Raw genomic sequence first — 144,179 nt, forward strand, 5'->3', positions numbered from 1 at the left:
AGCACTGAAAAAGACATCAAGCACTTCAGGCACAATCGGCTTATCTCCTCTTATTTCCCATCATTTTCCCTTTCTCTTAAAACAAATTCTACAATGCAGTACTCACTACACTTTTTCAGCATTTATAAAGACATCCAAACCAAAATTTGAAAATTTACAGGAAAGAGATTATCTTTCTGAAGACTTAGAAAACTTCTCAGAAAGGTTCCCAATCTTTCCCCAAGGGAAAAAAAAATTAGTTTAGAAGACACAGAAAAGCATTTGCTAGCGAGGTTTTCCCTTCTCATCTCTGTGCACACGATTTGCTATACACACACAGAAGCACAGATAAACAAACACAGGGCTGATAGGAGACTGTGGATTGTTGCTTCCCCCTTCCCCCACTCAATCCATCCTCACCAACTGCAGTCCGGATTTACTCCAATCAAGTTGCTATTCTCAGTTTTGTCACTAGATGTCTCCAGAGACCGTGCTATAGACTCAAGACCAAGCCATTGCGCACCTAAGGAAAAAAAAATTAGGCTATGTTTTAATCACCTCCTTTTCCCTTAACTAGGAAGATGAGCTTTCCTATCTTTTGACGGGAAGCACCCCTCTCGATTTAAGATTGAGAGTTCTCTTGAAGAAAGAAACCAAGACCATGAGACGAGGCTTTGGGAAGTTCAAAAGAGCAGAGAACAGAGTTGGGTGGACTGGGAAATGGGTATGACTGGTTAGAGAGTAGACAGCATTATGAGAATGGGGACAACATGATTGGGTATATCAAAGAAAGTGGACTAGCACCCATGTGGGGCTAGTAACCACCCCCTCTCTGTCTTTAAGGAATGCTCCATTGATTTATGGGATGCATTGCATCCTGAGGGTATGGTTAGTGAACCAGGGATAGCAGACTCCCTGACTCCTAGAACAGTTTGATAAGACCCTTCTTCCTTCCTGTACTTGTGGAAATATAGCAGATCATCTTGTAGGCCTTTAAAGATAACAAACTGATGTCCCGGAATTTTCCCAGGAGCTGAAAGTATGATATATAACAATTTTTCCCATTAATTATATCTTTAACTTAGAGCTAAATTCCTGAGCTCAACTCAAGGACATAGAAAGGGGATTTAAGTAGATACAGAATCAATTACAATATGAAACCTATGCAAAATACAATATAATTACAAAGTAAAATTAATTTGAATTTCTCAAGAGAGTACTAAGGCTGTGGTTTTGTTGGACCTATAGTAATGTGGAACATTTTATACCATTTTATATCATTTTTGTAATTTCAATAAGACCCAGAGCCTGAACTAATCAAACAGAGGAAGAGTCTGGACCTAACAGCTTCTTTGTTCTCTGAGTGACTCAGAAAATGCCTCTTCTTATGTCAACAAGCCCAGATGGAGCATTCCTTCCTCTGTCCATGGTCATTAAGGGTGAGAACCTTGACCCCAGACACTATCTTGAATTATGTGACTTTTTTATCTTAATATTTTATGGGCATATACTATGTTATGGAATATTAATGGTAAATTAAACACAGAGATCCTGGGTTGTAATTCCAATTGACACTTTGTCAACTATCCTGACTTACTGTATTTGCAACCTATTCTATTAAGGAAAATCTTTGTCTTGTATCATGGTTAAACATACATGGGGATCATAAAAGTGAAGTAATACAGACATGCTGAATTGTGACTGTTCTAAAAATGTATACAAGTTTTCTCATTTCTTTGTTCAGTCAGTCAGACTTTTGTCTGACTCCATGCATGCATGTCTGCTATGCTTAAGGGAATAAATAAATGTATAAGTAATATAAATTTTTTTTTATCACCTAGCCTGTTGTTTCCTTTAACCAAACTTCTCAGGTCAACAGTAATAACAACAGGTTCAGCACAAAGGATGTACAGTGTCTATGGGCCCTGAGTCCAATAAGCTTATGGCTTTAGAAAGTTGCCTAAAATGCCAAGAATCCCACAGCCAGCATGTATGTTTGTAACAGAAGACTTGAACCTAGGGCCGTTTCATGTTCCTCTCTAAGTTGTTGTGTTTTTTCCCCCTCTTTCAGTGTTGCCTTTATCAGGGTTCTTGGACACTGAAAGTCATGGTTGACCAGTAACAGTCTTAAAGTCATTGATGGTGGTCATAGTTGTAGGGTTGTATTCATGGCTGAGTCAAGAGAAAGGGACTTATGATAATCACAGGGAGGTAGCTATGACAAGATTTGGCAACTTCAGGAAGACTGAATTATACTTCCCTACTTTCCACATAGGTGTTGGACAAGATGCAGGGGTGTGGAATCTTTGGCCTTGAGGTCACATGTGGCCCTCTAAATACTTGGGTGCAGCTTTTTGACTGAATCCAAGTTTTATAGAACAAATCTGTTTATTAAGGGGATTTGTTCTGTGAAGGGATTTAGTCAAAGGACCGAACTTGAGGACCTAGAGAGCCATATGTGGCCTTGAGGCCACAGGTTCCCCACCCCTGGGAAAGATTCAGAATGAGAAACAAATTCACAAATTGGCTGTATTTGATAAAAGTATTTTAAATGACTACCTATATAACAAAGGAAAGGCTTCCCTTTCTCTCTCTTTTTTTTTTTTGAGATTAATGGGAAGGAAGTAGTGATAGTGATTACAAAACAAACATAAAAAGGGAATAAAGGAAAATATCCTTAATGAATTACTTTTTAAAATGGAGAGAATGAAATACAGAAAAAGGCCAGTGTTGGAACCAGCATGTTAAATTTGAAAGACCAGACCTGTGATTCCCATGGCATAGGGAATTTCCAGATAAGGAAGTTCCTTCTATCAATGGAGGTTGGCACCTTGTCTGCAGTTTATGGCTTTAGAGAGTTGCCTAGAACGCCAAGAATCACACATCCAGCATGTGTGTTTGTAAGGGAAAACTTAAACCTAGGGCTTGTTGACTCTTAAGGCAAACTCTCTATGTGCCATTAGGCAACATAGCATGTCTCTCTGTCCACTAATCAGGCATTAAATAGTAATTTATTCAAATTTCCTTTCCAACTATTAGCACATTGTGAAGGAATCACCAAGACAGCGGCAATTTATCTTCTGAGGAACCAAACCTGCCCCTAACCAGAGGCAAAGGTACAGAAGAGCTTCTCACCATTTCCAATTCTTGCGAAAAAGACTTTCCTAAGAAAAAGGACTTGATAAAACTCTAAAAAGAAAACTTTTAAAAACACCACTTCTACCAGGAAAATAAAAGTCAATTTTTGAAAGGGGAGTTACGACTTCCTCTCCCTCACCCTCCCCGCCTTTTTAGTTTTATAGTTTCTACTTCCTGAGACCACTTGCCACAAAGCAAAACAGTTCATTAAAACTAATAATACAGTGACCTCTTCTGAAAGTTCACGTAACTTACATTGCAGCTCTGTGAGAAGCCGTCCACTTCTCTACCTCTCCATTAAAAAAAAACAAAACAGAAACTTATTTTTCCCATTCCACCCCGTTAAAAAAAAGCAAATTTCTTGTAACATACGCATAGTCAAACACCACAAATATCCCCCAAGGGCTGCACACAAAAATAGGTCTCATTCCGTGCCTTTAATCCACCATGGCTTCCTTGCAATCTACTCCCCAAAAGAGGGGAGGGGAAGAAGCCTTCCCTTGTAGGTTTCCCAAATAGCCGATTTGCGAATCCGAATCATTTCTAGTCTATCACCTGTATGCCAAGAGATGGGAGGTATCGTTCAACCCTCCTGGCCTGTGTAATCAATAGTATGTTTCATCATCAGTTCTCTGGCGCATGAGTGGGCACGGTACTGATCTTAAAGTTTTCAACTTTTTTTTCTTCTATAGTGTTGTCACATAAATTGTTCTCCTGACTCTGCTCCTTTCGTTCTTCGTTACTTAAAAAAAAATTCTCAAAGCTGTTCACTTCTATATTGCGTTTACAGTAGAAATCCAACTTTCCACTTCACCCTCCATTAGTCTTTCATACAAAAATATTTCCTTTCCTGGGGCGCCTTACGTTTCCCGCCTCCAGCCTCTGATTGGTGGAGTTCTACAGGGAAGCCTCCTGATTGGTCGGTTCAGGGAGCCTCCCGGATTGGTTGGAAGCTGGAAACAACGCAAAGAGAGCGGGTGCTGGCGGAGCGGAGGGGCAGCCTTGGCGCCTGTAGCTGCTTTTCAGCTGGGCCGCTCCGTTCGGCTGCGGAGTCGGTTGGGGTTAGAGAGACTTCCGCCGTTGTTTCCTTTGCTTGTGTAACTGGTTTTTTTTTTTTGTCCAACCCACGTAGGAAACACACTGGAACATGGGGACAGCTGGGTGTGTCGCGCCCCCGGACGACCTGTCCTCCAGCTCCCGCCCGGCTATGGCCTTGTGGGCGGGGTGGAAGGACGGCTTCCGCTTTTCCTTCCGGTAGGGCAGGGCGGGGCGGGGGAGGGGGGAGGGTAGCTTCAGAGCACGTGTCGGATCCCCTCCTGGCGAGCCTCGGGTCACCGCGCTCTCACTTTATCGCTGAATAAACCGGCGTGACCCGACCTCCCGGAAAGGCGGCCGCCTCCGTCCGCCTCAGGCTCCATTTCGGAGCGAGTGTGTGGGTTGGGCCGAGCTCCGGAAGTAGGCTCCTGGTTCGAGTGGCTCCGAGTCCTCTCTTCGCGGTAGGAGGAAAGGTTTCGCTTCTCTGGCTCCTGCTTATCGCTAACCCGGGGGCTCTGGAGCCCCTGCTCGTGATCACCAGCCTCTGTCAACGAAGTACAGACCTGCCTGCCTGCGCACCTGGAGGGTTTGTTGTGAGGATCCAATGACGGAACTTGGAAAGCGCTTTACAGATCTTAAAGCGCTGTAGAAAGGCTATGAGTAGTGGTGGAAGTATGATATTGAACAGTTTTAGGAAAAACGAGCAGTCCGTCTGGCCCACCTAGTCCCAAGTAAAGACTTTTTAAAAAAGTAAGAACAGTTTAGAAAACAAGATGCAAAGTAGAGCTACATGAAAGTCACTAATAAAATATTATTGAAAATCAAAGCAACTTTGTAGCTTCACAACAAGCCCATCATATGAGCTCTAGGCAACTAAGACTAAGCTGTCCAGAAGGTAAATGACTTACCAAGGGGCCATACAGCCAGTAATGTGTCAGAGGCAGAACTTGAACTGAGGTCTTCCTGGCTGGAGGACGACTCTATCCATTAAGGTTAGGGACTGAATTTGTGATTTTATTGGTACATAGAATCTTCCAAGTGACAACCTCCTCTACCATTGCAGATTAACATTGTGCCACTTAATAGTTGAGGGAGAGAGCCCTGACAGGTTAAGTGACTGCCTAGGGGCACATAGCGAGTGTGTGAGAGGCAGGACTTGAATCTAGTTCTCAATTTGAAGCTTAATCTGCTGTACCAAGATACATCTATGTCTTGTTAAATAGCCAGTGTTGGAAGGGTTGAAGGAAGTCAGGTATACTTACACACTATGGTTGATCTGTGCATTTGTAGAAGTCTTCTAGAAAACAGTTTAGAATTATGCAAGAACAATTTCCAAGATTTTTTGCTCTTTAATTCAGCCTCCTACCCTCCTACTCCCCATATGCCAGAAGCTAAAGTCAGAAAAACCAGTACCATATGTACCAAACTATTTGAAGCAGCACTTTATATATCAGCAACCCCCCCTGCAAAGTAGATGGCCCCAAACTGGGAAATGGCTGGATAAATTGTGATCTATGACTATATTAATGAGGTCCTAGATTACCCCCCCCCCCCCCCCCACCTGTGCTTTTGGTGTTTTCCCCCCTCCTTCTGGATATTTTTGTGAACTGATTCCATAAGGTGGTCATGACTGTGTGTCCTCCAGCACTGGTATCTGTTATGTACATTTGTTCTAAGTCAGCTGCTTTTCTGATATTTGTTTTCTTTAGTAACATTTCTAACTCCTATGTTAACATATGTGGGATTATGATCTCCTTGCCTTAAAGCTCTATATAGACTAGCCCTGAAGCAGACTTAGACCTGGCCAATAATTTTGCATAGTATACTCTAAAGCAGGCCTGCACAACATATGGCTCAGGAATGAAGCATGCCTTCTCCGCCACCCCCCCCCCAAAGGATTTCAGGCAGCCTTCAAAAAATTTAGAGGATGTGAGAGAAAGTAAAGATGTAATGAGTGCTTTGTCTGTGCCCAGCTTAACTCACCTCCCACTAGTCACTGTTGTGCCTGCCATGTAACTTGGTGTGTGGGTTGCCACTTTGCACTCTTTCCTGTCTGTCTCATGACCCAAGGCAACCAACCATCATCAGTCTGTCTCTGGCCTAAGAGGAGCAAGAGTTGTATCTTTTTGATGTGTTTTCAATTGTTACTAGATGTAAACAGTAAAAAAACCTGAAAAATGTATTAAAACTTGTACTGCTTAGCAAAGTAATTTTTAAAAATATTAATGTGATTTTGTGATAAAAATCCTAAGTAGTAAGTGTAATTGATATTAATTGAAATTTCCCTTTTTTAGAAAAAATATGGTTTATTTACAAAATAGTTTAATCATTAATTATACCTTTACTTGGAAAGTAAGCTGCTAGAAACCTATCTGCAGCCAGAAAAAGTTTAGCCTATTTTAATTTTGGCCCCTACCTACTAGTAGCCAAGTTGTGCAGGTTTGCTTTAATGTTTAATGGGTGTTCCCAACAACAATGTAAATTCCAACCTATTTATGCTTACACATTTCTTAGTCTGTGTCCTCCTATAAGTTTATCACATAGTCTACCCAAGGCGCTAGGACTTGACCTGAATTTCTCTTGATACTGCTTTCTAAAATAGCTGGACAGATTCACAGCTCCACCAAAAGCACCGGTATCTTTGAAATGTGGAACTATGCACCAAAAGTCATTAAACTGTGAATACCCTTTGACCCAGTGATACCACTACTAGGCCTACTCCTCAAAGTCTTCAGAAAAAAAGAGGAAAAAGATCCATAATGTGCAAAAATTTATAGGAGTTTGGGTATTAGCAAAGAACTGGAGGCGAGAGCCCATCAATTGAAAAATGGCTGAACAAATGATGGTTTATGAATGAAATGAAAAACTTGTGCTATAAGAAATGGCTAAAGGAATGATTCTCTTCCCAGAGAAACCTGTGAAGCCTTGTATCAAATGATGCAGAGTGAAGTGAGCAGAACCAGGAGAACATTTAATAGAATAACAACTGCATAAAGACAAACAACTTTGAAAGACTTTAGCACTCATATCAATGCACTGACCAGTCACCATTACGGAAGACCAGTGTCTGTGCTACGCACTTCATGAAATAGAGGCACGGGATTAAAAATTCCCACTCTGGCCACGTTCAAAAATGTCATTCTGTGTTGTCTTTTGTGTGTGTGTGTGTGTGTGTGTGTGTGTGTGTGTGTAGTCTTGTTTGATCATGCATATTTGTCATAGGGATCCTGCTTTTCTTTTTCAACTTGAGGCAGGAAAGGAGAGAAAATAAATTTAATAGAAAGAAAAAGATATGATGAAGCAGTATGGACTATTCCATGGCTATCCTTTCCTCTCAACTTGTGACTGGTCCATCTTTTTTTCAGTCATACATTTCTTTGATTTGATTTACTCCATTTTGCCCTCATAATTCTGAATTTACTATGTGTTGTGGCTTGTTCACCTCTATTGTCTTCTTAGTGATTCATAAATTCATCTATTTGGGAAACCATAATGTTCAGTGGTTTGGCTTTACAACACCAGCAGAAGAATATGGATATTAAAAAAGACGAGCCTCTTTCAGGCAGTAGTTAACAGTTGTTGCAAAAGCTTTGCAATTTTCCAGATGCAGTCCAGACTGTTCTCTTACTCCTGTTCCCTTTGCAGTACCTGATTATTATATATCTGATATGTATCTGATTATTTATGCATATATACACACACATACACACATATAAGATACAGCAGTCAGATATATAATCAAACATATGTTATATATACATAAATGTCTATGTATATATGCATACATGTGTGTGTGTGTATATGTGTGTTTATATGTACACACACTTTGGGAAATCATAAAATTTCCATACTCCATATTATATATGTATGCATATGTGAATGTGTACATATATAAATATGTGTATTTATTAAACAATATATATGCATGTGTGTATACATACATGTGTATGTGTGCATACAGACATGCATACATATATATATTTAATCTGAGAATGGTGCCATGAAGACAGAGGAAGTGGTGTCCAGTTGGAAAGAGTGATCAAATTAGCAGTTAAAGAGATCACTAATGATTTAGGAAGCAGCAATTTCAGTTGAATGATAAAGGTAGAAGAAATATGCAAAGCATTTAGAAGATAGGAGAGGAGATGAAATGTAGGCACTGAATATATAGGACTTTTCTTAGGTTAGTGGAGAAAAGGTCAGTGATAAGACAACAGATAGTAGTGAGATCTAGTAAGGGTTTTTTGGTTTTGTAGGCAGGAGGGAAAAAACCAGCAGATAGGAAGGAATTAAAGATTAAAGAGAAGGATGGCAATGAGAACAATCTCATAGAGAAATTGGGAGGGGATTGAATCAAAGGTACACATAGAGGGATTGACCTTAGCAAAAAGAGTCTTTTTTTTCTTTTAAATTTTTATTATGAACTTGACAGACATAAAAAGATTATTTCCATATCAAATTAAAAGAAACTGGGAATCTCTATTATATACAGCTTTTTTTTTGTTTTGTTTTCAAAGTATATACCAATACTGCCCTGCTTGTTTCCTAAATTTTTCTCCTGAGTATTTTTGTTGTGTTTATGCTCTTTTTTGTGTCAGTCTCACTGTCTCCCCCCCACCCCCCTTAACTGCCTTTCTGTGTGACAATAAGTATCATCAAAAGAAACAAATTAGCAAATTAGTTGGTTTGGAAAATATGTATCTTTCTGTACTTTATGATCTACACTAGAGGTGTTGAGGTGGGCCCCAAGTAGTTTGCAAAAACTCCTCTAACTACTGCCAGAACCAGATTAAGTGAGAAATATTTAACAAAATAAAAATACAATACAACATAGATAATGTTAATTCATAGTTTTACAAGTCAATATGGGGCAGAAAGGATCCATTTCTATTTGAGTTTAACACCTCTAGTCCAGAGCAGAGGCATCTACAGGTGGCTGGCAACATTCCCAAGGGGCACTGAAACCAGATATGTTTTAAGTATGCAGCCGGCAAGTATCCTCATGTACAGATTAGTGGCACCATTTGTATTTTGACATCAATGGTCTACACCTCCTTTGCCTAGCATGCTTTGTCATCAGTTTTCTGGAGCTATACAAGGCAGCCTAACATTTGGAAAAGCAATCAGAATATAAAATCTGGCAGCTCACTGGTACATTTATAAGCCCTAAGAAGTTTTATTAGTCCAGGAACTCCTCATGTGTGATATGTTTTAGTTTTCCCTGTAGGGCATTAGCAGCTTCAAGAAAAACAGTCTTTCATGTCCTTTCTCAGCTCCCTGGAGACTTACCAGATCATGGGATCACCCACTGAGAGCCTAGAAAGGACCTTAGAGATTATCTAAATGATGCCTTTTGTTTTTATCATATTCATTTCCAAATCTATCCCCTACTCATAAGCCAACCCTGGTAATAAAAGTTGAAAAAGAAAGAGAAAAAAAGGCAGTTTAGCAAAATCAGCCAGCATCAACAATGCCTGACAGCATAGTCAGTATTCTACACCCAATGTTACTCAGCCCTGCAAAGAAGGGAGGGAAGTAACCTTTTTTTCCTTCATCTCTGTGTTTCAATTTGGCCATTATAACTACCCAACATTCAGTTTTGTCTACCTCTTTTTGTTTATGCTATTATAACTGTGTGTATTGTTTTCCTGGCTCTGCTTACTTCATGCTGCGTCAGTTCATGTAAATATTCTCATCCAACCTTTTTATCTTACAAAAGAAATGGATACCCAGACAGATCAGAGAATTCACCCACAGGTAGAAAGGGGGCAAAGCTGGCTTTCTTACTCTAGATCTGAAGTTTTGTCCATCACATGAAGCTCCCCAAAATATAACCTTTAGAAAGGCCTTAATTTTCTCTATTTATTATTGGTTCTTTATGATGTTTGGCATCATAAAGATGCTAACAGTAAATATATGAAGCAGTATGTTATATTGGATCAGTACTGGACTTGTAGTCAGGAAGACCTGAGTCTGAATACTTCCTCAGACCCTAGCTGCGTGATCCTAGGCAAGTAACTTAACCTCTCCTGGTCTCTGTGTCCTTATCTATAGAATATGGGGGTTGGATTCCTTTAAGGTCCCGTCTAGCTAAAATCTGTGGAAATGAGTATGCATTTGTTGAAGCGTATGTATTGTACTGGAGTGCTTTTGTTACTCCTCCCCTGCCCCTCATCACTCAGATCCACCTCTATTAGAACCCACATCAAAAGGGTCTCCCTGAGTGGCTTTTCTAGAGGACCCTACTCTTGACTGACACATTCCAGATTAAATTTAAAAAAATTTTTTTAAAGTGGGGGGTGGGCGATAAAGGGAACATTTTTACCTGACCCATTATTTAGAGTTTCAAAAACACTTGTATACACACAAAAGCACTCAGACATTCAGACTACACCAATACACAGAGAAACAGACATGTATGTACATGCAGAATTATAGCATGTTTTCCAGCTCAGCAAGCTTTCTTGTTATTCACTAGAGGTGGCATTCCATCTCTCGTTGTCTTGTCTCTGTGCCTTTTGCATTAACTATCACCAACGCCTGGAATGCCCTCCTCCTTCCTCCCTTCTGTTCCTTGGCTCCCTCCAAGGAAGTTCCATCTCCTACAGAATGCCTTTCCTGAATCCCCAAATCATAGGCCACTTTTCCAGATATTTTTCAATCATATCTTGGTGACCTCCTTTGGGTTTTTTTTTTTGGAGTGGTTTGCCATTTCCTTTTCCAGCTCATTTTACAGATGAAGAAACTGAGGCAAACAGGGTTAAGTGACTTGCCCAGGGTCGCCCAACTAGTAAGTGTCTAAGGCCAGATTTGAACTCAGGAAGATGAATCTTACTAACTCTGGGCCAGGCACTCTATGCACTGCACCACCTAGCTGCCCAAGCTACTTTTACCAAACCATATTTGAGGATCATAAATCTATCACTGGATTCTACCTCCCCAACATTTCTTGCAGCCATCCCCTTCTCTCTGTGTCATCACCACCCTATTTCAGGTCATCCTTAGCTCTCTCAGTAGCCTTTTCTGGAAGGTCTCATTCTTTCTCTAGTCTGTCCTCCACACTTTTGCCAAAATGAAATTCTTAAAGCTTGGATCTGATCATGTCACTCCCAGCTCAATAAATTCCAGTGGCTCCCTATGACTTCTAGAACTAAATACAAATTCCAATGTGTGGCATGTAAAGGCCTGTACAACCTGTCACTAATACTCTTATTACACATTACTCCCCTTTATGTATTCTACAATAGTCCAGTCAAATTGACCTTCTTAATGTTTGCTCATTTCTGTGCCTTTACTTGCCTAGGATACACTCCTTCTTCATGTCTGCCTCCCCTCCCCCCCCCACAATAGAATCCCTAATTTCCTTTAACATGCATCAGTTCATTCTAGAGAGCAATTTGGAACTATGCCCAAAGGGCTATAAAAATGTGCATACCCTTTGACCCAGCAAGACCACTTCCAGGTCTGTATATCCCAAAGAGATCACAAAAAAGAGACAAGGACAAACATGTACAAAAACATTTAGAGCAGCTGTTTTTGTGGTGGCAAAGAACTGGAAATTGAGGGGATGCGCCTCAGCTGGGGAATGGCTAAACAAGTTGTGCTATATGAATGTAATGGAATACTATTGTTCCATAGGAAATGATGAGCAGGTGGACTTCAGAAAAGCCTAAAAAAGACTTATATGAACTGATACCGAGTGAAGTAAGCAGAACCAGAATACTGTACACAGTAAGAGCAACATTGTGCAATGACTAATTTTGATAGACTTGGCTCTTCTCAGCAATGCAAGGTTCTAAGACAACTCCAAAAGACTCATGATGGAAAATGCCACCCACATCCAAAGAAAGAAATACAGAGCCTGAATGCAGATCAAAGCATGCTATTTGCTCTCTCTTTTTTTGTTTCTTCTTTCTCGTGGTTCCTCCCATTGGTTCTAATTCTTCTTTACAACATGACTAATGTGAAAATATGTTTAATATAAATGTACATGTAGAGCCTATATCAGATTGCATGCCATCTTGGGGAGGAGTGAGGGAAGGGAAAAAATTTGGAACTCAAAATTTTATGGAAGTGAAAACTAAAATAAATTATTACATTTTTTTAAAAAAGATATATCAGTTCAAATGCTGCTAGAGCTTTTGTCCTGCTCTTCCTCCTGTCTATTTTGTATCTATCACATATTAACTTTCCAGACAGAATGTAAACTTGAGGACAGAGGCTCTATCACTTTTATCTTTATATCTCCAGTGCCTAGTAGGTACATAGTAGGTGTTTTAAAATGCTTATTGGTTCCCGCCCCCGCCCCCATCAGCTGGTCAATGTTTTGCGCTCTGGGGCCAAGTGGGAAATATTTAAGTCCTCTTGCATATGAGAGCTGTATTATGAAGGCAGAATTTACGATTTCAAAGAGAATCATATATATGCCTGAAAGGTTCGGAACCGCAGGATATAAGGAATTCTCTAGGTAGAAGGCAGAGGAACTAAAGCATGTATTTAAACTCCACAGTAACAGACCCACAAACCAGCATCCCCATTTTGATATTTTGATCAAAAGCTTCCAGGCCCAATGAGTCCGCCTCACAAGAGTAACCAGGAGGCCACAGAGAAGCATGATGGTATAAAGCAAAATCGTGTACATGCTTCCCCTTTATGGTAAGAAGATTACCCACTGGCCTCAAGTCCTTGCTCAGCACTCCTCGCTCCACACGTGGGTCAGCTCTGCTACCGGCAGCTCCTGTCAGCTTTGGCTGTAGGCGTCTCTGGCTCCAACGGAAAGGGAAAAAAAAGGGATCTTCAAGCCATCTTCTCTCCTCTTATAGAGTTTTTGACATCATTAAGCGCTGCCTGAATGACCAGGGCCGATTGGTTCTTGAGTTGGCCCCTTCCCCTAGGTTAACACCCAACACGGCGTGGCTCTGTAGTCAACACCTCCCCTCAGCCAGCCCCATGAATCATCACACAGGAAGTTCTCTGCTCCCAGGAATGAGTCTCTGGGCTTCCTGCCCCGGAAGAGAAGCCACAGACCCAGCACCCAGCAAGGCTTAATGAGATAAACTGAGTCACTCATAGAAAACAAAGGCCACTCTGGTCACAAGAGCCCGTTATAGACTAGAACCTGGAGCACAATAGCTATGTTCAATTTCTTTGGTTTCTGCAACTGCTCCTCGGATGAGACTGTCCCCTGTCCCTCTCCCTTATTTATTTATTATTATTTGGAATTTAAGACAGTATATGCAAAGAGCATTTCCATGTGCAGAATTGAACAGAAAAAGAGGATTGTACAACAGACTCTTTTGTACAGCTTGCCTTTTCTTGTAAGTATACAAGTCAACATATAATTTTCAAAGATGCCAGTATGTTACTTTCAAAGCTGTTAAGGTCCTCCTCCATCCTAGCTACTCTGGTCTGGATGTTCTCTAGTTTATCAGTGCTCCTCCTAAATTGTTACACCTAGAACTCCAGATATGGTCAGACCGGGGCAAAGTATACCAAGATCATTACCTCCCTCTTTCTGGACTCTTTTCCTCTCAGTGTAGCTTTAAAATTGCTTTAGCTTTTAAAAAAATTCTATTTTGCACAGTTGACACATATTGTGCTCACAGTACGTATTAAAATCCCCAATCCTTTTTGAGAGAAATGGCTATCTACACTCATCTTCCCTATATTATGCTTCTTAAGTCATTTTCTTAAGACCATTGATAGGATTTTATCTTCATCCTGACTCAGTTTCATCTTATTACATTTAGGATGGTGTTCAATATGGTAATCTTTTTGGATCCTAATTAGACCATAAAATGTATAAAGTATACCTCCTACCTTTGTGCCATTGGCAAACTGTATAAACATATCATCTATGTATCTTTATTTAATTTATGGATAAGGATGTTAAGTGGCATAATGCAGGGCATTCTGCTAAAGACCCTTTTTTCAAATTGACATTCAATCATTAATGACTATTCACTAATTAATTAATGTTTTCTCTGTAACATGTTCTGATTCCATCTAATTTAGAGATTCGTAACCTAGGACTCATGAACTTATTCCTTTAACATTTTGCTAGCTACATTTCAAATAATTGGTTTCCTATCTAGCTTACTTTATGCAATAATTTTTCTTCCAAGGCATCCATAGACTTTACTAGACTGCCAAAGAAGTCCATGAAACAAACAAACAAACAAGATTAAGAACCTCGGATCTAAGACAAATGGTGTGCAACTCAGATAGAAACAAATCCCAGCTGGCTGCATATTGACTTAGAAAACCACAGATTAACATCTGTATCATATTGTACATTTGTTTAGTTAAACATTTCCCAGTTACATTTTTATCTGGTTCAGTTTATGCCTGAATTTTATACCCTTACAAAAGGGCTATGAGTTTGACATCTCTAACCTAAACTATATTTCTTTGTGTTTTCCACAACAATAGCATGAAAGGCTTTGTCAAATGCTTAACTAAAATCTAGATAAACTATATTTACACCATTTCCCTGATCTGCCGGACTAATATCCCTCATCATTCAAGAAAATGAGGTTAGTCTGTCATAATCTGTTCTTGATGAAACCATTCTAGCTTTGTGACCACAATTTCTTTTTCTAGATGTTTACACATTATCCCTTAAATAATACATTCCAGAGTTTTGCTGAGAATCCATGTCAAGATTATTGTCTTATAGTCTGTAGACTCTATCTTCCAATTTTTCTTGACTATCACAACATTCATCCTCCAGCCATGAGTCACATCTCTCGTTCTATGCAAAGATCATTGTGCATAGTTCAAACAGAGCCACCACTTCCTTCACAACCCACAGAGAGTATAACTTTCTGGAACTGGTGATAAACTCTCTAAGGACTGTGATGTATCTATCTGTTAACAATATGCACACTTATTTGGATTTCAGTTCCCTATTTGCTATTCCCCTCCACCCTTGTTTTTTTCAGACCAAAGGATATTCTGCTTGTCAGAAAACAGAAACAAAAAAAGAGTTGAGTAGTTTTACCTTCTTTCCATCATTCATTATCATTGTCCTGGCCCTCCAGAAAGCTGGTCTATCTGTTCTTAGATCTTTATCTTGTCCCTAAGGCAAAAGTTCCATCCCTTATTTTCTTGCCTTTAGCATTCTTTGCTAGCCTCAGCTCACCCTAAACTTCGGTACTCCTGACATTCTTAGAGAACTGTCATACTTTTGTATTCGGTTTCTATTATCTGCCCTTCCTTCCACCTTCTGTCTTTTTAAAATCTGAGTTGTTTGAGTTCCCTTTGTGTGTACACACATACATATGCATATATAATATATGTGTATATATTATATATATAGAAAAAGAGAGAAAGAGAGAGACAGAGAGAGAGAGAGAGAGAGAGAGAGAGAGACAGAGAGATGTATCGACTTCATTTTTTCCTCCTCATTAGGATTGTTTCTCTTTATGTCTACAGAATTTCATGAAGAACTTTCTGTCTTTCTTGGTTTACTTTCCCCTGCGGAATTTTTGCCCATAGCATACCTACTAATTCTTTCCCTTAAATCTTTGAAATTGCTCTTCTCATTGCACAATGTGACACAATAGATTCGAAGTTGTTACTTGACCTCAATAATATCGGTCATACCATAAAATAATTAGAAGAAAAGTAGATATGTGGTCAGGGAGTTAATTCCTAACAAAATAAAGGATAGAGGCAGCCACAAAAGACAATACAGTGGGAAATAAAGGTTATATAAAAGCAAAAGATGCTAGACTGGAGTCCTTATCTCAACTTCTACTCCTACTGACAAGTTGGGTCCCCAGAAGTAAGGCTGGCCAACTACATCCAGGGGGTCTTCTAGAGTCAGGTTAAGGTAGCTCAAATCAGGGAACAGATTGCTAAATTTTCAGTATGAGCATTGACTGCAGAACTTGACTACAAGTCAGAGCTTGATTTAATGTTTTATTGATTATCTAGTTTTAAGAAAGTGAGGAAGAAAATGTTAATAATTCAGATTCAACTTGTGTATCATGGATACATTTCCCCCCAGATTGCTGTTTATTAAACATTCACCAGCTTGCTCCTAAGGGTGTTCTGGGCTGGGCCTGACTCAGACCAGTCCCCTAGAAGTTAGATACTGAAACAAAATGAGATTATAATAGGTCATTCAATTGTAAATAAAAAGATATTTACTTGTCAGTAGCTAAGTAGAGGTTTGTTCAACAAGGATAGGCAGTGAAGACATGTTGAATTGATTCAGCTGAATGAAGCTTCATTTAGAATCCATCAACCAAGCAATGAAGTCTTCTGGTACTCCTTCTTGGACTGCTTTGTACTCTTCTATGAGTGGTGCAGGGTGTTTAGGGAAGACTAGTACCTCTAGTGAGGGCTGCTAAGCCCTTTTCAGGGTTGCTTTCCACCTTTGGTGTCTACCTGAATCACCCGACTCTCACCTGTGGCTCTAAGAACTGTAGCATGTGCAGTGGCCATGCCCAGGCAAACCTTTTAAGCAGACAGGCTAAACCAGGTTAAGGGTGAGAAGGGTCTGAAACCCAGTTGTGAATTGGGGGTGGTGGTGTTTACTGCAAGCATGTGAAGACTTCCCCTGAAGATGGGTGGATGAGAGCGATTTGTTCCAATGGCCATGAAGGCAGCCGAAGCAGATGCTGTGGAGTGCTTAGAACTTGGTTAGACATTGAAGACAAGGTCATCCACTGCATCCTGAGCCATTGCCAGTCAAGTTGACTTTAGTCTTGCCACTGGATTCCAATGACTCTGGAAGGTAGAGGGAGACCTATGACTTCACACAACTCTGCCTCACTTAAATCCAATTTATGTGTGAGTCAAAAGACATCACCCATACCATTTCACCATTTTTACCTACCTCAAAGTCTTGGGGCAACAGGCAAGTGATGAAGCAGCAGGTGTGGATACACTGGGAGCTGCAGTTACAACCCTGCACAGGGGCAGCCCAGGCCATGGGGTCATCTTCTCATTGGACTGAAGCCTCAGTGGGATTTGGCCCTGGATGTCTGAACAGCACCCGCCACCCCCCCCTCTCTGTGTAAATTTTTTTTATTTTAAACTTAAATACAAAATGAGGAAAAAAAAGCCATTGCTATGTACTCAGCAAATCATGAGAAGCTTCAATATAAAACAATGCATTTCCATTTCAAGAAAACCTATATAATAAATACTACACATTGTTTTCAAAGCTGTCCAGCTTTTCTTTGCTTCCTTGTTGGTATTCTTTTGTTCCCTGCTGTACACTTTTTACTTTATTTTTTTCCTCTTCCTCCTCCTACCACCCTACAATTAAATGTGGAGATTACATATATACAATATGTGTATATGTGTATATGTATATATATGTATATGCACATATACATAGATATCTATAAATATACACATACACAGACACTCATACACATATATGTAAGAACATACTATGCTTATTTCCACCTGTCATCTGTTTCTCTGAAAGTGGACGGCATCTTCCTTCATAAGTCCAAGTCTTCCCATGTTTTTCTAAATCAACTCGCTCATCATTTCCTATGCCACAGCAATATTCCAACCCAATCACAGCATATCTGAGAGATTGTCTATGAAAGTTTTTCCCCAATTTTCTGCATCCTTCTATTCTTGGCTACATAGATTTTATTTATACAATAAAATTTTAATTTAAAACAACCAAAGTTATCCTTTTTATTCTTCAACAATGCTCTCACCTTATAATATAGTTTAAGGTATGATACTACTCAATCTACTTCCTTTACATCTTTTTGGCCTGGTTTCTTTGAAGTTCCTGACCTTTTGTTCTTCTGAATGAATTTTGTTATTTTTTTCTAACTCAGTAAAATAATTTTTTTAGTAATTTAATTGGGATGACATTGAATAAATACATTATTTAGGCAAAATTGTCATTTAGAAATTATATTGGCTTTACCTACTTGTGAACAATAAATCTTACTTCAATCATTTACATCTGAGTTAATTTGAATAAAAAGTATTTTATGTTTATGTTCATATAGTTCTTGTGTCTGTTTTGCAGGTATATGCTCAGATATTTTATATTGTCTAGGTATTTTAAATGGTCTAAAACAATATTGAGTAATATTGTTCACACAATGTAGTTTCTCTATTTTTCATTCTTGATTAAATCTATTTTAACTTTAACTTACTATTCCTCTGTTTTTTACATACTCGATTCTACTCCTGTCCTTTATTTCATTTTTGTGTCTATCCCTTATTTTTATAATGTTTCCTGAAAGCAACATATTGTTGAATTCAAACTTTTAATCTGCTATCCGTTTCTGTTTTATGGGTAAATTTGTCCCATTCTCATTCTAAGCTATATTTGCTTATTGCGTATTTTCCTTCTTCCTATTTTTCTCACTATCCTCACCCTATTTACCCTCTCCCTCCTCACTCCTCTGCTTTACTTCTACCCACTACCTTGCTCTCCTATTCCTTAAACTACCCACCCTTCTAAAAGTCTCTTGTTATCCTCTACCCCATCTTCTCCCCTTGCCCTCTTATTTATTTTCAATTTTAGACTTTTATACCCTTCTAGATATAGATGTTGTTGCCTCTTTAACCCATTCCTGATGAGAGTAAGGTTCTAGCACTACCTGTCCTTCCCCCTATTAGATTCTTCTGTATCAGTTTTTCCTTTTATGCCTCATTTGTATGAGATAATTACTCCTTTTTATCTCTCCTTACAGTTTTGTTTTTCTAGAATCACCCATCATATTCAGCTCAGACCATGCCTTTCTTTCAAACTACGCAAATAATGATGACAATCATAAGAGCACCGCTAATATTTTCCCATATACAAAGTAAACAATGTGACCTCATTGAATCCCTTATAATTGGTCTTTAATGTTTACCTTATACTTCTCCTTGATGTTATATGTCAAATTTTCCTTTAAGTTCTGAGGTTTTTGTCATAAAAACCCTACAGTCTTTGAGTTTATTAAATGTTCATTTTTTTTAAAAATTCAGAATTATGGGGGGGGGGTGGAGCCAAGATGGCAGCTGGAAAGCAGGGACTAGTGTGAGCTCCCCACCGAGTCCCTCCAAAAACCTATAAAAATGGCTCTGAACCAATTCTAGAACTGTAGAACCCACAAACTAGCGGAGGGAGGCAGGGCTCCAGCCCAGGACAGCCTGGATAGTCTCTGGGTGAGGTCTATCCCGCATGGAGCTGGGAGCAGAGCCCAGCATGAGCAGCGCAGACCAACTAGACCAGGAGCCAGGCGGAGGGGGCCCTAGCGCCCTGAATCAGTGAGCTGCAGCAGTTACCAGACTTCTCAACCCACAAACACCAAAGACAACAGAGAAGGTTAGTGGGAAAAGCTGCGGGAGTGGAAGGAGTTCCGGGTTCAGCTACCGCCCCGGGGGCAGAGGAGGTGGGGCAGCTACAGATCTACAGCTGCAGTTGCTTCCAGCCCCAGGCCCACCTGGTAGGAGGAATTAAGTGGTGGATCAGAGCAGGAGTGCAGAGCCTGCTGAAGATCTAAGTCCAGTCCGGGTTGGGGGTTCTTGGGGAAGGAGGAGTGCTGGTGTGGCAGAGCTGGCGCATCCTCCCAAGCATGGAACATAGAACTCTTTAGTCTACGAGCAGTCATACCCCGCTGAAAAACTCAAGGGTCAAGATGGTTGGTTGGGAATATGGCAAGGCAGCAAAAACGCACCCAGATTCAGTCTCAAACTTTGGATTCTTTCTTTGGTGACAAAGAAGACCAAAACATACAGCCAGAAGAAGTTAACAAAGTCAAAGAGCCTACAACAAAAGCTTCCAAGAAAAACATGAACTGGTCCCAGGCCATGGAGGAGCTCAAAAGGGATTTGGAAAAGCAAGTTAGAGAAGTAGAGGAAAAATTGAGAAGAGAAATGAGAAGGATGTGAGAAAACCATGAAAAACAAGTCAATGACTTGCTAAAGGAGACCCAAAAAAATACTGAAAAATACACTGAAGAAAACAACACCTTAAAAAATAGACTAACTCAAATGGCAAAAGAGCTCCAAAAAGCCGATGAGGAGAAGAATACCTTGAAAGGCAGAATTAGCCAAATGGAAAAAGAGGTCCAAAAGACCACTGAAGAAAATACTACCTTAAAAATTAGATTGGAGCAAGTGGAAGCTAGTGACTTGATGAGAAATCAAGATATTATAAAACAGAACCAAAGGAATGAAAAAATGGAAGACAATGTGAAATATCTCATTGGAAAAACCACTGACCAGGAAAATAGATCTAAGAGAGAGAATTTAAAAATTATTGGACTACCTGAATGCCATGATCAAAAAAAGAGCCTAGATATCATCTTTCAAGAAATTATCAAGGAGAACTGCCTTGATATTCTAGAGCTACAGGGCAAAATAGAAATTGAAAAATTCAGAATCATACTTAACTTTACTGGGTAAGTTTGGTCGTAACCCCAGCACTTTTGCTCTATGGAATATAGTATTCTAAGACCTATGGTTCTTCAGTGCAGGAGCTGCTAGGTCTTGTGTAATCCTTATTGTAGTGCCATGATATTTAAGTTGTTTTTTTTCTTGTTGCTTCCAATATTTTCTGCTTAACCTGGGAGATTTGAAACTTGTCTACGGTAGTCCTGTAAGTTTTCTTCCTAGAATCTCTTTTAGGTGGTGATTGGTGGATTTTTTTTCCCTATTTCTACTTTGCCTTCTTGTTCTAGAACTTCAAGGCAATTTTCCTTGATAATTTCTTGTAATATTGTATATCAAGATTCTTTATCATAATTTCAGGTAGTCTGATTATTCTTATATTATTTCTCCTTAATCTGTTCTCTAGATCAGTTGTTTTTCCAATGAGATGTTTCACTTTCTCTTCTATTTTTTCATGATTTCTTAGAACATTAGCTTCCCCTTGACCCAATTCCAGTTTTCAAGAAATTATTTTCCTCCTTAAGTTTTTGATTCACTATTTGCAGTTGGTTGACTTTCTTTTCATAATTTTCTTGATTTTCTTGGGTTGCTCCTATTTTTTTCTAATTTTTCCTCAATCTCTTTTACTTAATTTTTAAAGTCCTTTTTAATTCCTCCAAGAACCTTTGTGCTTGGTACCATTTGACATATCTCATTGAAAAGGAATGGCTTTTTTAGCTCCATTATCTTCCTCTGAATATGAACTCAGATCTTCTCTATCCTTATATATCCTACTATCTATGGTTGGATTCTTTCTCCTTTGCTTGCTCATTTTTATTTTTTGTTTTGTTTTATTTTGTTTTTAGCAGCTATTAGTGTAATGAAGTTGCAGTCCTGCAGTATGGGGAATGATGCCCCAAGTCTCCTGTCCTTTTTACTGTTATTTTCTGAAATATGTCTTGGGGCCCAACTTTAGGCTCTCCTCTCCACAACTAAGTCACAACTTGGGCCCCCAGCCACACTGTCCTGCAAATGATCTTGCTCCTTGTAGTTCCACCAGTGGCTGCAAACTACATCTGTCCTCCCTTCCCTAACCAGGGATTCTGCTCTGCTGCAAATGCCCATAGCCAACAGGGTCCCTGCCCCTTGCTGCTGCACTCACCAGGGGTGTGCTAGCTCCTTCTCCCTGTAGCCACAACCTGGGACTTGTCTGGTCAGCACAGCTGTGCTTGGCATCCCTTACAGTGGAAGGTTCTTCAATCTTGTCCTATGCAGCTATCAGACCTCTACACTGTCTACTAGATGAAAGCTTCTAAGGCTGAGGCTGCCTTTCAATCCACCTGCCCCCAGGGCTTGTCGGTTATTGATTTTGCAGAGTCGGCATGGAGGTGTTTGCACTTCATTCAGGCCAAACCTCTGCCCCAGAGGTCTGGTCTTTCCTGGGGTCTTCTCAGATTGTCTTAAGAGGACAACTGCTTTACCCTGTATTTATTTCTGCTTCTCTGAGGCAATGTTCTGTCTTTTTTTTTGTGGAGGAAATTTGGAGAGCTGAAAGTTTTCTGAACTACTCTGCCACCTTCCCTGAACTGTGTTTTTGAAGGACCACACTGCTCACCTTCTGGTGTGAGGAAGGGGGATACAAAAGGTGCCCCAAACATTGTCTTTTTCACCCAACCTGGGCCTGCTTGCAATGGTGGGCAGGGATCCTACCCTGTGATCTAAAAATTTTAAAAATGTACAAAATCTTTTGTAAAGATAATTCCACTCACCATTGGTACATGGAATGTGCACATGCTTATCGACAACACAAAATCTAGAAGACCTGAAAGACGAATGGCTCTTGTTGCATGAGAATTCAGCAGGTATTGCATTCAAAAGGCAGACCTCAGTGATTGAGGCTGGCAAAAAAAAATGAAGGCTAGCTTACTGAAATCAGAGCTGGACAAATGCCACAGTGATGGGGAGTACCAAGAAGTGGGTGCAAAATTAATCTAGTCAACAAGCTTGTATGCCTCCCAAAAGGAGCGAATGACAGACTCATGACAATGCAATTGCCACTTGCAGGAAAGTGCTGCACCATGATTATCAGTGTATATACTCCCACCATAATGAACACTGATGAAGTCAAGAAAAGTTTTATGAAGATCTGCAGACACTCATCATCAATGTGCTGAAAGAGAACAAGCTTATAATTCTGGGTTACTTAACTCTAGAGTAGGCACAAACTATCTGACATGGCAGGGAGTCCTTGGGAGGAATGGAATCAGAGCCAGCAATAGCAATGGTCACTTACTACTGAAGACCTGTGCATCTCATGACCTTCTCATCACCAACACTGTCTTCCATTTACCTAAATGCAATAAAATTTTGTGGGTGTACTCTTGTATCAAACATTGGCATTTAATAGAGTATGTCATTGTAAGGAGAAGAGACAGAGAGGATGTGAGAATGACTGAGGCAATGTGTGGCACAAGAGTGTTTGATTTATCCTCTCCAAGGTAAACATTCGAATTCAACAAAAGTGGGGCCCTAAGGCATGACAAGTACTGGAAGACTTAAGGTCAACAGACTAGAGTACTTCTTTGAGCTTCAGAAGAAGTGATACAAAGATACTCTCAAGATCCCTCTGAAGAATTTTGCAATCAATTATGAGACATGGGAGACACTGGCACAGAGATACATATATTCTTCAACAATCCTGTTTAGAAGATGCCATATGCCTTGTAGTATTATTTTTTTCCAGCAATTTATTCAAATTTGCATTTTCTCTTTAGTTTATCTTTCAGCTAGATTAATCCAAAATAGAAAGACGGATATTAAAGTCTCCTGTCACTGTGGCTTTTCTCTCTATTTTCTTGTAATGCAGTTAATTTTTCCTGTATGAATTTGGGGCATATATAATCAGTATTGATATTGGTTTGTTAACTGTGGTTCCTTTCAACATAAGGTAGTTTCTTTTTTTCAAAGCTTGATTCCTTTAGCATCAGTTTTTTAAAGAAAATTAAAAAAGTATGCTTCAATCTGTATTCTGACACCATCAGTTCTTTCTCTGGTGATGGATAGCATTTTTCATCATAAGTCTTTCAGAGTTGTCTGGGATCATTGTATTTCTGGGAATAGCTAAGTCATTCACAGGTGATCATCTTGTAATATTGCTGTTACTTTGTGCATAGTACATTTCACTTTGAAGCAGCTCATGTATGTCTTCCCAGGTTTTTCTGCGAGCATCCTGCTCATCATTTCTTATAGCACAATAGTATTCCATCATAATTACATACCACAGTTTGTTAAATCATTCCCAATTGATGGGCATCCCCTCAATTTCCAATTCTTTGCCACCAGAAAAGAGCTGCTATAAATATTTTTGTACACATATGTCTTTTTCCTTTTTCATTTTTTTCTCTTTTAGGATACAGGCCTAGTAGTGGTATTGCTAGGTCAAAGGGTATGCATGATTTTATAGCTCCAAATTGCTCTACAGAATGGTTGAATCAGTTCATAACTCTACCAACAGTGCATTAATGTCTCATTTTCTCCCACAGCCCTTCTAACATTTGTCATTTTCCTTTTCTGTCCTATTAGCCAATCTAATAGGTATGAGGTAGTACCTCAGAGTTGTTTTAATTTGCATTTCTCCAATCAATAATTAGTTAGAGCATTTTTTCATATGGCTATAGATAGCTTTGATTGTTTCACCTGAAAATTGTTCATATCTTTTGATCATTTATGAATTGGAGAATGACTCTTATTTTTGTAAATTTGACTCAGCTCTCTATATGTTTGAAAAGTGAGGCCTTTATCAGAGAAACGTGCTTGAAAATTTTTTTTCACAGTAATTATTGCTAACTGTATTTCCCTCCATCCTATTTCCCCCTTGTTTATTTTATTCTATCTCTCCTTTTACCCTGTTCCTCCTCAAAAGCATTTTGCTTCTTACTACCCCCTCCCCCAATCTGCGCTCCCTTCTGTCACCACCACCCCTTCTCTTATCCCCTTCCCCTTCTACTTTCCTATAGAGTAAGATTTTTATATCCAATTGAGTGTGTATATTATTCCCTCTTTGAGCCGATTCTGATGAGGGCAAATTTACTCATTCTCCCCCCCCCCCCCACCTCTCCCCCCACTGTAAAAGCTTTTTCTTACTTCTTTTATGTGAGATAAGTTACTTCATTCTACCTCTCCCTTTCCTTTTCTCTCAGTACATTCCTCTTATCCCTTAATTTTATTTTTTAGATACCATCCCTTCATATTCAACTCACACCTGTGCCCTCTGCTTATATATACGCCTAACTGCCCTAAAAATGAGAAAGTTCTTATGAGTTACAGGTATCATCTTCCCATGTAAGAATGTAAACAGTTTAACCTTATTAAGTCCCTTATGATTTCTCTTTCCTGTTTATCTTTTTATGCTTCTCATGAGTCTTGGATTTGAAAGACAAATTTTCTATTCAGTTCTGGTCTTTTCATCAAGAAGGCTTGAAAGTCTTCTACTTCCTTGAATACCCATTTTTTCCACCTGAAGGATTATACTCAGTTTTCCTCAGTACATAATTCTTGGTTGTAGTCCTAACTCCTTTGCCCTCTGGAACATCATATTCTAAACCCTCTGATCCTTCAATTTAGAGTTGCTAAATCTTGAGTTATCCTGACTGTGGCTCCACAATACTTGAATCGTTTCTTTCTGGCTGCTTGCAATATTTTCTCCTTGATCTGGGCGCTCTGGAATTTGGTTATAATATTCCTGGGAGTTTTTATTTTGGGATCTCTTTCAGGAGGTGATCAGTGACTTCTTTCAATTTCTGTTTTACCCTCTGGTTCTAGAATGTCAGGACAGTTGTCCTTGATAATTTCTTGAAAGATGATGTCTAGGCTCTTTTTTTGATCATGATTTTCAGGTAGTCCAATAATTTTCAGATTGTGTATCCTGGATCTATTTTCCAAGTCAGTTGTTTTTCCAATGAGATATTTCATTTTGTTGTCTATTTTTTCGTTACTTTGGGTTTTGTTTTATTGTTTCTTGATTTCTCATAAAGTCATCAGTTTTCGTTTGTTTAATTCTAGTTTTTAAGAAATTATTTTCTTCCGTGAGCTTTTGTACCTGCTTTTCTATTTGATCAATTCTACTTTTTAAGCAGTTTTTTTCTTTGGTGAATTTTTGTGCCTCTTTTTCCATTTGGCCTATTATGCTTTTTAAGACATTCTTTTCTTCACTGGATTTTTGTACCTCTTTTACCATTTGGCCTAGTCTATTTTTAAGGTGTTGTTTTCTTCAGTATTTTTTGTGTCTCTTTTACCAAGCTGTTGACTCATTTTTCATGCTTTTCTTACATCACTCTCATTTCTCTTTCCAGTTTTTCCTCTACCTCTCTTACTTGCTTTTCCAAACCCTTTTTGAGCTCTTCCATGGCCTGAGACCAATTCATATTTTTCTTGGAGGCTTTAGATGTAGGAACTTTGACTTTGTTATCTTCTGAGTGTGTGTTTTGATCTTTCTTGTCACCACAATAGCTTTCTATTTTCAGAATCTTTTCCGTTGTTTGCTCATTTCCCAGCCTATTTCTTGACTTTTAACTGTTTGTTAAAGTAAGGCTCTACTTCCAGTGTGGAGGGTGTACTGTCCCAAGCTTCAGGAGTTTTGTGCAGCTGTTTTCAGACATACTTCTAGGGACTGGTAAGTTTTCAGTTCTTCCAAGGTGGTATGATCTAAGGAGAGGTGTGTTTACTACTCTCATGGCCTGTGCTTTGGTCTGTGAGTGACCACGAGCACTCTTTTTTGCCCTGGAACTGTGATGAGGGTCTCTGCTCCAATATGGCTGCAGGCTCAGCTGTGCTAGTGCTCCTCCTTGCCCTTGGATGGCCACCCAGGACTGTGACCTGGATCAGAGTTGGGGCAAAGCAACAGAGTCCTGCTTCAGTGCTATATAAGAGACCCCTGTAATCTCCTTTTGACCAGTTGTTTCACTCTTTTACTGTCTTTGGGCTGAGAGCTCTGGAAGCAGCCACTGTAGCTGCTGATTCAGTGACTCCCAAGGCCTGCTCCTGTTTTTCTGGGACTGGATCTGTGCTGGTTCAGTCTGTGCTGGACTGTGCTCCACTCTCACCCAGGTATGACAGACCTTTCCTGCTAAATGTCTAAGTTGTCTTTGACTGGAAAATTATTTCACCTTTTTTTTTGTGGGTTCTGCTGCTCCAGAAATTATTTTATGGCATTATTTAAAGTTGTTTGGAGGCATTTGGGGGAGAGCTCAGGTGAGACACTTCCTTTTCTCCATCCTAGCTTTAATGTTTTATCTATAAGGTAGTTTCTTTATCTCTTTTTATTTTGTGAATTTTTGTTTTTGCTTGAACATAACTTTTACTTTGGGGGATACATCTGATTCCTAGTAAAGCCTTTTATTTTAAAATTCTATACTTGTTTTTGTTTTTTAGGTGTGTTTCTTGTAATCAACAGATTGTAGAGGTTTTTCTTATCCATTTTTCCCGTTTTATTAGACTATTTAAGCCATTCTGTATGCTGGGCTCTTTCCCTCAGGCTTAGTGGAGGGCCACACATACTGGTGTTCTATCACAGTGCCCTTTGTTCCTTAGTTCTCTAGATCAGCTTTGTTTTAGTACAGGGCTCTGTAGTCCAGACAGAGCAAGTTTTTGCCTTTTGTTTTTCTGCGGCACAGCTAGGAGGGGTGCATGACAGAGTTGAGTTCTGTTGAAAACCCGTAGGTTAGCTCATTCAGCTCTGCCAAGTATGGTGGTAGGTGAAGAAGGGAATGCTAAGTGACTATATTAAGGGACAGGAATTAGCCTTCTCTGCTGTTAGTTCATAGATTATTATGCTGATAAGTTTCTTGTGACCTTCCCCTTGGAGTCAGATGAAGTTGTTTTATTTTTTATACATAATGACTCTTTTGGAGAGGTTTGAGATATTGTGGTGATCAGACAAAGTATCTAGTCCTGAATATAGTTGGTTATTTAACTTGGAGCTGTACCAATACCTTTTAAGGAAAAAACTAGTCTAACCTTCAGAAGGGAGGTGTTAGGATTTTGCTCCTACCGCAAATCAGTGCCGTTGAGAGGTTAAGTTATTTTTTAATGCTTTGAACTCCTCAATCTTAATAATCAGTTATTGTTAATGTCTCCCTTACATCTTTGACCCAGTGATTATCCCTTGAATATCATTTAAACAATTAACTTTTACAAAAGGGATATTTACTGAGAACCTATAGCAAGAACAGAAGTACAAGCCACATCCTGCCATAATGGAGCACATTCTTCCCTCTACCACCTTGATCTTTGGGGAGAGTGGGTTCCAACTTACAGTGTTTGCTACCAAGCATTCATCTCAGGTTTCTCCCTTGTTTGCAGCAGGGTTAAGTCAAGCAGTTTGTTGCATCCTTGGCCACCTGCAAACCCTACTATGACTTTCTCCTGACTTTCCAATGCTTACAGGATCACAGCTTAGTCTGTTCCATCTTTTATTCTCCTTTACCTATGGCAGGAAAGAATAGATACAATAGGGGTAGAATAGCAGAAATATGTGCTCTTGGCCACATGTTGACCCAGGTTTGGAGAATAGGTCCCTGGCACTGTCTCTCCCCTTCTCAGCAATGGTAGGGCCATATATTTGCAGCTTCATGCATGTCAGCTCTGGGTGAAAGAGGGCAGGAGGCTCCTCCCCAACCAGGAGGCTCATGGCAGCTCATCCTCTGTGCTTGACCCCTGGAAACAATAATGACCAAATTGCCCCTGTGGAACTATTTTGTATGTATTCTCAATTCTGGCTCAATAGCCAGTCAAAGAGACATACAGGAAGCAGACTGGAAACAGTCACAGAATGCCTCACATGGTTGGAAGTAGAGAGCCAGACTGATTCATTCCTCATTATTAAGCACTTCCAGAAGTAGGCCTGCCAAACATGCATGCTCCCAGGACTCAGCTTTCCGGGTTAGTGCTACATTATATCAATAAAAACCTATTTTTAAAAAAGAAGAAGAAATTGCTCTCTATAAATCTATGGTCATTGCCAGTACTTTTCTGACTCTTCCTTCCTTCTGTGTTTCAAATTCTAATATGAAGTGACCTGCTTCCCTCAAAGTTCTCATCACTTTTACAGCCTGTTTCCCCTTTGTTGCTTAGAATCAGGTCCAGAATAACAGTTCTATTCATTGCTTCCATTACCTTTTGAAGGATGAAATTATCATCAAGTGAACTAAGAATGTATTAGTTGCTCTGCTTTTGTCAGGGAGAGAATTCTAGCAGATGTCTGAATAATTGAAATCCCTTGTAACCACTATATCTTGCCTCTTTGCCAGGGTCATGATCTATTTCCTGAACTAATCATTTTCCTTTTTGCTGTGCTCCATAACATACTCTGATGTCAGTAAAATTTCTGTTTATATCTCTTTCTACCTTCATCTAAATGCTTTCCACCCTGCTACTCCACTCTGGTTCCTGAATTTCCTCCCATGAGTTTGTCTTAATATAAAACACTGTCCCATTGCTTTCTCTTACCTATCCTCTTCCTGTTGAATAAGATCTTTCCTTATTTAAAAGTATAGTTTTTTCATCCTCCATCATCTTGTGTGTGCATGTGTGTCTGAGCTTGTTTCTATCATTTCCTCCAGATCAGAGAGACTCTATTTGTGAACAACCTACCAAACCCTGTAAGTTTCAGAAAACCTTGTAGTTAGGGAGGAGTAGACCCTCAGGTATAAAAACCTACTGGGTTAAGGTAAATCCCTGGGGATTATTTAAGTTAATTACTTAATGAAGAGTTCCCTATTTGACAAGAAATGCTGGGAAAACTGAAAAGTAGTTTGGTAGAAGTCAGATTTAGATCGATATCTTGCACCATATACCACAGTAGGCTCAAAATAGATACATGGCATGAATTTAAAATGTCACACCATAGAATTATTGATTATTTTGTGAAGAATTTATGGAAAGATCAGCAGGAATTATATAGGATGATAGAATATAGGCGAGTTGCAATCTGCACTAGTGAAGTAATATCAATGAGGTAAAGAATCCATTGAAATATTGAAATACTCCACGTATTGAAGAAAATAAACTTTTTCTGACTTTGACAAGAACCAAGCAGAAAGTCTAATTGGTCCAATTATCCCTAAGTTTTATCAATTTTTCAAGGAATCCCTGATTGTTATCATTTCATCATCGTTTTTTTTAATCTCCCTCTTTTCTATATGTTCCAACTTAACAATATCACCATGTTAAGCAGAAGGACAGAGTCAGGTACAGAACATTGAGACCCTTCATTTGAGGCATTCCTTTCAGGCTGACATCTATCTGTAACCATCTCTTTCTTGATTCTTCTTTGGGTTTAAGCATTTGACCAATTTTATATCTCTGTTATTCTCAAATATGACATAGCCTGATCACCCCTTTGTATTCAGTTTCAGGTTTAGCTTATGGTCTTTCTGCTACAGCTTTCTGAGATAAATGAACTAATAGACAAGGTAAATGGGCTGCTCACCCAACTGTATGTCATTATGGGAGTAATTCTTCATTCTTCATTCACTCAATTTTCTTCTCTTTTTCTCTTTTTCTTGTTGATTTAATAATCTCTCATGAGTTCAAGTATCATCTCTATATAATTTGCTTCCAAATCTATATATCCAGCCTGAACCTGTTTCCAGAATCCCAGTATTATATCACCAACTCTATGCTGGACATTACCTAAAAAGCTTATCACTATCTCAAAGTCTAAATGTTCAAAATGGAACTTTCCACCAGAAACTTACCCGTATACCATTCTTTTCTGGTTGAGGGCATCACTATGCTTCCAGTCATGCAGACTTTTTGATCTTGGAGTCATCATCAACTTTGATTTATGCTGGTCTTTGATGACTCTGGAAGAGTGAGTGAGGCTAACGGCTACACAAAGCTGCCTCACTTAGATCCAAGCAAGTCAAGACATCACCCCCATAATGTGATCAGTCTTGTTCAAAAGTGAAGGATGAGCAACAGCGACCTCACTCCCCCTATGTAATCAAGTTTACTATTACAGTATTCTTCACATCCATCCCCTGCCCCCGCTCATATTATCACCACCTTATTTCACATCTTCATCGCTTCTTACCTGATCTCTAATAATAGCCTCCTACTGGTCTTCCTGATTCAGTCTTTCCATTCTCTTTCTCTTACATCTTCCAAAATAGGCTTCCTAACACATAAATCTGTGTTACTCTCCAGCTCTGAAATTTTCAGTGGCTCACTTTTGCCTCTAGGTTAAAAGGCAAACTTTTTTTGCTTGGTATTTAAAGAGCCACAATCTGACTCCAGCCTACCTTTTTTGGGGTGAGCAGGAGGGAATAAGCATTTATTAAGCATTTAACAAATATTATCTCAGTTGATCTTCACCACAACCCTAGGAGGTAGGTGCAATTATTATTCCCATTTTAGTTGAGGAAAATGAGGAAGACAGAGGTTAAGTGACTTCTTCAAGGTCATAGCTAGCAAGTGTCTGAAGCCAAATTTGAACTCAGGTCTTCTTGACTCCAGGTTCAGTGCACCATCCCCTGTGCCATGGAGTTGAACCAATTCCATGTTATTTTCCTTTATGCATTCTCTATTCCATTCAAAATTGCCTCCCAGGGTGTGGAATGTGCTTCTTAACTTCTGCCTCTCATAGTGCTTGTCTTCCTTGAAGGCTTAACACAGATGCCACCTTCTCCAGGAAACCTTTTCTGATTTCTTCCCCCCTCCCCACCTTGTTAATGTTCTTTCTCTCCTCAAATTATCTTGTACTTAGCTTAGTAAATGTTGCATTCTCCCATTAGAATGAAAGCGCCTTGAGGGCAGGGTTTGTGTGTTTGTGTATGTGTGTGTGTGTGTGTGTTTGTATTTGTATTCCCAATACCTAATATAGTACCTGGGCAGCTAGAAGGCACAGTGAATAGAGCAATGGGCTTGGAATTAGGAAGACTCATCTTCATGAGTTCAAATACAGTATCAGACACTAGCTGTGTGACCCTGGGCAAGTCACTTAACCCTGTTTGCCTCAGTTCCTCCTCTGTAAAATGAGCTAGGAAGTGACAAACCCCTCCAGTATCTTTGCCGAGAAAACCCTAAATGGGGCCAAGAAGAGTAGGACACATCTGAAATGACTGAACCCACCCACCCACACACCAACACCCATACCCACACCCACACACACACACACACACACACACACACACACACACACACACACACGAAGAGGCCCTGCTCTCAAGGGGCTTTCATTCTGATGGCCTAGACAGTAAAAGTTATTGTATAGTACCTTGCCACATTAAGTCACACTGGCAGTGTGTGAACTTGAATTCAGATTTGAATTTATGTCTCTTTTCATTGTACCGGATTTGTAATGGCCTTGGGTCAAAGTTGGGCTGTATTCCAGATATGTTTTTCCTCCTTAAGGCTTAAGAAGAGGATCGTTTCCTGTGTTTTTTTTTCCTATGGTTCCCATTATTCATTGTAGAAGAATCACACATGGGGTATTAGTGAATAATTTACACTCATTACTGTTACTTCTGAGGTTTCTTCTTGACCTAGGTGAGCCAATAAGATGCAAGGGCAGAATGGTACCAATGGCAAGCTGTGCTGAGGTCCCCTTCCTTCCCTTTCTTGCTGTCTCCCTCAGATCTCACAAGTCACTAAAACCTAATGTATTTAATGCAATGAATGGACTGCCTTCTGACATAATCTGGACAGTAGACATTTGTCATCTGATTTGTTTTCTCCATATGGCTGATGACTTGTTAGTAGTAATGGATTTCATTGTGGCGGCCCTTTAAAGTTCTGGGGTTTGATACAAGCAGCATGATGTCATTTACAAAAAGAAATATTTGGAGAACTTCATCCTTTGAACATACATCTTTCTTTTTAGTGCATTAGTTGACATTAATAATGAGTGTTTTGAAGAGACATCTCTGCTATTTTATTTTTCAGTGAATCCTGTATGATCTTTTCATATGCATGAATGACTCCTTGTCAAAGAGACTTTAAGTCTGTTTTGCTCTACCAAGTCAGATGCTTTTTAATTTTTATATTCAAACCACAAAACACAACCAGATTTCATATTCCTTGTATCTTTCATTCAGTTGTGTGAAAGAAGCGGTTTACTCTAGTGAGTTGCTTGTGAAAATCTACCTCTTCTCCTCTCATATTTTTCTCAAGCCTGTCTTTGGTATGAATATAAATCATTCTCACAAAATTTTATAAAACTAAGAAAGCAAGTATGAGTCAGTAATTATTGCCGTCCTCTAAATCACATTTTGGGCACAACAATATTGTTTGTGATTTTTTTCCCATTCTTCTAATAGCTTTACCTTCCAAAGATATGTTTTAAAGTGATCCTTCAATACTTTCAACATTAGATCTTCTCCAATTCAGATTTCTTTGGTGTATACTTTGCTCCAGAAGCTCTTCTTAACTTTAACTTCTCAAGTGTTATTTGTACTTTTGGGTGGGTGTGAGGGATTGAGGTACTAGGATCCAATGGTAGTGATTCCACTATCATAAATGATGAAAAAAAAATTGATTGATGTTATAGCAAAGTACTGGAAATGGGGCGGGGGTGGGGCGTGCTCAGTTGAAGAATAACTGAATGAATTACGGCTTATAAATGTAATGGAATATTACTGTCCTATAAGACAGTGGTGTCAAACTCAAATAGAAATATTTCCCTGAAGGTGTCATAGTGATTGAGAAAACTACCAATTACCATTATCCATGTTGCATTGTATTCTTATTTATTTTGTTAAACATTTCCCAATTACATTTAATCTGGTTCACTGCACTCAGGAGTTTTCCTGCCGCTGGCAGCCTGCTGGTTGTAGGTTTGACACCTTTGCAGTGTAAGAAATGACAAAAGGCATACTTCTGGAGAAATATAGGAAGATGTGTGACTTGTTGCAGTGAAGTGAAACAGAAGGCCACAACATTATTTTCTTTACATATATATATATATATATTTATTTTTCAACATTCACTTCTATAAGATTTTGAGTTCTAAATTTTCTTCCTTCTCTTCCCCCCTCCCAAAGACAGCATGCAATCTGATATAGGCTATACATAGACTACAACATGATGACTTTGAAAGACTAAAGAACTCTGGACTCAGGGCTCATCATTGAATTGTCCAGAGAATTAAGGATGAAGCATGCTTTGGGCCTCCTAACAGAGAGGGGAGGAGATCGACTTAAACTGCAGAATAATACCTTTTTTTGGGATATGGCCAATGGAGAAATTTATTTTACTTGCGTATGCATATTTGTTACAAGTTTTTTTTCTTTTTCTTTTTTTCAATGGGAGGGGGAAGGAATGAGTCTCTCTCTTTCTCAAAAAAAAATCAAAACGGAGCTATTGAAGTATTTTTTAAAAAATATGCACAGAGAGCAGAAGGAAGGACAGGAGGAAACAGAAAAGCAGGGCAACTTTGAAGGTTGAATTTATTATATACTTTAAAAGAAAAGCAAGCTGTACACAAGAAATTCTTGATTCATGTATAATACTCTCTGTTCTACTACATATACGGAAGCTTTCATTTTGTTTGATGTGGAGTCCAGAATTTTCTAAAAAGAGGAAAAGAAGTAAGCAGAGCCAAGAAAATAATCTATTTGGTAACTACGACAATGTAAACGAGTAGGACAAGAACAACAAAACAGTAGAAACATGTCATGGTGTGAAATTATGATCAAGTATGGACCAAAAGAAGTGATAGGAGAAAGCAACGCCCTCTTCTTTGCAGAGGTAGAGGACTATGGGTAGAAACAACCAACACCACTTCAGCAAAACTAATCAATACACCCAAAAACCTGTTTTTTTCCTTCTTTTTTTCCCTTTTATATTTGGTTATAAGGGGTGGATCTTTAGGAGAGGGAGGGATATACTGGGAAAAAAAATCCCAACAAAATTTACTTTTAAAGAAAAAAAGTATAGTAAATTGATGTTACCATTTTCCAAAAAGCAAAAATAATATAGTCAGCAATCCACAGCAATTTTAGGAGATATATTTTTGTGGGCATGAGTTGGGCACAGTATATCTGCAGGGATGACTTATATACAGTAACTGGTGTAAAGATATAACAAAAATGTATGGTCAGAAAAGAAGGTGGAACAGTCATGTAACAGGATTGACAGATAACAGGACAGCTTGAGAAGGAAGCCTCAAAGCATGTTGGGTAGATCTTTTATGGAAGATTTAGGGGAGAACCTGGGCAAGAATTAACAAGGATGTGGGGATTGCTTATAATCTGAAATATGTACTGATCTTTAACATGCTGGACAATGATAAAAGCTTAATTTCACCCTGCCAATTGTATTCCTTATTTTCACTTGGATGCCTATTTCAGTTTTTAAAGCTGTGGTGGGGGTGGGGGCATGGGATGAAAAAGTACCCTTAGCAGAACTGGGAATAAGAGGGTGGAATTGTGGAGGAGAGAAGTGGAGCGTGTGTATGAGCACGGCTGCTGCATTGAGCAGGAGCTGGGAGCCAGCCCAGACAGCCCAGACAGTACCGTAATTACCCAGTGAGCAGGAACTCTAGCCACACAAATTTTGGATCTAATTCGTTTTCCTAGGATGGGACAGTTGGCCTAACAATAATTCAAGGCCCTTACCCTAAGGACTTCAGTGGCCCCATTCTGTGTTAAGAACAAGCTCATAGGGACCTCTGTCATCAAACACAAGCACGTGATTGGCAAAGGATTTTAGGCTCTGCCCTAGAGATCTTTCTGATGAAAGCTGTACGTTTGCTCCACCAAATATGTGTAAATATGTAATGGCTCATGTATAATGTGGAAATATGTGGATGTAAATGTAAATATGTAATGTGGAAATATGTGGATGGGCTTGGGGACTCACCAAGTGAATATACCTGCCACTTATTTTACTAATGACCTTGACAAGAAGCCAGACTTAAATATACCTGTTATTGTGGGGGCAAGGTGTCTTTCTTCACTTTCTTTGGGTCTTTATTCTGAACTTTCAGTGGTGTGGTTCAGTGGAAAGGGTCAGAGGATCTGAGTTTGAATCCTAACTCCTGCCACTCATTTCTGTGTGACTTTGAACAAGTCACTTGGTCTCTCCGAGCCTCAGTTTCCTCACATATAAAATGAAGAGATTTGGAGATGACTTCTAGGATCCCTTCTAGCTCTAAATATATGATCTAATGACATTAAGAGCACAAACACTAGTGGATAGAGTGCAAGATTTGAAATAAAAAAGACCTGGGTTCAGATCCTACTTCTGATAATAGCTGTGTGACCTTGGGCAGGTCACTTTCTATTTCTTCCTCTGTAAAGTAAGGAGGCTGGGCTAAGTCCCTTCCAGGTCTAAGTCTGTGATTCCATGACCCATATCTCTTTTGTATTTGTATGCCTGTAATTATATACATTTATCTCTGTATAATTATGTTTGTTTCTGCACCAGTAGTATCTATGCATATGAGAATATGTGGGTGTACCCATGTGTGAACGAATATTATCTTTCTAAGTTCAAGCGTGTCTTTCTATTCATGAAGGTGTGAGCATGATCCACAAATATGTGAACACCAGTGTTTGCTGAATTCAGGGAGTCTGGAACACATTTGGTACTTGAGGTTGAATATTGGGCACCTTCTGCTTTTGGCCTCAGTCACTGATGAGATTGTCAGATGTGCTTTTTGCCTCATTCATGAAAAAATAAGGCACTAACATATTCAGGAAACACGGCAATTTGGTCATTACTTTGGGGAAGCTCAGTGTGAATGCTCAGGCTCTGGGAGGATCAGCGACCACACTAGGAGCCGAGTAGAAGGACACCCCGGGATGACTGATAGAGATGTTAATGCCCCTGTTGGTCTTTGGTTATCACTTCTAATGAATGAGCTGACCAATGTGCCGTCTTGGAGGGATCTTTGGGAGACACCGATTCTCTTATTAAGGTCCCATCCAGCTGTCACATTATTTTCTCGGGGCTGTGTTTAGCAAGTGCCTTAGAGGATGGTCCCCCATTTCCAGGAGGAACAGTGAGAAAGAGAGAGAATAGTGTAGAAGAAAGAAAACTAGATTTGGAGTTAGAAGAACCGGATTCAAACCCCAGCTCTATTACTTACTCCCTGGGTGACCCTGGGGGCCCCTCCAGCTCTAAAGCCGTGATTCCTGACTTGAAAAGAATCAGACGGGTGGGGAGGGCAGCTCTGGCCTGAGTGCCCCAGGTTGGTCTCTAACCTTTCCTCTCCGTTCTCACCTGACCAGAGCAATGTATTGACCCTTTTGCAGGAGGGAAGAGCTGAAGGGCACTGGGGCTTTTTCCAGCTCATCTTGCAAGGCAGTTCCTAGGCATTCCTCGGTGTGAGGTCGTCGGGGTTTTGGCTCTCTGGGTCTGGCCGGCCGGCTCTGCCCCCTGCTCGCTGCTCCCTGCTCCAAGGAATACGGGCGGGGCCGGGCAGTCTGCCCAGGAGGGAGGGAAAGAAGGGAGGTGGGGGCTTTACGTGGCCGCTGCTCAATCTGGGCGGGAGGCGGAGCTGGCGAGGAGGAAGAAGCCAGAGTGAGCCCGAGTCTGGCGGGGCCGAAGCTGCCAGGCTGCTGCTGCTGCCGCCGCCAGGGACAAGTCGTCTGCTCAGGTGAGTTGCGCTCGGGGGCCCGGCTCCGGAGGGACAAGTGAGGTCCCTAGCTGATGTGGAGTGCCAGCCTAGAGCTCTTTCTCGGTCCCCGCTCCGCCCCCCCCCCCCCCCCAGTGATGCCGGCGCCCCCCGGGGGCCTGCTGTACTCCAGCCAAAGATGATCTCATAGCTGAGGCTCTTGGCCCGTCTCCCCACACGGAACCAATGAAACCAGGAGACAGGGAAGCGCAGGGACCAGTTGGGGATCTCCAAGCACTGCATCAGAAAGGACCGTCCTGAGTGGGAGGCTCCCCTTGCCACACCTAGCACCCCTCCCTTAGGTCCAATTTCCCTATAATTTTATCTATTGGTCCCTGCAGGATTGTGTACCTCTGCCTGTCCATCAGCTTTTCTGGGCAGGTCTATGGGGGAGACAGGGATTCATAGAACTCCCCAGCCGCCGCTTTCTCGGTGTTGCATGTTCACTTCTCACTCATCTGACGGCTGGACAGCTGGGCTTCTTTTATTCTTCTTGCCTGAGGGGGTCAGAGGTGGGGAGATGACTGGGCACTTTTTGCCCTTAGAGTAGTGGATGCCTGAAGGCTTGTCTTCCCCCACCCCCCTCTTCTACGGGCCTTCTCCCACAAGAGCTTTTGAACTAGTCTTGTATCCCAGCGCTGTCTGCACATGTAACGGGGCTGATGTCCAGATGGAGATGGCCAACGAGTCTATATCCTCCTGGCAGTAGGAAGGGACAGTGGGGCACAGTGATCAGAACTGAACTGGAGTCAGAAGGCTTGAGTCTGGGCAAGTCAGTTAACTTCTTTGGAAGTTAAATTCCTCATTTATAAAACAAGGGGGATCCAAAGGTGAGTCTATGTAGAACTACTCCCTGAGGGTTAGGGAGGTTTCTTGTGGGTTCTAGACATTTGATGAGTAGAGGCAACTTTCCATTAAATCGCTGTTGTTTCGAACACCAAGTCATTTTCTGCAGAAACACCCAGAGCCGAAGCTATCCCCCCTCAGAACTTGTGGGAGTGCTCAGTGATGATTGTAGTCCTCCTTACTTCAATTTGGGACACCTTTCCTCGTTGGAGACTAGAGCAATAGGGAAACAACACACTTGTGGAGCTATCTGTAGGCAGATTTGTGTGGATGTGGATTTACTTTTCCTCTTGGGGGTGGAACGAGGAGAGAGAGGGTGTCCAGATCTGTGATTTCTTCAGTATAGGGAACTCTTGGTGTGGAAAGTACCTTTGCTGTTGCAGATTGGCAACTCATCCTTAATTTACAGTCAGCCATCTGAAGGCACTGAGAAATTAAGTGACTCGTGGGGTTTCTAAATCCAAGTGTTCTAAATCCAAAGCTGTCCTCTCCAACACGGTCATGCTGTTTCTCAGATGTGGGGCAGAGTATGAAAACATTGAAAATGACACTACAGCATTTTCTGGGTGTCATGGCCTTTTTGGAGTCCTCAAAAATCCTGGTATAAGAAAGAAATAGAATCTTCCAGGTCCCTGAAGCCAATGTGTTATGTCAGGGGTTTTATAAAAATGAGGCAGTTTTAAGTTCGTCAGAAATGACACTTTCCATCCCTCTGTGAGGATCTGAGCGGATATTCTGGGACAGGGCAAAAATTGGGGTCCTTCTGGATACCTCCAAAATTCTGCACGTTCTTAATGACCTTATATAGACTTTTTCAGCTTTCATTGATTACTGTGGTTATGGAAGGAAGGACAACTCTTGAATTGTGCTAACACACTCTTTTATGGGATCCACAGGGGGCCCTCTCTAATTCACATGTTGAAGGTTTGGTGAGCAATTCTGCACTCCCTTATGTGATGTGGCAAGACTTCATTCTGGAAAGACCAAGTCAAGAAAGCACAGGATTAAAGTGTTCTTGTGCCTTCACAGCTCAGCAGAGGAAATTTAACTCTAAAGTGAAGAGGGAGAGGCCACTACTTTCATCAGTATAGGGAACTATACTCGAGGCTTGGTTGACTAGGGGTATTGCTTATGGAAAACTTTTTTTTTTCCCAGGGAAGAAACTGGCTGGCTGAGCTGCAGGGCATCCCTGATGTGAACTGGGGGAGGGGTAGACTACCTTCTCACTCTGAATCCACTCAAGTGTGTTAGTGGTAACAAATTTTTCTTAGAGGGAAAATTTTTGTTTGTATTTGGCTTGGTCTATCAATGGGGTGTTCGTTCATTCATTTTTTATCTCTTTACTGTCTTTGAGACTTTCCCAACTACTGAATGTCAGAGTGATAAGAGGAGACTTTCATACTGTCACGTAGAAGACTTAAATGAAGACATGAAATAAGACCGCCAGGTAGTATTCTGTAAGTGTCAAACAGAAGAGAGACAATAAGCAACCAAGAGTTCAGGGGAGGGAGACGCCAGTCAGGGTATTGGGGAAGACTTTATAGAAAAAGTGGGATTGGAAGATGGCCTCAAAGGGTGAATAGAATTTGAAAAGGTACAAAGGAAGGTGAGACCTCGTAAGCTCTGTCTCATTTCCCAAAGAGAAGTGAAGGGACCTGCTGAGAAGTGAGTGCCTGGCCAGGTTTACATGATCCTATACTCTCAGATTGGAAGAAGAGCCACTCTGTAGTGAGTCCTAGTTTGATCAGCTGAGGATGTGCTCCTTGGTCCCGGGGATCATGTTAATATTTAATATTGTGCAGCTGGAGTTTGTCAGGAAATGTGGTAATGTAAGCATGAAAAAGCATGTGTTATGTAGTGAGGCCAAAAGTGAGACTCTGAAAAGGAAGATTATATCCAGGCATTTTAGGAAAATTAAGGGCCTTGGGAAGGGATACCACTTCTCCTTAGGAAGAAGTTTTTTCAGGCAGAATCGGCATTGGTAGGAATGGGACATGGACTCCCTTTTAAACTTCAGCCATGGTAGGTGGGATGTTGTTTGTTTATTTTTTTCCAATTACATATACAAACAATTTTTAACATTAGTTTTTTTAAATTTTGAGTTCCAGATTCTCTCCTTTCCTTCCTCCCCTCCCCCTTCACTGAAAAGGCAATTTGATATCGATTATACATGTGCAGTCATGTAAGCAAGTTTCCGTATTACTCATGTTGTGAAAGAAAACACAGACAAAAAAATGAAAAAATAAAGTAAAAAATATGCTTTAATCTGTATTTAGACTCCTTCAGTTCTTTCTCTGGAGGTGGATGGCATTTTTCATCATCAGTTCTTTGGAACTGTTTTGGATTTTTGTATTGCTGAGACTAGCTAAGTCATTCACAGTTAACCATGATATGATATTGATGTTACTGTGTACAGTGTTCTCTGGTTTGGCTCAGTTCTCTTTGCATCACTTTATATAAGTCTCTCCAGGTTTTTCTGAAAGCATGGAATGTTGTTTGTAAAGGCGAAGCCTGGATGGATCAGTTTTTATCACTTTCCATGTGTGTTAAAAGATCTGTGGTCTCTGCCCAGGAGACAGATTACATAGAGGCCTCTTGTTCTGAATGTCTCATTGGTTACTTCACCAATGCTGAAGTAGTAAGACTCTTAGGCTAGGAGTCAGAACATTTGGTCTAGCCTTAACTCTACCAGTCTTTGGGCTGGTTATTACTCTGGACATCTGTAAAATGGGTACGGTGCAACGAGCACTAGATTTAGAGACCGCCAATCCAGATTAAAAACTAACCTCTTTCACTCAACTTCCTGTGGGATCTTGGGTTTGGACTCAACGACCTTTGTGTCACATGGTCCCTTCCAGTTCTGAATCTACGATCCTATTATTTGCCCTTGTTTTGCTCTGACACACCTCACAGAAATCTCAAGGATAAAATGTTATAATGCATGAAATTTGTCCAAATAGAAGGTGTTAGTACTTTTTTTTTTTGGGCTAAAGGCCTCATGGAAAGTCAGTTTGGGAATGAAATGGTAACATTATTCATTCCATAAACATTTAAGTGCTTAATGCCAGGCACCATGCTAGATGTTTGTTATATGTAGCCATAGAAATAAAATAGCCCCTGTCTTTAAGGAAGGAATAGTCTATCGGAGAAACAATATATTCTCATAGAAATAAATACAAAATGTATACCAAATAAATCCAAAGTTATTTTAGTGGGGAAAGGCACTAGAACCTGAGAGGATTAGAAAAGGCCTCGTGTAAGTAGTGGAGCTTGGACTAAACTTTCAGGGAACATAGGGACTCTACAAGGTGGAGGGAAGCAAGGAGAGCATTCTAATTATAAGGGACAGCCAGGGTACAGAGGAAAGAGGTGGCCTCTCATGTATAGGCACCACAAATGGTCTGGTTTGTCTGGAATGTTGAATGTACAAAGAGGAGCAACGAACAAGTTAAGGTAGTCTGGAGCCAGATCATGAAGGGCTTTAAATGCCAAACAGTGGAGTTAGAGAAGTTATTGCTATTAAGGAGATTAGTCAGAAGCATCGCAAAATATTCATTTCAACCAACCCGTCTGTGGACAGTAGTATTTCTGGCTTTCTCTTCTTACGATCTCCAGCACCTGGACTCTAGGTGCTCACTGATGGGAGGAAGATGGCATAGATGTTAGTGATTTCCTAGGCCACTATGGCCACAGGATAGACTCCTAGGAAGAGGAGCAAGGACATGTTAGCCATGTACCCCACATGCTGAGCTTTTAGAGGTGCTTTGTTGCCAGCTCAGAGTATGGTTTTTGATTTCTGATTCGCCAGATTTTAGAGCATGAGCCTTACTGCCCAGGATTTCCAGGGCAAGTCTGGGACCTTTTGCCTTCTCAGGAGAAGTAATGCACACCCAGTTTGGTTGCTTGTTTCCTTTGAAAACAAGTCTTGTCTGTAAAAGGGAGGGAGGAGGGAGACAATATTTGAGGAACAACGTGGCAGCTGGGGGTGGAAGAGCTGGCCAGCAAGAAAAGACAGTTTGGATCACCCCTGGCTCATTTTGGAATTATGTTGGAGAGACAGAGAGATCTGACTTAACCGGCGGTTCATGTGAAAAAAAAATTGCTGGAGTTTTTAATGTGACCAAAAAGATCCCTATGGTCTGGCAGTGTGAAGTAGAAGCAAAAAGCCAACCTTAGCCTGCAGTAATAGAATCATTTTCTAGAACAAGGGAGCTCTGTGACTGGCTGACCACATCTGGAGTCAAATGTCTATTTCTGGGTACCTTGCTTTAAGAGGGACATTAGCAAAGAGGAATGTGTCCAGATGAGTCTCCAGAATGATGAGGGGACTAGAAATTACCTCTTGTAGGGAATGGATGAAGTGACATGAAGAGGTGTTTAGCTTAGAGAATAAAAGATTTAGAGGAAGGGACCATGGCAATTATTTTCAAATATCTGAAGTGTTATCACATAGAAAAGGTAGTTTCACCTATAAATCAAGTAACAATCTGAGTTCTCTGAAATTCTCTGAGGCCTTCATCCTGCTGCTCTTTAGTCATTTCAGTGGTGTCTGACTCCTTGTGACCCTTTTTGGGTTTTCTTGGCAAAGATACTGGAGTGGTTTGCCATTTCGCTCTGCAGCTCATTTTACACATGAGGAAATTGAGGCACACAGGGTGAAGTTACTTGCTTAGGATCACACAGCTAGTTAAGTGTCTGAGGCTGGATTTGAACTCAGGAAGGTGAATCTTCCTGACTCCAGGCTTAGCACTCTGTCCTCTGTGCCAGTTGCCTGATTTTATGAAATTCTCTGAGGCTTTAATCTGAGAGATGGTTCAGTCCTTGGGGGAGCCGGGAAGATAAATTCTTGGGGAGCAAATGTCCTGGAGCTAAGCTGCTCCTATGGCACCAGAGTTGGTTCTCTTTTTTTAGAGGTCTGAAAGGGCATGCCCTTGTAGAGGAAAAGGCCTGAAGATGAGCTAGAGAACTTACTACTGTTCTGTTCTAAGCAGCTTTAAAGCTTATGGACCTCTGTCTTTAACATTCAGGAGGAATCTGTGATGGTCAGTGGAGGGTGGGCTACCTGTACCTGGGCTGAAGTTTAAGAACCTACATTATTCCATGGCCTGTTGGTCTGAGTTTAGTTATTGGCTTCATTTTGGTTTTATTCTCTTTCTTTTTTTTTAAATCCTTAATCCAATTATTTGGTTTTGTCTGTTGTTCCCAAGACTGAGTCCTGAACATTCAAGTGTGTGTGTGTGTGTGTGTGTGTGTGTGTGTGTGCATGCATGTATTGTTTAAAATAACCATTTGTGGCTACACTGCTGTCTTTTAGTCCAAGGTGAAGCAAAGAGAGAAATCGTAGGATCATATCATAAACTTAGAGCTAGAAGGAAGCTCAGAGGCCATTGAGTCCAAATAATTGAGATAATAGCTTCGGTACCTCTGCATTACCTTCTAAATAAATTCCAAATTTAGTCTGGAGGCTAAAGTCTTCCACTATCTGACCCCGGCCCCTTGGTGGTTCAGTGCCTAGAACTATGGGTCTTAGAATCAGGAAGACCTGAATTCAAATCCTGCCTCAAGTACTAAGTAGTTGTATTACCCTGTAAATGGAGAGCTGCCCTCGATGGTCTCTGGGATTCCTTCTAGCCCTAAGTCTATGATCCTATGATTTCTCCCTTTGCTTCTCTTTGGAATAAAAGGCAGCCGTGTAGCCACATATTTTTTTTTTAAACTCAGATTCTATGTTTCTAAGATAACATGTTCTAGTGGCTCTAGGGAACTACCTGAAAGACAGGGGAAATCAGCCAGAATGATGCGTATTGAGGAGAGATAAAAGTTCAGAGAGCTCCCCAAGTGGACGGGAGATTAGGGATAGGTGTCTAAAAAGTGGACAGAAGCCCAGATCATTACAGCCAGCGGCTAAGAGGCCAGAGAGTAGACAAGAGGAGTGCAGAATGCTAGAGCGGTGTATTTTTACTGTTGTTTAAAGATAGAGATGTTTTGGTTATGGAATCTGACATCTTACACAAGGGTACACTGATTAACCAGACAGAGAGAGAAAAGCCCATGGGATCAGTGGATCTACAGATGAATTGAACCTCAGGTTAAGTGATAGCCCCAAGGTCACAATAATTGTCAGAGGTAGAATTTGAGTCTAGGTCTTCTGGTTCCAGAACCCATGCTCTTTCCACTGTGCAAATCAGCCTCAGGTAATTACCAAAGGTAATCAGATCTTTCCTGATGAGTTCTTAGAATGAGAGATCATTCTTGCATCTACTTGGTAAGGACCTCAGATGTTCTTCCTGATTCATGGAACAGGTGGGATGGTTCAAGGCTGCTCATGGGGGTGACCTGAGCTGTCTGGCTGCCTTGACTGCCATTGAGAACATACTTTGAATGTTGCCCTTACCTACTGGACATGTGCTCTGTCATGGAGAAGCCTATTGTGGAATCAGTGCTTCCAGTTTTCAAAATTGTTCATTTTTAGCACCCTGGTATGGAGCAGGATTTGGAGCACCAAGGGACATTACTTACTGACTACCAGGAGGAGAACAAGGGAATGGCTCAGGTATGTTGGAGGAATGGTTCAGTGGACGGAGCCCTGGCTCAGAAGTCAGGAGATTTGAGTCCTTGTCCCAGCTCTCCTGCATTATATGACCTTGGACAAGTCACTTCCCTTTCTGAGGCTGTCCTCTGTAAAATCCCTTCCACACCTCTTACAGGCTAGGTTTGAGAATACAGTGGAATAATGGATGGATTTGACTCCAGTCCTTTTGTGTTCAGGTTTTGATTCTAATTGGTCCAAGACAGAGAAAAAGCTCTTTTCCAGTACTACCTTTGGAAGTCTGTATTGGCTTTGTAGCCTCCTGTTTGAATAGCATTCAAGGTGCCCTGTAATCTGGCTCCAATTTACCCCTGTGTCTTATTTCACCCCACCCCACTTCCGTTACTCTGAGCTATAGCCAAATAGGTATTAACTAGCCTTTCCTTGATCTTGTGCTGTCTTCTTCTGCCTCCCCAAACTTGCATAGGTCATTTTCCATGCCTGGAATAAACTCTTGATTCCTTTTAGCTGAAAGCATTTTCTCTGTCCTCAAATACTCCTAGAGTGTTATGTCTGGATCTCATTTTCTGCTATCACTCTGGACTTTTGGTCGTATTTTGCTAGATACATGTTATAATCTTTGTTCCCCCAGATCCCAAACTTTTCTCCTGCTGTTTTCCAGTCTAGAAAGTTTGCCCTGTTCCTTTCAGCCTCTCCACATCCTACACATCCTTCAAGGTCCAGCTTAAATGTTACCTTTTCCAGGATATCTTCTTTGATGGTTAAGATTCCCAGTGTTATCTTCCTAATAAAGTTATCATGCAACTTTCTTTTTTCTTTTCCTTTTTTCTTCCCTGCCCTAGTGATGGCTACCATTAGACACAAGTATGTATATATATGGGCAAAATCATTCTTTACATAGTATATTTATTACTTCTTTCTCTGGATGCAGATAGTGTCTTCCTTCATATGTGCTTTGTAGTTAATTTGGGTATTTATAATAGTCAAAATGACATAATCACTCAAAGTTGTTCTTAAAACAATGTTACTGTTACTGTATACAGTTCTCTTGGTTCTGCTTATTTAGCTCTTCATTACCTCATGCAAGTCTAAACATGTTTTTCTAAGATTATCAAGCTCATCACTTCTTGCAGCACAGTAATATTCCATCACAATCATACATGACAATTTGTTCAGGCATTCCCCAGTTGACGGGCATCCTCACAATTTCCAATTCTTTGTACTACAAAGAGAGCTGCAATAAATATTCTAGAACATATAGGTTCTTTTCTTTTTTCTCCCAGTCATCTTGGGAAACAAGATCTCTTAGATACGTTTAATAGAGGATGAACAAGAGGCAGAAATCACTGTGTGTCCACGATCACACACATATATCTGTGTGTCTTGGGGGATGAATGTAAGAAGAAAATAACTCATGCTTGTGGCTTTAGATGAGTGTTTGAGCCTTTTGCCTGTGAAATGGATGTTTTCAATGTATTGATACACATAGATCGGTTGGCATACAAATCAAGGCTTACCCGTAGGAGGACAGCTGGTGGTGGCATGTGTACAATTTTGAAGGGTGTGGTGGTAAAAAGCTGCATGCATTTGGGAAACATCTGGCAGATGTACTCAGAGTATGCTCATAGAACATCTTTGAGGTAGGAGTGGGATGATAATTAGAAACTTAATGTATGCTGTTGTGAGTATGGGCAGGCGCCAGGGAGACTGGCTCCTCTCTTAAAGGAAAAATACATGTCAACGAAGGGCCGTGTTTAGTCTCTCTTCACCATTTGCCTGGACTGTGGTAATATCTTCCTGATTGGTTTCCCTGCCTCCTAAGTGTCCCCTTCAGCATAGCTACCCTTCTGTGCTTTGGCTCACTGTTGTGGGCTTTTTGTACTCTGGATCTCAGCAGGAACCTGGAAGATCGAGGGAAACCAGAGGAGCAGGTGAAGTATTGCTCAAATAGCTGTGCCTAGGGTATTTAGGAATAGGTGTGTGATTACTTTTGCCAAAGGATAGAAGACTAATCTTGCCTTTGGGAGAATTGTTTTAGCGGTAGAGAAAACTGGCTCCTGTAAGCCTTCAGCACATATTGGACACGGCAGCTGCGTGGGTAAGCCCTGTCTGTCACAGATGGCATTCGTGTTTTAGAGCTATCTGGGGGTGGTGTTGTGGTATATGTGTGTAGGTCCCCTCTCGCCTCCCTCCAGATGTCTTATATACCATAGCCATGTTCGGTTCTTACTCTGTGATGATATTTAGATATAGCCTTTTATAGTGTGAGCTGAAACTTGAAGCCATAGGTAAAAAAGGATATTGCTAAGGGGGAGAGCATCCAAAGAGGGTAAGCCAGGATGGTGAAGGGTTTCCAGTCCATGTCATGTGAGCACCATGGAAGGACCCAGAGATGTTTAACCCTAGGAAGAGAAGACTTGGGCTAGGAAAGCAGGATAGATAAGGGGACTGTGATAGCATGAAGTCTTTGAAGGATTATCATGTGGTAAGAGGGATAGATTTCTTCTGCTTTGCCCTTGAAGAGCACAGTTAGGAATAATTAGTGAAGCTGTGGAGAAGCAAATTTAGGTTTGATGTGAGGAAAATTTTCTAGATCTACCCCGAAGTGAAATGGGCTGCCTTGAGAGTTCGTAGGTTCCCTTTCTTGGAGGTCTTCAAGTAGAGGCCAGAGAACCACTTTGGGGTATGAATTGAATTTCATGGCCCCTGATATTCCTTCCAACTCTCTAATTATTTGTTTCTGTGACTCCATCCTGTCTTTTTAGGAGGGTATTTGACAGCCCCAGATGTGATATGTATGGCCTCTGGCACTAAAACCAAGACCAAATGGTAGAGTCAGCCACAACAAGGTAGCACATTCCAGCCCCTGAAAGTGGATGCTTCTTTCTCTACAGTCTACTGAAACTGCTCTCTTCAAAGTAACCAGGGATCTTCTAATGACCAAAATCCAAATTTCAGTCCTTATCTTACCTACCTTGATCTTTCCATAGTATTTTACATCATTCACCGTCCTCTCCTTGATATTCTCTTCTTTCTTGGAAGCCACAGTCTTCTGGTTCCCCTTTCTCTCTAACCGCTCTTGGCTGCTTCATTAGCTCCCTGTCCTCCTGTCTCTGACCTCTTTTTTATGGGTGTCCCTCTTCTTTTTTTTTTCTACTCTCTCCCCTGTCAGCATCCTACCACTTTAAATTACCACCTCTACTCAGATGACTCCCATATCTGTTTCTAGTTCTGATCTCTCTCGGCCTCCAGTCCCACATTTCCAACTGCCTGCTGGACATCTCCATTTAAATGTCCTACCAGTACCTCTAACTGAGTCTGTTTAAATCCGAGCTCATCATCTTCCTCTCTAAATTTCCCCTCTTCCAAGTCACCCAAACCCTAAACCTAAAAGTAACCTTTGACTCTTGCTTCTCCCTCCCCAACCTGCTCCCATCCAATAAATTGCCAAGTGCTATTGATTCTACCTCCACAATCTAACTTACATCCATCCTCTCCTAGTACAGGCCCTTATGACTTTTAGTTTTTAACTGGTTTCCTTGTTCTCTGTTGATTCCTTCCCCAATCCATCCTTCACAGAGCTGGCAAAAGCATCTTTAATGCACAGGATCCTATCATGTAGCTCCCCTGCTTAAGAAACCTTCAGTAGCTTCTCATTACCTACATGAGAAAATATAAATTCTTTTGAATAGCATTCAAGGTGCCCTGTAATCTGGCTCCAATTTACCCCTGTGTCTTATTTCACCCCACCCCACTTCCGTTACTCTGAGCTATAGCCAAATAGGTATTAACTAGCCTTTCCTTGATCTTGTGCTGTCTTCTTCTGCCTCCCCAAACTTGCATAGGTCATTTTCCATGCCTGGAATAAACTCTTGATTCCTTTTAGCTGAAAGCATTTTCTCTGTCCTCAAATACTCCTAGAGTGTTATGTCTGGATCTCATTTTCTGCTATCACTCTGGACTTTTGGTCGTATTTTGCTAGATACATGTTATAATCTTTGTTCCCCCAGATCCCAAACTTTTCTCCTGCTGTTTTCCAGTCTAGAAAGTTTGCCCTGTTCCTTTCAGCCTCTCCACATCCTACACATCCTTCAAGGTCCAGCTTAAATGTTACCTTTTCCAGGATATCTTCTTTGATGGTTAAGATTCCCAGTGTTATCTTCCTTTCTGCAAGTATTCCCTATGCTGAGAGTGTATTTGACATCACTTAGTACTTGGTTAGATGGACTTTTATGCACTGTTCTCAAGTTATTTCCATAATAAAAGTTAAAATGACATCCTTAAGATAATATATTGCTTTTACATAGTGCTTTAAAGTTAGCAACATTCCTTACATGTTGTTCATTTGTTTCAGTAACATCTGACTGTTAGTGACCCCACTTGGGACTTTCTTGGGAAAGATGCTGGAGTGATTTGCCATTTCTTTCTCCAGCTCATCTTATAGATGAAGAAACTGAGGCAAAGAGGATTAAGTGACTTGCCCAGCTAATACATGTCTGAGGCTGGATTTGAACTCTGGTCTTCCTGACTCCAGGCCCAGCATTCTATCCACTGCACCACCTAGCTGCCCTGCTCCTTCCATATGTTATATGAACCTCAGAACAGTTCTATATACTGGTACCATGGGTATTATTAGCCCCATTTCACTGATGAAAAAACTGAGCCTCAGAGAAGTTAAGTAATTTGCCCAGGTGGAAATAGCTAGCAAGTAGAAGAAATGAGCTTTGAACCTTAGTCTTCTTGATTCTGAGAATAGCATTTTGTACATTATAAAACAGTACCTTTTTGATGTGAATCCTGCTGCTTCAACAAGATTGTGAGTTTTCTCAAGCTTACTGTAGCTTCTCTGCTATCACTCCCACAGCATAGCTGAGCCCAGGACTAGGCACACAAGAGGCATCAGAATCTTTTTCACTGGCTACCTTGATGTCCTGGATCAACATTGTGGTCCGTACAGCAAGGAGGCACCAATTGAGCCAGACATAGTGAGCAGGTACAACCGGCTGCTTCCCCTGCTGTCGACCTCAGAAGTTAAGAATTTAGCAAGATCCTAGAATCCCTCGAAATTGTGTCAAGAACTGTGATTTCATTGGTGTGAGAAAAGTCCCTCTGCCAATGCAGATTGGTGTCTGCTGTACAACCTTTAGTCTTGGACAGTTGCCTAGGGCCCTGGAGAAGTTCTGTGATTTGCCTTGAGTCACGTAGCTAGTATGTGGCAGAGGAGGACATTGAATTTTGGTCTTTTTGACTCCGAGGCCAGCTCTCTATGTACTCTCACATTGCCTTTCTAGCCACAAATTCATCTAAACCTCTTTTAATGATGCTTGGCTTAGGCTGTACCACATCTGAGGGTATCAATTCCATTCAATTATTTCTCTTTTTTCTTCAATTATTTCTAAATTTACATTTTTGAAGATTCCACTGAGTTCCTTTATGCTTGTAATCTGAGTCTGGTGACAGTCTATGTTTTCCTTCTCTATCCGTTTCCTTTGCGATTGGATAGATGTTGACCACAGCCCATCTCAATCTGTCACTGTTCCAGACTGAGAAGGCTTCCTTCAGCTTTTCAGTCACTTTATAGTTATCCCTTCCTTATTGTGGAGGTCAGGGGCACGGTGCCCCGCGATCTGGAAATCCATGTAAAATTTTTTTGGCTCTCCCTTGGTACCATAGAAGAAGTCCAAATTTTTTTTCCTTTTTCTTTTGTGGGGTGTTTACAGTACCTTATTGTAAAATTTGGGTTAGGTATTTGTTCATAGGCCACGTAGTATAATACTTTACATATATTTTATACACTTCTGAGTTTCTAAATTTTTTTCTGTGCTGTCTGCTGGCCTTTCCGTGTCATCTGTGGTTTCTGCAAAACTCCCCCCAAATTCTCATTTAATTTGTTATGCTGACCCACAAAATATCAAAACTGTGATGAGGAATACTGTGATATGGATATGGACAGCAGCCCCCTTTCCTCATATGAATCACTTGGGCTGACCTTCTCTGGACTTTCACCGGCTCTGTAAATTGTTCCATGAGGTTCAGCCCCAGATGTGCCCACAGTGTTAACATACATGGATGCACATAAAAGCATTTGCTGATTGCTTTCCATTTCCCTCACTGATGATATAGAGCATTGTTGGTTTGGGAGAAAGGCCTGTTGGGGAATAAAATCCAGGGGGCAGCTGGGGCTTGGCTGGGACTCGAGCTTTTTGCACAGGAAAAGGACCAAGAAAATGTTTGCCATGAGTGTGAGCACCTTATTCTGCTAGCTCTTGAGGAGGAAATTCCTAAGGAATTATTCACCACAGAAAGTCTGTGAAAGTCCCATGGAAATACCTAATAATCAAATCTAATAACAAGAAAATCTCATAGCAGCATTGTTTGTTCTAGCAGAGAACTGGAAACAAAGTGGGTGTCTAATAGCTTAGGAATAACTGAACAAATTATACTATATGAATGTAATGGAATATTATTATGCCGTAAGAAGTGGTGAAAGGGGTAACTTCAGAGAAACCTGTGAGGACTCGTATGAGTGAAACATGATCGATGCAATGGCCAGTTATGCCTCTGGAAGACTAATGAAAAATCAGCTTCTTACCTCTTAGCAAATAAGTTATGAACTTAAGGTACAGAGTGTGCCATATGTTTTCCCATCTAGCCAAATGTGTGGGTTTGTTTTGGGTAACATACTTTTTTTTATAAGGCAGAGCGTTTCTTTCTTTTTAGGAGGGGCAGGGGGAGGGCACAGGTATTGAAAGGAGTTATAAGAGAGAGTAGATACTGAGGGAGGGATTATGATACTGAAAGAATAGAAGAAAAGAAAGGAAAAAAAACATAAGCAGAAAAATGAAGAAAGAAGTTCAGAAAGAGACACAGAAAAGCAGGACAACATTGGAACTATAAGGTTAGATTTGAATTATATAAAGAGAAAACCAAACTTTATGTAGTAGGAGGGAAAAGACAAACTGTATATAATAGAAGTTCCATATACAATTCCCCTTTTTATTAGCCTTCGAATATTGAAATGTTTATATATTTGTTAATGTTAAATTCATAATTGAATAAAAAATGTAAAGGATATTAAAGATATTATCTGGAAGAGAATGAAACATCCAGAGGAGCACCTGTTATTTTTCATTAGAGAAGCTGAGAAGCAGGGTATTTTGTCCAGCCAAATTGGCCTTGCTATTCCTTACACTTGCCGTTCCAACCGTGTCTATGTACACAGAGACAGCACAGGCTGTCTCCTATGGCAAAAATACACTCCCTCCTCATTTCTGCCTCTTAGAATGCCTAGTTTTCTTCAAAGCTCAGCTTAGTAACTGCTTTCTACAATGGTCCTTTCCTGAATCTCTCCCACTTTCTAGTGCCTCCAAATTGCTTCCTATTTCTTATATATGTTGTTAAGGACTGTTAAAGGATCCTCTGAACTTGTCTTTTTGAATTGCCATTTTTTCCAGAAACACTGGACCCATAGCATTCAGGAAGCCCTGAATGTGTCAAGGATGAAGCTCCCATGAGCTGACATAATTTGTTGTTGCACCCCAAGCTGGACTCTCTGTGTGTCGTTGGGAGGCAAGACAGGTACCAGCCAGCCTGTGTCAGGCTGAGATAATGCTTGTGCAGCTGGGGTCCTTTGCAGATAAGCAGAACCTCCTATCTTCATAATCTAGCAGTTCCCAAGGGAAAAGAATTTGGCTTTTGCCATCACCTTTCTCCTCCCCATGGAGAGTGGTTTTGTCTTTTTTCCCACCTTTGCTGCACCATTCCCCTCCCATGTCACACCCCTTCCTGGTATCCCTTCCTCCCTTGGTTCTGCTATTACAAAAATGTAAACTTCTGTTTGAACTGGGAACTCTTTTGGGTTCCACATGCATGTTCATTTCTCTTGTAATAAACCTGGTTTTCACGTAGGTTTCATGAAGTTGTGATAGCCTGTTGATACTGGTTTTGGCTTCCCCATTCCCTTAGATGATAATGTCTTCTCCTCTCAGGATCCCTTTCTTTAATTCTGAATTTATCTTCTTATCTACTTAGTTGTTTACATGCTTTTTCATTCATTAGAACATAAGCTTTTTGAGGGCAGGGACTATGTTTTTTGCCTTTCTTTGTATGCACAGTGCCTGACAGTTGGTAAGACCTCAATAAATGCTTATTGACTGACTGATTGACATATATGTGCATATTCTGTCTCCCCTTATAGTCTGTAAGCTCTTTAAGGGCAATGTCTTAGTATCATCAAGCCCTAGCATGGTATGTGGCACATAGTAGGTACTTAATAAGTTCTTGTGGATTGATTGACTGGAAATGACCTGTCCAAGGTCACAAGCTGAGCTCCCCTTGGCTGAAGTGTAGATCTGACCATGTCCCCTCCCTACTTATTCAATACCTTTAGGATCAAATATAAAATTCTTTGACTTTTTTCCTTTTTTTTTAACATTTTTGTTTAAAGTTTTGAGTTCCAAATTCTATCTCTCTCTCCCCCTCCCTGAGACGGTAAGCAATCAGATATAGATTATGCATGTGCAGTGACATAAAACATTTCCATATGAGTCATTTTGTACAAGAAGACTTGAATAAAAGAAAAAAAATGAAAGGAAGAAAATGAAAAATAGCATGCTTCAGTCTGCATTCAGACAATATGAGTTTTTTCTCCAGAGGTGGATAGTGTGCTTCATCATTAGTCCTTTGATATTGTCTTAGATCATTGTATTGCTGAGAATAGCTAAGTCATTCACCATTCTTCATTGAACAATGTTGTGGTTACTGTGTACAATGTTCTCCTGGTTCTGTTCACTTCACTATGCATTAGTTCATGTAAGTCTTTCCAGGTTTTTCTGAAATCTTCCTGCTTGTCATATCTTATAGCACAATAATAGTCCATTACAATCATATACCACAGCTTCTTTAGCCATTTCTCAGTTGATGAGCATCCCTTGGATTTCTAATTCTTAGACACCAGAAAAAGAGCTGCTATAAGTATTTTTGTACAAATAGGTCCTTTTACCTTTGTTGAATGTCTTTGGGATATAGACTTAGCAGTGGAATTGCTGGATCAAAGGATATGCACAATTTTACAGCCCTTTGGGCATAGTTTCAAATTGCTCTCCAGAATGGTTAAATCAGTTCACAACTCCATAAACAGTGTACTGGTGTGCCAGTTTTCCCATATCCCCACTAGCATCTAACATTTGCCTTTTTTGTCATATTAGCCACTCTGATGGGTATGAGATGGTACCTCAGAGTTGTTTCAATTTTCATTTCTCTGCTCAATAGTGATTTACAGCATTTTTCATATGTCTATAGATAACTTTGATTTCTTTGTCTGAAGACTGCCTGTTCATATCCTTTGACTGTTTTTCAATTGGGGAATTACTTGTATTTTTATAAATTTGACTCAATTCTCCAAATATTTGAGAAATGAAGCCTTTATCAGAGATACTTGTGGCAAAAATTTTCCCCAGTTTCCTGCTGTTCTTATAATTTTGCTTGCATTGGTTTTGTTTGTGCAAAAACTTTTTAATTTTGTGCAATCAAAATTATCTGTTTTATACTTTGTAATGGTCTCTATCTCTTGTTTGGTCCTAAATTCTTCCCTAATCCATAAATCTGAGAGATGAACAATTCCATGCTCTCTTAATGCTTATGGTATCACCCTTTATGTGCAAATCATGTACCCATTTTTACCTTATTTTGGTATATGGTATGAAATGTTGGCCTATACCTAGTTTTTTGCCATATAGTTTTCCAGTTTTCCCAGCAGTTTTTGTCAAATAATGAATTTTTGTTTCAAAAACTTGGATCTTTGGGTTAGATTACTATGGTCATTAACTGTAATGTAAATTGTACCTAGTCTATTTAGCTGACCCACCACTGTATTTCTTAGCCAATTCCAGACTGTGTTGATAATTACTGCTTTATAATACAGTTTGAGATCTGGCACAGCTAGGCCACCTTCTTTCACATTTTATTTTTATTGATTCTCTTTATATCCTTGAACTTTTGTTCTTCCAGATGAATTATGATATTATTTTTTCTAGCTCTATAAAGCAGTCTTTTGATAGTTTGATTGGTATGGCAGTGAATAAATAGATTAATTTAGGTAGAATTGCCATTTTTATTATATTGGCTTAGCCTACCCATGAGTAATTAGTACTTTTTCTTTTTTTTTTTTTGAGGAGGGAAAGCAAGGCAATTGGGGTTAAGTGACTCGCTGTATTGGGAATCAAGATGGGCTCTTAGCACTTATTCAACCAAGTGCCCTTGAAGAGTTTGACCTTTATTTCCTTGATTAAATTAGGAGTCCTTGATGACCTCTGTACTTCAAGGGAAAGCCTAGTTTACATGGGTTTGAATGACATGTTTGTGACATCAGAGGCTTTTAGACCACGTGGGTTTAAGTTGCATTTTTGTGATGATTTTAGGTCACATGGGTGAGTCGCATGTGTGACTCACCTTTGACCCTGAGCAAGACATAAACCCAGAGGTTGGCTCTCTCTTTCAGAGCTCTGAGCAGCAGCAGGAGTGGTGCGTGACTCTAGGCCAACCAGTTATTAGCTCCCCGGCTTTGATGTTGATGCTTCTGTGGTAACTGCATATTGTGATTTTGTCAGACAGAAATCTGTCTGTTGATTTGTGTTTATTTGCTCTGTTTGTATTTACTCTGAAGCTCAGGGTGCTGGCTTTCCCCCCGAGCTGAGTCAATGATATTTGTATGTTGTATTAAAGTAAGATTGTTAACCCCTTAATGTTGCTTTCCTTAGTAAAGCAGATCAAAAGAATCTGGACTTGCAGCATTCTTGATGTTGGGCTTGTGTTGGTTTTTCACCCCCACAGCAGCTGCTAGCCAAGTTGTTGCAACAGTTGCCCAAGGCCACACAGCTAGTAAGTGTGACAAATGTCTGAGGTCAGATTTGAACTCAGGTCCTCCTGACTCCAGGGCCAGTGCTCTACTCACTGCACCACCTAGCTGCTCCAAGTAGTAATTTTTCAGTTGTTTAGATCTGACTTTATTTGTGTGAAAAATGTGTTACAGTTGTGTTTCTATAGTTCCTGGGTTTGACCTGGCAGGTAGGCTCCTGAGTATTTTCTATTGTCTGTAGTTATTTTATTTTATTTTTTTTTAAATTTTTTTGCTTTTTGGCAGGGCTATCGGGGTTAAGTGACTTGCCCAAGGTCACACAGCTAGTACATGTGTCAAGTGTCTGAGGCCGGATTTGAACTCAGGTCCTCCTGACTCCAGGGCCGGTGCTCTACTCACTGTGCCACCTAGCTGCCCCTTCTGCAGTTATTTTAAATGGAGTTTCTCTTTCTGTCTCTTGCTGCTGGATTTTGTTGGTAATATATAGAAATACTGATGATTTAGGTGGGTTTATTTTGTATCCTGCAGCTTTGCTAAAGTTTTTAATAAGTTCAAATAGTATTTTAGTTGATTCTCTAGGATTTTCTGAGTATAACATCATATCATCTGCAAAGAGTGATAGCTTTGTTTCTTTATTGCCTATTCTAATTGCTTTAATTTCTTTTTCTTCTCTTTTGCTATAGCTAACATTTCTAGTACAATATTAAATAATAGAGGTGATAATGGGCATCCTTGCTTCACTCCTGATTGTATTGGGAAGACTTCTAACTTATCCCCATTACAGATAATGCTTGTTGATGGTTTTAGATAAATATTACTTATCATTTAAAGGTGAGCTCCATTTATTCCTATGCCACCTAGTGTTTTTAATAGGAATGGGTACTGTATTGTATCAAAGGCTTTTTCTGCATCTATTGAGATAATCATATGATTTCTTTTGGTTTTGTTATTCATATGGTCAATTACGCTGATAGTTTTCCTAATATTGAACTAGCCCTGCATTCCTGGTATAAATCTTGCTTGGTCATGGTATATGATCTTTGTGATATATTGCTGTAATCTCTTTGCTAGTATTTTATTTAAAAATTTTGCATCAATATTCATTAGGGAAATTGGTCTATAATTTTCTTTCTCTGTTTTGGTTCTTCCTGGTTTGGGTATCAAATATTTGTATCATAAAAGGAATTTGGAAGGACTCCTTTGCCTATTTTTCCAAATAGTTTATATAGTATTGTGATTAATTGTTCTCTAAATGTTTGGTAGAACTTGCTTGTGAATCCCCCGGTCCTGTAGATTTTTTTTTAGGAAGTTCATTGATGGCTTGTTCAATTTCTTTTTCTAAGATTGGGTTATTTAAATATTTTATTTTTTCTTCTGGTAATCTGGGCAATTTATATTTTTGTAGATACTCATCAATTTATTGGCATATAATTGAGCAAAATAGCTCCTCACAATTATCTTAATTTCCTCTTCATTGGTGGTGAATTCACCCCTTTCATTTTTTGATATTAGTAACTTGGTTTTCTCTTTTCCCTTTTTTAAATGAAATTAACTAATGGTTTATCTATTTTATTGGTTTCCCCCTGTAAAACCAGCTTCTAGTTTTATTTATTAGTTCAGTGGTTTTCTTATTTTAAATTTTATTAATTTCACCTTTGATTTTCAGGATTTTCAATTTGGTGTTTAATTGAGGATTTTTAATTTGTTCTTTTTTCTAGTTTTTTTTTTAGTTGCATGCCTAATTCATTGATCTGCTTTTTCTCTATTTTATTGATGTAAGAAATTAGAGATATAAATTTTCCCTTAAGTGCCACTTTGGCGGCATCCCATAAATTTTGGAGTGTTGTCTCATTGTTGTCATATTCTTTAATGACATTATCGCTTGTTTCTATGATTTGTTCTTTGATCCACTTATTTTTTTAGGATTAGATTTTTAAATTTCCAATTAATTTTTAACCTCTATAATAATCTCCATTATTGAATGAAGTTTTTATTGCATTATGATCTGAAAAGGATGCATTTGACATTTCTGCTTTTCTGCATTTGATTGTGAGGTTTTTAATGTCCTAATATATGGTTGATTTTTGCTTACGTGCCATGTACTGCTGAGAAAAAGGTATAGTCCTTTCTATTCCCATTCAATTTTCTCCACAGATCTATCATATCTAACTTTTCCAGAATTTTATTCACTTCCTTAACTTCTTTCTTGTTTTTTTTTGATTAGATTTATCCATGTCTCCCACTAGTATAGTTTTATTATCTATTTTCTCCTTTAACTCATTCAACTTCTTCAAAAATTTAGATGCTATATCATTTGGTGCATATATGTTTAGTATTGATATGACTTCATTGTCTATGGCACCTTTTAGCAAGGTATAGTTTCCTTCTTTATCTCTAAATTAGATCTATTTTTACTTTTGCTTTGTTTGAGATCATGATTGCTACCCCTGCTTTCTTTGCTTCAGCTGAAACATGACAGATTCTGCTTCAGCCCCTTACCTTTACCCTGTATGTATCTCTCTGCTTCAAATATGTTTCTTGTCAACAAAATATTTTAGGATTCTGGTTTTTAATCCATTCTTCTCTCCACTTTCATTTTATGGTTGAGTTCACCCCACACATTTATAGTTATGATAGCTAACTCTATATTTCCTTCCATGTTATTTTCACTTGTTTATCCCCCTCTCACTTTCTTACCCTCCACCCTTTCCCTCCTCACAAATGTTTTACTTCTGATCACTGTTTTCCCCAGTATACCTTCCCTTTTATCAGTCCCCTTTCTGCCTTCTATTATCCCTATCCTTTTTTAATTCCTTATAGGGTAAGATAGATTTCTATATCCAACTGAGTGTGTATGTTATTCCCTCTTTGAGCCAATTTTGATGAGACCAAGGTTTAAGCTTTGTCTGCTCCCCCCACCATGTTTCCCTCCACTATAAGAGCTCTTTTATGTCTTTTTTATGTGGGATAATTTACCCCATTCAAGCTCATCCTGTTCCTTCTTCTTCAGTGTATTTTTCTTTCTCATCCCCCCCTTTTTTTTTGGTATCATCAAAAATCACCTTATATTCAAACCTGTTGTCTACATATACTCCTTCTAATTGCTCTTACAATAATAAAGTTAAGTTACAAATGTTATCTATTGAAATTATCTATAGAATTGTATTATCTATAGAAATATAAAGTTTATCCTTATTGAATTTCTTATGTTTTTTTTTCTTTCTTGTTGCTTTTTTACCTTTTTATGTTTCCCTTGAGTTTTGTATTTGGAAGTCAATTTTTATTCAGCTCTGATCTTTTAATTAGAAATACTTGAAAGTTCTCTATTTTGTTAAATGTGCATCTTCCCTTCCTGAAAGATTATATTTAGTTTTTCAGGGTAGGTGTTTTTTGGTTGTAATCCTAACTCCTTTGCCTTCTAGTTTATCATATTCCAAGCCCTCATATTCTTTAAGGTAGAAGCTGCCAAATCCTGTGTAATACTGACTGTAGCTCCATGATATTAGGTTTATTTTATGATGCTTGCAATACTTTCTCCTCGATCTATGATCTCTGGAATTTGGCTGTGATGTTCCTGATGTTTTCATTTTGGGATCTCTTTCAGATGATGATTGGTGAATATATTCAATTTCTATTTTGCCCTGTGGTTCTAATATATCAGGGCAGTTTTCTTTGATAATTTCTCGAAAGATGTTTTCCAGGACTTATTTTTTTTTAATCATGTCTTTTAGTTAGTCCAATAATTCTTGTCTCTCCTGGAGCTATTTTCTAGGTCACTTGTTTTTCCAATGAGAAATGCCACATTTTCTCTTTTTTTTACTTTTTGGATTTTGTTTTATCATATCTTGATGTCTCACAGAGCCATTAGTTTTCACTTGTTCAATTCTAATTTTTAAGGATTTATTTTCTTCAGTGAGTTTTTGTACTTCCTTTTCCATTTGAAGAATTATATTTTTTAGGGAGTTGTTTTCCTCAGTAAATTTCTTATATTTTTTTGCTATTGACTCTTTTTTTTTTATGATTCTCTTGCATTACTCTCATTTCTTTCCCCAGTTTTTCTTCTACTTCTCTAATTTGCTTTTTAAGCTTTTCCAGGAATTCTTTTTGAGCCTGAGACCAAATTCCATTTTTCGTTGAGGCTTCACATGTAGCCATTTGGACACTATTGGCCCCTTCTAAGTTTATGCCTTGACCCTCTCTATCACCGTAGTAACTTTCTATAGTCAAGCTCTCTCTCTCTCTCTCTTTTTTTTTTGCTTATTTTTTCTTTCTTTTTTTGTAACTTGGTGTTGTTATGTGACAGTTAGACTCTGGTCCTGTATTGTCCCAAGCTTTTTGTGCTGGAGCTTTGGGTTGTACTGCTGGCTTCTACTGGGCTTCAGGACCTAACCGCTTGCTTTCTCTGAGGGTAGGCTTCCCTTCTGGCTTATATGGGGGGGCAGGCAGGGGGAGGAGGGTGGATTGGGGCTTCCCTATTGGCCTCCCCTGGGTGTGGGGTTTAGCTGCTGGCCTGCTCCACAGGTGGGGCCTTGCTGTTGTTTTGCTCTGGTAACAGAGTCTTTCTGCTGGCTGTATTAGGAGGGCAGAGTTTATAATCTCAAAGAGGATCATAAACATGTCTGAAAGGTTCGGAACCGCCGGATATAAGAAACTCTCAAAGTAGAAGGCAGAAGAATCAAAACATATATTTAGGCTCCACAGTAACCAACCCATGAACCAGCAACCCCATTTTGATATATTGATCAAAAGCTTCCAGGCCCAATAAGTACACCTGGAAAGAGTAACCAGGAGGCTACAGAGAAGCATGATTGCGTAAAGCAAAATCATGCTTCCCCCTCTATGGTAAAAAGATTACCCACTGGCCTGAAGTCTTTGTTCAGCTTCCTCCTGTAGGTCAGCTCTGCTACTGGCAGTTCCTGCTTCAGCTGTAGCTGCGGCTGCGGCTGTAGCAGCCTCTGGCTCCAACGGGAGCTGCTTTTAACCATCCAGCTTCTGCGGGGGTGTAAGGTATGCCGGGGAAAGCACAGGTTCTTTCAATCTGCTTAAGCAAGGTGAAGGGGTTGACTGGGAAAGCACAGGTTCTTTCCATCAGCTTAAGCAAGGGAAGCAAGGTGAAGGGGCTGACAAGCTTACTCCAGTCCAACATACAAACAGCATTCAGTTCAGGGGAAAAAGCCAAACTAGTCAAGGGCACTTGTTGACTAAGTGCTAAGGAGCCCATTTGCCAATACACTGGCTGACCCTGGAGGAAGGATTTTGTTGCTGCTCTGCCCCAGGTGTGGGGCCTTGCTGCTCACTTGTTATGAAAAAAAGGGTCTCTCTTTCGGTAGGCTTCAGGTTCTGGGTCTTGCTGTTGACCAGCCCTGGGGCAGGGCTTCACTACTGGTTAGCAGTGGGATCAAGTCCTCACTGGTGGCTTGTGCTGGAGATGGAGTCAATGGAGTGAGGCCTCCCTGTCCTGCACAGAGGCTCAATTGTCTAGGGGTCTGGTGGCTTGCAGGAGGGTGGGACCTTCATGATGGATTGCCCCAGTCTTGGAGGCTTACTGCAGGCCTCTGCTATGAGGTTGGCTGCTGTTGCTCTTGGACCTTGCTTTCCTCTCACCCCAGTGAGACAGACCTTTCCTGCCAGGCTGGTAAGCAGCTTCCCTGTTCCCAGATCAATTCTGAAGCAGCTTTCTAGTTGTTTGGGGAATTTTGGAGGGCTTCAGAGGGGTTCCTTCCTAACTCTGCTGTCTTAGTACCCAATCCTTTGGACTTTTTTTTAAATTTTAGATTTGAACACCAGAACTCAAACAGAGAATAGAGAAAAGAAAAAGAAACATGTCATAAACTTAAATATTGAAACTTAAAAATACAAAGTAGGAAAAGAAAAAAAGCATGTCATGTACACAGCAGAAAATGGGAGAGGATTCAAAATATACAGCAATAAATTTTCATTTCAAGAAAAGCTGTATGATAAATACTACATGTCGTGTTGAGAGCTGTCCATCTTTTCTTTGATTCCTTGTAAGTTTTCTTTTGTTCTCTGATGCATACTTTTTACTTTCTTTTGTTTGACCTCTTTCTCCCCATCCCCTTTCCCCCTGCCCAGGAGGCTACAATTAAGTGTGGATATATTTATTTATAGATATACATATGTACGTATATAGACATATACTTTCCCTAACAAATTCTATACCTGATCTTTGTTTTTGTGTGTGCATATCTCTTATTTCCTACCCCTCCTGACTTCTCTAGTTACTTCTACCCACTACCTTGCCCTTGTATTACTTGCCTACCCCCCTCTAAGGATTCCTTCCCTATCCTCCCATTCCTATGAATCTAAACATTCTTCTATACCCCCTTGCCACATCCTCCCCTCTAAAGATCGCTCCTTTATCCTCTCCACTTACTGTTTTATTTCTTCTGAATTTAGAAGACTTTTATATTTTTCTAGATATATATGTTTTGTTCCCCTCTCGAACCCATTCCCGATGAAAGTAGGTTACGAGAACTACCAGCCCTCCTCTAATTCCTCTGTGTAGGTTCTTCCTCTCATACTTCATTTGTATAAGATAATTTCTCTTTTTAACTGTTCCTAGATAGTTTTCCTTTTAAAGTTATATCATACTTAGGTCTACCTCAATCTTTCTTACAAACTACCCAATTACTAATGACTGTCTTAGACATACATTTTACATGCATAAGAGGTAAATGGTCTGTCCTAATAGAATTCCTTGTAATAAGTCTTTATTATGTACCTTATGTTTCTCTTGGCTCTTGTATGTCAAATCTTCTATTAAGTCCTCCTTTTTTAAAAACAAAGTCCTGTAAGTCTGACAGTTGATCAAATGTCATTTTTTTTGTTCAAGATTATGTTTAACTTTGCTGTGTATGATATTTTTAGTTGGAATCCCGGTTCTTTTCCTCTTTGATATATAGTGTTCCAAGACCCGTTGTCCTTTAGGGTCTCTGCTGCTAGGTCTTGTGTGATTCTAATTGTGGCACCATGATATTTAAATTGTTTTTTTTTCTTGTTGCTCTTAATATTTTATCCTTGAGCTGGGGGTTTTAGAATTTGACTATGATATTCCTATGAGTTTTCCTCATAGGATCTCTTTCAAATGGTGATCAATGGATTTTTTTTTCTGTTTCTACTTTCCCCCTTGTTCTAATGCTTCAGGACAGTTTTCTTTAATTATTTCTTGTATCAAGATTCTTTTTTTGATCATAGCTTTCAGGTAGTCTGATTATTCTTATGTTTTCTGTTCTTGGTCTGTTCTCCAAATCAGTTGTTTTTCTTATAAGGTGTTTCACTTTCTCTTCTTTATTTTCATTCTTTATTTTTTGCTTTATTATTCTTCATATCTGATAACTTCACTGGCTTCCCATTGCCCAATTCTAATTTTCAAGGTGTCATTTTCTTCTTTAAGATTTTGGGTCTCCTTTTCTAATTGGTTGACTTTCTTTTCATAATCTTCTTGTTTTTCTTGGATGGTTCTTCTTATTATTTTCTTTTAGTTTTTCCTTGATCAATCTCATTTGATTTTTAAAGTCTTTTTTAAGTTCTACAAATTCTTTTTGGGCAGGTGACCATTCGACATTACTCTTTGTGGTACAAAAGGGTTTCTTTGCTTCAGTATCCTCCTCTGAAAATGAACCCTGGTCTTCTCTATTCCCATAATGTCTTTCTATGGTTGGATTCTTTCTCCTTTGTCTGTGCAATTTTTTTGTAGCAATAACTTAATTTTTGTAATAACCTCTAGTTCTGGGGCATGGGAGATGGTGCCTCTGGCCTCAAGATCTTCAGTTCTCCCCTTCTAGGCTCCAAGAAAAGCCAAATATCCAGCCTCCTGTAAGTGCCCACAGCTAGGTACTGCTTCCTTCTTACCCTACTGCTTTCCGCAGCACAGCTGGGTCTGGCGTTCCTTGTCAGCAGAGGTTCCCTTGATTTTCCTGGGCTCAGATGACCAAATCTCTTCACCATCCTAGGGGTAAAAGTTCCTGTGGCTGGGGCGGAGGCGTCCCCTCAACCCAGCTAACCCCAGGACTTGCTGCTTGTTGCTTAAGTGGCTTGCTGCTTAGGGGAACCTAGCATGGTGGTGTTTACTCTTCACAGGAACCAAACCACATCCTGGGATTTTCCTTCAGATCTTCTTGGATTGTCCCTGGAGGACCTCTGTTGTACTCTTATTCTTATTTATTTTTACCCACACTTTGTTTGCCCTGAGGTTCTATTTTATCTCTTTTTTTGGGGGAAAATCTTGAGAGCTTGGAATTTTCTGACCTACTCCACCATCTTCTGTATCAGTAAGGCAATAAGCACAACATCGATGATAATAGTGAATATGCCTATGTAGTTCTGTATTGCAAAGTATGAGAGACTCTCTATAAAGAAGGTAAAAGAAGTACCATTTATTCAGACACCAGAGAATCATTTCCCATAACCGAATGTTCAGCTCCCACAGCCAGTTAGCCCAATTTATCATATCAGCAAGGAACTTAAAACACCACATCACAGCCTGGAGCCTCACTATCCCAAAACCTCTCTGATCCCCTGCTCGGGTCTTCCCCAAAACACACTCACAGTACAGTTAAGTTGGCCTGTTCAGCTCTAATCATCACAAGGGTAGCCATTAGCATCCATAATTGCTCTCCCCCCCATTTCCTGTGACATAACTTCCTTTTCCTGTCAGGAATCTCCTCCCACCACATGTGACTTAGGCTTCCTGTGATGTAAGCAAGTCACATGGACTATTAATGGGTGGGAAAGATCTTCAAATCTAAATTGCTACTACATCTTCCCAGAATCCTCCCCCCAGTCCTTTGACTTTTAAAGCACATCATAACTTGTCCCCTTCCTACCTTTCCAGTCTTTCCCCTTAATCTCCTCCATGTCCTCTGAAATCCAGTGATACTGGCCTTCTTGATATTCCTTACACTGTCTGATGCGCAACTGGATATTTTCACTGGCTGTCCCCATGCCTGGAGTTCTCATTTCTATCTCTTGGATTCCCTGGCTTCCTTCAAGTTCCAGCTAAAATCTGACCTTGTAAAAGAAAGGAAATCTTTCCTGATCTCCTTTGACCCTACTGCCTTTCCTCTACGATTGTCTCCTCTTTCTCATATACGTAGATTGATCTTTCTATCTGTCTTGTTTTATTTTATCATAAATCAGATTTAGACCTTGAAGGGACCTTAGCCTAGTCTGCCCACTTCATTTTATTGATAAGAAAAACTGAGGCTCAAATGAGTTAACGTATGTAAAGTACAGTGCAAACCTTAAAGTCTGATTTAAATACTAATTATGGTCATTATTATTATTAAACAAATTGTCCAAGGCAACACACATAGTAAATAGAGCTGGGATTTGGGAGATCTGTTTTTCTGACCCTTCCTTGGATTTTCCTTGCTTGGGGAAGATCTTAACTAAATGAGACAGAACAAGAATTAGTGCTCATAGGTTCTTCTCTTACCCTGGCAAATTGTTTGGATCTTCCCATGTGTTAAAGATTGAGAGAAAAATCTCTCCGATCATTGGAAGATTTGGGGACTTAGACTGAAAGAGTGGTTTGATTGGCTGGAAAAGCTTCAGTGCTCTTTGGGCCACTCAACCAACAAGCATTTATTTTATGCTAAAGATATAAACTTTTAAAAAATGAGAGAGCCCCTGTCTTCAAGTAGCTTATTAGGATCTCTTAAATTTTGCCTAGAGTCTCCTGGCTTCTTCTTCTTCCTTCTCAGACTATCACTGCTTCCCAGATGTGTTCTTTCTTGGTAAGGCCAAGATGTGCTTCTGCCATTCCCAGATCTCACCTGAATATGCTCTCTCTGCTGCTTATTGCTTGGGGCAGAGACTGGAAGATGAGTAAAAGAGCTCCCCTCCTCTAACTAGGGTATGGACACCACTGACGGGGCTGGTGAGACATTCATCTGCACATAACTGCTGTGGTGGTGGTTTGTCCTTCATTCCTCTAAGAGGACCATGACATCAGGAAGATGATGCCATGACTTGCAATTGAATTGGATTTAAGTGAAGGAGGGCTGTGTGGAGTCACCAGTCTTACTTTCTCCTCCAGAACCATTTGGGTCCAGAGGCCAGATATAGATCAGGACAACTAGAGATGGCCCAGGATGCAGTGGGAGACCTTGGCCTTTTTAAACTAAGGCCTTTTTGAGTCTTCACTTTGACGGAAGCAGTGACCATTCAGTGATTAGGCCTGTTTACATGTTGTGTAAACTGCTGATTAAGCCCTGAAAATGATAGGAAAGAAGTTCCAGGCACTCCTTCACAAAGGACTGTACTATTTGTTATTTGCTTATAGAGTGCTCCAGTGACTTCCTGACTTGAAGGCCAGGGTATGTTTTCATTTCTGCTGAGTTTTTATATAACGAATGGCAAATCACTGTTTCTTTCTGGGCCCTGGTCTCTCCACGTGTAAAACTAAGGCATGGTGCTAAATGATTCTCGCTGATATTATGAGTTTTCCATTTGAATGTGACTATGTGTATCTCTGCACCCTTGTCTCACCATATGGCTCTGGTGGCCTAATGCTAATTACAGGCTTGTTTAATTATCTTACAGACTGACATCTGTGACCATGAAGCCTTGGGTTTCCTCCTTGCTGCTGGCCTGGATCAGTATCCTGCATTGCACATGGGCTGAGTTCTTCACTTCAATTGGTACACTCTAGTCTAAGCAATCCCAAATCCCACTCTCCTTTTAGGCCTGAGCAGAATTAGGGTTCTTTGTTGGATTGGGATGGGAGGACTGACAAGTTTCCATCACATTTACTATTGGACGGGACCATCAGAGGGTGGGGTTCTGAAGACTTGATGACATCCCATGTATCACTAAAGGATCTACAGATGGGCTGAGCCTGTAGCAGGGTCCTAAGCCAGAAGATCTCTTTAGATACTCTACAAAAGTAGTATCAAAATCAAATAGAAACTGGCTGCTAAGCCATATATAAGAATCCCTGTGGGCTACATATTGACTTAGAAAGCCACAAATTACCATTATCTATGTTTTATTGCATTTTATTTATTTATTTATCTATTTATTGTATTTTTATTTTATTAAATATTTTTCAATTACATTTTAATCAGACTCTACTTGAGAGTGTTGTGGGCCTACAATGCCCAGTGGGCACTGTATTTGACACTTGTCTTCTACAACTCTGGCAACCCTGCTCAAGTTGGCTCTCTGCTGGTCCACCCAGACATACCATTAGTCACTTAGGTGCCTAGTGTCAGGGCTAGAATTGGCCCTGAAGGTATTTATTTTTTTTTCATTCTCACTCCTCAGGGCAGATGACAGACTTGATTTATGCAGAGAAAGACCTGGTCCAGTCTCTGAAAGAATATATCAGAGCAGAAGAAGCCAGACTCTTCAAGATTAAGAGGTAAATCATGCATTCCTTCATCAAACATTTATTAAACACTTACTCTCTGCTGGCTGGGTTCTTGGGAATATCAGAAGATGAATGAGACTCAGTTCCCACATTAGGGGGCTTACAGTTTGGTGAAGTGGTGGTGCCACTGAGCTGGCTGGCAAGACATTTATCTGCAAGTAACTTCTGATTCATCTGCTAGAGCCCTGGTCATGAACAAGGTATAGTTAAAACAAAGGCAAACACTGAAGTAACTGGGGATGTTTAATTTTTAAAAGGGTTATCATATGGAAGGAGAAAACTTGCCCCAAAGAACAAAGGGTTGAAGTCACAGAGAGGTAGATTCTGTGTGTTTGCAGGTGTGTCCGTTATATGTCATCTTAGGCATTTTATTGTTGTTTACATCAAGTTTTCTCCTTCCGTATGATAACCCTTCAGATGTCTGAAGATGGCTACCATGTCTTCTCTGAGTCATCTATTTTATAAATTAAACATCCCGAGTTGCTGTTTGAGTCTTCTTTCTATCTTTGGTCTCTTCCTCTGGACATTTTCCATTTTGTCGATGTTTCTCTTAACACATGATGCCAGCTTACGTACAGTCTTCCAGATGGATGGTATGACTTTTCAGTGCCTGAGTGAGTAAACAAGTCCATCTGAATCTGGTGAAAATGAACAGGATTGGAGAGACAGTCTGTTTGAATTTAAGGGGAAAAATATCTTTTCTGTGTCCCTTTCCCTGTCCCTCTAGCTGGGCTGAAAAAATGGATATTCTGACAAGCAAATCAACTTCTGATCCTGAGGGCTACCTGTCTCACCCCGTAAATGCCTACAAGCTGGTGAAGCGTCTAAACACAGATTGGCCTGCTCTGGAGAACATGGTCTTACAGGATTCAACCTCTGGTGAGCAGAGAAAGCTCTGTGTGTATGTATGTGTGAGTGTGTGTGTGTGTTTGCAGGTGTGACAGTGATACAGATAGATTGTATTGTATCTCTACTGTCATGCCAATGCATACATATATTTGTTAATTCAACAAACATTTGTTACAGGCCTACTCTGAAGTCTTGGGCCCAGCAGTGAAGGAAATATAGAAAAAAGTAAGATATTATCCTTGCCCTCAGGAAATTTAGTCTAATAGGGTTTGGAACCCTGGCTAAGGCCTCGTTGGGCAGAGGGGCCTTAAAGATTAGGTAAAGTGAAGGGCCTTTCAAGACTATGGCAAGGAGAGGCTGTGGAATAGGGGAACCACTCTCTTACTAATATTTAAACATAGTGCATAACATGTAGATTCCTAATTCCTCGCGTGTCTCTCATGATTTTGCTTTCTAGGCTGTCATGGTATTCTCACAATACTCTATACAGAATGTAAGGGAGGAGTTACTGTGCGCCTTTAACAACGAAATTAAATGACTTATTTTAGCCTAGAAGCACAGAACTTGGAACTCTGTTCTCCCAGCTTCTAGTTATGTGCTCTTCTTGCTAGACTCTGCTGTTTTCTTCTTTGGGTTTACAGGGCATATAAAAATTTTTAATTTGGCCTACTTTATGTTTTGTTAAACTATTGATGCATTTTATTTTTTGCATCCCAAGTATTTCTTCAAATGCCTTCACAGGATCAAACTATCTCTTGTGACAAAAAATAGGTAAGCAAAAACAATCAAGTACAGCGCATCTGACAATGTGTGTAGCAGCGTGCTCTTACCATCTCTCCGTAGACAATTCTGAAATCTGCCTATTTTGCCTACCCTCTCTGCTGACCTTCAGTCTTGCATCTCCAACTGCCTTTCAGATACCTTGAGCTGAATGTCCAGGAGCCATCTTAAACTCAACATGTCCAAAATTGAAATGAATAACTCCCCCCTCCTTGTCTCCCTTTTTACTGTAGAGGGCAGCACCATCCATGCTTCTAGTCCCCTAGGCTCACAACCTAGGTATCATCCTCAACTTCTCACTCATCCCCCCAAGTATTGATTCTGTTGCCAAGACTTGTCAGTTTCACCTTTGCAACATCCCTCACATATACCACCTTCTCTCTGTTGACACTACCGCTACCCTAGTACAGGACATCATCACCTCAGACCTGGAGTATTGCAACAGCCTGCTGGTGGGTCTGCCTGTCCTCAAGTCTCTCCCCATTCCAATCCATCCTCCATACAGCTGCCAAAGTGATCAAGTGGTCAACCCTTCTTCGATAAACTACAGTGTCTTCTCATCACCTTCAGGATCAAATACAAAATCCTTTGGCATTCAAAAACCTTTATAACCTATCCCCTTTCTACTTATCCAGTCCTCTTACTCCTTGTTCCCGTCCACGTGCTCCTTGATCCAGTGACACTGGTCTCCTGGCTGTTTCACAAACAAAACGCTCCATCTCTCAGCTTCAGGTATTTTCTCTGACTGTCTCCCATGCTTAGGATGTTCTCCCTTCTCATCTCCACCTACAGATCTCCCTTGGTTTCCTTTAAGTCCAACTAAAATCTCATCTTTTATGGGAAGCCTTTGCCTACCCCATTAATTCTAATGCCTTCCTTTTGTTAATTATTTCCTGTTTGTTATATATGTATATGTTTATATATATGTACACATATATGGTTTGTACGTATTTGTTGGCTTGTTGCTTCTCTCATTAGATTGTGAGTTCCTTGAGGGCAGGGACTGTCTTTTGCCTCTTTTTGTACCTGTGGCATTTAGCAATATTACTGGCACATAGAAGTTGCTTCATAAATGTTTATTGAGTGACTACAGTCTCCTGTCTCTATAGAGTGAGACAAGTTTCCTTACTAGTTTTCCAGCATCATTATTGGTTTTTCAGTTACTCAGGGTTCATTTTCCTTTGAGTGTTCTTTTAATTTACATGTTTGCAATCATTATTTCTATGGTTCTTCTGGTTTTGCTTATTTCATGCTTTGTTAGTTCATACAAAACTTCTCATGTTTTTCAGAGTTCCTCTTATTTGTCATTTCTTACTGAATAACAGTATTCAGTTACATTTACGTATCACGGTTTAACCATGCTCTGACTGATGGGGACCCACTTTGTTTCTAGTTCTTTGCTACCACAAAAAGTACTAATACGATTTTATATTTTTTTCTTGTTCAGTTGTTTCAGTCATGTCTGACTCTTTGTGACCCCATTTGGAGTTTTCTTGGCAAAGATACTAGAGTGGTTTGCCATTTCCTTCTCCAGCTCATTTTACAGATGAGGAAACTGAGGCAAACAGGATTAATTCACTTGCCCTGGGTCACACAGCTAGTAAGTGTCAGGCCACATTTGAACCCGGGACAATGAGTCTTCCTGACTCCAGCTGGCACTCTATCCACTGTACCACCTAGCTGCCCTATGATTTTATATATATACTCACACCCACACATTTTTTTTTTCAAAATAGGAATCTGTGATTTCATTGGGGGCAGGACCTTTTGCTGACCGAATGACTTCTGTTACTGCAGATCAGTACCTGTTCCTCAATCTCTGGTCTTAGAGAGTTGCCTGCAGCACCAAGAAATTAAATGACTTACACAGGGTAACATAGCCAGTAAGCTTCAGAGGCAGGATTTGAACCCATGACCCCTATACCATGCTATCTTTTGCTGAAGTGATTAAGAGTAGAGGAAACTGAACAGTGGCTCCAGAATGGTTTTTTATGCTGTCTAGACAGTTTGGGTTAGAACAGCAAGACTGTTCTCCCCTGCTTTCCTGACTGGTCACTTGAGGACCTTGGGGTGAGGGCCAGCATTCTGAGGCAAAGAAGACAGCTTCAGTGTAAAGCAAAAAGCCCTGGACAGAGAGGCAGGATGTCTGAATTCTAGTCCTTGGTTTCTTCATCTTTGGTTCAGATGGTTGCCGAGGGTCTTCCCAGTTCTAACAGTATGTATGAATTTTTCCTTCTCCTCCAGCCAGTAGCACAGAGTAAGAAGATTTCCTGGTGAGAAATTCCATGGCTAGAGCCAGACCAAACTGAGAGGTAGGGAAGAGGAGGAGGGGTGCATGTTCCTAGCCACCGTCTGTGCCACTGGTGAGCTCATCCCTGTTTGGGGACTGTGCCACTGGTGAGGTCACAGACAACCCAGAGCTTCAGCTAGTCTTTTTCTAGGCCTTTCTAAAGCCTTCTCCTCACATGCTGCCTTTCCTGAGGTTTCTGACTATGAGCTAGTTATGAGGAGGACAAGAAGCAAAACTGAATCCCAGACTCCTCTGGGAGGGAGTTTGTTCTTTGCTTTTTTACCTGGGTTGATTCATAGTGAGGGCTGATGCTGAACTTTCAACCCCACATATGTTTCTAAATTGAGTGTGTGTGTGTGTGTGTGTGCGCGAGAGAGAGAGAGAGAGAGAGAGAGAGAGAGAGACTGAGAGAGAGAGAGACAGAGAGAGAGAGAGACAGAGAGAGAGAGAGAGAAGCCTTTACTGTCTTGAGATAAAACCATGAACAGCAGCATAGAATGTATGAGATAAGAAGGGACCTTCAGTATCATCCAATCCAGCTTTTCATTTGATAGCAGAGGAGACTGAGGACTGGTCTACAGAAGAATAGTACAACTAACTCACAGCTCTATTTAATTTTTTAAAAAAGTTTTTTTAAACAAAGAATGAAAAAGAAAAACAAAGAACAACCAAATCTGTGTATGCTGTAGATCATCCCTATAGCCCCCTGCCTCTGCAAAGAAGATAGGGATTTCCATTTTCTCATCTCTTCCCTGGAGCCAAGTTTGGTCACTGTAATTAACAACATTCTGTTCATTTGTTTGTTTTTTCTTTGCATTTATACTTTTTTTAAACTAGTGTGATATTGTGGAAAAGAGGGCTGGGATGGGTGTCATGAGAAGTGGGTTCAAGTCCCATTTGCCTCAAACTATAAAATAAAGGGGGTTAATCTAGATAATAATAACTATGATAATAATAATCAAAGGTAACATTTATATAGTGTTTTAAGGTTTGCAATGCACTTGACATGGATGATCCCAAAGATTCCTTTCCCCACTGCCATTTTGTGTTTCTAGGAAAGTATGCTTTCAGAGACCTCTCCTCCTTTGGGCTGCCAGAACCACCAGGCCACGGAGAGAAATTAGATCTTTTTTCTAACTTTGAAAGCTCTACACAGTGTGGTCCTGACTTTCTTTTTTACACAATGTGGCACCCCCTTGGGGCATCCTCATTGCCACAGGTGTAGAACAGTGTCTTGTGTTCACTCAGGATTTAAGTGCACTGGCATAGCATGGAGAAGATAGGGTCTCTCTCTGAAGCACACGGTGTTCTTTGGCTTGGCCAATAGTCCAGGGACCTCCTTTGGGCGGGTTGAGCCCAGTTGCCTCTTGTGGGGTGGGATGAGGCCTGAAGAGACTGTGCACATTTTTGACTAAATTGTCCCAGTTGTATATCCCCAAATCTGTCTTCAATCAATCAGCAAGGATTTGTATTCCTAACACCCAGACCCATGCCTAGCACATGGTTACTTTGATAAAGACAGAAATGGAAGAGTCCCTGCCCTCTGAGATAACAGTGTGTTGGGGAGATGTGCATGTGTGTGTGTGTGTGTGCGTGTGTATGTTCTATTCATCTTCCACACTGTCTCGGAGGAATAGGTAACTGTTGTTTGGGTTAAGATTAAGAACTCTTTCACCTACTAGGATGTCCCTCCAGCAATCATTCTTTTTCTCTTTTAATTTAATTCACTTTAATCTCTTCTTCTCAGATGGCAAGCGTGCTCAGTTCTCTACTATCCTAAAAATAAGCAAAATCCTTCCATTTAAATGTCCCTTCAAACTCCTCTCTTCCTTCTTACTGAAAAGCTGCTTGAATTAAATTGAATAATCATCTATTAAGTGCCTACTTTATGCCAGGTGCTGGAAATACAAAGATAAAATTTAAACAGCCCTGCATTCCAGAAGCTTACGTTCTGTTATGGGGGTGGGGGTGGAGAATGACACGTGCACAGATGAGTTGTACAAAATATATACAGAGTACTGAGTCATTTTGGGGAGGTGGAGTTGTTGTGTTTGTCTTTCGTTTTCAAAGAGGACCATGACATCAGGGAAATGATGACATGACTTACAGCTGACTTCGATTTGAGTGAGGGAGGGTTGTGTGAGGTCACCAGCCTCACTTTCTCCTCCAGAGCCATCTGGGTCCAGTGGCCTGATATTCACCAGGATGACTGGAGATGGCCCAGGATGCAAAATGTGTATTACCTCACTCAAAGTAGGAGGTGGAGTATTAGAGGAATGGCCTCACAAAGAAGCTGGCATTTGAACTGAGCCTTAAAGCTAGGAATTCCAAGAGGTGGAAGTGAAAGTGCAACATTCCAGGCAAGGGCAGACTGTGAAGTGGAGTTAGGAGATGAAGTATTGTGCATGGACAACAGCAAGTGTGACATTTTGGCTAGATCACAGACTGCATGATGGAGAGTAATAGGAAGTAAATCTGGACAGGTTGTAACCAGATCACGAAGGAGAAAATGATTCAGATGCCAAGTTGACCAGGATGACTTCACTTGTGTTCTTGCTTCCTTTCTGTAGTTGCTATTTTCTGGGCTTCGTTTTTCTGCTTTGCTTTATCTTCAATTCTTTATTTCATATCAAAGTCTCATGTTAGTTATTTCTGTTGTTTTCCTTTGAGGTGGTCTATTAAATTGTCCCTGGTTGTATTTTCCCCCCACTATTTTCTCCTGATGTATCTTTATATATTTTTCATTATATTTGAATTTATTTTAAACTTAAATACAAAATAAGAAAAGAAAAAAATTACTATGTACACAAAAGAACATAAGAGAGAATTCAGTATAAAGCAATAAATTTCTACTTTAAGAAAACCTATATAATAAATCCACATATTATTTTCAAAGCTGCCTGTCTTTGCTTCTTTATGTTTTCTTTTGTCCTCTGCTGTGCATTTTTTCCTTTATTATTTTTCCCCCATCATCCCTAAAGGATGGTATTACATGAATAGATTAATTAAGTAAAATTGCCATTTTAAAAATGATATTAACTTAACCTACCCATGAACAATAAATATTACTTCAATTATTTAGATCTAACTTTATTTGTACAAAAGGTGTTTTGTGTTTATATAATTCCTGTGTCTGTTTTGGCAGCTATCCTGATATATTTTCAAAGCATCTTTTAATTCTAGAGCTAGTACTTCCTAGATTTTAAAATTTCTACAAATTGCTTTCTTTGCTCTTATGACTTTTTGAAGTGTTAAGTGGTGCTTAAAATCTTCACATATAATTTATCCATTTGAGAATATCACTTGGGATATCTCATTACTTTATTTTCATATCTACATCATTTCTGGTACTTTCACTATTTTTTCTTTTTTTTTATTCTTTATTTATTTTTCCATTTTCAACATTCACTTCCACAAGATTTTGAGTTCCAAATTTTCTCCTCATCTCTCCTCTCCCCCCCACCCCAAGATGGCATGCATTTTGATTACCCCTTCCCCCAGTCTGCCCTCCCCTCCTGTCTATCACCACTCCCCCTTCTCTTATCCCCTTCCCCTTCTATTTTCATGTGGGGCAAGATAGATTTCTATATCCCATTGCCTATATATCTTATTTCCCAGTTGCATGTAAAAACAATTTTTAACATTCGTTTTTAAAACTTTGAATTGCACATTCTCTCTGTTCTTCTCTCCCTACCCACCCTCCTTGAGAAGGCAAATAATTTGATATAAGTTATACATGTGTAGCCATGCAAAACACTTACATAATAGTCATGTTGTGAAAGACTATATTTCTCTCCATCCTATCCCACCTCCATTTATCCTATTCTCTATTTTGACCCTGAAATGTTTGCTTCTGATTACCCCCTCCCCCAATCTGTCCCCCTTCTATGAACCCCCCTTCTCTTATTCCCTTCTCCCTTACTTTTCTGTAGGGTAAGCTAGATTTCTACACCCAATTGAGTGTGTATGTTATTCCCTCCTTAAACTAAATCCAACAAGAGTAAGATTCATTCATTTCTTCTCACCTTCCCCCTCTTCCCCTCTACTGTAAAAGCTTTTTCTTGCCTCTTTTAAGTGAGATAATATACCCCATTCTACCTCTCCCTTTTTCCCTCTCCCAGTAATCCTCTCTCACCCCTTAATTTAATTTGTTTTAGATATTATCCCTTCATATTCAACTCATCCTGTGCTTTCTGTCTATATGTGTATATATATATGTATATATATATATATATGTATATATTCCTTCCAACTACCCTAATACTGAGAAAGGTCCCATGAGTTAACAATATCATCTTTTCATGTAGGGATTTAAACAGTTCAACTTTAATAAGACCCTTATGGTTTCTCTTTCCTGTTTACCTTTTCATGCTTCTCTTGAGTCTTGTATTTGAAAGTCAATTTTTCTATTCAGCTCTGTTCTTTTCATCAAGAATGCTTGAAAGTCCTCTATTTCATTCAAGGTCCATTTTTCCCCTGAAGTATTATACTCAGTTTTTCTGGCTAGGTGATTCTTGGTTTTAATCCTAGCTCCTTTGACCTCTAGAATGTCATATTCCAAGCCCTCCAATCCCTTAATGTAGGAGCTGCTAAATCTTGTATTATCGTGATTGTGTTTCCGTAATAATTGAATTTGTTTCTTTCTGGCTGCTTGCAATATTTTCTCCTTGACCTGGGAACTCTGGAATTTGGCAACAATATTTCTAGGAGTTTTTCTTTTGGGATTTCTTTCAGGAGGTGATTGGTGGACTCCCTCAATTTCTGTTTTACCCTCTGGCTCCAGAACATCAGGGAAGTTTTCCTTGATGATTTCTTGAAAGATGCTATCCAGGTTCTTTTTTTTTTATCATGACTTTCAGGAAATCCAATAATTTTAAAATTATCTCTCCTAGATCTATTTTCCTTGTTAGTTTTTTTCCAGTGAGATATTTCACATTGTCTTCTATTTTTAATTCTTTTGGTTTTGTTTTTTAATTTATTGATTTCTCATAAAGTCATTTGCTTCCATTTTCTCCATTCTAATTTTAAGGATTATTTTCCTCAGTGAGCTTTTGGACCTTCTTTTCTATTTGGCCAATTCTGCTTTTTAAGGCATTCTTCTTCTCATTTGCTTTTTGGACTTCTTTTGCCATTTGGGTTTTTCATGATTTTCTTGCATCCCTCTCATTTCTCTTCCCCGTTTTTCCTCTACTTCTCTTACTTGGTTTCCAAAATCCTTTTTGAGCTCTTTCATGGCCTGAGACCAATTCATATTTTTCTTGGGGGCTTTTGATGTAGGAGCTTTGACTTTGTTGTCTTTTTCTGGTTGTATGTTTTGATCTTCCTTGTCACCAAAATGAGATTCTCTAGTCTGAATTTTTTCCCATTGTTTTGTCATTTTCTCAGCCAATTACTTGACTATTTAACTTTTTGTTAAGGTAGGGCTCTGCTTCCAGTGTGAAGGGTATAATGTCCCAAGCTTCAAGGATTTTGAGCAGCTATTTTCAGAGATATTTTTAGGGACTTGTAAATTTTCACTTCTTCCAAAGTAGTATAATTGAAGGAGAGGTGTTTACTCCTCTCTTGGCCTGTGCTCTGGTCTGCAAGTCACCACAAGCATTCTTTTCTGCTTTGGAACTGTGAGGAGGATTCTCTCTCTACAGTGGGTATAAGCTCTGCCCTGCTAGTGCTCCTTCTTGCCCCAGGACTGCCACCCAGGACTGTGACCCAGATCCACGCATGAGCAAAGCAAGAGAATGCTGCCTCAGTGCTAGCAAAGAGATCCCTACAATCCCTCTCTGATCAGCCCCATGATCACCCCACCACCTGTGGGCTGAGAGCTCTGGAAGCAGTTACAACCTACACTGTGGTGGCCACCCCAGGGCTGGGACTGGACCGCACTCCTCTCTCACCCAGGTCCAATAGACTTTTCATAATGACCTTTTTTTTAAAAATATTTATTTTTATTTTTAGTTTACAACAGACGGTTGTAATTTTGAGTTCCAGATTTTCTCCCCTCCTCCCCCCTCCCTCCCCAAGACGGCATGGAATCTCATATAACTACCATGAATAACTTCGAATTGAATTAATTTATACACTAGTCAAGTTGCAGAGAAGAATTATGACCAATGGAATGAGTCATGAGAAAGAAGAAACAGAACCAAAACAAAAAAAAAACCAACCCAAAAACAAAAGAGAAGAGAAAAAGGCGCGCATGAAGTGTGCCTCAATCTGCATTCAAACTTCATAGTTCTTTCTCTGGATGTAGATAGCATTTTCCATCGTGAGTCCTTTGGAGTTGTGCCTGCACCTTGTGTTGCTGAGAAGAGCAAAGTCTGATAGGGTTGGTCTGATATGGAATCCATATATCTGTGGTTGTGTACAGTGTTCTCCTGGCTCTGCTCCGCTCACTCAGCATTATGTCATGTAGGTTTTTCCAGGTTGTTATGAAGTCCGTATCATCCCCATTTCTTATGGCACAATTGTATTCCATTACCTTCATATACCACAGCTTGTTCAGCCATTCCCCAATTGATGGGCATCCCTTTGATTTCCAATTCTTGGCTACCACAAAAAGAGCCGCTATAAATATCCTTGTACATATGGGTCCTTTTCCCGCTTGTGTGATTTCTTTGGGATACAACCCTAGAAGTGGTATTGCTGGGTCAAAGGGTATGAACATTCCTGTGGCCCTTTGGGCATAGTTCCAAATTACTCTCCAAAATGGCTGGATCATCTCACAACTCCACCAGCAATGTAACAATGTTCCAATTTTCCCACATCCTCTCCAGCATTTATCATTTTCCTGTTTTGTTATTTTAACCAATCTGACAGGAGAGATATGGTATCTAAGAGTTGTTTTGATTTGCATATCCCTAATCAGTAGTGATTTAGAGCATTTTTTCATATGCCTATAGATAGCTTTAATTTCTTCCTCTGAAAACTGCCTGTTCATATCCTTTGACCATTTCTCAATTGGGGAATGGCTTGTATTCCTATATATTTGGCTCAGGTCCCTGTATATTTTAGAAATGAAGCCTTTATCAGAGATACCAGTTGTAAAGATTTTTTTCCCAATTTTCTGCTTCCCTCCTAATTTTTGTTGCATTGGCTTTTTTTGTACAAAAACATTTCAATTTAACATAATCAAAATTATCCATTTTGCATTTTGTAATGCTCTCTATCTCTTTTTGGGTCATGAATTCTTTTCTTTTCCATAAATCTGATAAATAAACTATTCCTTGCTCTCCCAAGTTACTTATAGTATCAGCCTTTACTCCTAAATCATGAACCCATTTTGACTTTATTTTGGTATATGGTGTAAGATATTGGTCTATGCCCAGTTTCTGTCCTACCATTTTCCAATTTTCCCAACAGTTTTTGTGAAATAGTGAATTATTAGCCCAGAAGCTGGCCTCTTTGGGTTTATCAAAGAGTAGATTGCTATAGTTGTTGACTTCTCCATCTTGTATTCCTATCCTATTCCACTGATCCACACCTCTGTTTCTTAGCCAGTACTAGGTAGTTTTGATGACTGCTGCTCTGTAGTACAGTTTAATATCTGGTATGGTTAGGCCACCTTCTCTAGCATTTCTTTTCATTAATACCCTAGATATTCTAGACCTCTTGTTTTTCCAGATGAATTTTGTTATAATTTTGTCCAGCTACGTAAAATAATTTTTTGGTAGTTTGATTGGTATGGCACTGAATAGATAGATTAATTTAGGTAAAATTGACATTTTTATTATATTAGCTCGGCCTAACCATGAGCAACTGATATTTTTCCATTTATTCAGATCTGACTTTATTCGTGTGAAAAGTGTTTCATAGTTATGTTCATATAGGCCCTGGGTTTGTCTTGTCAAATAGACTCCCAAATATTTTATAGTGTCTGCAGTAACTTTGAATGGAATTTCTCTTTCTATCTCTTGCTGTTGGGCTTTGTCAGTCATACTGACCTTCTAAGTTGTCTTTGGTGTCTGGAAACTGCCACAGCTACCAGTGATTCAATCCCCTGAATCTTGCTCCGGGTTTGCTGAGGCCCATCTTCACGGGTGTGGCCCATGCTGGACTGTGCTCTTCTCTCAGCCTGGTGCAACAGACCTTTCCTGTCAGCCTTCCAGGGTGCCTTGGTCTAGAAATTTGTTTCACTCTATCATTTTGTGGGTTCTGCTGCTCTAGAATTTCTTTAGAGTCATTTTTTTTACCGGTATTTTGACAGGTTTGGGGGAGACCTCTGGTGAGTCCTCACTTTTACTATGCCATTTTGGCTCTGCCCCCTGGTACTTTCACTATTTCAGCTGCTTGCTCAGTCAGGTTTTTTTTTTTAAAATTGTATCACTATTCTTTTTTGTTTTGTTTTGCTTTTTATTTTGGTAAGTTTTTAATATCTTGTGTGGACTTTTTAGTTAATTTTCTTTCTTTGGTATTAGTATTATTTTTTAAAGATTACACGAATAGCTTGGCTTCCTTAGAATCAATCACAAATTATGCCATCTTGCAAGGCTAGCCCCTTCCTTCTACTCTTCTCTTCATCACCTCTTATTTCATCTACCTTCTTAATAATGTTATTCCTCAAACCTTAAGATCCTTAGCCTCCTTCTTTTCCCTCTTTATTCTCTTTTAGTGATCTCATCCAATCGTACAGTTTAACTTATCACTTCCATGCAAATGACTAACAAATCTATGTATCTAGCTCTGATAAAGCATTATATACTAAGGAATAAATGAGCTATAAGGTCCATAAATATTTTAGAAAATCCTTGCAGGGGGAATGTACTGTGGTTAATCAAAAAAAAAACTTCCCAAAGGAGGTAGAAATTGATGTGGGAGGGAAAGACTTTATATATGCAAAAGTCACCATCTTTGATTGCCTCAGTCATCTCCTCTATCTATGCAAAAATTGGTTGCTGATTTGTTACCTTTCTCTCTTCTCCCCTCCTTTATGGGAAGGTTTTATTGCCAATCTTACCATGCAGCGCCAGTTCTTCCCCACAGAAGAGGATGAGACAGGGGCAGCCAAGGCACTAATGCGCCTTCAGGACACATACAAACTGGATCCTGAAACTATTTCCAAGGGAGACTTGCCAGGTAATGGTTCTGAATTCCTGTGTTTAACATTTCTTTGAAAAAACAGCTTTTCAGGGTCCTTCCTACTCTTGATTCACTACTCTTTCTCCAGTACTGGTGAGGGTCCATTAACTGGTAAAGCTGTAGGGTCTTTCTACAGTACCTAGAAGGAAGTAGGCACTTTTGCCATGGAACCACTCTTGGTATGTTGACTCCTGGGCATTGGGAATGATACCTTCCTTCTGTGGTCAGGTGTTCATTGCTCTTCTTGCCCTCCAGGGACCAAGTACCGTTCCACACTGAGTGCAGATGACAGCTTTGGCATGGGTAAGACAGCCTACAATGATGGGGACTATTACCACACGGTCCTGTGGATGCAGCAGGCGCTGAAGCAGCATGATGATGGTGAGGAGGCCACCACTTCCAAAGCTGAAATCTTAGACTACCTCAGCTATGCCGTCTTTCAGCTTGGGGACCTTCACCGGGCTGTGGAACTCACTCGTCGCCTGATTTCTCTCGGTAATTTGCTGTGGTGTGTTCTCAGAGACTGGGGAGAGGTGGCTGGGCCACCCATATGGTTGCTTCCCATAGCATACGATGGAGACTGGGCAGAGCACAGAGTCAGATGAGACATTGCTGTGCAGTTTGTACTAACCTCACAACACCAGCAAAAGATGGTCTCTTAATCCAGTGACATGTTGACTCTATACCTAATGGTATGTCGGCCTCTGACCCTGGCTACAGACTGATGTCCTAAACCCCAGCACAGTCCTACCCTTTAATCCCAGTCAAAGACGGAGTCCTAATTCCAGCCATAGCTATTATTTAGTTGCCTACCTTGTAGTCAGAAAAAAGTACATGATGTGGTACATCATTGTTAGTGGAGGCATACTGGCAAGGGTGGCAGGGCCCCTTTTTCATGGGACAATTGCAATTTAAACAGGAATTTATTAGATGTCTGCTTTGAGCCCAGGCACTGACGTAGACCCTGAGGGTACAGGAGCTCACATTATATTGGCATGATACCGAGGCCACGGAGGAGGAGGAGGAGGAAGTGGAGGAGGAAGAGGAGGAGGAGGAGGAGGAGGAAGAGGAGGAGGAGTCGTTGTTTGTCTTTTGTTCTCAAAGAGGATCGATGACATCAGGAGGGTGATGTCTTAACTTGCAAGTGAATTGGATTTAAGTGAGGAAGGGCTGTGCAAAGTCATCAGACTTACTCTCTCCTCCAGAGTCACTAGTGTCCAATGGCAAGACATAGGTCAAGACTACTGGCAATGCCCTGGGTGCAGGGGATGGGCCTTGGCCTTCTTCAGTCACTGAGTGAGCCTGGGAGGTACAGCAAGAGAGTTGATGCTGTTTCATAGGGATGCTCCCAAAGGGAATCTGGCTAAGTCTCTAAGTCTCTCTCTGTGTTCCTTTCACTCTGCTCTGTCCTGATGAGGGCTGCACTCTTGATGACACAATAATAATAACTCAATCTCTAGCACTTTGAGGCTTGCAAAGGGAGTTGGCCTCTCTCCGCAGAGAGGTTTGGGAGCTGAGGGGTAGAGGCCAGTTATGAAGCAGCTGACTCTTCCGTCACTATTCTGAGTTACTGTCTTTTCATTGTCCACTGCCCTACAGGGGAGAAGCCTTGGGTGCAGAGGGAGCTCAGTCAGCCCTCCTGGTGCTAACATGGGCAGCAGCTGCTACTGTTCAAGCACGGGACTTCTGCATTTGGGTTTGGCAGGACTTGGGTCATTTTCTAGCCTGAGTTGTTTATTCCCTGACTGTGACAAAAATATTGGGGAAACCAGACCCCAGAGAGTTGGAAAGTTCCTGCGAAAGGAGTTTCTCCAAATGGCCCCACAGGTCATCTGTGGTTTCCTTGTCCTTTTAAATTTCTGTCTTTCTTCTAGACCCTAGTCATGAAAGAGCCGGAGGCAATCTGCGGTACTTTGAAACGCTGTTAGAGAAAGAAAGGCTTGGAAAGAGGTTAAATAAGACATCTGAGGCTGAACCAGCAACACGTGGAGGCATCTATGACAGGCCTCCAGACTACCTGCCTGAGAGAGATGTGTACGAGGCCCTCTGTCGAGGGGAAGGCGTTAAGCTGGTGAGACCAAATTATAGGATCTAGGGAGTTGGGAGCCGGAAGGGACCTTGGGAACAATGCCCTTATTTTACAGGGGAGGAATCTAAGGCCTAGAGAGGTTAAGTGACTTGCCCTTGGTTACACAACTAGGGAGCTAGAACTAAAATCCAGATTTTTAAATTCGTAGTTGGATATTTTTCCCTCTCACTACCATCATACAACCCATCATACAATAGGTGTGTGGCTGTTCTGAGACTTGTTTTTTTTTATAAGGGACCACAAAATCCTCGTCCTAGGGATAGATATAACATGTGGACTGAGAGTCTTAATATGGAAACCAGAAACTCACCAGTTTGGTAATGTCTCTTTGAATTTTGTTTTGAAAGCTTCTGGGAGGAAGAAGCCAGAGAAGTTAGCTCACCCTGGGACGAAGTGCCCTTTGATAGTGGCCTTTTGTCTCTCTCTATAAATGATAAGTGTAGATAATCCCTATTCCCTTGGGCATTTTTCTATCACCTTTTTTATAATGAATGAGCTTGCAAATAGGCATATAGTATGAACCAGCCATCAGTTTTGGATGTGGCTATCCTCCTGCGAGGAAGTCCATCATTATTTAAACTGATGCAATTAGAATTAGATTTTGTCCATAGGATCATAGATTTAAAGCCAGAAGGGACCTGAGAAGTCATCTAGTCCACATAAATAAGGAAACAGACCTAGGAAGATTTTTAAGTTTATACAAGGAGTAAGTGGGATTTGAACCAGTCTTCTGACTTTGGCAGCTAGGTGGTGCAATGGATAAAGTACTGGGCCTGGAGTCAAGAAGACTCATCTTCCTGAGTTCAAATCTGGCCTCAGACTAGCCCCTGGACAAGTGACTAAACCCTGTTTGCCTCAGTTTCCCCCTCTGTAAAATGAGCTGGAGAAGAAAATGACGAACTACTCCAGTATCTTTTCCAAGAAAACCCCAGATTGGGGCATGAAGAGTTGGATATGACTGAAACAACTGATTAACTTCTGACTCCGAATTCAGTGCTCTTCCTTTGTGTCACTGTTTCTGTTGTGTCCACATACTTTCTTTGACTCATCTCTAAGGCTGCTTTACTTCCTGAGGCTGTAACATAACTGGAATGGTATATTTAGAAAAAGAAACTCCTTTATGTTATAACCAGTGAACAGTTCAATTGCCTGTTTTTGAAAATAATTGCCCTAAAACTTATATACTCAGTCATTTTGAGATATTCCCCTGTAGTCACTAGCCTGGTTATGAGAGAAAATTACTCTGAGTTAAAAACAGGTGAAATATTAAAAATTACATTAACATTTTGCAATCACGCCCAGTTAAGGATAGCTGAGGTGATCATTTAAGGCTTCACAGAGCCCTTGAGATCTGTCCCCTGGAGATGCTGTACTCTGAGAAGCCAGACTTGCATAAATCCATAGCCCTTTCTATCTGGTATACCCATTAGTCTTTTTGTGTTGTAACCGAATGGTGTGGCTTCATTGGCACAGCTTGGAGGGGGAGGGCATTTCAGTCTTTTAGAGCAGAGGCTCAGCCATGGGAGGGTCCATTGGCTGACCAAAGCTCACTCACCATGGTGCTTGTTTCTCTGTGCCCCTCACAGACACCCCGGAGACAGAAGAGACTTTTCTGTAGGTACCACGATGGCAACAGAGCACCCCAGCTTGTGATTGCTCCCTTTAAGGAGGAGGACGAGTGGGACAGCCCACACATTGTAAGATACTATGATGTCCTATCCAATGAGGAGATTGAGAAGATCAAGGAAATCGCTAAGCCTAAAGTAGGTGCCTCTGTCTCTCCCTCATTTCTCCTTTTTGTTCCCAAAGTCTTTCCTCATGATACTATTAGTACTTCCGTGTTGGGAAAAATTAACTTCTAAGGTAACTCAGCAAAAAAATTTTTAAAAATGTATTTTAAAAAAGTAAATGTTTTATGAAAAACTTGAGAGGCAGCAGGGGTGTAGTGAATAGAGAACTGGCCTCAGTCCTTGCTGTGACACCTACATGCTGGATGACCATAGAGAAATCACTTAACTTCTCAGTGCCCTAGGCAACTCCCTAAGCCTACAAGACGCAGAGGCTGATTTGCATGAGTACATGGTGTTTTCTCACTGAGAATTCTCTCTGATCAATTAAATTATAGGTTCAAAGAAAGAGAGAAAAAACATCAGTTCAACCAAGTTTGCATTAATTAATTGCATTTAAATTAATTTATTTAAATGAAACCCACGTTCTTAGCAGAGGATGAGAGACCAGATTTTCCTCTCCATCCCATAGGTCAACAATTTGCTTTCCAGAGCAACCTAGAGATTTAAAAAAAGTGCCCATTTGTACTGGAGGCAGTCTGTTTGATCTGGAGGATTGGACGCTGGTCCCAAGCTGAGCCTTGGGAAGGTGTTTTAGAACAGACACACTTGGCATGAATTACATCTATTTATGTGGTCGAGACACAGTCACTGCCAGGGTATTGTGCCAAGAGGGCCCAGCGGGATATTCCTGTGAATAGATGATGGTCTGCAGGAGTCAGACAGTAGCAAGCTCAGTCACTTGGTCCTTCTGCAACCCACGACCTTTGTAAACAGCTCCTGGAAAGGAGAGCAAGTGAATGCATGTCTCTGGGGATGGGAGTTATATTTGGATAGTTGGATAGTCCCTTCAGCAAGTTTTGTTTGAGTGTTAGCCAGAAAACTGTTCCCCATCTGCTAAAAGAATCACACCCTGGTGAACCTGGATACATGCCCCACTACCATCTCACAAATATATGAAATTCAGTCTAGGACCTGTGTGAAGTAAGCATGGACAGAAATTCAAAAGGTTGGTTTGTTTTATGGGGTGTTTCCTCTCAGGCCAAGGGATGAACTGGTGGCACAAATAAACTATTTTTAACACCCATTGAGATGTCCTTAACACTCTCGCTTTTCCTTTCATGAGGTTTGTTTTGGGAATTAGCAGTGAGTTTCTGAGGTCTCTTCCAGCTCAAACATCCTGTGTTTTGTCATTTGTACCCAGCTTCACGCTGTGTGATAGTATGGCCTCTTAGAGGTCAAGTTTCCTGATTCTGCTAGAAACATTCTGATATTCATATTTTGTGTGTGTGTGTGTGTGTGTGTGTGTGTGTGTGTGTGTGTGAGAGAGAGAGAGAGAGAGAGAGAGAGAGAGAGAGACAGAGACAGAGAGAGACAGAGGGACAGAGAGAGAGAGACAGATTTCATTGGTGTAAGGACCCACTCAGCATTTTATCGTTTTAGAAGATTGCCCGGGACACGGAGAGGTTAAGCAGTAGCTAACACTTACATGGTTCTGTATTACGCGCCAGACACTGTTCTAAGCGCTCTACAGATACTACCTCATTTGAACCTCACAACAGCCCAGGCAGGCAAGTGCTATTGTTATCCCCGTTTAACAGTTGGGGAAACTGAGGCAGAAGGAAGTTTAGTAACTTGCCCATGGTTACTTAGCTAGCGAATGTCCGAGGCCGGATTTGAACTCTGATCTTCCTGACTCCAGGCTAGGTGCTTCTATGCCCTTAGGCACTTAATTGCCACAGCCTAGTTAAGTGACTTGCCTAAGGTCACTAGTGTGTGTCAGGAGCAGGACTTAAATTAGATTCTTCCTGACTCTGGGGGAAACAACAAACCAACAACTATACAAATAAGCCACAAACAGGATAAAATTGGGAATGAGCCGCAGAGGGAAGGCGTTGGAATTAAGAGAAGCCGGGAAAGGCTTCCTATGGAAGGTGTCATTTCAGCTGGAATTTAAAGGAAACCAGGAGGCAGAGATGAGGAGGGAGAGCATTTCAGGCACGGGGGACAGCCAGGGAAAATGCCTGAGTGGGCAGATGGAGCGACCTTTTGGAGGGGTAGCAAGGAGAATTGAATATTGTTGGGTTGAAGAGTGTGTGTGTGTGTGTGTGTGTGTGTGGGTGTGTGGGTGTGTGTGCGTGCGTGCGTGTGTGTGTGTGTGTGTGTGGGTGTGGGTGTGTGTGTGGGGGGGGGGGGGGGGGGTGGGTGGTGGGGGTATGAGGGGGAGTTCAAGTTATAAAGACCTTTGAACACTAATCAGAGGATTTTGTATTTAATCTTGGGGGTAATAGGTAGCCACTGGGGATTATTGAGAAGGTAGAAAGCACCGATCACTTTGACAGTTGAGTGGAGGATAGATTAGAGTGGGAAGAGCTTGAGGCAGACGGACCCACCGGTAGGCTATTGTCCAGGTGATCAAGGTGATCAAGGCCTGCACCGGGGTGGCGGCATCATCGGAGGAGATGAGGGGGAGTATATGAGAGATGTTACAAAGTTCTACTCAGCAGGATGTGGCAGATGATTGCACGGAGGTGGGGGGGAGTGGTGAGAGAGAGACACCTTGGTCGTGAACCTGGTTTCATAGGGGGTTTCTTTTAGACCAAAGAGTGAGTTGGTGGTAGTTAACAATCTGTTTTTAACACCCACGGGGGATGTTCTTGACAATCTTACTTTTCCCATATTGTGTTTAATTTTTGGAACGAGCGGCACATTTCTGAGGTCTTTTCTACCTACTGTGCTTTAGTCATCTGTGCCCAGTTTCATGCTGGGTGATGGTGTGGCTGTTGCTATGTGAGATCATAAATATGAAACTGGAGAAACCTTATAGATTGTGTACACCAAACCCGTCCTTTCGCTGAGAGCACTGAGCCCCACGGAGTGACTTGTCCAAGGTCACACAGACAGTGTTACGGAATGTAACTTGAACCTGGGGCCTCAGAACTCCAGAGCTAGTGTTCTTTCTACCATGCCAAGGCTTTCCTACTAATGCCGAAAGCTATGCCTGGTAGTAATTTACCCTCTGGAAGTCCTTTACTCTCCCTGCTTCCGGTGCTTGAGTGCTAAGAATGTTATTGCTTGTTTAGTGAGCCAAGAGTCTTTGAATTACTCTGAACCAATTGACTTTCCACCCCGAGGCTACAGATGCATAGCCTCCTCTGAAAGGAGGTTGGTTGATGTACTCTAAGCTTGCTAAACTGGTAGGGAGGGTGGGTGTTGAAGTTGCATTGGTAACACAGCCTAGCCCTGGAAAGAGCCCCAGCAGGGCTGGGCAGGGCAATGCCTCCTCGCATTACCTTTCTGGGTTTCGCATCATGTCTAGGGGGTCAGAGACATTTGGTCGGAACCGGGAAGAGACTAGAAAGTTAAAGGGGTGTAAGGAAGGGGATGGTGGCAGTCAAGGCACCACCATTTTACAAGCACCAAGCAGTTGTAAAGGCTGCTCAGTGACCTTGAAGGGGAGTTAGGAAGTTAAGAGAAGCATTATTTTCTTTTCCCATACAAGCCTTGTGACCAAGGTAGGTCACACAAGGTTACAGGAAGGGCAGTAGGGGAGTGGAATATGTTATATTGGTATGAAGAAAAATCCGGAGCTGTAAATGCCTTTGGCCACTGTCTTAAATAGATTAACAGTAAGCCAGAAGCCCACCATGGTCTCAAGGAGTCTTCCCCATATCTGGGGAAGTGGGGGCTGGCCCTATGTGTCTGTATCTAAACCAGGAATGAGTGAAAGGTAAGACTGTGCTGTCCAGGTGGTGACAGCTAGGAAGTGACCTTATTTGTCTACTTGAACTGTGTTTCTCATGATTCTGCATTTGAGCTTGTGAAAATTCATACATACAGCCAGGGAAGCTATGTTTTGTTTTTCTCCCTTCTGTGATGCAACTGCATCCCAACTGGGAGACCATCTGTTGTTATCAGTGCTATCTGTTGGCTGATGATTGAGGTTGAAGTTGTTCCTTCCCTGGTTATCCAGGCATCTGTGGAGGTTCCAGGCCACATGGGGTTGGTACAAGATTTGAGGCAAATCACTCTCCATTCATCTTCATCCCTTTTTTTGCCTTGGTTTTTCCTTCTTCTCTAATTCCTAGATGAAGTTAAGGATGAATCTTGTTACTTACAGCTTTTCTGTTTCCATTGGGCTACCATGGAAACGCGTGGTTTAATTTTCGTGAAAGAATCCAGGTTTGTTCCTTACAAATAGCCATTCTTTTTACATGGACGTGAGTCATATTCCTAATTCTGGAGAAAGCATTCTGTTCTCTGTCCTCTGCCTGTCAGAATGGGGTGGAGGAGACTCAGGATCCAGCTGGCATCGGGGGATAGGGAGGTGCAGTGCCTGAGTAAGGCGATGACTATAGATTAACTTGGATGTAAGAAGAGAAAATTTTGCAAATGGAAAAAATAAGCCTGTTCTAGGGGTCAGAGAAGGGCTTTTGGGCCCATTGACAGTAACTTTTGGAATGGAGAGAAACTCAGGCTGCTGGCTTTGTTTGAGTCAGCACTGTGAAAAGCTGTCTTACAGAGGGCAGATGAGGGAGGAGATGGGGGTTGGGAGGCATGGGTGGAGTTGAACCCGCAGAGTGAGCTTGTGGAAAGAAGGAACCAGCCACATGGGCCACCTCCTTCCCTCCCTCTTGAAGACTCAGTCCCAAAGTGACAAAGCAGTGGGTTTGTTTGTTTTTTTTGATGTCCTGTGTGAGGGGGTAGTGCTGAGGTGCCAGCAGGTGGGTGACACCTTGGGCATTCAGGGAAGAGTCAGTAATGGGAAGTTCTGTGTCCCTTTAGGGCATATTGGCAAGCCTCAGAGGGCTATGGTTCTGGGTGATTGGGCTGGTCTTCTCTTCTTTCTAGTACTGGCCACGCTTAGCTCCACTCGGGGAAGATGCCAAAGGACTCATCTTGCCCCCCAGTCAAGCAGGAGCTGGGATGGTATCTGAGCATCACTACTACAGGGTCCTCTGAGTCCTCTGTCCTCCTTTGCATCACAGCCCTTATGGGTATAGGATAAGATGTTCTGTGCTCTGATCCCTCCTCAGTTTCCTGTGTCCTTCCCTCTATTCCATACTCCCTTGTCTGGGGTGGTGATGAGATGGGATATCAGACATCCTTTCAGGTAAGGAAAGATTGCCTCACTTAGATAGAAAGGAGGGCTTGGACTGTCTTGCTTTTATTTTTGTATTCCTAGAACTTAGCACGGTGCCTGGCACATATTAAACACTTAATAAATGCTTTTTCGTTCATTTATTCATTCACTCTGTAACTAGGAATATACGTAGGAACCCTCTTATGGAAATAGGCTGGTGCATCCTCCTTGTGGTTAGTGCGCAGCAGACATCTAAATTCTGTCCTCTGTCTCTGCCTCTGGTCCCACTGGGTGTGTGGTGGTATTGTGTGTGCTTGACTGGGACATGTGGCATGTCTCATGGCTCCTTCTCTAAGTTGTTCTTGAGCCTACCTGCTGCTCTCTGAACTTAACATGCCGTCTTCTGTCCCCGTGTCTTTGAATGCTGAGAATGCTCATTGTCACCGCCACCTCTTGGGATCCCTACTTCCTTCAAGCTTCAGCTCATTTCCCAAATGTCTGCTCCTCCCCCTCCAAAATAAGTGTATTTATTTTGTATATACCTTGTATTTACTTATCTATGAACTTATATCTTATGAAGGGAGGGACTTTTTTACTTTTGCATTTTTACAAAAATTCCTAATACTGTGCATAAACATGGTGCCTGGCACATGGGGTGTGTTTAACAAGTGTTGATTGAGTTGGGTGCTTCATGACACTTAGAAGCTGGAACAGCTCAGGAGAAGGACTTCTTGGCCTACTTCACTGTGAAAATCAGCCACATGGTACCCTCTCTGCTTTGTTGCATCATAGTTCAACCCAGTTTGGGAGGGGGCTGGTGATTAGGAAAAAGAGGAAAAACTCTTGATCATCTGGTCCTACTCCCCACAGCTGGCAAGAGCCACAGTCCGTGACCCAAAGACAGGTGTCCTCACCGTGGCCAACTACAGGGTTTCCAAAAGGTAAGGAGGGTGCTACCCTGCTCTATGGGCTCCCAATCCTAAACTTGGCCCTGGGGCATCCTGATGGTTGACTTAGTTTGCCTTGTCACTATCCAGTTATACCCCTTTCCTATTTTCCTCTGCCCCTGGTGTAACCTTCTGTGTGAGTCCTGGCTTACAAGCCAGCCAACCCATGTGATACAGAGTCTGTGTGCAAGTGTGCGTGCGTGTGTGTGTGTGTGTGTGTGTGTGTGTGTGTGTGTGTGTTTGTACTTGTGCAGTGGGTTGTAAAGAGGCAAGGCTGTGTAATGAAAAGAATGCAGAATTCAAACCCTGTCTCCCCTGCTTGGCATTGAAAGCCCTTTACAGTCTCACTCTGGTCTACCTTTCAAGCCTCATTTCACATCATTCCCCATTTTACATTTTAGCTAAACTGACTTCCTCACTGTTCCCCAAACTCAGAATCCCATCTCCTACCTCCATGTCTTTGTACAGATGGTTCCAAATGCCTGGATTGTATTCTTCTCCCTTCCCCCTTACATTCATCAGCTTTCACCAGGATTCAGCCTAAGTGCTCTCTTATCTTCTGGTAGAATTCTAAAACAGAGGTCTGTGAACTTTTCTAAAAAGTATAAACATAAAGAATATACATATGTATCAGTATAATTGTTTTGTTTCCTTTGCATTTCTATTTTTCTATTTCATAATCCTTTGCATTTCATTTTAGACATTTAAATGCATCGAATCCATCCATGGGCTTTGCCAGACTCTGCCGTAAGGCTCCATGACACCAAAAAAAGGCAAAAACCTGCCCTAGTTGTTGGTACTCTCTCTTCAAATTATCTGAAATTTACTTATGTGTATAAATATTATACCCCATATTGGAATATAATCTTTTTGAAGGCATGGATCATTTTTTGTTTTTGACTTTGTAACTGCAGTTTTTTCACATTGGTAGGCACTTAATAAATACTTGCTGAATTTAATCAAGTTGAACATTTACTCTCTTTGCAACCCTTAAGCGAGTTGCCCGACCTCTGAGCCTCAGTTTCCTCATCTCTTTCTCTAAATTCTATGACCCTAGGTTATTGTTGGTGGTGTATTTGTGTGTTCCTACATAGGGTGTGAAGTGTGTTTGTGTACCAGTTGTGGGGCGGGTCTGGTTGGTGTTTCCCATGAAGCCCCAGGTGCACTGAAAGTGTCCTGACCAGGTTATAGTGGCTGGCCATTTTGACATGCTGGGCTTGTGGTAGGAGAACTCCCTGGTCATCCAGTGCCAATATCCTGACTCCTTACCTTTCTTTTTCCATTTTCCACTTGAACCAGCAATGCTTTCCCCTTCCCCCTTTTTCCTAAGCTGGGCTATTCCCATGTATCCCCGAGCACCCCTCCATGTTCCTCTCCTCTGTCTGTTCCCCATGCTTAGCTCATGGTTAGAGGAAGATGATGATCCCGTGATTGCCCAAGTGAACAGAAGAATGCAATACATCACAGGATTGTCTGTGAAGACGGCTGAGTTGCTACAGGTAGGGGCCCTGGCTGGGGAGGGTAGGCAAGAGAATCTCTGGAGAGCCTAGGGTGGGGTCTTCAAGGGAACTAGGGGCGAATTCTCTCTCTAGAGATGTTAAGGAATGTGGAAAAATGAGGGATGAGGAATCCCAATCAATAAATCTTCATTAAGTTCCTGCTACGTGCCAGGTACTGCTGAGAATACAAAGACAAAAACGGAACAGTTCCTACCTTCAAGAAGCTTACAGTCTGTTGGGGGAAATAACGTGTACACGTATTCTGAAATAAAAAGAAATTAAGCAAAATAAAGACGAGTTCTTTTCAGTAGGAGTGGGACTGGGGAAAGTTCTCATGGAGTTAGCTGGACTCACTGGGGTGAGTGAAGTATCTTGCGAACTGTATGTAACTGTAGAGGGCTGTGGCTTTTGAATCCCCTTAACCCAAGGAGCCATGATGTACCTCTGTCAGAATGAAAATATCTGGTTTAAGTAGATGTGATATTGGGTGGAGTTCCATATAGAACCACCAAAGCAGCATTTCCAGCCTGGCCAGGTCTTGGGTTTTCCATTAGTTCCTGTTGGTCAGCCTCTTCTCACTTCCCAAACCAAACTGAACCTTGTTTTCACAAAGCCTGAGGACCTAACGGAAGCACTGGTCCCTGGTGGAGGACTCATTCTGCTATCCCTTTGGGCGTTGTTTGCTTAATCACATCCATGCCACTTCCTCCACAGGTTGCTAATTATGGAATGGGAGGACAGTACGAGCCACATTTTGACTTCTCCAGGGTAAGCCCCAGAACTTTGTACTAGGCTGGTAGGTCCCAGTGCCTGCCAGATGCTAGCTCCCCAGGGGTCAGAGAATCTTGGCTAGAGGAGGGCTATGGGTAATGGGTCCCCCAGTTTCCCAGGGGCTTGGGCTTTGTACTATAGCTAAGCAAGGGTACAACACAAAGCTTGGAATTTCTTAGAAATAGGACTATCTCTGAGTCACACTGAGTGTAAATGAGACCACAATAAGTGAGACTCTGAGTGTCTAGACTCAAAATGTAGATTCTCAGATTCTAGATACTCAAGGAACCTCAAAGATAAAGCCCTCTTAATCATAAGAGAAATTTGTCTCCATATTCCTTTCTCCACTGACAGGATATATTTCTCCTGCCTTTCTTCCCTTCCTCTGCCCCCTGCCCATCACTCGTGTTTGGGATTAATTCCTGAGCCTTTCTCAGACAATATCTCCAACCTCCACTGGTTCTGTCAGCCTGTCAGGCTGCTCCTTTCCCTTTGCCTATACATATGTACATACATTTATATATGTGTGTATGCTTGTATGTGCATATATATATATGTGTGTGTACACACAAATACACACATATATTTGGTAACCACCCTGTCGAGGCTTATTCCTGGCCCTAGATTTCAATCTCAGTCATAAATAAACATCTAGACAGGTTTTTCCTTCCATCTCAGTGAAGCCCAGTGTCCTGTAGATTCCCAGATACATCCGGGGCTTCTTCTTCCCTGCCCCTAGACACTTACCAAGTGTCCTTCACCTCATCTGTCCTTCCCCTGCCCCATCTAGAAAAGCTAGTGGTATCTCTTGGTGTAGACTATGGTGCACAGCTGATCCTGGTGGTCATGTCCTGGACTTGTGATGACCCCAAAGTCCTTCCCTTTGGGTGGACTGTCCTGTGCTATCTTTGTTCCTAGGGTTGCAGTGTGGGTTCTCTGTGTTTCCCTGCTCCTGGTTCTAGGGCATCCCCTGCCAATCAGACCTGCAGGCCTCTGTGCCCACTGGGTTGTTGGCCCTAAAGATCTCCACTATACCTTGTTGTGTCCACTCCCTGCCCCCCTTCCCCTTGTGTGATGGGCGGGACTGATCACTCACTCAGGTGGAAGTTGTTGTTTGTTACAGCGGCCTTTTGACAGCGGCCTGAAAACGGAGGGGAATAGGTTAGCGACATTTCTAAACTATGTAAGTACTGGGCCTTGGCCCTCCTCTTCACTCTTACTTAATTTTTATAGAAAGGTGAGCCAGATGCTTTCAAGCGTTTAGGGACGGGGAATCGTGTGGCCACGTTCTTAAACTACGTGAGTATGACGTGTGCACGAAGCCAGCACCACAGTGACCACAGCCCGAGACCTCGCCCTCCTCCCAGCTCCTACCCCCACCCCAGGGCTGGCACACAGTACAGTCAGTTTTCAGTTATCCAGAGCCTGCTTTGCTCCCTTCCCCCTGCTTTGCAGCAGACTCCTTCCCCATTCATAGCTGTCCAGAGCAGAAGAGATGGGGACAGAATAAAGATGCACAAATGAAGGACAGTCACTTCTGGATTTCCCACGTATGGATCATCCAGACACTTCTATAAACCCAGGCTGACTTCCCCAGCAGGCTTTGAGAAACCTCCTCCACAGGATCCAAGGAGGAGAAGTCATTTTACAGATGGGGAAACTGAGGGAAAATGACTTACTCAGGGTAGTAAGCAGCAGAATCAGGTATTGAATCAGGCTCTTGGACCCCAAATTTAGTAATAATAACCATCATAAATAATCGCTAACATTTAAATAGCATTTTAACATTTGCAAAATGCTTTACATATTTCATTTGATGCTCGCGATAGCACTTTGAGATAGGTGTTATCCTCATTTTACAGAGGAGGAAACTGAGGCTGGGGGAGGTTAAATTGCTTGTCCAGTGTCCCATAGCTAGTAAGTATCTGAGGTGAGGTTTGAACCCTTGGAAATTTTCCCTACTCCTAAGTCTAGTACCCTGTCCTCGATGTCACCTAGAGGCCTCCTGGGTGCCCATCAAATACCAAATGATTCAAATATTGGCCTAGAAAAGTAGAACAAGAAGGTTAGGTCTGCTGCACCCCATTCCAGAGCCAAGGAGAGTGATGCACCATGAGCCTGCTCTCCAAAAATGCTGAGACTGGGGAGCTGGCAGTAACTGCACTGGATTATCTGGGAGCATCCCTTGTTATGTATTTGGGGACTGGGGAGGAGTGGAAATGCAATTTGCGATACCTGTGGATTTCACGTGTCACTGCCCTCCTGATGGCTTCCCTGTAATCCCCAAATGCTATGGATAACTGAGAGCTGGCTGCAGCTGAGGATGGTGATGCCCAGCCTTAGCTTCTGTTCCCATCCACGGGGCACTCCTCAAGGATTGGCACTCCAGGCTCTTTCTATATGATCTCACATATATATATGTATCAGGCCTTGAAAAACCAGGAGCCATGGTGGAAGGAGGCTTCTGGCTGGGCATAGAAAGGAATAACCTGTAGATGAATTGCTTTTAACCCCAATCTGCTTCCTACATTTTCTCTCCAAGGGACAGGGAATGCCCATTACCTTATTCCTCTGGGCTGCTTCTCACATTTTTGCTGTTACTGGAGGCCTGAGGGGAAGGGCCCCAGTTTGCAATGATGACTCACTTTACCTTCTAACCCAGGGGACTTTTTTACTTTATGTTCATGGGTGAGACAAGCCTTATCTTGTTTCAGGGAGAGTAAAGAGATTTCTCCCTCTGGGAAAAGAGTTTGGGGGTAAAAAAAAATGTTTCTTTGCTAAAGCTTGACTTTTGTATCCAAGATTTATTACCATAATCTGATGAATGTTCAGCTTTCAAGCCATTTTTGGGTCTAGTTTCGATTCAGTTAAGGTTTAAAAGCATAGCCATCCAGAGCTCCAGATGTGTAACAGCTGCTTGCTCCTTTCTCAGGCCTTTTGGACTGGGTGTGCAGAGGCCCACACTGTAGAGCTAAGTCCTACTAATGAGTTTTATTTGGAATGACTTTCCTCTTTACAGGAGGCGAAGAGAGTGCCAGTGTTAGGGCTCATAGGCCTGTCCCGGGGGCCTAAATATTTGCTGTTCATTCTTTTCTCTGAACTTGAAGAGGAGACTCTTTTCTGGGTCTCCTCCCTACACTGGGACAGTAAGAAATGGATAGACTGGCAAGATAGCGTGTTATGTGTTTTTGACAAACTGATCTAATACCAAAAATCTAAAAAAAAAAATGGAATTACAAGCCAGATAAATAAAATGAAAGCTGACTCCATAGTTGTTTTCAGCCTGACTTATATTTTCCTGGTAATCGAGGTCCAATTTTGGAACAGAATGAAATATTCATAGGTCATTCAACTGTTAACTTCTGTGTGTGTGTGTGTGTGTGTGTGTGTGTGTGTGTGTGTGCATATGTGTGTTTAATGTTTTATAGAGAATCTTTTCCTTTGCATAAAGGCAGGCACTCTCATATTACAAAACAACCTCTTTAATCCTTTTTATTGAGAATACCTTTATTCCTGTTATTGAGGCTTTCTTAATCCTGTTGATTGTGAGGGCCCAGTGAGCTTTGTTATAGAGCTTTATGGTGCATCTCTGCGTTGCTCCTCTTCTGGGTCAGGTCTTGACCTGGGATATGTACTTGATGTGCCAATCTTATACAGAGAGCCTTCAGTGTGTCCTTCAGGCTGGTCCTTTGGCACTAGCTTTGTGTTTTACTATCTGCCTTGACAGAGGCAAGAGGAGGGATAGATATCGCATATAGAGCCCCAAGCCTGCTCACTATAACACTAAGGCAACCTTCTCTCCAACCCAGTTCAGTTAGTATTTATTAATAATGCTGACTGCACAAGACACTGGGGATACCAAGAGAAGACAAAAAAGAAATCCTGCCCTCGAGAAGCTTATATTCTCCTTGGGGTATGGCATGCGACATGTACACATGATTATTTGAGATTAGGGAAAGTACAACCACTAATTGGGATCAAGGGAAGCTTCCTGGAGTTAGGGAGCCTTCAGGAAGCCAGAGATTCTAAGAGGCAGAGGTGGGGGGGTGGAGTACATGCCCCTTACCACCATCCACCTCCCATTCTCACTGTCAGTAACCACCACATTCCTGTTGCTGTTTCCTGTTTGGCCACCTGTAGTTTTGCTTCTTCTGAGATTGCTGAGTTCCATGATTCACTGCCACGTAGCCAGCCTTAGGTCAAGAATTGTAGAACACTTGGAGCGAGAAGGAAGTCTAGCATTTTTCCTTCCCCTTGACAACTCACAAAGAGCCAAGGAATTGGGCTGATGTCAGAGAAAAGGATCCTGTGCTGGAGAGCTTCTCCTTGTCAGCTGGACAGGTGGCTAAGTCGGGACCATGTCCTATCTATCCAAAATTCTGGCTGTATTTAGTTATTCTCCTGGAAGGTTTGGGGTATGCACAGAATGTTATTTTTCTTGAATTACTGATGATAGCTTTTATATAAAGGAGGTTATTTTGTAATACGGGAGCACCTACCTTTGAGCAAATCCAGTGTATGAAAATACTGATTTAGGAAAAAAAGACAACTGGGGACAAGAGGTTGGTTAGAATTATTCACTTTAAAGAAAGATTCCTCATAGGAATCCTTGGAATATAGCATTATCTCCTCCTCCCACCCAGTGCACTCATATAGGATTTTAATTAACAAAAAATCAGTATATAACCAACCAACCATTCTGGAGGAAAGCTCCTGCTTAGGCAGGCGGCTGATCTTTAGTCTGGCTGGCTTTGTGAGTCTTTTTTGAAATGTTGTTAACTACTGTAACTTGTTTCCTAGATGAGTGATGTCGAAGCTGGTGGGGCCACAGTATTCCCAGACTTTGGGGCAACGATTTGGCCCAAAAAGGTAAATTGTCTTGTTATATGGAGCTGTGCTGAGGCCTAGGAAGCTGACTGCATTTGAAGTTCAGCCTATTCTGTTCCCACAAATGAAACATCGTAGATGCAGAAGATTGCAGTCATCTGCCCTCCAAGACTCCAAGGAACCTCTAGCTCTATTTGTAAAAATGGCTAGAGTCACCTGGCCCTGCCTTGGATCTTAGACATACTGAGCTGAGCTCCTAGACCATAGCCCTAACTCCAGGGACACTCCCACAGACAAGAGAGACAAGGCAAAGATTAGCAGATCCTTTAAAGGGGAAACTACACAAAATGGGATAGGAGAAAAACCTGGTGAGCAGAGTGTCTGCCTCTCTGGGGCCCATGGGACTGTCATCGGAGGTCCAGTGCCTGGTCCTGGCCCAGGGAGGGGGACCATATTAAATGCTGCAGATAGTAGAATCCAAGTTACTTTGTCCTAGCATAGCCAGGGAAAAGATGACACCAAATGACCTCTGGTTTCCAAGGCATTGACAAGGTTATGGCCTGTGTTCACCCCCCTGAATAAATTAACTAGGTTTGTCATGTCTAGATGGACACCAAGAAAATTCCCTTTCCTTCCACTATCATTTTTAAAATACTCTTTTTAGGGTGTCTCAGTGTCTCGCTATCTGAGGTTATAAGAGCAAATGTTGCAACCTGGGCCTCCATTATGATGAATCCTTTCTCTTCCAGGGCACATCAGTATTCTGGTATAATCTCTTTCGCAGCGGCGAGGGCGACTACCGGACACGACACGCAGCCTGCCCAGTGCTTGTTGGCAGTAAATGGGGTGAGTGACAGGCCCTGTGTTTCTTTGGCCCCTGGAAGGGTAGCCTAGTGTTGGTGCGAGCACAGGGGCTGAATGCTTCCTATCAATCAGACTTGTTCTTGATAGAATTTACGCTACCAGATTCACCCAAAGCCCAGACCGGGATGTCCCTAGGTTTGGGTTTTCTTTACAAACCCACATCTCCAGCTTCAAGCTCCACTGTGTAGAACCACATGCACACTTGGACATATGCTCAGGAGGACAAGCAGCAGCACTACGTGGGCAACGTCCTTGAGCTGCATTTGCCACCAACGTGGAGGGTTCAGGTGGGAAAGGTCCGCACTGTGGAGCATAGCCATAAATGGTGCCAGCGAGAACCTCCTCTGTAGGACCTCAGGGAAAGGGGAGGACTCTTGGCCAAATTTGGTTTTCTCTTCCTGCCTGAAGTAGTGCCTAGTACAGTGCCGGGCAAGTAGGCATTTCCTAAGTACCTATAGAATTTAATTGAAATAAATTGGGGTCATACTGGATGAAGTGCAAGACTTGGAATTAGGAAGAATTGGGTTTAAAATCCACCTGTGTGGCCGTGGATAATTCTCTTAATTTCTCTGAGCCTCAGTTTCCACATCTGTAAAGTGGGTATAAAAATGCTAATAGTATACACACGGCTAGGATGCAACTAAAATGTCAGTAATGGTGACTCGCATGTATATAGCACTTTAAGGTTTTCAAAGCTCTTTACAAATGACTCACTTTATTCTCACAACAACCCTAGGAGGCAGATGCTATTCTTTTCTTATTTTATAGATGAGGAAACCGAGGCAGGCAGAGGTTAAGTGACTTGCCCAGGGTGACATAAGTAGTAAATGTCTAAGGCTGGATTTGAACTCAGGTCTTTCTGATTCCAGGTCAAGCACTGTCCCCTGGGCTACTTAGCGATTTAGATAATGTATCTAACGACCCTGGCAAACTTTAGAAGTACTATATAAATGGCAGCTCTGATGATTTTCATGCTGAGGAGGGACTGTTGAGAAAACAGCAAGACGTGACGTGTGTACCCCATCTTTCATGGTGATGGGTGCTCAGCTCACAGCACTCTGGGGCCCTCAGCTTGCCCCCAGGCATTTTCTGGATAGCAGGTGTGATCGTGACTCACTGTTTCTCTTATTCACAGTTTCCAATAAATGGTTCCATGAGCGGGGGCAGGAATTCTTGAGACCATGTGGATCAACAGAAGTCGACTGACCTCTCTTCCAGCTCCGGCTTTCCCCAGTGCTCATTCAATGCGTTCCCTGCCCTTCTAGATCATCAGTCTGTCAGCCAGGGTAGCGCAGAAGTGTCCCAGCCGGTCCCTCAAGAAGTGGCCACTTGTGAGCAAAGTGAAGGTAGAATGGGGAGGGAAGGGGGGGTGGGTCATTGTACGACCCCTGTCATGCCCCCCCATCCCCACAACACAGTGATCTCCACTCCCTGCTAGTTTCTGGCTACCCACTAGTGGTGCAGGATGTGTGGCTGCCAAGCCAGTCTATCTGGTTCTGTGACGATATTTCCCATATGGTTTTGATACTAAATATTTCCTCAAACCAAAGTTTAAAATATTATGTGTTCATTTAATTTTATTGTGTTTCTATGGCTTGTGGAATTTACCTGGAAAATAAATATTTCTAGACAAAGGCCAGAGGCATTGTCCTTGCATTATGTGTGTATGCATGTGTGTGCATGTATGCGTGCATGTGTGTGTGTGCATGCATGCATGTGTGTATGTATGCATGTGTGTATGTGTGTGTGTGTGTGAGAGCAGGAAGTGCCAAGTTAGCAGGTATTTCCTGAGCCTGGGGCCCAGTCTAGGGCAAGCTGGCTGGAAATTGTGTAGAGGGGTTGGGTGGTGGTCTACATTTCTAGAACCAAGATATTCAAAGTGCGGCCTGACCACAGGGGTGGGGGATCAGCCAATCAGAGAGAGATCCTCCCTGATAGCCAGTCAATTGCTGGTTTGCCTCCAAGACAACCACACCTACTCTTGTTCCCCAACATTCCCCCACTCCACCTCTTCACCTCTTCCTTTCCCCAAGCAAATTCCCTACTCTTCCAAGCTGGGTGTTGGCCCCATAGCATTATAAACTAACTACTCTCCAGTTAGTCAACTAGCATTTATTAAGTGCCTACTGTGTGCCAGCCAACTAAGCAGGTGTCATTGGCAAAAATTCCCCCTTCCACCCAGTATATGTACCTTCTATCTTCCAAATCACTCGACAGCTATGGCAGGCCCTCTTCAGAGGCTGCCTTCATGTCAATAACCTGTGAACAAAAGTTCCGTTGGTCCTTTCCATTTTGAGTGGGACAAAGGGAGTCTCACGTGGGTGAGCTGTGATCTGCAGCTAAGATTCCATTAAGTTACGTTTTCCCTTAAACCCGCCCATCTTCCTAACTTCTCTGTTTTTAGAGGGCACCACTATCCTTCCAGTCACCCAGGTTTAAGCTCTAGTTGTCGTCTTCAACTTCTCACTCTCACCCCCCAAAGTTGCCAAATCTTGTAATTTCTACCTCAGCCACATCTCTCACCTGCCCTCTTCTATTTCCATAGCCACCACCTTATTCTCTCTCATCACTCCTTGCCTAGACAATTACAATAATTGGTCTCCCTGTCTTAAGTCTCCCCTCCCCAATTCACTCTCCACTCAACTGCCAGAGTTATTTGTCTGAAGCTCAGGTCTGACTATGCACTCTCATACTCAATAAATTCTAGTGGCTCCTTATTGATTCTAGAATAAAATACCATTTTATCAAAGAATTATATGATTCTTTTGAAATTTCTATTTTATGTAAGTTTTATAATGTATGTGTTATGCATTAGTACAGTAGTGTATGAAAATAAATAAGTAAATGTGGACATTGGAAGATGGGTGCAACATTTTTTTTTTTTTACTGATAGGAGTTAATAATCAAAAAAGTTTGGAGACCAGCTGGTCTACATTTAGCACATTTCAGTAATTTCTCAGGGGCTTTAGTCAAAGTTTTCAACCTATGGCAAATGCGCTACTTCTGATTGCAGCTCAGAATGAACCAGCTCTTTTGGCAATTAACCAACAATAAATCAACAGGCATTTATTAAGGACTTACTATGTTCCAGGAACATTGGGGTTACCAAAACAAATGTGAGACAATCCTTGCCCTCAAAGTGCTTACATTTTTGCTAGACAGACCAGAAAGGGTATCAGGTTTTATAGATGTCTTTGCCTTCTCTAACAAGACTTATGTCAGCAGAGTCTTCACCAAATTCCCAGTGATCACTCGATCTCTTTATTTATTTGTGAGGGTGGAGGTGGGGCAGCTGTCTTTTCCTTAGTCCTTTCTGTGAATGAAGTCAATTGGGTTATTCTGGGACAGCTTATTGGTACGTATATTAAGATTTAATGATCTTTTTTGTAGACAGTTTCTATCAATGAAGATAAAACATACCATTTATTTCCTGACCTTTAAATTACAGAAATTACATTTTTGACTTTGGGTAATGTAAGAATTTGTTTTGCTGGGTTATGTAGATATGTATTAAGGGATTTTTTAAAATTGCTCAAAGTGGGAGTGGGAGGCACAGATTCATTAAGAACCTGTTATTTGAAAAATGAATGTGATTTTAAAAATAAAGCAAAAATAGGGAAGAAAAAGAAACGCAAAGTACTTTTTGGGAAGGGGAGGGAACTAACAATTGAGAGAATCAGTAAAACCTCAGAAAAGTTGACATTTGAGCAGAATGAGTCTAATTCCCTTTCTGCACAACAGTCCTAGTGTGCTGTAGGTGAAAGTGCAGGATCTGGAACCAGAAGTCCTCAGTTCAAATCTGGATTCTGCCACATGTGTGACCTTGGGCAAGTCACTTACTTCGGCTCCTTGGCCCTCAGTTCCTCATTTCTAGAATGAGGGGTTTGATGCTTTCCAGTTTTAGAGCTATGATCAATAGAGAAGGCCATACCTACATACACTTGAAGACAGCTCCTGTAAAATACATCCTCCTTCTCCTGACTTTTCCGTTGTCTAGACTTTTCTCATTCTAATCACCCTCCTTTGGACAGTAGATTTTTTTTTTGCATTGTTCTTTTAAAAATGAGTTACCCAGAAATGAACACATTTATTTTAGATGTAGGTCTACTGGAGTACAATGTAGCAGGAGTATCACCCCTCTAGTTCTGGAAACTCAGATTCTCTTAATGCAGTCTAAGACCACATTGGCTTTCTTTGCTAATGTTGATTTGTCAAAGCAGTCTGCTAAAAACCCTAGATCTTTTTTGATGCAACCTGAGTTTCAAACCTGGAACATGTTGCATAACACTCTCCTATTTAGTGAGGGACAGAATTTTCCTGAGAGCTTTGAAGAGGAAATACATTCTTTCTTCTTGCTTTGAGAAAAGGCCCACGTGGCTCCAGACTTTCCAGGGAGAGACCCATGAAGAGAGAAAAAAGACTTTGGGAAATAGCAAACATGTAGCAGAGCTGTTGCCTCAACACATCCCTAATTTCCAGCGAGCATCCCCTAGAGACTTCAGGGAATTTGCCCTTGGGTGAAATCAGAGCTTTTCTTTCCATTGAAGGAAATTTTCAATTCACTCCCATTTAAAAAGCTCCTCCAGTCTTGTGTATTTTCTGGTATATTCTAATATGTAGAATTCTATTTTCTGTTTGCTCTCTGCTTGGATACATGGGTTACTCACTATTCATTATTTGTGATGGCCATTTGTATTGCTGGCATTTGGTGGGAAGGAGTCACTCTCCATTTAAGGGATAGCAGGCAGGGAGGTTCATGGCTTTGTTGCTTTTGGACCTAAAAAGAAATGTCAGCAGACCAACAGTATCTACGGAAGGCAAAGTAATATAGTTCTAGTCTGGTACTTCCTGTTAGAGGAGAGCAGAGTAGCCAGCCTTGGGAGCCCTTCTTTTGCTCCCTTCCAGGCAAGAATCAAAGTCTTCCTTGGAAAGGAGTGGGCAAGATCCCAGAGACAGCTATCCTTGCCTCCCTGCAAGCTGCACGTAGACACATATAACCTACGTGGAGAGCACACTCCTAATATCCTTTTTCTTTTGAGGGCCTGGGGGAGTGGGAGAGGCAATTGGGGTTAAGTGACTCACCCATGGTTACACAGCTAGTAAGTATCTGAGGCCAGGTTTGAACTCCAGTCCTCCTGACTTCAGAGCTGGTGCTCTAGCCACTGCGCCATCTAGCTGCCCTCACTCCTTACATTCTGAAGAATCCAGCCACATCATCCTCATCTTAAACTTGCGAAGCTGATCTTTTGAATTCCAGTGTAACCTCAACCGGAACAAGTCATGACCACTAAACAGCTCTGTAAAGTACGGAGTTTAAGTGCCCCGGGGAGGCCTTGCCTGACTCTGCCAAAGAACTTCCGAGAAATCAGGAACAGAGTATTGGAAGGAATCTTCCCCATCCGGACCAGCCAGTCTGACCCCTTCGTTTTCTACATGAGGAAAATGAGTTCCAGGGAGGTAAAGTCAGTCCTTTCTATGCTGTACCATGATGCTCTTGCCATGGGCAGAAACTGTCTCATTTGCCTGAGAATCTAGGAGATGGCCGTGTATTCATGATGGCCACACACTGAGCCTCCTGCTGATGGGAGCCAACGAAGATGCCTACCACCATTCGTAGGCAGGCTGCACCATTTAGGGCCCACTATAGGGTGCTATGATGTCACAGAAGGGCAGGCTTATTTTCTGGGATCCTACAGGGATTTTGTGCCTTGTGGGTTCACATATTGGAAAGGCTGCCTTGTACAGGAGGTCTTGGTTAGGGAGGGGCACTGGGGTTTTAGGAGTTGAATTAGGCTGGCTCATCTATCCTATTTCCAGATAGCACCACTTTTGTGTTCCCCAAGTAATCCAGTCCACTATTTGATTTAGGCAGGCAGATGAGAGGTATGAGGAAGCCACTTGTGGGGGCTGAATGGCTTTGGGTATCTCCCTTTCTTAAAAAAATTAAATGTTTTGTTGATGCTTTAAAAAAAAAGATGATATCACTTCCCAAAGACTCTCCCTCTTCCCCCCACCCCCCACCAAACTACAATTCTCAAAACACATAAGTACAGTAAAGCAAAGCAACAAAACAAATTAACACATTATGTCTAGCAATGTATGACTCATTCTGCACCTCTGGTACTCTACTATTCTGCCAAGAGAGGGAAGTATGATTCACCAACAGTTCACTGAACTCACCATTCCCTTTCTCCTTCTAGACTGAAGGGAAGATGTAGGAATATGATAGGATACTTTGATCAGAATCTCCTGAACTTACATTGCTCCCTCTGTCTCACTCCTAAACCTTCATCCTCACCATGATCTCTACTCACCTCCATTCTTCTCTGTCATCCCAATCTATCGTCTCTGCTTTGACCTCACAGTTCTCTATATCTCAAGGTATATTATGTCCTTCACCCTTGACTCCCTGACACCCTTATTCCATCACTGTTTATGCTTGTCAGTCCTCAATTTGGAATAATTCTCTTCCTATCTGCCTTCTCCTTCTATACTGAGCAGTTGAATGTTGTTGGAAGAAGTCATGGGAAAGGGTCCCCCTGGGTCCACTACACAGCCATGTTACCTAATTTCATCTGGACCCTTACTGATACAGAGAAATTCTTTTATTCTTCCTTGATTGCTATTCTACTCACTGGCTCTTTTTTCTCCTCAAGCACCTAATACCATCTCCAACCTCCTCTTTCTCAAGAGATGACCTTCTACTTTATTGAGAAAATCAAATGAAGACCATCTGTCATGAGCTCCCTCATCTCCCCACCACAGACCCCAAACCCCCTCTACATTGTCCCTACTTCCTCTGCTCCAGTCTCTGAGGGAGGCTCCTTGTCAGAGTGTTTTCTACTAATGCCTTTGATCCCATCTCCTCCTGAGTCCTCTGGGAACTTTCCATGTCGAACATTATCTCTTTTTAAACTCCAGTCTCTTCCTATCTACTACTAGGTTCTGTTTAGATTTCTGCAAATATGCCCAGGTCTTTCCCAAACCCCCTAAAAATGTTACTTGACCCTGAGGTCAGGTACTTACTGACCCTGAGGCCAAGCACCTTGCTGACCCTTGAGGGCAGTTCCCTCAAACTAAGTCGTTCTGTATCTCCTTTTATTACCAAATTCCTAGAAATCGTTGTCTGTACTTAATGCTGCCACTTCCTAAGCTCCACACACTTACAGTCTGGTTTCTAACCCCATCATGCAACTGAAACTACTCATTTTAAAGTATACGGGTGCCAGGATATAAGGAAGTTTCTAGACAAGGATGGAGTGTATCTCATGAAGTATTTACATGAAGTCCTGAAAATATAATCAAAAGTGCTTGGAACTTTTAGGAGAGGAGAGCAGAGGGTGAAACCCTTCCAAAGTATATCCATCTGCAAAGCTAAATCCCATAAGGAGAAGCCATGATAGAAGAAGGAGAATATTAGTAAAGGTACCCAGAAATTCTTAAGAGGTAAAAATCCAAAAAATGAGATGACAATAAAGCCTGTGGACTAATATGTCTATATTTAATTGCTCTGAGTAGCTGTGGAAGTTGTCCTGAAACATTCTCTTTCAAGCTCTATGGCGGCCATGAATTCTGGTGCCTTGGATTTGGAGAACAAATCTTTGGTTCCTTCTTTGTTGTCACATATACCCTCAAACTGGGCTTTCCATATTAAAATGTCCTTGTGCCTTCACTGCTCAGAAAAGGAGACTTAATCCCAAATTGTGGAGGTATATCTGGGATGGTGGCTGCTGAAGGCTTGATGAGGAGTGCTTGAGATAGGATCTCAGTCAACTTGACTTGCTTCTGGAAAGCTGTTTCCCGGAGAAGAGAAAGGCTGGCTTAGCTGAGGAAGATCAGGAATGAGAACTGGCTGACTGGTCTGTCTTTTTGTTTAGAAGCTCTGTGGGAAGCTAGGTGGCATAGTGGACAGAGTGCCAGGCCTGGAGTCAGGAAGACTCATCTTCCTGAATTCAAATCGGACCTCAGACACTTACTAGCTGTGTGATCCCGGGCAAGTGACTAAACCCTGTTTGCCTCAGGTTCCCCATCTGTAAAATGAGCTGGAGAAGGAAATGACAAACCACTCCAAATGGGGTCATGAAGAGTTGAATATGACTGAACGACAACAATAACGACTCTATGAGGGAGACCAATGGTGTCAGATATTTTTCTTGGTGGTAAAATTCTGTTTGTGCTCAGCTGAGCATATTAATGGGGCTGTTCATTCATTCATTTCTTATGTTTTTACTGAGCACTGACTGTATGTCAAGGAAATAGGAACAGAATACAGTCTTTATGCTCTCTGGGGTGGGGGTTGGAGGTTAGGGGAGAGCAGACTTACATATAGGAAGCAATCAAATTAATATTACCAAACTGTATGCTGTAAATGTCAGATAAGCAGTTGAAAAGATGCACAATGCAGGGAGTCCAGAGGAGGGAAAGATCAATGGGCTTTATGAAGGCTTTGTGGGGAAAAAAAGTGGAATTGGAGCTAGGCCTTAAAGGAGATGCAAAATCTGGAAACATGGCGCAGAGGGTGGGGGCATTCCAGGTCCCGCCGTAATCCCCAAAGGCACTTGCTGAGCCATATCTGGTAGGAGTTACATGATACTATGCTCCTGGAAGGCGAGAAACCCATGTGCTACAGCTCTTGTGCAATAAGGTTTAATTCTGTGCAGCTGGAGTTGGCAGGAAATGTGGTGATGGCAGCATATACAGAAATGTGCTAAAAGTTGTGGCCAAAAGTGAGACTTGGGAAAGGAGGATCGACTCTAAGAATCTTTGAGATTGTTGATGCAGAATCCTGGGAAGAAGTACGGGGGGGCACACTCCCTCTACACAGAATCTTGGAATCACAGAAGTTGAAAGAAGGAAGGGACCTTAAGGACCATCTAGCCTGAGCCATATAAGAAAGAAATACCTACTATAACACACCTGACAAGGAGTCATCCAGCTCCCCTTTGATTTCCTCCAAGGAATCTACCACCTCTCCAGCCAGTCCATTGTACTCTTGTGCAGTTCTTACACAGGAAAATTTATTTCCCGGTATTGAGAATAAATTGTCCCAAGAAGGGGTTTCCCAAGGAGCATTGTCATTTGGAGGAGTGGGCCACAGGTTCACATCTGAACTCAAATCAGCCAAAGCAAACAAGGATAGTCTGACATTTGTATGGCATTTTAGGGTTTGCAAAGCTTTTCATATATATGCTCTCATCTGAGCGTCTCAAACAACCCTGTGAGGTAGGTGCTGTTCAATGTTGTTATACCCACTTTTCACATGAGAAAACTAAGATTCAGAGAAATGAAGTGACTTGCCCAGTGTCGCATAGGTACCTAGTAAGTGTCAGGAGAGACCTCTGCTTGAATTCTACCTCTAAGTCCTATGATTTCTCAGTACCACAGGACCTTCTAACATGCACAGAAGCATACCTGAGCCAGAAGTCAGCTTATATTGTTCTGTCACAAGATCTATGGTCTTTGCCCTGTAAACAAGATACTAGGAGACCCCACCCCTACCCCTGTCACTGCCCTTTGAAGGACTGAGAGCAATGGATCTATTGGTATCTCATCATTAGCACAATAGGATGGAAAGAGTTGGGGGTTGGGAGTCAGGAGGCCTGGGCTTGAGTCCCAGGCCTCCCCCTAATTCATTTCGTGACCTTGGACAAAAACTTCATCACTCTGCCCTGCCTACATCACAGACTGGAGCACCTTAATAGACTCAGAGAATTTAGGTGAAAGGCTTAGCAGAGCTTAAAGCACATGCACTTGTAGCTTGCTAGTATTACCTCTTTGTGCTAAAGGTCTCCAGGGAAGCCATTCTATGAGTGAAATTAAGTTGGCTTGAGATAACTCTTTTCCAAGAAAGTAATGCACCATTAAAGCACTGGCTCTCTGGCAATATTTCTGACTCCTTTCCCTCCTGATTAGATCCTACACCTTAACTCCTATTGTAGGCAGGTCCCTGTGCTTACTGATAGGAGAGACATGGCCTGGCCCCCAGGGAATTTCCAAGGTAGTGGTGGAGGAGCCAGGAAGGGGAGAAGGGGAGGGTTGGAAAGACGTGAGAAAAAATGCAGGGACACATGCCAAGAGTATGCATTAATCACACCTTGCACAAAGCTTTTAGGGATGCTTTAGTATCTGAATCTAACTTTGGTTTCCTATTTTGTATATTTCTTTGTATAAGTCATAGCATCTGGTAGTTCTAGAGCAAGTTCAGGAACTGTGTGAGCTGATGAGAACCACCATTTTGATTTCCTATTCCCTTTCCCAGACCTATATCTATAGTTTAGTAACTTTTGGAGCATGGCTCCAAATTCTTTTCCAGAATATCTAGACCAATTTACCGCTCTGCCAACAGTACATTAATATTTTCTATTTTCCTGCCACCCCTCCAACATTTGCCATTTTCCCTTTTCATTAGTTTTGCCAATCCAACTGGTATAAAATAGAACCTCAGAACTGTTTTTAATTTCTCAAATTATTTGCGATTTGAAAATTTTTAAAATGTGGCTATTGATAGCTTGGATTTTTTTCCCTTGAGTACCACCTGTTCATATCTATTAATAATTTATCACTTGGGGAATGGATTTTATTCTCATAAATTTGAAACAATACATTGTATATCTTAGAAATGAGACCTTTATTGGAGAACCTTGATGCAATGGTTATTTTTTCCCTCAGCTACCTGTTTCCCTTCCAGTCTTAAGTGCATTGAATACTTTAATTTTATGAAATTAACATTGTCCATTTTATTTTCTTTCACCCTCTTTATCCCTTGTTTGTTCATGAACTCTTCTTCTACTCATAGTTCTTTCTTTCAATTTTATTAATCTCTTTAATTTTTAGGATTTCTGTATTTGTTGTTTTTCTAGTTTTTTTATTTGTTTGTCAAATTCATTTATTTGCTCATTCTCTCTTTTGTTAATGAAATTCTTTAGAGGTATAAAATTTCCCCTACAGATTGATTTGATTATATATTTTAAAATTTGCTATGTTCTCATTGTTTTCATAAACTTTAATGAAATTGTTGGTTTTTACCTCTGGTTTCTGCTCTAACCAAAGTTATCAGTGACTTCTTAATTGCCAAACTTAATGGTCTTTTCTCAGACCTTATCTGTATTGACCTCTCTGTAGCCTTTGGTACTGTAGACCACCTTCTTTTCCTTGATATAGTCATTCTTGTGTGTTTTTATGACTCTGCTCTCTCCTGGTTCTCCTCTGACCTGTCTGACCATTGCTTTCCAGCCTCCTTTGCTGAATCTTTATCCATTAATGGTTTGTCCCCCAAGGTTCTCTCTTGGGTCCTTTTTCTCTTCTCTCTCTGTACTGTTTTACTTGGTGATCTCATCAGTTCCCATAGATTCAATTATCATCTCTATGCAAATGATTCTCAAATAATTTCTCTAGCCACAATCTATCTCCTGAATTCCAGTCTTATTTTTCCAGCTGCCCATTGAACCTCTCAAACTGGACATACCCTAAACTCAACATGTCCAAAACTCAATTCGTCATTTTTCTCCCAAACCCTTCTCTCTTCCAAATTTCCTTATTACTGTCAAGGTACCACCATCATTTCAATCATCCAGGCTCATAGCCTAAGTGTCATTCTCTACTTCTCATTCTCTCTTACCACCACCCCTATATTTAATCTGTTTCCAAGTCCTGTTGATTCTACCTTTGTAACATCTCATGAATCTGGCCCTTTCTCTCCTCTGATACTTCCACCACCATGGTGCATGCCCTCATCACCTTATGCTGGGACTATTGTAATAGGCTTTTGACTAATTCCGTGCCTTCCTTCTGTTAATTATTTCCTATTTATCCTTTATATAGCTTGCTTTGTATATATTTGTTTGCATATTGTCTCCTTCATTAGGTTGTAAGCTCTTTGAGGATAGGGACTATCAATTGCCTCTTTTTGTATGCCTAGTGCTTAGCAAAGTACCTGGCACATAGCAGACATTTAATAAATGTTTACTAAATTGAATGAATGAATGGGCTCCCTGTTTAAAGTCTTTGTTCACTCCAGTTCATCCTCCATTCAGCTAAAAAATTAGTTTTCCTAAAATGCAGGTCTAATCATGTTATACCTTATCTCTCTCATTCAATAAACCCCAATGACTGGGGCGGAGACAAGATGGCAGAGTAAAGGCAGGGTCTTGCCTGAGCTCTCTCAAATTCCCCTCCAAACAACATCAAAAGGATGCTTCAAAATGAATCTTGGAGTGTCAGAACCTTGTTGGTTGTGAAGGCCATGCCCCTGAAAACCAGGGGACTTGGTACTGATTGAATCAGCCATGGTGGTGGCTTCCAGAGCTCTTAGCCCACAGACTGCAAAGGTCATAACGAGATTACAGAAGTTCCTTTGCTGGTATTGGGTTCAAGACTCTGTTGCCTTCCTGATATGTGGTTCTAAGTTGTAGTCTTAGCATGAGGAGGAGGACTGGCAGGAGCAGGGACCCTGATCACAGTCCCAGGGTAGAAAAAATGTTTCTGATTGCTCACAGACCAGAGCACAATTCAGGAGAGCATTGACCACACCTATCCTTAGATCATACAACCTTGAAAGAACTGCAATTTACAGACTCCTAGAATTAGCTCTGAACACAGCAGTACAAAAAACTTAAAGCTTGGGACAGTGCCCCCACTACTGGAGCAGAGCCCAACTGTAACATAAAACTAAAAGTCAAGGAAATCCTGGAAAAATGAACTAATATAAAAAAGAACCTGACTGTAGAAAGCTACTATGGTGACAGGGAAGATCAAAACACAAACTTAGAAGAAGATAATGAGATCAAAGCAGCTACATGCAAAGCCTCAAAGGAAAATGTTAGTTGGCCTCAGATCCTGGAAGAGCTCAAAAGAGATTTTAAAAATCATATAAGACAGGTAGAGGAAAACTGGGGAAAAGAAATGAAAGTGATGCAAGAAAGAGAGTCAACAGCTTGGTAAAGGAGGCACAAAAAATACTGAAGAAAATAACACCTTAAAAAAACAGAATAGGCCAAATGACAAATGAGGCAGAAAAATCCACTAAAGAGAAGAATTCCTTAAAAAATAGGCTTGTCCAAATGGAAAAAGAGGTACAAGATTAACTGAAGAAAAGAAATACTTAAAACATAAAGTCACCCAAATGGGAAAAGAGGTACAAAAGATCACTGAAGAAAATAATTCCTTAAAATTAGAATTGGGCAAGTGGAAGCTAATGGCTCCATGAAACATCAAGAAACAATCAAACTAAATCAAAAAAATGAAAAAAATGGAAGAAAATGGGAACTATCTCATGGGAAAAATAACTGACCTAGAAAATAGATAGAGGAAAGATAATTAAAGAATTATTGGCCTACTTGAAAGCCATGGTTTAAAAAAAAAGGACCTGGACAACATATTTCAAGAAATTATCAAGGAAAAGTACCCTGATATCCCAGAACCATAGGGCAAAATAGAAATTGAAAGAATCCATCAATCACCCCCCAAAAGAGATCCTAAAATGAAAACTGCCAGCAATTCTATAGCAAAATTCCTGATCTCCCAGGTTAAGGAGAAAATATTGCAAGCAACCAGAAAGAAATAATTCATATAACACAGAGCCACAGTCAGTCTAACACAAGATTCAGCAGCTTCTACATTAAAGGATTGGAGGGCTTGGAATATTATATTTCAGAGAGCAAAAGAGCTAGGGTTACAACCAATAATCACCTACCCAGCAAAATTGAGTATAATCCTTCAGAGGAAACAGTGGGTATTCAGTGAAAGAGAGGACTTTAAAGCATTACTGATGCAGACACCAGAGCTGAATAAAAATTTTGACATACTAACACACAGCTCAAGAGAAGCATAAAAAAGGTATCATAAAAGAGAAATCACAAAGGATTCAGTAAGGTTAACATCTGTAGCCAGAATGGACTTTGTTTTCTTTGAATGACTCAGCTCGCCTCGTTGAGCTTCCCTGGACGCTGGGGCTTGCTCTTCCGGGGCAGGACCAGAGCTTCCTGTGTGATGAGTCGTGGGGCTGGCTGAGGGGAGGTGTGTTAACATGGTCTATGCTAGGGGGAGGGGCCAAGTCAAGAACCAATCGGTCCTGGTCGTTCAGGCAGCGCTTGATGATGTCAAAAACTCTATAAGAGGGGAGAGGACAGCTTGAAGATCCTCCTTTCCTTTTCCAGTTGGAGCCAGCGACGCCTACAGCCAAAGCTGAGCTGCCGGTAGCAGAGCTGACTAGAGGCTAGTGGGTAATCTTCTTACCGTAGAGGGGAAGCATGTATATGATTTTGCCTTATACCATCTCGCTTCTCTGTGGCCTCCTGGTTACCCTTGTAAGGCAGACTTATTGGGCCTGGAAGCTTTTGATGAAAATATCAAAATGGGGATGCTGGTTTGTGGGCTTGTTATTGTGGAGTGTAAATACATGCTTTAGTTCTCCTGCCTTCTGCCTAGAGAATTCCTTATATCTTGCAGTTCCGGACCTTTTAGGCACATATGAGATTCTCTTTGAAATCATAAATTCTGCCTTCCTAATATAACATCCTACCATGGAAGATAATACATATAACTCCTAAGAACTTTTTCTTTATTAGAGCAGTTAGAAGAAATATACATAGAGAGAGGGCACAGGTATGAGTTGACTATGACAGGATGGCATCTCCCCCAAAAATGAAATTAAGGGGTAAGAAAAAGTGATGTACTGAGAGAAAAGAGAAGGGAGAGATAGAATGAGGTAAAATATCTTACATGAAAGAGCTTTAATAGTGGAGTGGAAAATATGGGGGTGGGGTCAGCAACACTTGAAAATTACTCTCATCAGAATTGGCTCAAAGAGGGAATAACATACACACTCAGTTGGGTATAGAAATCTATCTTACCCTACAGGGAAGTAGGTGGAGAGAAGATAAGAGAAGGGGTAGAGTGCTGATGGGAGGGAGGGTGGATTAGGGAAGGTGGTGTTCAGAAGCAAAAAAACTTTTGAGGAGGGACAAGGACGAGAGGAAAGAGAGAAGGATAAGAAGAGGAAAAAAAGCAGGATGGAATTAAGTAAACAGTTTGTAATCATAAATGTAAATGTAAATGGATGAACTCACTCAGAAAATGGAAGCACATAGCAGAGTGCTTCAAAAACCAGAATCCTACAATACAAGACAAACTCAACAACCAGAATCCTTATAAGAAACACACCTGAAGCAGAGAGACACACATAGGGTAAAGGTAAAGGGCTGAAGGAGAATCTATTATGCTTCAGCTAAAGTTAAAAAAAAAAAAGCAAGAGCAGCAATAATGATCTCAGACAAAGCAAAACCAAAAATCAATCTTATTAAAAGAGATAAGCAGGGAAACTACATTTTGCTAAAAAAAAAGGTGCCATAGACAATGAAGTAATATCAATACTAAATATATATGCACCAACTGGTATAGCATCCAAATTCTTAAAGGAAAAGTTAAATGAGTTAAAGAAGGAAATAGACAATAAAACCATACTAGTGGGGGACCTTAACTTGACAGAGCTAGACAAATCTAGCAAAAAAAATTAACAAGAAAGAAGTTAAGGAAATGAATAGAATTTTAGAAATGTTTTATATGATAGACCTCTGGAGAAAATTGAATGGGGATAGAAAGGAATGTACCTTTCTTCTCAGTGGTACATGGCACATACATGAAAAATTAACCATGTGTTAAAGGATAAAGACTTCTCAACAAAATGCAGAAAAGCAGAAATATTAAATGCATCCTTTTTAGATCATAATGATGTAAAATTACACTCAATAAGAAGGCATGCAAGCATAGATTAAAAATAAATTAGAATGAAATGATACAATACTAAAGAATTAGTGGGTCAAAGAACAAACCATAGAAACAATAAATAATTTCATTAGAAAGAATGACAGCAACAAGACAACATGTCCAAATTTATGGGATGCTACCAAAGCAGTAGTTAGGGGGAAATGTATACCTCTAAAAGCTTACATCAGTGAAATAGAGAAAGAGCAGATCAATGGATTGGGCCTGAAGCTAAAAAAAGTAGAAAAAAAATGAAAAATTCTGAGTTAAACACAAAATTAGAAATCCTGAAAATCAAAGGAGAGATTAATACAATTGAAAGTAAGAAAATCATTGAACAAATAAATAAAGCTAGCAGCTGGCTTTACGAAAAAACCCAATAAAGTAGATAAAGCCTTGGTTAATTTTATTTAAAAGAGAAAGAAAAAAAAACAAAATTACCACGATCAAAAATAAAAAGGGTAAATTTACCACCAATGAAGATGAAATTAAAGCAATTATTAGGAGCTATTTTATCCAAATAAATGTCAATAAATCTAACAATCTAAGTGAAATGGATGAACATTTCTAAAAATATAAATAGGTCAAATAAACAGAAGAAACAGAATACTTAAATAACCCTATCTTAGAAAAAGAAATTGAGCAAACCACCAATGAGCTCCCTAAGAACATGTCTTCAAGATCAGATGGATTCACAAATGAATTCTACCAAACATTTAAAGAACAATTAATTTCAATACTACATAAACTTATTTGGAAAAATAAGCAAAGAATGAGTCCTTCCAAGTTCCTTTCGTGACACAAATATGATGCTGATACCTAAGCCAAGAAGAGCAAAAACAGAGAAAGAAAACTATGGACCAATTTCCCTAATGAATATTGATGCAAAATTTTTAAATAAAATAGTAGGAAGGAGATTACATCAATACATCACAAAGATGATACACTATGACCAGGTGGGATTTATACTGGGAATATAGGGCTGGTTCAATATTAGGAAAACTATCAGCCTAATTGACTATGTTGAAAATAATAAGAAATCATCTGATCATCTCAATAGCTGCAGAAAAAGCTTTTGACAAAATAAAACACTCATTCCTGTTAACAATGCTAGAAGGAACAGGAATAAATGGAGCTTTCTTTAATATGATAAGTAGTATCTATCTAAAACTATTAGCAAGCATTATCTGTAATAGAGATAAGCTAGAAGACTTCCCAATAAGATCAGGGGTGAAGCAAGGATTCCTGTTATGACCATTATTATTCAATATTGCACTAGAAATTCTAGCTATAGCAATAAGACAAGAAAAAGAAATAGAAGAATTACCATAAACAATGAAGAAACAAAACAATCACCCCTTGCAGATGATATGATGGCATACTTAGAGAACACTTTGAAATAACTAGGAACTCAAGCAAAGTTTCAGGATATTATATAAGCTCACATAAATCATTAGCATTGCTACTTATTACCAACAAAGTCCAACAGCAAGAGAGAGAAAGAGAAATTCCATTTAAAATAACTGTAGACAACATGAAATGCTTGGGAGTCTACTTGCCAAGATAAACCCAGGAACTACATTAACATAATTATAAAACACTTTCCACACAAAGTCATATCCAAATAACTGGAAAATATTAATTTCTCATGGGTAGATTGAGCCAACACAATAAAATGAAAATTCTACCTATGTTAATTTATTTATCCAGTACTTTACCAATCAAACTACCAAAAATTATTTTATAGAACTGGAAAAAAATAATAACAAAATTCATCTGGAAGAACAAAAGGTCAATAATATCAAGGAAATTAATGAAAAAAAATGTGAAGGAAGGTGAAGGAAAATGTGAAGGCCTAGCCATACCAGATCTTGATCTGTATTATAAAGCAGTAATTATCAAAACAATCTGGTGTTGGCTAAGAAATAGAACAGTGGATCAGTGGAATAGATTAGGTACACAATACACAGTGCTAAATGACCATACTAATCTAATGTTTGAGAAACCCCCAAATCCAAGCTTTTGGGACAAGGACTCACTATTTGACAAAAATTGCTAGAGAAACTGGAATAAAATTTGGCAGAAACTAGGTATAGATCAACATTTCACATCACATACCAAGAGAAGGTAAAAATGGGTATATGATTTAGACATAAAGAGTGAGCATAAGCAAATCAGGGAGAATGGAATAGTTTATCTGTCAGATCTATGGAGAATGGAAGAATTTATGAAAAAACAAGATACAGAGAGCATTATGAGATATAAAATGGGTAATTTTGATTATAGTAAATTAAAAAAAGCCAACAAAAACAAAACTAATATAGCTCAAATTAGAAGGAAAGTAGAAAGCTGGGAATTCTTTTTTTATAGCAAATGTCTCTGATAAAGGCCTCATTTCTCAAATATGTAGAGAACTGAGTCAAATTTATAAGAAAATGAGTCATTCCCCAATTGATAAATGGTCAAATGACATAAACAGGCCATTTTCAGATGAAGAAATCAAAGCTATCTATATAGTCGTATGAAAAATGCTCTAAATCACTACTGATTAGAGATACACAAATTAAACCAACTCTGGGGTACTACCTCATCTCTATCATGTTGGCTAATTAATATGACAGAAAAGGAAAATAATAAATGTTGCAGGGAATGTTGGAAAATTGAGACATTAATGCACTGTTGGTGGAATTTGAACTGATCTGACCATTCTGGAGAGCAATTTAGAACTATGTTCAGAGGCCTACAAATCTGTGCATACCTTTTGATCCAGCAATATCACTACTAGGTCTGTATCTCAAAGCGATGTAAAACAAAAAAAAGAAAAAGGACTCATTTGTACAAAAATATTTATAGCAGCTCTTTTTGTTGTGGCAAAGGATTGGAAATCAAGGGGATACCCATCAACTGGGGAATGGTTGATCAAATTGTAGTATATGAATGTAATGGAATACTATTGTACTATACGAAATGATGAGTGGGATGCTTTTAGAAAAAAACTGGAAGGACTTACATGAACTAATGCAAAATGACATGAGCAGAAACAGAACATTACACACAGTAACAGCAATATTGTACAACGATCAACTGTGAAAGATTGCCCTTCTCAGCAATATGAGACAATTCTAAAGGACTCACCTTGAAAAATACCTTCATCTCCAGAGAAAGAACTGATGGAGTCTGAATATAGATCAAAGCATACTATTTTAATCTTCTTCATTTTTTTTCATGGTGATTTTTTTGGGTCTCTATTTTCTTTCGCAACATGACTAATATGATAATATGTTTTGCATGATTGCACATGTATAACCTGTATCAAATTCCTTTGCTGTCTCAGGAAGGGTGGAGGTGAGAAAGGGAGGGAGAGAATTTGGAACTCAAAATTTTTTAAAAAAGAATGTTAAAAACTAACATTACTTTTACATGTAATTGGAAAAATATTATTCAATAAAAAGAAAAAACAAACCTCAATGACTTTTCTGAAATAAAAGACAGCCTTTGTTTGAGTTTTTAAGCCCTTCATAACTTGAGCCCTTCCTACCTTTCTAGTCTTCTTAGACCGAAGTCCCCTCCATTTACTCTATGACCCAATGATACCAGTTTCCTTGCTATTGCTCAGACTAAGCTCTCTTCTGACTTCACAAATTTTCACTGGCTTTCTTCCATGTGTGGAAAACTTGCCCTCCTAGTTTTCCTGGCTTCTTTCAAGTCTCTGCTAAACCCTTGTCTTCTATAGGAAGTTTTCCCCAATCACCCTTGATACAAGTGCCTTCAGTCTGAGATCACTTATATCTTGTTTGTACAGTCAGTCATTCATACATTGTCTCCCCTCTGAGCTCTTTGAGAGTAGGGACTGTTTTTGTCTTTCTTTGTATCCCTAGAACTTTGCACAGTGCCTGACCCTTGGTAATCACTTCATAAATGCTTGTTGATTTGTTTGGCCCATTATAATTTCTTTTGGTATTAGCTTTTGTTTTCTTAAGTGTTCTTAACAATTGCAATTTGCTCACAAAACAAGAGAAAGTCAATTAGAACCTCATCATTCTTAACAACAATCTCTCTTGGCAAAAGCTACTGGTCTGAGAAGCCATATAATTTTATAGGAAGAAAGTCATTGAATCCTTCAGAAAACACAGCTTAGCGATCTCTCTTTGATATAAAATAATGAGGTGCCTGGAGTGCAATAGAGATGAGTTTTAAAAACATCACACAAAGGAATCCAGCTGGACTTCCAGGGTCATTAATTCCTTATAGAACTCAAACAACTCCTGATAGTTGAGTTCCATGCAAACCATTGCCAACTTCTTTGAATCTTCATTGTTTATTCCAAGTTCTAACATGGCATGAGGAAATTTGAGCTTTGTCTGAGTAGACTGAGCAATTTGAAGGTTAAGTTACATCCAACTGTCTCAAGCAATGGGGAGCCAGAATCCTGTTAGAACTTTTCACCCATGTGTTGACCCATACTAGCTCAAGCATTGGAAAATACTTTGTCTTAACTGAGATGAATGCCCTCATATTCTTGTTTCAGAGCTACTGGTTTCAAATGGTAATAAACAGCTTGCTCTGAAATAAATGACATTGTTTCAAGAACTGGATGAAGGTCAGATTTCTCCAGTAAAAATACAGCTTTGAATTTTTCTTTTTCCTCAGTATTAAAGCCATTCTCAGATTTCAGGGGAGGTTTCTGAAGAATTCAGGCAAATAACTGAAGGATTCTTCCCATAACTACTATGTAAACAAGAGACACTCCTTCTTTTTCATGCTTGGACTGTTCAACACAACAAGCAGGGGTCATCCGGGAGAAGCCATCCCCGCTTATTTTAATTTTCAAGGAGTCTCTTACTGGGTCAGGTTTTGTACCTCTTGTACTAAGCTGTTAAATTTCTTTCCAAGCTTTTGCTCCAAAGCTCTCACCTCATTTCCATTTCTTTGCTCTACACGATCGTTTCATTTATAATATCGTTTAAAAAATTCTTGCCTCCTTTCTTTTAGGAATTCTAATAGATCTTGTGGCCAAGATTTGTTTTCCTTTGAGGTTCCGCTTGTAGACATTTTGGAATTATTTTCCTTATCTGAGCACATGTCTTATCTTACGGTCCCTGGCATCATAAGAGACCTTTACATTTTTTTTGTTTGCTAATTCTCCTGACCTTCTTGGATTACAATCTGGATTATGATTTTCTGTTAGGACCAGGGTCTGCACACTTCTGGAGGGAGTCAGGACTTGTCATATCTGAGGTCTTACTAGTATGTCCTTCAGATGCTGCTTTCTCCAAAGATCACAGAGGTAGCTTGAGCCAGAGTACTGCAGACTTTCAGAGGTATGTAGTCAGATCAAGAGCATGTGATCACTCCCCTCCAGAGCTTTTCAGGCTCCTGACGCTGGTTTTGCTTGGACAATATAGTTACAGACTTGCGCTTGTGTAGTGTTCCAGGACACAGTAGTTGGCCCCAGCCCCTGTCAACACACTGAAAGGCTTACCAGGAGGGACTATGGCATTAGCCCAGCCCTTTTCAGAGACCTGGGGACTTAAGCCCTTGATCCAAACCCTTTGGGCAACCAGAACTGCTTGCCTAGTCCTGTTCTTGCCCAGAAACTGAACTGATGATAAGCAGGAAACCTTGCACAGCTGCCTATGAAGAGCCTTGGGAGTTGAATCAGAGATCCAGGCTCCTCTGGAAGACTTGGTTTGGGTGATGAGTCTGTGATCCTGACCCTTCTCTTTTCCATAGTTCCTACATTGGTTGCTTGCCTGTGAGTTGAATTTGTGATCTTGGGCTGGAAAGGTGCCTCACTGTGGTTTCTCCTTAGATTTCCTAAAGACTGAATGGGCTGGTGGCTCTTCTTAGATCTGTCTTAGAATGGTTGTATGGGAAGCTTAGCTGTACTGCTTCCCCTACTCTGTCATTTTGCTGGTCACTATGTTTTTATTTTGAAAAGGTAGAAACAAATGTTTGAGATTTTTGGTTTAATGTCCTCATTTGCATATTTGTGCTCAGTGTGTATGTTTTTCTTTTGGATCCACTTTCTCTTAATTACTTCATACAAGTTATCCTTACTTCCTTTGTTATCCTGAATTGCTTCATCTACATTGTCTTCAGAAAGATGATTTGTGCATAGCCAGGGAGCTCATCTACCACCTGACTCCCGATTTCTCTCAGGAAGGACTTAGTGCACCTTTGGGCAACTGAGGAAAAAGACAGAGAGTTAGAGAGGAGTTGGATTATCACTCACATACTGGTCAACCCCAGGCTAACAAAGAGACTGGGCATAGCATAGGGTAAGACTAGGTAGTAATATAGATTATGGACTGGTGCCTCACCTTAATCAGACTGACTCCCCTCCAAACCTGGCCACAGACTGACCTGAAACCTTGGCCCTAGAGTGACCTCCAAATGTTGGGCGATAACTAACTACCTAACCCCTGGACTCCTAGCCATAGTTTGACTCAAGCCCCGTCTAGACAGAGCCCTAAACCTTAGCGTGAAGCTAAAACCCAAACTCCAGGCAATTACTGACTCCCTCCACCCCGTAACTATCTCTCTCCCAAATGTCTTGCTGGTCACAAAAGAGGACCAGATGAAAGAGTGCATGTGCCTTGTGGCTCCTGATTGCTGCTCTTGGAGCTGGGCACAGTTCAGTAGCCTTTATGCAGGTCGAGGTCTTCTTTGTGTGGTTAATGGCCAAATCTGGATTCACCTGCTGCACCTTTTAGCAGGGTTGCAAATGATCAGAAGTGTTTGTGGGGATCCTGAATTCCACTGTCAGAGTTCAGTCATAGTAAGTAGCATAGTGGATATGGTGGACAGAGTCCAGAAGACCTGAGCTTAAATTCTGACTCAGACTCTCACTACCTGTGTGACACTAAGCAAGTCACTTAGCCTCAGTTTCCTCATCTGCAAAATTGGGATAATGTTAGCATTTGCTTCTTGTGCTCTTGTGAGAGTCAAATGAGATGTATGTAAAGTGTTTTGCAAACTTAAAAGCACTCCTTAAATTTTAGCCATTAATAGCTGACATTTATAGAGTGCTTCAAAGCTTGAAAAGCACTTCACACACATTATCTCATCTGACCTTCCTAAGAACCATGTGAAATAAGCCACGTGGGTATTATCACCCCCATTTTACAGATGAAGAAGCTGAAGCTTGAAAAGACAAGAATACTTGCCCATTGACACACAATGAATTAGTGTCAGAGGCAGGATTTGAGCCCAGGTCTTTCTGACTTGAGGTCCAGCATTCTATACATTATGTTATATTGAGTCTGCCTTCATTAACGTCATTTATACATCAGTTAGATGAGCTTACTTTTATAAGTATATGTGAATAACACAGACAAGATTAATACCCACAAGAGACTTTCCTGCCTAACTCTGGCCACCAAAGCCTACAGTCTGTGTCAGATAAGAATGGAATATTCCTTGTGCCAAGAAAGGGAACAAAGCTCTGCTTCTTGAATGGGAGTCTCATGGTGCAAGCAAACAAGTACATTGGGAAGTTATTAGAGGAAAAAAGGATAGATTTGGGGTCTGTTTGCAGCTGGGATAGTGGACTGGCCTTTGGCACACATTACTACTTTTCCCAATTTTGTGTGGTACCGTGCTCTGTACCAGGACATAGAGTTAGGAAGACCTCAGTCCAAATTCAGACTCATGCCTAGTGCATACAGTACGGCACTAGGCAAGCCACTCTATCGGGCTCACTATCCTCTCCTGCGTAATGGAGATAATCATACCACCTATCTCCAGGATCGTTGTGAAGGTCAAATGAGATATTTGTAAAGTGCTTTGTAAACCTTAAAGCACTATATACATGCTAGTTAATATAAAAATAAGTACTATTATTTTTATTGATTTTGCTGTTTGCTATGTGAAACCCTCTCTAAACCATTTTGAACCCCCAAGACCTGAGAAAGGCCTAAAAATCTGGATTGGTCAATCAGGAGAAAGGCATTTTTGGCTCACTCTGAGCTTAACTTACCATAATGTTTTGCAAACTCTGGCATAACAGACATGCTTTGCTTTGCTCTCTTCCTGTGTCAGCAACTACAAGGCCAGAAGAAGCCAATCAGGAGCATGCGCTGTTTATGACTGTCAAGGGCAGGAGGCCTTGAACCAGACACTATCTTGAATAATGGAACTTTTCTTATGTTATGCTATGTTATGTTATGTTACATTATATTATGTCATGTTAATGATAAAAGAAACACAGACATCCTGGATCTAGAATTTCAATTGACACCTTGACATTCTCTTATTGTATTTGCAATCTATCCAATTAAGAAATTCCTTTCTCATGTTATGGTTAACACATATGGAGACTATAATTTTGACTGATAACAGGCATCCTGAGCAAGGAGGGAAGGGAGGGGTGAGGGGGAATTACTCTGAAGATATAAGGTCCCCTTTGTCTGTCTGTCCTTGGGCTCATTTTTGATAACAAACTCCCATGCGTATCTCTATATGCATGCCCAGCCACCTTTGAGAGAAATAAACATGCATGTGCAGGCTAATTTTGTTTGTTTTTCTTAGAACGAACTCAGTAATAGTTGACGGTTGATACCAAAAAGAGATCAGAAGCGAGACAATTTGATCTGTATTCTAGGCCAGCTGATGGACTGTATCTATGTCACTTCATCTCATCTTTAAGAAGGGAATAATAATCTTTTCTCTGTTGTCTTAGCAGGAATATTCTGAGAAATGAGATAGTGCGTGCAAGACTTGGAAAAGTATGAAGATCTGGGTACATTCTTCTCACCACAATTAATGCATTGTTAATGTTGGAGCCAGGATAGGAAACTGAGGTGCTCACTCCATGGGCATCAGAGCCCCTCCTTTACCAAGGCATTAAGTGTAACCGGAGAGACAGGGGAAAAGAGGACGCTGTTTTACGGGGAGACATTCAGAGAAAGGGGAGTGTGGGGGTCCATTTGTTCCTCTCTTGCTCTCTCTTTCAGTTCAGATGGGTTGAGCTCCTTCCTGTTATTGGGCTGTTGGGCTTTCTCATTGTTTGAGAGCTAAGGGAGGAAAGAAGGATGGATTGTTTCGGAGCCTGCGTGGTTTGATTTGCATCTTTCATTGCGGCAGCTAGGTGGCACAGTGGTTAAAGCATGGGGTCTGGAGTCAAGTAGACCCGACTTAAAATCTGACTTCAGACTCCTACTAACTGTGTGACCCTGGGCATGCCACTTAACCTCTGTTTGCCTCAGTTTCTTCATCTGTAAAATGGGGATAGTAAGGGTTGTCGTGAAGATCAAGTGGGATAATAGTTGTAAAGTGCTTATTACAATGCTTTGAACATAGTAAGTGCTATACAAGCATTATTATCATTTGCCAGGTGGGGAAGAATCTACAAAAGCTCGCTGATGTTGCGACAGCTGCTCTTCCCCTAGAGATTCTCAGGAAAGGTGTTCTGGAATATGTTTGGACTGTTCTGGAATATAGGAGGCAGGGGAATTGGCTGACACGTTATTCTCAACGGAGAGAAGGCTGGCCTTGGAATCAAAACGCCTGGGTTCGAAGCCCTCTTCTCCGCTTGCCAATCTTGAGACTGGCCCTTTGGCCTCATGCTTAGTCCTCCATAAAAAGGCAATAATACTGGCAGGAAACCTCAAAGGGCTGTTGTACGGATCAGATGAGACACTGTGTGCAAAGTACTTGATAATGCTTAACATGCCATATGAAAGCAGGCTGTCAGGCTTGGCCCCAGTGGGAGATTTGTTCCTCAGAATAACGTTTTGCTGTTATGTAAAAACCAGGAACTCACACAACAAGGAGCTGAGGAGTTGGGGAGTTGCCATCAATGCAGCTCCCCTAAGCGATTTCACAAATTGTCTGTGGTTTCCTTCCCTGTTTTTATTTCTATCCTTTTCCCAGACTCTAGTCATAAAAGAGCTGGTATCCTTAGGTTTCTTTATCGGTTGTTCATCCTTGTTCTCATCCATTTTTTAAAAAATAGCTGTCATCCAGTGCCTTCTTTGAACGAGGCAGGGTGTGTTGGTGTATGTGTGTGTGTGTGTGTATGTGTGTGTGTGTGTGTGTGTGTGTTGCTGCTTTTAAAGGAGATTCTCTTCTTCCAGGGAAATATGACATTTACATGTACACAAATATAAAGGATATGCCAAGTAAATACAAAGTAGTCTGAAGGGTAAAGAGCCCTTGTGGGTTTTCTTATCTTTATGGGTTGGCTTGGCTTCCCCCCCACCACCACTTGGACATATTTCCTAACAGATTTCTTTTTATTCCCCAAACTTGTCGATCTTGATTGCATTATAGTATTCTATTATATGGACATATCCTAATTTATTGGACCATCCCTAAGTTCAACCCTTCACTGAATAATGCATTTATAAATAGATTTCAAGCAATCAAACATTTATTAAGCACCTACTATGTGCCAGTATATGTCTTACAGAGCTGTTTACATGCCATCTCTGCATTGGATTGTAAGCTCTTTGAGATCAGGCCTCTATATAAGGCATTTGCCTCTTTGTATCACTGCTGCTTAGCGTAGGGCCTGGCACATAGTAGATACAAATGCTTCTTATATGACTGACTGATCTTCCCTACATAATCAAGATAAATACAAGATCCCATTTTTATATTTTATATTAATATATATATGTTTCATATACATATTTTAAATTTTATTTTTTAAAAGTTTTTAAAGCTTTCACCCAGTTGCATTTCTTCTTAGTGATTTCATTGTGGTATTTGAACAGATCTTTAAATAAGCCCAAATATGAGTGAATGAATAAAGTGCTTAGCATAGTGCTTGGCACATAGTAGGCACTTAATACATGTTTATTGATCAATTGAAATTAAAGAAGTATTTGTTAAGTATTTACTATATGTCAAGAACTATGCTAAGAACTTGGCATACGAATACAGAAGTGAAATGGTCTCTGGGCCAAGAGAACTTATATTCTAATAGGGCAAAGATGACATATATATGGGAACTAGAGCTGGTAGGAGTGCGTGCATGTTACAGAGTGAAAGGTGAGCTTTTGTCTGGATACAGGCCACTACTTCCCTTTCTAGACATCTCCAAACCAGAGTCCAGGAGTGGGAGGGAGAGGAGGGCTGGAATTCAAGTGGAGTAGTCTGGAGGGGTTTCGAAGGGTACAGGAGGAGGAAGAGAAAATGTTCTTTGCCCTCGGCCGTTCATAATCTCACAGGGGAGATGGGATTCAAACACATGACATAATTATAGGAAAATGGTGTGTGCAACAAAAAGCTAGCCTGTGACACAGAATTCAGAGGATGGGAAGGAGTATTGGTAGGAAAGAAGACAGGGAAGAGGTTACTGTGTGCATAGTCTTTCGGGGGTTTGTTTTTCTGTGCTCTCTATAGATAGCTTGGAGGTAGAAGAGATGTGTAGGTGTAGCACCTGTTCAGCAAGGGGGCTGATGGAAAGTGTAATTTTCCCAGCTGGAAGGAGGGACTGAAGGATCACGGGAGGCAGAGTCATCATTGGACTGGGGGAGCTGGAGAACTTTTGTTCTTGGCAGAGAGGGCCATAGAGCAGATGAACATTAACAGTGAGCCAATGTCAAGCAAGGGCACTACTTTCCAGAACCGAATAAAACCATGAGCTATCAGAGCCTTGTCTGGCTCACTGACCTACTTAAGAAATTATTTGTCTGAAAAGAATTTGCTGTTTGCCTGGGTGTGCCTGTTTGTTGCACAGTGGGTCAGTAAGATTATCTCTTCACTTTCTCTGGTTAAAAGGAAAATTCTTTGGGCTTTTACTCTGCTTGAGGAGGCAAAACTCAGGACAAAGAGAAATAAAAGGAGTTTATTATAAGCATGTCAAGGCAGTGGCTTCCAGGTGCGGCCAGCTTTTATTTCTAACTTTCAGAATGAGAAAGACACTTGAGGTGAGTCCATTTCAGCAAAAGTGTTTGGGCCTTTGTGTCTCAGTTCCTCCCCAAGGTAGTGCGTACGTGACAATTTCTGGGTAGGAGAATGTAAGATTGAGCAGGTAATGCAAAAAGATAAAGAGTTGGTGTCACCTTCCCCAGCACTAATTGACCAGCAGGGCTGGGAACAATAGGTCACTGAGTCAACATAGCTTTCAATACTCCCCTGCTGCCTCATCGATGCCTAACCAACTGGCACCCTTGGGAGTTTCCAGTTCTATTTAACCCTTTTTTATGTGCTGTCTGCACTTTCACAAGGTGTTTTGTCTCCAGACCAAAAACAAACCCCCCAAAAGGATTATTGTTGCATTCTGTTTGCCACAAAAGACTAGACCACACAAGAGAAGGAAGGTCGAAGGAGAATCCAAGACCAATTGTTTTAAATTTAGCTATGAGCCTTTATTAAGCTTTCTTGCTGACTACATAAAGAAGGGCCTCACAGTTAACATAGTGGGGTAGCTCTTTGTAGGATTAGTGGGATGACTTCCCATCATTAAATAATATAGTGTTCTTTTCAGGGAGGGTACTTATGAGACTCAGAAGGTGGCTAAGATCAAAGTAGGGTTCTCTGTTAGTCCCTTGGGCTAGACAATATTCTTCTGTCCTGAGTCTTGCCTTATGATGTTGTCATCCTTCTGGAAATTTGTTTTGGGGGATTGCTGAACCCAGTAAAGCTTTTTAGTACAGACGGAGGACCTGCATTCACTTCTCTCAACTCCTCACATCAACATGTGAGATTTGTACCAATTTCCTGTTTACAACTTTCCAGAATTTGTATCAATTGTATGTAGATGATGAGGACACAGTACAATAAAGGCTCTGGGGCTTATTTCCAATTATTAGGATTGGGAAGTGGGAGAAATCACTGCCTATGTGTATGTCTACAAGATAAGAATAGTAATAGCTCACATATACATATAGTTCTTTAAGGTTTATAAAGTGCCTTACATAGATTACCTCATTTGATCTCACAACAACCCTAAGAGGTAAGTGCATTTTACAAAAGGAGAAACTGAGGCAAGTTTAAGCAACTTGCCCAGTGTCACATAGATAATCTGGGGCAGGATTTGAACTCAGATCATTCAATCAATCAGCATTAATTAAGTACTTATTATGTTCCAGGAATTATGCTATAGGCACTGAGAATACAAATACTAAATAAGGAAATAGTTCCTACTCCTAACGAGTTTCCATTCTAACGGAGAGGCATATACATATGTAAATATATAGAGAGTAAAAACATACAGAACTGATACAAAATACATACAAGGTAGTTAGGGTCGGAGGAAGCTATCAGTTGGGAGGAATTGGGAAATGCTTCTTGTAAGAAGGGATTGTTTGAGCTTTATCCTGAAGGAAGAGGGCTTTCCACCTCTGAGGTCAGTGCTCTAGATGCTGTGGCCAGCAGAGATGCTCTTGGGCTAATGGCTTGATCTGCAGACCCATACATCTCTGCCAATAGCATGCAGTGGAGGAGAAGGCCCAAGCCTGCCCTTTCAGAATCATTCATCACACGACCTGAAAGAATAAATCCTGGAAAGAAGAGTACTCAATGCATTGGTCCTTCAGAGGACACGAGTTATATTTGGTTCCTATGGTTACATTTCTTTGTGTAGCCAAAGTGGGAGCTCCCATCTGCTAAAAGAATAACACCTCTGTGAAATTGGATGTGTGCCCCTCGACTACCTCACAAATGTGCCTTGATCTAAAATCCATTCCAGGGCCTGTGGGAATCTGGCCTGGATAGAGACATTCCAGTGGTTGATTCCAGAGAGGATTTTCTTAGGCCAAGGAATGAATTGGTGGCAGAAATGGCCTATCCATATATACCCGGTATCCTTGAGTCTTACTTGTCTTCACTTTGGATTTGAGCTGAGAACTCTTTTGTCAGTTCCTGAGTTCTCTTACAGCTCTACTATCCTGGACTTTGTGTCTCATATTCCTCGCATTACACTGGGCAGTGGTGCCCAGCACCATTTGGAGAAGGACTTCATCTTTTGGGAAAAGATACAATAGTCACAGTAATGGGGTCAAAAACTACAGACAAGTCTTCCCTCTAGGGCCTTTTTTCGAAGGAGCTAAATGAATGAGAGTCTGGAAATGGTGGAATTTTGCTAAGTGCAGGATGCAAGGTCTATGGAATCCTGTGGGGCTCAGGAACATTTCTTTGAGCATCAAGCAGGGGGTGATGAAGATGAATAGAATGCTTAGCAAAGTGCCTAGCACCCCAGGTTCCTAATACATGTTTATTGACTATTAGTTTTGGAGGGAGGTTGAACTGGGTTCAAATCCTGCCTAACCACTTACTATCCGTGTGATCTTGAGAAAGTTATCGAACTTTCCTGAGTCTTGATTTCCCCACCTGTAAAATGGAGGAATAATACACTGCAGAACTCAATTAATAGGCTTATTGTAAGGATCAGATGAGTTAATGTATCTAAAATTTGATGTAAAATTCTTCTTGTCACCTTCCTGCGTTGCCTTTTTGGCTCCCAATCATGTCTAGGAATCAGAAGGGTTTGTTCGATGACAGGTAGATGTGGTCGTGGTGAGTATTCTGAGAGAGACATAAGCAGGCATTTCTGTTTTATAAATACTAATAAATAAAAATAAAATATAATAATTATACTAATTTTGTTACTACCTTGTTAATTTATAAATAATGCCTTGAGGTGGGCTGAGAGGGATCTTAGAATTTAGAAGAAATGTTTTCTCTCTATTCCCAAAGGGGAAATGTCCACATAAACTTTCTGTGGAAGCACCCTAATGTTTCTGCAGTGCTGCCCCAAAGGAAAATCCTTAAAAGGAGGGGTCGAGGACTGCTTAAACAGCTTTTCAAAAGTTATTCCATTTGTCAGAGAGATTTTCAAAGCCAACAGGTGACCGTAGCCATTGCTGGTTCTCTTTGGCTCTCTATTCTAAGCTGAAAAGCTTAGATTAATCTAGATTAATAAAAAATGTTCCTGGCAAGCTTGTGCCTAAAACACAGGGTACATAATTTTTTTTTCTATACCTATAACTAAGGTAGGGTTACAGGGAGTAGAATCTGGTACATTTCTGTGAAGGAGAAAACTCACACCTATGAATATCTATCGCCTCTGTCATATGATCATAAGACTGACACTAACCTAAAAACCCACCCAGGACTCAGAGGACCCTTTTGGCAGAGAGGTGATGAACTAAAAAGAGACAGAAATTTTCAGAAATGGTCAATAACTCGATGTGCTCTGCTTATCTATTTTTTTTACAAGGGTAGCTTCTATTGGGAAAGGTTTCTTAGTGAGTAGTGTTGGATGTGTAAAATAAAAAAGAAAGGAAAAGAAGGAACATCAACAAACATTTTAAAAAGTATCCAAATGAAAACAAAAATAAGTTTACATTCAAAAGAAGATTCAAATAAAAGGGCAGTTTTGTTATTACCTTGTTAAATTTAATATATACTTTTTAAAAAACAGAGCAACAGGACACAGATTTGTCTAAAATGCCTTTTTATGTTCTTTGTATGTTGAAGTGTTTGTTAATGATTATTAAATTTATAATTAAAAAAGAAAAAAATTAAATAAGAAAGATTCTAACTCTGGAGTGTTTTGTGGATCCAGAAAGCCTGAGGCAGGCTTTCCCTGTAGGACGATGCCACCCAAGGAATTGTGCCTGTCTCTGTCCTACAAAACTCATTCTACAGGAGTTTAGACTATGGTGTTGGATTAGGGGCTTCCAGGAAGAATGACTCTAATGACTCTCATCTGAAATATACCTCAAAATTCTGTCACGTGACATATAGGACTATAAATACTGTTTCTTCTTCATCTTCTTCTTCTCCTTCCTTTTTCTCATAATATTACAGTTCTAGAGCTGGAGGTGACCTCAGGGGCTATCTAGGCCAATCCTCTTATTTTGCAGATGAGGACACTGAGGCCCGGGAAGGTTAAATGACTTGTTTAAGGTCATATAAATGGAAATACCTGGAGATAAGATTTAAATCCCAATCCTCTAACTCCAGAGCTAGTATTCTTTCCATTAATACCATGCTTGAAGGATGACTTTCTACTCATTGCCTATTATTTCCCTTCACATACTAGCTGTTCTAGTCAAACTGGCCTATTGGCTCTTCTGTGTATATCTCCCACCTCTGAGCCTTTGCCTAGTCTATTCCCCATACCTGGAATGCCCTCTCTTCTCAGCTCTGCCTCTTAGAATCTTTAGCTTTTTTCTAAGCACAGCTTAGAAGCCGCCTACATGATTTATGTATAGCTCTAGTTGTTAGTCCTCTTTTAAATCTTCAAATTTATTTGTATTTCTTTATCTATGTATGTGTTTATCCCTAGTAGACTAAAATGGCTTGAGGAGAGGGGCTGATTTATTTTAATTTTTAAAATTTCACTCCCTAACACAATGACACATGTAGTACTTAATAAATGTTCAAACAAGCATTTGTTAAAGGCCTACCATGTGTCAGGCACTTTGCTAGGTGTTGGGGATACAGATGCAAAACTGAAACAGTTCCGGACCTTAAGGAGCTTATGTTCTATCAAGGGAGAAAAAGTGTATATACATATATACATTCATATATTCATCCGTCCATCTATAATCAATACATCTCTGTGTGTGTGTGTGTGTGTGTGTGTGTGTGTGTGTGTGTGTGTGTGTGTATGATACATACAAAGCAAATACAAGTTGGCTTGGAAGGGATAACACAAGTAGCTGAAGGTACCAGCGACAGTTCTCCTGCAGAAGGTGGCACTTGATCAGAGTCTTAAAGGAGGTTGGATACTTGAAGAGATGGAGTTGAGGAGTGAGAGCATTCTAGGCATGGCAGAGCAACCAATGCAATGTCACAGAGATGGGAATCAGTCCACAGCAGTCATTAAAACAGTTATTCAGCATTGGGAGATGAATTATCATTTGTGAGGAACAGCAAGTAGATTGGTATGGTTTGATCAAAGACTTAATAGAGGAGAATAATATATAAGGACATTGACGATGTTGAAAGAGGTCAAGTTATACAGAACTTTAAATATAAAATAGAAGAATTTACATTTAATTCTGCTGGTGATACAGAGCCACTGGAGTTTATTGAGTATGTGTGTGTGTGGGGGGTATGTGGCGGTGTTTAGGGGGTGGTGATAGTAAGAGTGACTAGCTTAGACCTGTGCTTTAGGAAATCCACTTGGGTAGCTGCAAGGAGAATGGATTATAGTGAAGAAAGGCTTGAGGAAGGAAAACCAATTCAGAGGTTATGGCAAGTAGTATGAGAGAGGTGATGAGTACCTAAATTAGGGTAGCGGTTGTGTCAATGGACAGAAGGCAAGTTTGAGAAATATGGAAACAGAAACTATAGGATGTGGTAACTAATTAGATATATGGGGTGAGTGATACTAAGAAGTTGAAGATGACACTGACTGTGTAAACTTGGGTGAACAAAAGGACTGGTGGTGCCCTTGTCCGCTAATATTTGATAGGTTTGGGAGAAAAGATCATGAATTCTGTTTTGAACAATTGAGATAACTTGAAGCAGTGGTCAATGCCTGAAAAAAAACCCGAGAAATAAATCATCATTTGTTTTCCGATCAACTCTCCCTTGCTCTAGAAATCAAGGATATTTGGTCAACAAGACTCAGAGTAATTAATTGTTATTTCATTTTCTCTTTGTTTTGAGATGAATGAAAATTCCAAGAAACAGAGTTTCTGGATAATTAATTATCAATTTATTAATTAGGCTACCTAATAATCAATAAATTGATGGTCAGTGGTTTCTCTTAGTACCCAAAGATGCCAAGGGAAACCCTAAAATGCCTTAAATACCTTTTCTTTCTTTTTATAGTGGGACATTTTTTATTAGTTAATTCATTTATTTTTAGTTTTCAACATTCACTTCCATAAGTTTTGAATTTTCTCTCCCTCCTTCCCCCCTCCCTCCCCAAGACAGCCTGCAATCTGATATAGGCTCTACATATACATTCCTATTAAACATATTTTCACATTAGTCATGTTGTATAGAAGAATTATAATGAATGGGAGAAACCATGAGAAAGAACAAACAAAGAAACAAAAAAAGAAAATACTCTGCTTTGCTCAGCATTCAGACTCCATAGTTCTTTCTCTGGATGTGGATGGCATTTTCCATCATGAGTCCTTTGGAATTGTTTTAGGTCCTTGCATTGCTGAGAAGGGCTATGTCTATCAAAATCAGTCATTGCACACTGTAACTGTTACTGTGTACAATGTTCTTCTGGTTCTGCTCACTTCACTCAGTACATCTTTCCAGGTTTTTCTGAAATCCCCTTGCTCCTCATTTCTTATAGCACAACAGTATTCCATTACATTCATATACCACAACTTGCTCAGCCATTCCCCTGAGGCCTCCTCTGACCCCATCTTTGCCATTGAGGCCCATACTGAACTGTGTTCTTTTATCAGACTGGTGCAACAGATCTTTCCTGTAGATCTTCCAGGTTGTCTTGGCCTGGAAGTTTGTTTGTTCTAGAATTTGTTTAAAGTCATTTTTTTACAGGTATTTGGAAGGGTTTGAGGGACTCACAGCTCAAGTGAGTCCCTGCTTTTACTCAGCCATCTTGGCTCTGCCCCCTACAATGGAGTTTCTTGAGAGAAGAATTGGAAGGGGAGAACAGAAGAGGAAAAGACTATCGAGTGATAGGTATTAGCAGGACAGGGATAAAAATATGGGCGAGTTAGCCAGGAAGGAGTTTTTTTCCTTAGAGACAGAAGAACAGGAGGCTGGAGTTTTCCAGCCATAGTACTAGGGAAGTACTCATTAACTTGACATTGGGAAGTGATGTCAGTGTAGGTAGGCCTGCACTATCCAAGCACTAATACTCTGAGGTAAAGGCAACATGGATTTTAGGCTGAGTAGCTATCAGTAAAAAATGTGGTTCTCCAGTTCCCAGGCTACAGACTTCAAGAACTCTATGTTCTTTTTGAGCATACGCTCACAATTTCAGAGTTTGTTTAGGGCAGAGTTAGTTTGGAAGCTTGGAATTGTCTTTAGTTCCTCACTCCCCCTTACCTACACCAACTGAAATTTTGTTGATTCTGCTTCCACAACATTTCTGCATCTTTTCTTTTTGTTCCATATACCAAGAAACTGCTCTAGTTCATGCCCTTTTCACACCTTATCTGAACTACTACAGGAACCTCTCAGAGGGTCTCCCCTCCTTATATAACCTATTTACCACTTAGCTTCCGAAGTGACATTCCTAAAGCAAAGACTGACTCCAAAATCAGTACACTTTCTCCTTCACCAGTCTGTCAAAATACAATCTTCCTAACTCTGTAGCCAGCCCTGTCCACTACAGCTAGGAGTGTATAGATTACCTTGGGAGAGCTGATTGGTAAATTTTCCTTGTGATCATTTATACCCCAGATGTCAATAAATGCTACAAATCAGGGCTTGATTTATTGTTTTTGTGGACTCTTTTACTTAAGAAAGGAATGTAGAAATATTAATAATGAGCATTAACTTAAAAGTGCTTCATGCATACTCTTTTTTTTCCCAGAGGTGATGGTTAAACATTTACCACTGTATCTCTGACACCACTTGGCCTCTGAATTGTAATCAACAAAAATAACTAAACAAATAAACATACAAAGTAAGAAATAAATTTATTCATATTACACCTCCCGTTATAATGATAAAATGTGAGAAATTGTCCATATACAAATCACTCATATGTCTTCATGTTTGATGTATTTTGTTGTTATTATAATAAATATTTTTCTGTTTCTTTAATTTTTTTGTCAATATATAGAAATGAAGTTAAATTAAGTGGTTTTAGCTTATATCCCACACCTCTGCTAATATCTTCTCATTTTGTCAGTTTTAATTGTGTTAGGTTTACTGGATATATAATCAGATCATCTCTAATTAGAGATCATTTAACTTCTTTGCTAATCCTTATTCTTTTAATTTCTTTTTCAAAGGACATTGCCAATATGTCTATAGCTAAGTCAATTCGGAGTGTTGAAAGGAGGTCTTTTTATACCTGTTTGGAATATTTTGCCACTGTCTATAACATTAACTTGTGGTTTTGAATAGAAAATTTAAAATCATATTGAGGAATATGTTTACATTCCTGTGATTAATTTTTTACAGCATAAGTGAATGCCGTCTTTTATCAAATGTTTTATTTGCATTTGTAGTCATTGTTTGCTTAAGACTTTTAAAAAAAACTATATATTATTTATTTATCTTTAACATTCTTTTAAAAAAAATTTGGGTTCTAAATTCTCACCCTCCCAAGCCTTCCCACAACCACTGAGAAGCCAAGAAATATGATACCAATTATATGTGTGAAATTGTGCAAAACATATTTCCGTATTAGTCATATCATAAAAAAGCGAGGAAAATAAAGTGAAAATACTATACTGTACTCTGATTTGCATTCAGAGTTAATCAGTTCTCTCTCTGGAAGTAGATATCATTTTTTCACCATTGAGTCCTTCGGATTTGTCTCGAATCATTTTATTGATCTGGGTAGCTACTGTATTTCCCCATGAATAAGACACACTTTAATTTTGGGGCCTGAAATTTGAAAAAAAAAATGTATTACGTAAAGTTATTGAACTTCGTCCATATTTGCAATCTGTCCCAACTCAAACTGATGTGTCTTCCGACATTGAATGTCAAAACAATGAAATTCAAGGACCTTCTGCTCATAGCTTTCAGGCATCTTTTGGGCAAGTCTGGTGCATGTACGCATGCTTAGTCTATTCCATTTCATGAACCTGAAGTACCAATTGTGTCCTCCTTTGAAATCAGTAACTTCTTTTTCATCAAGAATTCTTCTTGCCTCATGCTGAACCATCTTTGTGGACACAGGAATTCCAACTGCCCTTTGCTCTTCAATCCATATCTTTAATTCCCTCTCTAAATCAGGCCATTTTACTGACTTGCCTCTCATGGCCTTCTTCTGCTGTGGCATTTTCAGTAGGGTTTCTTCTTCCTGTAGCCAGTCTCGGATGGTTTTCTCAGTTGGAGGAGGACCAAACTTACGTTCACCAGCATGATTTCCATTCACTTTTGCAAACTGGATCACTTTTAACTTGAATTCAGCACTGTACGAAAATCTTTTCTGAGCCATTTCTGGGCAGAACATGGCAAAACGTAACCTAATATACTGGCAACAAATGTGAAACAATGAGCGCCAAGACAACAAGTGCGAAAAAGCAGGAAATGCGAGTAAAAAAAACTACAACCACTGTATAAGACACACCCAGTTTTTAGACCCCAAATTTTTCGGAAAAGGGTGTGTCTTATACAGTAAGTCTTTCACAGATTGCTGGTACTGTGTACAAAGCTCTCCTTGTTTGGCTCACTTCACTTTGCATTAATTCATAGAGGTCTTCCCACATTTTTTTCTGGAACCACCCTCCTCATCATACCAAAAAATTTGCATATTAGTCATGTCTAAAAACAAAAAAAAGAAGTAAAATAAAATATGTTTCAAGAAATGATTTTTTTTTTACGTAATGCCTATGCAAAAGAAAAAAATTAAATTAAATGGTAACAGACTATACCAATGATAACAATAATATTGTTGCTACAGTATTCATAGAAAATTAATAGACAAAAATATCTAGATTACTAATTAAAAGAAAAACTGAAAGAGTTGGGTTTGCATTTAAGATACCAAGTTTTCTCGGAACAAATATATATTAAAAGAAAAAAGAGTAGAACAGAAGTTAAGAAAATAATTGAAATGTTGAAAAGACTAACGCAATTACCAATTTTGATCAAATTCAATAATTGTGTTAGTCTTTTCAACGCTTCAATTTTTTAAAAACCTCTGCTCTACTTTCCGTTTTTTCTTGGTATTTTAAGTACAACTCAACTCTTTCAATTTCTCTCTCTTTTTTGTCTATTAATCATTTAACATACATATTTATAAATGGGTTTTGTTTTTCTTGCCTCCTCAATAGATGGAGGAGGGGGAGAATTTGGAACTGAAAACAAAATTGAATTTAAAAAATTACTTTGTTACCTTTTTTCTTTTTTTGGTGAGGCAATTGGGGTTAAGTGACTTACCCAGGGTCACAGCTAGCAAATGTCAAGTGTCTGAGGTTGGAGAGATCAGGTTTAAACTCCTGTCCTCCTGATTCCAGGGCTGGTGCTCTCCCCACTGCACCACCTAGTTGCCCCCTCTTTGTTACTATTAAGAAAATTGAGGCAATCATTAGAGAGCTCCTCTTTGCCAACCATTTCATACTTCCAAACTTCTCTTTACGCAAGCAGTTCTCAAGCTTTTTGATATCAGTACTTCTTCACATTCTGAAAAATTATTGAACACTCCAAAAAACTTTCGTTTATGGGGGTTAGCTTTTGATATTTTATATCATATATTATTTTATAAATTAAAACATAAATTATTAAAATGTTTGTTAATTTATTTAAATTAACAACAATAAACCTATGACATGTTAACATAAGTAACATTTTCAAATAAAAAAACAACATACATTTTCCAAAACCAAAAAACATGAGTGAAAAAAGTGGCACTGTTTTATGTTTTGCAAATCTTTTTCATGTCTGGCTTAATAGAAGATAGTTGAATTCTCGTGTCTGCTTCAGCACAGTCTGTTGTCTGTTGTTTGGTTGAAATATATGGAGAAAATCTAACCTTACGCAGATGCATATTTTTATAGCCTTTCCAGACAATTGTGGACAACCTTTGATACTATACCAAAACTCGGCAAGTGATCGTTTCTTAAAATTTAGCTGCAATTGTAGAATCTGAAAGCAGATCAATTAACTTTTCATAACATTACATCAGATTCCATTTGCTAATCTTACACTTTGAATGGATCTTTTTACCCATAGAAAACACTGGTTCACTGAGTTATTCAAGTCCTACAAATGCTTACATATTTTATAATATGATATAAAAACCACATTCCTTAATATCGTCGTCAATCTAATTAGAAATCTTTTAAGTATTGGGAAGCTGTCAAGTTTTTTGATATGTTTCCAAAATTCCCATTTTTGCTCAAAAGCTTGAATTGTATTTTCGGCAACAAATAATGATGGTTGTTTTCCTTGAGGTAACAGACTCACTTCATTCATTTTTGAGAAAATGACAGCCAAATACCGAAGTCTGAACGGCCATTGTTCAAACAATCACACAAGTACTTTTTTTCTAAGACATACTTTGGTATGCAGTAGGACCACTTTATGCAATATTTCCTATTACATCACACAGAATATTAAAACATGCATTCAAGAGTAGAGAGTTAATAAAGACATTCTTAAGTGAAACAGGTTGTTTTGTTTTGTTTTTAAACCATGAATGTGTGGCAGTGAAGAGCATGACTGCTAGTCTGGATTTCTGGGGAGAGTGGAAAAATTTCTTGGACCATGTCCAGATCATGGATCTAGCCTTTTGATGAGAAGAGGAGTAGCCATATGGTCCTAGTAGCTATAGTGGGAACAAGGGAAAGAATGGTGATGTGGAGTTGCAACTGGGATCTTTTCTCCCGCCACCATTATGAGTTTGGATAATGCAGGTCTGATCAGAAGAAGCCTGATTCTTTGGTAACTCCAATGACAAAGTTCCCTTTTGGAGGAGCCCAAACCTTAGGATAGTACTATAGGTCTAGAAGATTATACAGTATAGCTCCCTAGAGGAGGGAGTGGGTCTTACTGGAGGATAAAGAGTTTCCTTTGTGGCAATACTAAGTTTATTCCTTTCAGGGGAAGTCTTTTCCATAGCAGAGTGTTGTGAGTCTGGAGAATTGTAGAGGTTCATAGAGGGAACCTGGGATTCCTTAGAAGAGAAAAAAAGTTTTATTGATTGCTTGTGGCTTCTTTCAAGTAATTACTATCTTTTATATTCTTTCCAAGGTTGTCCTGTGTCTAATACAAATCATGAACTTGGGTGCTTATATCGAAGCTGGAGGCCCTTTCGCCTATATCTTTGGAGAATGAGATGTGAACTGTAGCCTGATATTCCCATGGGGGTATCTGGGAGGTACCAAAATGAGACAAATCCTGAGGCTCCCAGAGAAAAATCTAGATTGAGGTATGAACCAAAAAGAGACTGAGACAGAAACCACCAAGATGTTACTAGTTTGTGTAAACCCAGAACTTGGGGTTCTGGGACATAGGTTGTATATTCTTTTTTTGGAGGGGCTTTTACCTGATTTATTGGAAGTTGACAGATTTTCTTATTTTTATTTCCTTTATAAACCTAAACTTTACAAAACCACTCTAGTCAAAATTCTCTTGCCTTAAAACAATAACTGTGCTGGTTTCATTAGGACTCCCTCTTTATAAAAGATAGGAATTTTCATTTTGGGATCACCCTTATCGTACCCCTCCCCTGTTTTGTTTTGTTTTGTTTTTTTCTCTGAAACACTTTTCTACAATATAGTGTTTTGTATTGAAATCAACGAGTATTTTAACCCAAGTAATACTTTGAGTATTCTCATATTTTGTCAACAAGGATTTATTCTGATATAAGTAACGACTATTGTTTAAAATATTTATCTTTTTTGGCTTAGAGGTTTAGTTGTCTAAATACTTCCTGTGAAAGTACTTATGTCTACAAACCTTTCTAAGCCTAACGCTTTTTAAATGTCCCTGTCTTGACTTCATAAGGTGCTGTAAGTAATTAATTTTAATTTTGGTGCACATTTCTTCACTCAGCTTGTCTATTTTGCATGATTTTTATTTTCTCATATTTGTGTGTGTTTGTGTTTAGCTGAGGAGTCTGACCAAGGTGATCCCTTTGGCAAAGAAGCAAATTTGATTTAAAAATATCATTAAGAACATGTCATATGAGGATTCATTGGAGAAACTGGTGGTGTCTAGCATCCAGAAAAGAAGATGTGGGAGGAAGACAAGATAATGGTCTTCAAGTATTTAAAGGGTTCTCTCTAACTGAACAGGTATCAGACTTCTTCTTGGCTCCAAAGGGCAGAACTAAGAGCCATGGGGGTGGGGAGGTGAGTTGCAACAGAGTGAATGCTGGATTTGTAGTTAGAGAACCCAAGTTCAAACCTAGCTCTGACACTTAATACCTATGTGACACTAAGCAAGCCACTTAACCTCTGTCAATCATGGTGTCACCATCTGTAAAATGAAGGTGTTGGATTATATAACTGCTGAGGTTCGTTCTAGCTGTAAATTTATGATCCTAAGTTGAAAAGGAGCAAATTGGGCTTCACGTAAGCAAGAACATTCTAATAATTAGAACTATCGAAAGTGAAATGGGTTGTCTTAGAGGATCATGGGCTTCTCCTTACTAGAAGTCTTCAAGGAAACACTGAATGACCACTTGCCAGTCATATTATAGAGGGAATTCCCAGTCAGGTATATGTTGTACTAGATGGCTGCTGGAGTCCCTTTCAACTCAGAAATTCAGAGATTCAGTGGGGTTTATTCACCTGTGTTGGTGCCCCCTTCCATTCCCCCCACCCCCATTTCTTCCGCTTCCCTTGGTCCTTGTAGCTGTCCTCTCCTCCCAGCTGGTTCTGGTCTTCTTGCTACAGCCTCTGTCCTTCCCAACCCCTTGGCTCGGCTTCGCTATTGTCTACATTTCAGCTCTCTCTTGGCAGATCTCCATCACCCACCTATCTTCTTTCTGCTGCTCATCTCTGCTCAGTCAGGCTGCAGTTTGGCTCTTTTCTAGCAGGTGGCACTCTTCCTTTTTACAGGAGATGAGTTCACTAACTCAACCAGCTCACTAACATGAACAACTTACTCTCCTGGCCCATGTGGAACAAGCTAAAGTCTCCCACACTTGTTTCTCTTAAACCTTCTTTTGCACATGGTCACTACGGACAGCATGCTACAGTGGAAAGAACACTGGCTAAGCGCCGGATATGAAATCAAAGATGTCCTCTGAGGTGTTTTTCAGACCTAGATCTGTGAACCTTTTCTATGAACAATAATTATCTGGTTTACCTTTGGGAAGTTATATAACTTCTCTGGACCTCAGCTTCTTCTTCTGTATGTAACGTACTACCCCTTTTGGGGGCTGTCTCCAGTTACCCTGATCTATACCTTACCACTGGACCCAGATGGCTCCAGAGGAGAAAGTGAGGCTGGTGACCTTGCACAGCCCTCCCTCACTTAAATCCAATTCACTTGCAAGTCATGACATCACCTTCCCAATGCCCCGGCACTCTTTGAAAATAAAGGACAAGCGACAACAACTACCCCTTTCTCATGTGAACAATCTCATTGCTGAGACAGAAAAATAATTTTTGGGTAAGGAAAAAAGATAACACAATTTCTCAGATAAAATGCTGAGGAGAATCATGGACTCCTGGGAAGACCAGATAGAGAATTGCCTCTCAGACGACCATATTAAGAAGGCTTTTCTGAGGGTAGAGAGATGACAGATAACGATGGTTCTATGGCATTTCATGTGATATCTTAACCTTTTGACAGTTATAACTGACCAAGTTGTACCTCGAATAACTGTTTGGAAATTAACTGAGGACTTGGGTTGACACCTGACAGGAAGGTAGATTTCTTGAGTTTTACCTTATCCAAGGTAAAGAAAGATGAGTCAAATGACCACCAGGAGTAGTGAAAACAAAAACCATCCGTGAAGAAGGTGAGGGTGAAGAAGCTGGCTCCTTCGCTGCGAGCCTTCAGATTGGAAGAGAGAAATGGCTTTCTTGACTGGCTGGAGAAAAGGATGGAGCAGTTAGCCGGGAAGCTCATTGGAGGCTGATACGCTTTTTGTTTGTTGCTCTCTAGCGCCCTCTCCAGCTTGAGAGAGACAAAGCCTCTCAGAGCTATCTCTGGGGCTCTCTGTCTGTCTCTCTGGTTGGAGAGGGAGAAACAGGGAAAAGACCAGCTTTGTATCGTCTTTGCTCCAAGAAGAGCTTTGACTAGTTGAAAGTTAGATTGGATAAAGCAGAATTCTATTGAGTCAAGAGCAAGCTGGACTTTTGTGCATGAGTTCTCTGGATTAAAGGAATTTCTCATCGTTACAATAATATTAACACTTTCTTTGTTGTTGTTCGGTCCCGTCAGACTCTTTGTGATCCCATTTAGAATTTTGTTGGCAAAGATACTGGAATGGTTTTCCATGTGATTCTCCAGCTCATTTTACAGATGAGGAAACTGAGACAAACAGGGTTAAGTGACTTGCCCAGGGTCACACAGGTGGTAAGTGTCTGAGGACAGATTTGAGCTCAAGAAGATGAATTTTCCTGACTTTAGACCCGGTGCTCTATACCTGGTGCCACCTAGCTGCCACTTTCTTAGTGCCCTGTTAAAGGAGATTGTGAATTAAAAGAGCTTATTACTGTTTCATCAGTTTAAGAGCAGAAGGAGACAGGATTTGCCCTGAAGTAAAGCAATAAGGACCAGAAGGGGGCAGCTAGAAGAGAAGCAACTTTGCGTATTGTTCCTGAAAGGACCAACAATATCAAGGCCTATTGTCCAGAGTTAGTTTCCTGAGCACACAGGTTTCCTCACTCATTTAGCCTTAGGAATTCCCTGCTTGAGTTCTGTGTGTGTCCGCTCCCCACTTCAGACATTATGTGAATTGATAGAAAAAGGTGACCCAGGTTTATGAGTGGACTGTGATATTCTAATGTCCCCACATTTGCCTTATATTGAATAACCGTGATATGATTATTTTTTGCTTTTTCCTTATGGATAATTAAATGTTTTATGTTTGAGTCAGTGGCGTCATGGTGAATGATTTCTTGTAAATACAAAGGAGGGTCAGGGGCTAGCAAGTAGGAGTGTATTCTCCATACACCTTGGACATTGAGTTTCAAGTTATAACTGTGTGGTGATGATCCCACCTTGGGAACCCTCAGACCTGTAGGCACAAGGACAAGTTCGGGCAAGTTAGCAAGAGTGAGGGATGTGCAATGTTCTGGGGGCTACATAGAACCTATTTCATTCATATCAGCATCTACATGGCACTTCAGAGTTTAAGGGAGTACCCTCTTTTCTCCAGATCTTGGCTTTCCCCAGGGCAGTTGAGTCCCAAATATTTCCAAATGAGGGAGTTGGGAGAGATGGCACCAGTTGCTCCCAATGTGGGATCCCCAGTAATGGGGAAATAGAGATTTGGAGTACCTGCTATTCTGTTTACCTTGAGTTTCCCCTCAGTGGGTGTGTTTCTTGGGGTGGGGTTAACTATTCCTGCAGGAGTGGCTGTCAATTCCATGCCAGGGCATTCCACAAGACCCACAGGCTTCTCACTGCCCCAGTTTCCTGGACTTTAGTGAGCACAACCCCAGGACCCATCTAAACTGCCCCAGAAAACCAAGGCTTCCTACGTTAAGAGATAAGCAGAGTTTCAATCTGACTCTTTCATTGATGCTGGGAGGGCACTCATGGTCAGTGGTGGAAACAACACATTAGAACCTTGGGGGTGGTTGAGGGGAATCCCAGGAAAGGGAAAAGATCAGGATTTCCCCATCATTAGACTTGCCCAAAGCTGATATGAAGAAGCACCTACTTTGAAGTATAGGGACTGAAGGAGAAATGCTTTGATGTGGGCAATTCATAGTTGAGCTGAAACCTTGGTTCAGCTCAGCCCAGCCCACATTTCCCCTCTGAACTCAGGAACTTGGAGGCCACAACTCTATATTTTATAATATCCATCATTTAATACCAGAACCAACAATCTTAGCCTTAGGAATTCTAACTAAAGTTGGGAACAGGAGGAAGATTCTTTTGGGGGTTTAGGAAGAGGGCTAGGTTGGCTTTGTATTAAGGTATCCAGGAGCTTACCCAGGCATGGAACTTTATTTTTTTCTGACCTTCCCTGTAGGAGGGCACCGTGGGAGCCAGGAGGGGAAAACCATTTTGGTGGAAAGGTGAAACTGTGGAGACTGAGCAGGAAACACAGAAGGGAAATACCCAAAGGATGGTGCAAAATCAGACTGTGGGCAGGACAGGGGGGCTGCATGCTCACACTAACACTGGCACGTAGGAGATAGTTCATCGATTGAATTGAATTCCAGGCTTTTACCCTTTTGCTGTTTCATGTTTGCAAAGCTCAGAAGGCAGCCACCCAGCTCCTCTTAGCAAGATGTTTTGCAGAAAAAACTTCACTGTGGCTTTTTGTAAGGGATGTTGAGGTTTTTTTGGCCAGTTAAATGATATCTTGGATTGTAGATTGTTACCAAGTAAGAGTCTGAGCAGTAAACAGAAAATGGGGAGCATTTATTCAGGACTAGCTTTTTTTTTTAAGCAAAAATTGTTCACAGAGGAAGATAGGCTTAAGAATTTTATCTGTTCATCTATTCGACTGGGGCTATATTTTTAAGGAACTGGAGGGGGCAGTAAATAGCCTGCCCTATGACCTAGCTTGATTACTTTGGAAAAGTGTTCCAGGACCCATTGAACCCAGTCCTGGACTTAGTGTGGTGTTGAGTATAATGGTGGCGCCGCATGGATGTATGTGGTAAAGTACATATTGGCCTGGAGATCCCCTTGAAATGGGGCTACTCTTACATTTCCCTTGTGGGTACAGATTCCTGTCTTGGAGATTAGGCCTCAGTGAGTGCTTCTTATTCAGAGCACCTGGGGTACCATCTATCTTCTTTGTCTCCTCCTCCTCTAACTCTCCACCCCCAAACAAAACAAAACAAAACAAAACAAAACAAAACATCCCTTCTTAGGCTCTCGGACTTTGCTTTTAGGACAGATGTTCATACAGGTCTCCTCTCTGAGACCCTCCCTCCTTTGTCCCCACCCCAGCAGAGCTGAGGAAAGAAGAGAGTAGCAGCTGGGGTAGGGGGAGAGTGAGTGGAACTGTCTTGACTTCTGCTAAGCTCTTCTCAAGGCTTTCTGACATCTTCCCCAGGTTGAGGAAGGGCCAAAGATAAGACACCTAAGCCTGTGGTTTCTGTAACAGGAAACAATTTAGATGCTGGAGGCTAATTTTAGATTAGATATAAGTTTTCAAAGAACCCAGTGGGGGCAGCATTCACTTTAACTGGCTTGGGTCCTTTCCTCGACCAGTTGCTTTTTACCATGTAATCCTTGTTCTCGGTCTGTGGTTTTTGCAGATGTATATTGTCTGGCAACCGTGCATCTCATGTAACAGCCAGGCAGCAGCTTCAAGCTCTCTCCATGTTCCCAGATGTTTGGAATTCTCGGAATCACTACTCTGGGCTGGGAGCTCCCATGAACGAAAAAACTTCCTTCTGTAGAAAGTGTTGGATCTGTGCCCAGCTGTGCCCACTTTGGGGATTTTTATTCCTAAACTACTCAAGCAAGTGCTGCATGCTTTGTTTTCCAAGGGAGTATATTTAGTGCTTTTGGAAACCACTGAAGAGTCCTTTAACAAAAATCTAAAGGGAGAAAGTTGTGGGCATAAAGTTATTTTTTCAGAGTCTTGGTGAAGCAGTGAGTCATTAGGTTTAGACTTGTCAAACTGCTCTTCTAGGCTTTAGCCTCATAGCCACACTAGGCTCACAACTATCCCAGGTCCTATCCAGGGATTGAAAGGAGTGGTTAGGCTCAGCTCAGTCTCCCCCAAATAATCAAAGCCTTACTTAGCTTCCTATAAGCAATAGCAAAGCTCAGCTACCCATGAGCTTCAGAAGAAGCAGAATTTGAATCGAGGTTTTTCTGATTCCAGGTCTAGGACCTGATACACTATGCCACACCATGTCTCCAGGACTGGTTTGCAGAACCAGGTGAAGCTAAGAGAACGTAATAGTTAATGTAAATAATTATATAAAGCACAGAAAGTTAAGTAGCAAAGAACCTTAAAGGCCACCTAGTCCAACCTGCACCTGAACTGAAATTCCCCCTACCTAGCAATGATGCCTAGTGATGGGTAAACTTAATACTTTGAAAGGCAATCTCTTTCCACTTTGGGACTATTTTAGTTGTATTTTCTTATAGCTAACTAAGAGTGACTTCTTTT

The 144,179-nt window shown here is 40.7% G+C and overlaps 1 protein-coding gene and 1 pseudogene across 6 annotated transcripts; one reads left to right on the forward strand and one right to left on the reverse strand.

Annotated features, from left to right (window-relative positions):
• The first annotated feature begins 36,969 nt into the window (after nt 1-36,969).
• P4HA2 (prolyl 4-hydroxylase subunit alpha 2) lies at nt 36,970-99,262 on the forward strand. Of its 6 annotated transcripts, XM_036752403.1 has the most exons (16): nt 37,033-37,105; nt 65,941-66,038; nt 66,664-66,760; nt 67,497-67,648; nt 79,620-79,757; nt 80,016-80,255; nt 81,635-81,831; nt 83,436-83,612; nt 89,590-89,660; nt 91,066-91,165; nt 91,880-91,933; nt 93,060-93,119; nt 93,170-93,235; nt 96,737-96,805; nt 97,513-97,609; nt 98,763-99,262. In XM_036752403.1, exons 2-16 carry the CDS (start codon nt 65,957-65,959, stop codon nt 98,831-98,833), a joined length of 1,671 nt encoding a protein of 556 aa, XP_036608298.1. In that variant the 5' UTR covers nt 37,033-37,105; nt 65,941-65,956; the 3' UTR covers nt 98,834-99,262. The 6 variants fall into 6 exon arrangements, with proteins under 6 accessions (XP_036608295.1, XP_036608298.1, XP_036608293.1 ...); XM_036752400.1 differs by lacking the exon at nt 93,170-93,235 and having other exon boundaries at nt 36,970-37,105; XM_036752398.1 differs by lacking the exon at nt 93,060-93,119.
• Nucleotides 99,263-117,588: 18,326 nt separating this feature from the next.
• On the reverse strand, nt 117,589-118,195 carry LOC118841331 (annotated as a pseudogene).
• Between the last annotated feature and the right edge of the window lie 25,984 nt (nt 118,196-144,179).

The sequence above is a fragment of the Trichosurus vulpecula genome, chromosome 3 (genome assembly GCF_011100635.1).
Source record: "Trichosurus vulpecula isolate mTriVul1 chromosome 3, mTriVul1.pri, whole genome shotgun sequence".
Classification (NCBI taxonomy): Eukaryota; Metazoa; Chordata; class Mammalia; order Diprotodontia; family Phalangeridae; genus Trichosurus; species Trichosurus vulpecula.

Coding starts and splice junctions, on each gene's coding strand:
- P4HA2 (XM_036752403.1), top strand. CDS start 65,957: ATGAAGCCTTGGGTTTCCTCCTTGCTGCTGGCCTGGATCAGTATCCTG. Junction 89,661..91,065: donor AACTACAGGGTTTCCAAAAG/GTAAGGAGGGTG, acceptor CCCCATGCTTAG/CTCATGGTTAGAGGAAGATG. Junction 97,610..98,762: donor GCTTGTTGGCAGTAAATGGG/GTGAGTGACAGG, acceptor TCTTATTCACAG/TTTCCAATAAATGGTTCCAT.